This window comes from Aptenodytes patagonicus, chromosome 3, assembly GCF_965638725.1.
Source record: "Aptenodytes patagonicus chromosome 3, bAptPat1.pri.cur, whole genome shotgun sequence".
NCBI classification, from domain to species: domain Eukaryota; kingdom Metazoa; phylum Chordata; class Aves; order Sphenisciformes; family Spheniscidae; genus Aptenodytes; species Aptenodytes patagonicus.
Genome location: NC_134951.1, coordinates 53,025,977 through 53,155,718, shown reverse-complemented (window position 1 = coordinate 53,155,718; position 129,742 = coordinate 53,025,977). Strand labels below are relative to the sequence as shown.

The 129,742-nt window shown below is 46.8% G+C and overlaps 2 protein-coding genes across 3 annotated transcripts in view; one reads left to right on the top strand and one right to left on the bottom strand.

Moving 5' to 3' along the window:
* Positions 1–40,197: 40,197 nt before the first annotated feature.
* SCML4 (Scm polycomb group protein like 4) lies at positions 40,198–87,056 on the top strand. Its single transcript, XM_076335464.1, has 7 exons — positions 40,198–40,353; positions 48,470–48,599; positions 51,192–51,392; positions 54,402–54,596; positions 72,712–72,981; positions 81,616–81,761; positions 86,931–87,056. Exons 1-7 carry the CDS (start codon positions 40,198–40,200, stop codon positions 87,054–87,056), a joined length of 1,224 nt encoding a protein of 407 aa, XP_076191579.1.
* A 38,991-nt stretch (positions 87,057–126,047) lies between these two features.
* Positions 126,048–129,742, bottom strand: part of SOBP (sine oculis binding protein homolog) — a 118,255-nt gene continuing 114,560 nt past the window's right edge. For both annotated transcript variants that reach the window (XM_076333334.1, XM_076333335.1), the window contains one exon: positions 126,048–126,113. The gene's annotated coding sequence lies outside the window, so the exon portion shown is untranslated. The remainder of the gene's footprint in view (positions 126,114–129,742) is intronic.

The window sequence follows — 129,742 nt, the reverse complement described above, 5'->3', positions numbered from 1 at the left end:
TTAACCCTTCTTGCCCCCCCCAAATGTTGACAGTGGTTGGTTAACGTTAAAGGAAATGTCACTTTTTCTAGTCTGATTCTGGATGACTAGAAAGTTACACTTGCGCAAAAACCTGATAAACCCTCTCTAAACTGCAGATGTCTTGTGGATGGGAAAACCCTTAAGCTGTAGAGGAAGAGAAGGTGCTTTTTCAAATGACGGGGTGTAGTTCCAGGCCGTACTCCAGCAGGGGGAGGCAGGGGCATGGATTTCTTCAGGAAACCCTGGGATTCTTCCAGGGGATACCTAGCGTATTTTGAGCTGTAGGTTTGGTTTTGTTTTCCCCCTTTCTGGAGGAGGAAGGCATAAGTCGAAGTTTCTTTTCTCTATTTCTTTTCTTTTAAACAAACTTCACTGTTATATGTGCATTCTCCCTATTTTTATATCTGTTTATCTGTGGGTTTTTCTCCCCAAACACCTTGCTGACTCTTCATTTAAAAACTGCTGGAAGAAACCCATTTTAAGATTAGAATTATTTAAATAATAATAATAATAATTATTATTTAATTATTTAAAAATAAAAACCTGGCAAAGAAAGAAAGGCAGAGCTTCCTTTTGTAGCAGGAATTGGGGTGTTAATGAGTCCATTTTGAGCCTTAAACGTGGCTTTGCATTGGTTTTTGGGAAAGTATTTGCATAAGGTCGACGCCGTGAAGGTATCTCCAATTCAGCTGTATTTTAAGCTCTGCGAAGTGAGATATGTTAGGTGGTTCTACCGTGAGGATGCCCGTACCTCGAAGAGCTGATTTACGGGGTGCCTTGTGGGCATCCGCAGCGTGCCGTGGTCACTCGAGTTTTACATTCTGTGCAGAGACACATTTAAAAATGCCCCTGGCAGTATTGTCTTTAAAATCTGCGCAGAGCGATGGTGCTCTCTTTTCTTAGGGTTTGTCAAAGACTTGGCAGAGCGCTCGAGTGCTGGATTAGAGGTTGAGTGTGTGCTTAAACTCATTTCTATTTAGTAAGGTAAGCAGGTGCTTTGGTGGCTGTGCTATGTTGGGGCCTTAGCAAGTCGGGGAACAAATAGAAGAGAGAACTTTGGGTGACTCGTGTTCAGTATTGAACTCTAGATGGGGTACCATATTTGTACACGCGGTACATCTGGGTGATGTTCATGGCTTGCATTTCATTTCTTTCATGTCAATGTTTTGTTTTAAGATGCAATTTGAGCCCACACAGACACTATTTAGTTGGTAGAAATAGTTTTCTGCCAAAATTGCTTATATTTATCATTCCGTTAAATAACAGAGCTGTTGCTGGCAATGAAACCTATTAATAAGTCTAATTAGCACAATAGATTGTAAAGCTATTGATAATATTTTTAAGCCAAATTGCATACGCTCTACCTAGAATTTAATTTCAAATGTGTGCTGAATCAGGAAGCATATTCAACCTTTCATTGTGTATAAGCCTTCCATGTATATGCTCTAATAATTAAACAGGGAAGACGTTACAGTTACATTGCACGTGTGGAATTTAATACCATAAAGGAGACTGCATGGACCACCTTGAGCAATTGTTTTTAATTCATCCACCTTTACTTTAAAATAAGGTGTGAGTGCTTTCCTTTTTTATGCAAGCAACATAGCTACATGCTTCATGGCACAAAGCTGGAGGCATTCGGGGAAGAAACCCTAGAAAAGCTGGACATTTTGCGGGTATCTCCTGCAGGGCAGACCCCGAGCCGGGGGAGCCCCGATGCCGCCGGGGCATTCCCGGTCCCACACAGGCCAGTGAGGATCACCCAGGCATTGCTTTTGGCTTTGCTTGGGCACGGTTATTAGATGCTCCAAAGGCCAGGCTGGTATGAGGCCACCTTTAACTTAAGGTGGCTGAAAATGAAATGCTGTCCTTGCTGTGAAAGGTTGTCCTGGCTTTTAGGCATGGTTTTCCATCACTGGAGTTGTTCATGTGTATGCCACAGATACAGCATCTTTTGTAGCCTTTATGGCCTGTGCCATTATACCCCGTACATCAACCCACCCTGCTCTCTCCGATGGATACACACCCCAAACGTATGCAGGGATCAGAAGGAGACCATACTCACCAGTATACCAGGCTGATGTTTCCCACAGCTGGGAAATGGGATAGCAGTGACAGCGGGGGCTTTGCCTTCGTACCTCCAAGCATCTGTACTGCGATGTCTGGATTTATTTGCGTGCCATCCTCCCATCAAGGAGACCCTTCAGGAGAGCGGGAGCTGTGGAAGGCCAGTGGTGTATTGTTTATTGGGTGTTTTATTTTTTCCTTCCCAGCACACAACCCTTTCTTGGTGCCCAGATCACAGCTATGGAATTTGTGCTCTCTAATGTATGCGTGTGCAGTAAATTAAACTCAAATTGAACGACCAATTTCCTTACAGCTGAAGCTCCATTAATTACTATGTGTAAATCACATTAGCTGAGTTTAGGTTATAACGGCTGTAAAATATACACTGTCCGTGACAGGGTGGCGAGATTTGGAGGCCCAGGTGACAATCACTTCGGTCGCTTGAAATGAACAGATGAAATGTGATAGTTCCTGCCTCATTTTGCACCAGGCATTTGGTCCGTCCAAGCCGCCCAGCTCTGCAGGTCCCTCCAAATCAATTCAGATGCAGGAGAGCCTGTTGCTCTCCTGGTCCTGTGTACAGCACATGGGTGGCAGCTTCCTATCGTGAGACAATTTGAGCAACCTCATTTATGTTGTTAGCTTCTCTTAAATGTCACATGGCAGAAGGCACTGCTGCCTACAGGTACTTCTTCCTTAAGCTATGAGGATTTACTCTTCGCAGTTAACTTCCCCACATAAGGTTTTATCTTGGTTGTATCTTTTTATGGTTCCCTCCTGATGTAGATTTGTTAGGTATATTTGATTCCTTTTTTTTTTTTTCTCCTTTGTTGCCATCGGGGCTGAATAGTTCATTCAGATGATGAAAAGCTGCCCCATTATATTTTACATTCAAATTCACATTTAATATATAGTATGTACACTAAACGTTACTGGGGATTTAAAATACAGAGACTTCCATGTACAGGCTTTTCATTCCTTGGCAAAAGCTGCCTTTAAAACGTCTGGCCCATCTCTCAGCAAGCTTGTAAGACTCAGAGGTGATCAGGCAGGGCAGCTGGGGCCGGACCTCACAGTGAAGTGCGAGTGGCCCATGTCACCTGCTTGTCCCCCACCCTGTGCCCCCCAGAGACACTCTGCCCCTGGGTCCTGGCGTGGGGGGTCAGGCTGTTTTAGACCAGTGAAGAACCTCTTCTCCTGTTGGTGTTTTTGCCTGGTAGCTGTGGAAGTCAGGATGATGGGCTCCCACCACCTGAAGGGCTGTCGCTTTCGGAAAGAGGGTGTCGGTAGGGGATGGCTGGGTGCTGTTGCTCCTCGCGCAATGACTTTGTCCCCGCTGTGGTGACACCAGAGCTGGCTCTGCTGGGCACACAGCAACAGGTAGGGTAGTGCATCGAGCACTTTGGAAGCAATGAGACAAGCCAAGCACTAAAAGCAAGAGAGGCTTGGGTGGCAAGGCCAGGGAGACCATCTGCATTATAAGCTCAACAGAAGCAGAGGGCTTAAAAGAGAAATAGTCGGGATGAAAGCAACTTAGTTTGTCCAGTCCGTTGCTTCCTTGCAGCATCAACGCTGAAGCCAGCCCTGCGTGGTGCGTCTCTAACCTTTTCCTCCAAAAGGCCGTTGATGGAAATGCCTTGAGCGGTGCCTGTGGGATGTCACCGGGGCGTCAGTGCCAGGCAGCAGCCGCAGGTCAGCGCGCGCTGCCCGCATGCTGCCCGGCCAGCCCTGCCCAGTGCCGCATCTTCCACACTGGCTACTAAAAGCCAATTAAAACAAAAAAATAGAGAGGTATTGTTCAAACCCCAGCATCTCTTAAAAGGGAAGCATGGCCCTCTTGGTCAAATGTGAGCTGGGGAGACTCACAGGAATGACAGCAATTAATCACCATGCTGCTTTGAATCTTTATGTAAGTGCTCAGTGTTAAATATTACAGCGGCACCAACGCAGAGGCTGACACCAGCCTTTGTAATCCAGGTCTCTGTAGATGCGAGGTTGCAGGCTAGGCAATAATAAAATTATTCAGCTTGTTAGACACAGGCAAGGCTTTTTGGTATGCATATCATGCCAGCCTCAAAAATGATGGAAGTGTCAAAATAGCAGAGGAGGGAAAATATAAGGAAAACCCTAAAATCAAGCCTTTTATTTAAAAAATATCACCACTAAAATTAGATTAGTTTTATTATAACCACAATATGATTTCTGAAGTTTAGCATGTGAGCAATTAATCAGCTAGCTCAGATAACGACTGGGAAGTATGTTTTGGTTCTGGTTTGTTTTTTTTTTTTCTTTTTTCTGTTGGCAGCTATTCTACAGCTGGAAAGAAAATTTGTCCAATCTCTGGCATAGAGCAGAGGCCACTTGTGAAGTTTAAACCTCCTTTGCTAGGTCAACTAATTGCTTGCCTGTGACAGGATCTGACAAGTAGTTGCAGAGTTACATGTGGATGAAGGACAACAGAGCCTGTTCTGGGATTCTGGATTTCACATGACTTTGGGGTACTTTGGGGCTAAACTATACTAAAGTACTTCCCCCACCACCAATAAAATAAAATCCAGATACAAATCAACCTCAGAAGCTAAGCGAATCATGAAACTTTGATATATTTCTGATCTCTGCTAGTATTTTTTTTTTTTTTTAAAGAAAAGTGGTGTATGGCCAAGAGATGTAGCTGGTGTCTGTTTGTTAGCAAGGCAAACGTGTGCGTAGGTGCCACAGCTGCCTGGGTGGCTGCACAGCTGCATTTCACTCTGGTGGCAGGACAGCACTGATCCAGGTCTCTACTCACAGGTATCGCACCCATCGGCGGCGTGCCGGCGGCTCCCTGTGTCTCTCGCAGCCATCACCAATCTCTGACATGTTTATGGAGAGGTGACTGTGTATCGGCCTCAGCTTGGGGGTATGCATGGCATGCCCTGGGCAGAAACTGGCCTCTACGACCAGTGATGGAGGTGGCATTTTGATATACTGACAGAAGGGGGATGCCTGTCCCATGTGCCCATTCATCAGGTTTTTGGGAAGTAGAGCGCTGCATCCACGCTCATCACTGAAGTACCCTCTTCCACCCAGGCCCCCCTTCTCTCCTCCAAGTGAAGAGCCGTGGCATTTGAGCCCTTGGATCCCAATTACCATTCAACAGGCTCTAAACTGTGTCAGGGTTTGGCTGCCAGAGAGGGTCTGCCCCTCCTCGGTCGTACAAGCAGATGCTGTGTGGGGAAGTTTCTCGACTGAGTTTGTATGCAAACAACATACAGCTCCTGACTGCTGATGGCTATCCAACTCCCTGGCTAATTAAAATCTATAAACTACACTGGCATATGTAATTTAAAAAATAGCTCTGCTATAGTATGACTATGCATGTGTATTGACTGAAAATAGCACTTGCCAAGAGAAAAAAGAGATAATTACAGTGAATTTGGATAGCGTCTGATTTTATTTTTTCTATTGAATTAAGGAAAAGGAGTATGCAAACATATCTTATATAGAGACATATATCTTAACTGCTCTTTTAGCTATGGAGAAAAAACGAATCTACCGGACTTGGACATTTGTATAAAATTTTATTATATGAAATTACTATTAATGGCTTTCTCGCTGATGAGTTTTGCTTGAGGGTGGCAGCTGAGCCCGCCCCAGCTAGTGAGATGCAGCGCTCCTCTCGCAGGAGTCAGGAGATGGCACCATCGCACCTCATCTTCCCCCTCTTTCTGGTGTGCGAGCAAGTGTTCAGTCTGGGGAAGAGAGGCTTTCTGTGTGACATGGCCGTGCAGTGGCTGCTGGGGAGGACCTGCGGTGGAAGCATAGTTTTCTCCCTGCTGCAGTCATTAATGTTTGGAGACCAAAATTTTGGGACTGAACCCTTGGCTGGGAATGGCTTTCTTGGCCTTCATCCCCCTCAGGTGTGATATGCATCTGCCATTATCACCACCCTGCCTAGCATCTTCAGTGCTATTTCCCACATGATTTCTGTACTAATATGCCCTCAGGAGTGCCGTATTTTTTAGGATGGGAATAACATCTGCTTTCCTAGTGCCAGAGCAGTTTTCCAAGCCCAAGGGAGGAGAGGGGGAAGCCGGGGAGGGTGTGATCCTGCCCTGGTCCAAGGGGGAAGGGCCCACACAAGGCATGGCATGCAGCGTGGTGGATGCTGGGGAGGGAGAAGAGCCCTGTTTGATAACACCCTCTGCCAAAAAATGGCTTGCTGTTGCTTCTCTTTTAATCACATGCATGCAGCAGCTCAGGCTTTGCGTCTGTAAGGCAGGGACAGGCACACAGAGAAGCAGAGCATGGGCATCTGCACCGCCCGTGTGCTGAATGGGAGCTGATTAACGAAATCCGGTGGTACCTCGCGCAGGAACGGGGTTTCCTGGCCGGGGTCTCCGGCTGCCGAGCAGGGAGCTGCCGGCTGCTGCAGGGCTGTAGGTGTTTAATTGGTTAAGTGCCTGGGGGGGGGCCTGGGGTGGAAATGACTGTAAAACCAGCAGAGTAATCCAAGGAACAAAACCCCTCATCTGGAGGATTTTTTTTTTTAATTACTGCTCAGACCCAGTTATCTCTACTGCAGAAAGTGAGGCTATTTGAGCCAAGTTATTTGAGAAAGATGCTCAAAATAGGAAATGTTTAGATTGCTGCTTCTGTTTTCATTTCATAGAGCTATTCATTGAATTTATTATTGTACTATGATATTATATTTGTTAAAATAGATTCTTTTTATTTGTCAGATGATAACACTTCCCAGCTCACAATCCCTCACTATACAAAAGCCAAAACTTAGAGCTTAGATGCTGGTTAATCAACTCCTGGAAATTTCCCAGAATCGGAGAAAAACCCATTTAAGAAAGACGCTCTTTTAGGATAAATCCTAATGCTGTTCAAACCATTTTGGTTTCCACGATGGTAAAAGGAGGATTGAATTTTCCCTGTAAAAGCGGTGTGCAAGCCTCTGGGACTCTGCAAGGTACATGATACCAGCTGCTGTAAGACATGCACGCAAGTTGCACCCAAGCTCCCTGCTCCGTCCCACGAGCATCGCTGCAAGGATAAGTACCTTTCGCGCCACGTCCTGTGCTCCGGGCATGGGAGGGAAAAGGGCTGTGTCCGCTGTAAGGCCACCCCCGGCTCTGCCCCAGCTGGCCCGAGGAGAGCACGGTGCTGCTTATGCCTGGTGGCAGTTATAGTATCTGCTTGGGGAGGAAAACATACTGGCTGCATGAAAACCCTCTGTTCATGTATTATGGTGATTCTTACAAGAAAAAGCCAATGTTTCAGTGCATTGCCTCACAAATAACTGTTCTGGTGTGTACTCAGCGAATATTTTCTAATTCAGCCTTTCAATGCCTTACCCTTGTCAGGCATTTCTCATGTAATTAACAGCAGAAAGTCATGCAAAAAATAATCCTGACTCTTCCTTCATCTTTCCATGGAATGAGATGCGGTAATTGCCATCCATTTCAGTGTCCCTGGAGCAAGCCCCTCTGCCCAGCATCTGCTGAGTTAGTGCTGAACGAAGACACTGGGCTGTGCCATGCCACGGCAGTGTGTCCGTTCTGGGAACAGCCTCCAGAGACGCCGATTCAGGAGCTAGTGGGACCTCTGTCAGCCGTACAGCGACATTTGCCAACACAGAGGCCGGAGGCTGGCACCGTGTCCCTGCGGGGCCGTCCCTCTGCCACTTCTCCCCCTTCACAGGAGGGTTTTCCAGGTTGCTGACACCACGGGTGAAGCCTTTAGCTGCACCCAGGTGCTGACCAGTGAGGCTGTTACCCCACAGGGTGACATACACAAGGCTGAAAGTGGGGCCAGGGGCCGGAGGGGGGAGCGGGGCTCCTTCCCCTGCACCCCACAGCTTTTCCCTATGCCAGCACCAGAGCCGACTCTCCGAGGGATGTGAATGCCGCACCGGGGCAGCACCGTGAATCTGCAGCAGGCATTGGGTGCATGTGGGGGGCAGGAGCCCGGCAGCCTGTCCGCTTTGGCTCTGCCCCAGCAGATTGCCGTATGCTGGGTCTCAAGGAAGTCTCATTAGAAAATATTTGCAGGTAATCAAGTTAGTATGGTACACCCCAGCAGGCATCCATGCGACCTCCTTGTGCTGGACCTGGAGGCGCATCACTGTTTTAGCATCACTGCTGATGCTGGACAGAGAGAGACGGTCCATGGCCAGTCATAGTCATACAAACATACGAAAAATGACTATGTGTATCAAGCACTTAACCTAGGGGGATGAATAAGGTTTCTTTGTTTCTTTGCTGCAGCAGGTTGCTTTGGTGCTCCAGAGTTTTGGCTACAGCTTATTACACCTTATTCTATCTGCCCGCTTTGGGTGAGGGGATTTTGCCCAGACACTCGGTCTTTTGGGTGCAGTCGCTCTTGGTTTTTTGCTCGAAAGAAGCTCAGAGGGGAAGGGAGAAAGCACGATTTCTGCAGCTCGAAGGATTATTTCTTTTACCGCTAAGGATGCCATGTGACTTTATTGCCTTTCTGAGCTCTTTAACACAGCAATAAATGAGCCGTTAAAATATTTTAAAATCAATAAATGTAATAAAGAACACAGCAAATTACAAAGCCACTCCTGATGTTTAGTGATTTGGGAAATAATCATGTCCTCAAGCGAGCAGTGAGTTGGGGCGAGGAGGTGTCTGGGTGACCTTGCAGGGGCTGCTGCGCCAGGGGATGGAGGAGGCAGAGCCAGTCCGGAGCCCATCCTGGGGGCAAAGGGGGCTGTGGGGTAGCCGGCAGGCACGGGCTGGGCTGGGTGGGGGTCTGAGCAGGATGGGAACCCTGGCCTACCACCCCTTGCCCATCCAGGCTGCTGCCAGGCTTTTATTTGGGAGTTTCCCTTTGCCTTGGGCACGGGCTTAATTTTCAGCTCAGCCTCCTGAGCAAATCGCTGGCGCATATCAGTAAGCCTGTGTGGCTTTACTCAAATTTAGCAGCGTGCCTAAATGAAAGGTGACCTCCAGGGATGTGCTGGCCAGGGGGTGACTGGTGGGTGGTGTGGGACCCTGGCAGCCTGGGGATTTCTTGCTTGCCCAAGCGCTGCCATCCCACCTTGCCTCCTCTGCTGGGCAAGTGGGAAAGAGCTGGGGTGCGAGTGGGGAGCGGTGGCAGCCAGGGCTGGAGTCACAGCCCCTCTCACCGCTGTTTTCAAAGGCTCACGCATCTAAATGACTTCTCAGCAGCTGTCCTCCCTGGAGACTGCCTTGCTTGAAAGATGATACCGCTCTTGTAATTAAGGTAATTGTTTAAATTCATTCCTTTAAACTGGACCACATCATAACTTAACCAACTGTACCTACGCAAGCATGGGGGTGGTTGAAGAGGGTCGGGGTGGGTGTCACAAGAATGGTTCAGCATCCAGAAAGATTTATAGGTAAAAACCTTGTTAAACTGAAATGCCTAATAAAGAAAGATGCAGGGGAAAAAAATCGCATGCAGGGCATAACCCGGGCAGGCAGCTGCCCCAGAAGACCTGCTGCTGCCACTGCTGCCTTTTGTGCAGCGCTGACTGATGGCGTGAATGTCACCCCTGCAGCCAGGTGTTTGCTGGTGGCAGAAAGAAGTGCTCCGAGCCCCCCCTGCCCTGCTCATCTTCTGCCCACATAGCAGGTAAGGCTGCATGTGCTTAGGCTCTTTCAGGATACTTAATTTCCTTTCTCACTTAACCTGAATGCTTTCTGATTTCATGGAAATCTGAAGGTAATTGAATGTAATTGTTTAAAGAATTGAATTATTTAAATTATTGGGTAATGCTTGAAATAAAATGACAATCTGTGGGAGTTTATTAACGTTGGTGGTTGATGGAGAGCAGCGGAGCGCTGTGTGTGCCATCCCGCCTGGCACAGGGCTGCAGGGCTGGGTGTGCCGGGGAGCAAGCGGCTGGGGAGGGACGATGGTGCGAGGTCAGGATCTGGCATGCTCCTGCATGGGTGGCAATCTCTGGGATGCTCATCCCTCACTGGGAGAGCCCGGGCCATGGCCAGGTTTGTCCTCGGTCCAAAATGGCCTGGGCAGTTCAGCAAGACCTGGTGGGTCAGTTCCTCTTTGAGGGTGTTTCAGGGCATCTACAGGGGGGGTGACAGAGATTACCCTGGGGATCAGTGCTGTTCCCGTACCTGTTCCCCATATCCACGTGGATGGTGATGGGCATCTGCGACCCCAACTAATGTTGCTAGCAAAAGAGGAGCCCACAGCAGAGAGCAGGGCAGGGCTTTGGTGTGGCTGCTGGTATTTCAGATGTGACTTCAGGTGGCCAGGGGTAAATTTAGGGTAAACTTTGTGTCCATGGCACAGAAAAATACCCAGCTAGTCTGGAGGCAGGCAAGCAAAGGCACCCAGGAGACCGGGCAAGCTAGGGGCTAATCCAGCACTGAGAAACTCGTGTCCGAACCCTGGGCGTTGGGCTGCCTCCCAGCTGGTCATTAATAGCCTGGCCCTGTGCCCCTTGCCGTGCCACCGCCTGCCCCAAAAGCTTCACTCCCGTGTCTGGGGTCTGTTCCTGTTCAGAGGAGGCTGTGAGGACAAGCAGCAGAGGGGAGGGTTGAAAAATAATTGATACAAAATAGGTGAAAGACAAATATCAGGACACTGATGAAAAGAGCGTGGAGGGGGATGGAGGACACAATGACAAAGATTTGTATTTAAAAAAACAAATTTTGCACATTGACGGTGGCCCGTGGTACTAATATTCATCGAAGCAGTGACAGGAGGCAGGAGACTTCAGTTGTGTTTGTTGCTCTGCTATCACCTGCCTCTCCGTGCAGAGATCCTTAATATTTATTGGCAGTATTGTCTTCATTTGCAAACCCTATGCCTACAGAAGAAAGTGTTTTGGTGTTTTTGAGGCTAGCTGACACCCAGGGCCTCAGGTAAACAAGACTTTTTTTTTTTTCCTTACTTTGTCACCTTTTTAATTTCTATTTGGAAATGAAGCGAGTGATTACTTCGCTCAACCGTCTTTCTATTATTTGGTGGGCAGATTTATTTGGACAGCGATTTAAAGTTCCCCCACCTCCTCCATCTCCTCCCCTGCCCCGCAGCCAGGCACATCTCTCTCTGCACATGGAAGAGTGGCATGGGCAAGCCTCGGGCTGGAAGGGCCAGCCTGGGGTTGAAGCGCACCTATGTGCAACTGCGGCTGCTCACGTGGCGCCCAACGCTCACGCGAGCGTGCCACAAGCACGCAAAGAGACCGTTCCCCTGAACTGTCCTGGGCAAAACCTTGCCCTCGGCTCCACCTCTGGCTCATCGCCCTTTGCCCCTCACCCCTCTCTTGTGGCACCCAAGATCTGGAAATGAGCCTTGCATTTGACTTCATAGCAGATGTAAATGCTTCAAACCATTCCTCTGACGCTATCTCATCCTCCCTTGCTTTTGGCAGTAAGTTAAGCTGCCCTCCAGACCAGCTGTGTGTTTTAAACAAAAATTCAAGACTCTTTAATTTAAACTTTAAATTCAAGGCTGTCAAATAAGCCCTGCAAAGAGCATAGTCCAAAGAATTCTGCAATCCTTAACTGAGCAAAACTTGCTCCCAAAGCAGTGGGGATTTGGCTGGTTTGAAGCCTGCAAAATTACGCATGGCATTAACAACAGCAGCGACGAAAAAGAAAAAGTTCCAATCCTCTCCCCAACACTTGGCTATTGTGTTGCATTGTATTAATATCGTATTTTTTGTGAGAGGCTGCAGCTGATGCCTCCGCGCTGTGCTGTTGTGCCAGCCCGCCCGTGCTAGATGACATTGGTAACGTGGTGTGACACGACCAACAGCACCAGGTGTGACAAGCCAAAGCAGCAACGCATCTGCCGAGGCGATGTGAAACGACAGGGATGGCTAAGACTCATGCTCAAAATTTTAAACAGCTTAAAAGAGAAGAGAGGCTTTTTAAAAGATTCTGTCATGATTTTTCTTAGTCACGAATACTTTCCCCCATTTATCCTATTAGGGAACTTAAAACTGGAATTTGCATGGTGCTCCATTTTACTCTGATATGGGAATCCATGAGTGCTGGCCCACTGACCTTGATTTAAAAAAAATAAAAAAAAAAAAGAGAAGGGGGAAAAAGGGGGATTACAGGACTTTGCCAGGATGAAGGCTGGACTGAGGAGCGCTTGGGTACGTGCTTACCCAGCGTGTTTGCGAGTACCACGGGTTTCATACACCAGTAGTGGAAGACAGAAAACAGTTGTTCCAATTCTGTGCCGATAATACATTTTTTCACACCTACAGTGTCTGTCAAATTTATAGCAATGTAAGCAAAAAAAAAGAAAAAATGCTGCCTTGTTTCTCCTGGATCTACCAAACTTTAATTTTTTTTTCTTTAAATGTACGAAGTTTTTCTCTAGCCATGATTTGAAGAAAGAAATAAACACGCCAGCCATCCTCCTGACCTTACTGTGCTTGCAAGGGACCGGTGGTGTGAGCTTGAGCATCTCACCTTGCTTGCGGTCGCTGGCGGGTAGGTGCTTGCCCTCCTCCCTATCGCCAGGGAAGGGCACCAGCACGGCCCCAGCTCTTATCGGTACGAACGGTCCAGGACCTGGGGTTCCTTGCTTTTCCTCTTCTTCCTTGGTAAATACAACAGGCTTAATGTTCATCTCATCTTTTGTGGTGACAAGTTGAAAGTAACTCCCCTAAAACCCGTAAAGCCAGGCTCGCACAAAACCAGTGTGCAGGGACCACAAAACCAGCAGAACCAGTGACCGTGGCTGCAAGCCCGTCTGATGAGGCATTCACAGGATTGGAAGCAGAGAGAGGTAAGGAGCACATTTTGGCTTGCGATAAATACTGAGTAACAATATGTGTGAGTGTGTGAAGTGGGCAGCGGGGAGCTGTGCAATACTCGCAAACAACTGCGACAAACCCCTTTGCTGGGATAATTTGATCTAGCACAGCCAGTGGAGCATGGCAGGATTATGATGATCGTTATTTATTCTATGTATTACAGATTTTTTTTTTTTTGGTGGTAAGAGCTGCTAGTGCTGTGCTAAATAAGGGAAGACCTAGTGTCTTCTGTGATGAGTTACTGGAAATGCAGTGAAAAGCCGCTCCCGCATCCTGCCCAAATGCCATGGCATGTCTGCGATAACTGATATTTCTACATATTATGGATATCATTGCCTGGCCATACGTGTAAAATTACCCACACAGCCGACTCTGTGTGTTTGTGTACAGGTGCGTGTGTGTGTCCATGAGCAACACTGTACACGCACACCTAGTGTCGCCGGCCAAAAGATCCCAAGAGCTATTCCCCCGATTTCCATGTAAATTTTCCAAAACGAAGTGACCGGTCCTTCCCATCCATGGCATCAGGTAAGCTCAGCATCGGTCCAGGCTGCTGCAGGAGCGGGACAAAGGGCTGATGCTACAGTCCGGTTTCCATGGCAACAGAGGAGGTGTAGCGAAACCAGAAATATTGCAAACACTCCTTCTGCTCATCGCAGCGCAATGCACCTTATTGCAAAAGATACTGCTGTTTGGGGGGGGGAGGTGGGGGGAGAGTCCAAATGCCTTTACCTTTCAGCTTGTGGAGTTTCTGAAATAAAAAGAAACGGCATTTTTTTTTCTCGGTGTAGCTGCGAAGAGAAAGGAAACCCGACGCACAGGCTTCGTTTTCTGCGTGTAAAATGTGTGTGTTCTTTCAAAGGCAGTGGTTGGCTGCTTTTCCGGACATGATGTGGTTGAAGCTGTCATCATAATGGAAATTCATTGCTGTAGCTATGGTAAATCGAGTTTTCTGCCTGTGCTGAATGCATTAGTCTAATGAGATGTTTGCAGCTGGAGAGCTGAGCTGCTGGAGACTTGCACTGTGCTAAGAGACAGGGAGAAGATGGCTTTTGCTGGGGTCTGTGTGACTGTGCTGAAAGTCCTCTGCCCTTTGTGTCCCAGTGCCTGGGCTCTCTAAAGACACTGCTCAGTGTTTTAACCTAAGCAATAGGTAAGGGGAAAGCATGCTTCTTCTTCTCTGCCTGATGTTTGTCGTTGAGCCTTGCTGGAGCAGTTCTCATTCTGCTTGTCTGTACGGTAACTTTACAGCTCCTCAGCTGGAGACTCTCTTCACCAAAGCACACCCGTACTTAGCCCCGGGAGCAGTTTGTGTGAGGAGAGGGGCAGCAGATCAGTGTGTGCCACTGGCTTGTGCTGCGCGGCGGCGGGAGCGTGTGTGTATCTATGTGTGCACTAGTTGATGAAGACTTCTGACTACAGAGCACTCTGCATGCAGAGCAGCTTCGGGCTTTTCCAAACCTGAATCTAAGTGGTTTTTTTTTTTTTTGCTGCCAGGTAAATGCCTCTTCCATTTTAAGAGCCACTTATTTTGCCATATACATAGCAGGCAGTATTTATACCAGTATAGTTCATAGAGCAATTAGTTTAATTAATATCTCATATCTTCAAACCAGATGCTAAGTTGAATTTTCATCCTTAACTGAAAACTGAAGGGAGCGATACTGTTTATATGCTGGTTTCTCCTGCAAGACTAACAGGCACCTAGCTTGTGAGAGTCACCGAGGAGCATACTTTAGCGGAGTTTGCTTACGTTTGTCTTTTCAGTTGTTTTAAAGGTAACTTTGAGAGAGGACAGAGCACGGAGGTGAAATGTGCGCGTGTGCCCGGCTAGCCCTGCCAGTCCCTCCCTAACTCCCCAAGGCTCCGCCACCGCCCCAGCCCGCAGCCCACCGCTCACTGACAGAGGGTGAAGCCCGGCGTGGTTCAGTGAGAAACTCAGCCTTTGAGATCTGGGCACCGTTTCCCTTTCCATAGCTGTGTGAATGGCTGTGAGCATTGGTTTCTTTACCTCGGGTTCATCTAACGGCAGCGGTCTGGCGGAAAGAAGTTGCTTTTGGTTTTGGTGCATGCGAGGCTTGTGGCAGGAATAGGAAGTTAATCTGGCGAGCTGCAGAAGGAAAGTTGTTTGAATTCTCTGCTTGGAGGGGGATTTCTGTTTAATCCTGGGTTTATTTCAGGAGGCTTCTGAAGACACTTTGCTCAAGGATAGACCAAGGGCTTTTCAAATTGAATAAAGGCACAATGGGAAATGTAAAGCACGTAAAGGGGGGTTAAGTAGCAAATACTTGGAAAGCGCGGGGATGTTGTTATTTGTGGGAGCAGGGCTGGAGTCTAAAAAGTGTCTTTGTGCTACAGGAGTACTTACAGCATCCTCCATCACACTGCGCTGCCAGTCCCCAGTTCAGCTAAGCACATTGGGCTCAATCAGCTGGTGGTGTAAATCAGCGTAACTTCCTTGGCTCCAGCCTCACCTGACACCAGCTGAGGATATGGCTTGGAGATTTGAAAGTTCAGGTTTTGCGATCTTATTTAGATGAGGTGTCTCCCAGTCCTCTCCGTCTGCAGGTGACTTTTTATTATAATTCAGATGTCACACTGATTTTCCCAATAAGGCAGAGCCCCTCTGCCCCATCATAAAAGTTATTTAGAACTTTTGATGCACGTGTTCTTCAGATTAGAAAGGCTGGCAGGGGCACGAGCTTTTTAATGGCGGAGTGTGGAAGAGGGACAGGAAAAAAAATCTACCAACAGAAAAAGTACGTGTGCTGAATTAGATCAGAAACTCTGCAGAGGGTATAACTTGATAAATGCTTTGTTGCTGTAGCACAGTAACTCTGATATTTCTGTTATTTTATTTATTAGACATGTTTAATGAGTACTTTCCTATGTTTTGTGGAAAAGAGTGGGTAGAAAGAGGCAATTTTCTTTCTTAGGCAATCAGTGCCTTACCCTGAGCTTTCTCACCTGATGGGAACACATGACTGTACAGGTGCTTGATGGTGGCTACGGTACCTGGAAAGAAGAAATTGCAGTAGGATGCTTTTCCCTCAGCCATTCCCTTAGCTCTGTGCTTGACAAAAAAATTTGGGTTTTTGATACATACTTAAAAAAAAAAAGTTTAAGAGGGAAACACCACAGAGCACCCCATCATGGTACATGGGTGACACTCCAAGCTTCCGGAGGCTGAGATGTGACCTTACACAGATGTCTCCCTGATGCCTTCCCTCCCTCGAATTTAAGGTAACATTAAAAAAAGAAAAAAAGCAAGAGAGGGCACAGGTTGTAGGGTGAAGCGAGGAAGCGGGGTGTGGGACGGTTGGCTGTTCACAGCCTGGAAACAGGAGACAGGCAAGCCCTGCCAGCTGGGCTCCTGCCCGCTCCCTCACCCAGCCCCGCTGGGACGAGGCAGGCGAGCGAGGGGCTAGCTGCTGGAATGCGGGCTGCCCTCGGTGGGGATGCATCCATCCTCCTCATCCCTGGCCATGCTGGGACCTGTCAGCATCCTCGCAGGCTCCCCCAGCACCCAGCTCTGGTGGGAGCTGACCCGAACCCCGCAGTAGAAGAGGGGATGATTTAGCCCATTCCCCGGCATCACCACTTCTCGCTGGGCTCTGACCAGAGGTACCCAGGGGCTCCTTTCCTGCTGCAGATTGAACTCACACCGCTAAGGCTAGCCAATATTCCTAGCATTAGTTTGAAAACACCCAGGGTACTTTAAACTAGAGACCAAGGCACTCTTCCCTCCTGCAAACGGTAGGGAACCCACACAAGCCTGGCAAAGAAATACACAAGGCATAAAAGGATGGTTCAGGTAAGGAAGACCATCAGGAAATAGCTGGTGAGAATAAGACAGCAATGATTTCTGTTAAAAATTGAATGAAGCAAAACGTTTTTATTTGCTAACACAGAAGTCAGCAAAGCCCTGTTATCTTCAGGGGGATTTAGTTCACTTTCATAAAGTATACTCAATGGCATCATGGTGTTTTTTAAATGAAAAACATAACGATGAGAAAAAATACCCCAATTCCCTAAAATCCTGCTCTACTTCTCTCCCTACAGCTTTAAAATGGTGCAAAGGAGGAGTCAGCTTTATTTACATAAAACACTCCCAGCTGAGTTCTCCAGCTGACCATTAAGAGCAGTTACAGTATTTAACAGGTGACGGTCACCACCGGGCTCCCTGCAGTGAGAACGAACAATAATTGGTTTACTTATGCAAAGTAAAATATTCCAGGCTCTCCTTAAAGGGAGAAATGAATTACGTGTATTAATTCTGTTGCAACAAGTTGCCTCATGAGGAATTGGTTTCCTGTGCAAAGGAAGGAAAATTTTCTCTTTATTTTGCTGTATATTAAAAAACCCCTCATTCAAAATCGTGTGTCAGGGGATTACAGACTGCTCTGTCAAACAGAATCATGATATACGGGTGCATTAAAGGTACTGGCTAAATTTGCTATTGACTAATAAATAATTTATAATCTAAGCTAGCGTCTCTGCACCAAATTTTCCTATTGATGAGAATGAAGGAATTGAGAAAAGAAAGGGTGATGTGCAGTGAAGGTGGGGTTAAAATTTACTAATTAAAGATCTAAACTTCTGATATTCTTTTTTTTTAATAAAGCCTTATAAAGATGATGAAACTGTAAGTCGTTCATTAAGATTGACTGCTCCCTTCAGGAACTAGTGTAAATTTGGCCCGAATAAAGAATTGCCCAGAGAGAGTCTGGATGTGTAATTATGTTCCGCTGAAGGATGAGTAATTCCTCTTGAACCGAACAGTTTGCTGTTGCCCTGCAGTTTATCCTGACGCCATCTTTAAAAGTGATTCTCGTAGTACAGGAGAAATGGTGCTATAAATGCTAGCCTTTTGCTCTCCGCCTGTTTGAGTTTGTTGCTCTGTTCAGTTTGGGTGTGGGATGCAAAGGATGGGGTTTCCTTTCTGTCCCCAGTCGGCAGCGGGGCCAGGAATACGCCTCTGGTTTCCTGCTCCTCTTACCTGGCACATGCGCGGACGCCGGCGTGCTCGGCATTTGAAATGTCAGACCGACAAAATCTTTTGCGGGGCCAGCTGTTGCTCTTGTTGCTTCGAATATTTATATATGTGGGACTCCCAGGAGTATTCCCCGGCATTTTCTTGATTTACGACAGGTGTGACTGAAATTGAGCATTTGGGGTTGTGTCCTAAATTGCTTTCTGTGCTTTGGTTACCATACTCCTCACAGCGGGTCTGCTCCTGCCTGCACACGGACCCTGGGTGCCCACGCAGCTCTGCTGCAGCTGGGGGCAGGAGGGAAGGGGGCTGCACTTGGTGCTGGGCAGGGGAAAGCCCAAGGTCTCACTCCTCCATTAACCCTGCCCTGGCGTACGGGCACTGCCCACCTTCCTGCCACCACGCTGCAGCTCCCGGGTCCCAGCTCGGGAGATGGGCAGCTGGCTAAGGCCACCTGCAGCTCTACCCCAAATGCATGCCAGTAAAGACATGCTTTTCTCCACATCTGGAACTGGTGCTGCACCTGAAGCGGTGCCCGGCTCCGCACGCCAGCTCCCACCTCGGCACAGGGTGCCGGGGAGCAGAGTCAGTTCAGCTGCCGAAGCTCTGCTGGTGCCTGTGCAAGCCTTGCTTTCCCAGGGAGAGCTGCAAACAGTTCATCCCGCAGCACGTGCAGCGATACGCGATTCCTCACAACACCGTCCGTGATCTCAAGCAGCACAAGTAATTTGTAAAAAATCAACTATATTTCTCTTTGACGTGCTCCTTGGACATGAGCAGCACGTGTGCACATGCCTTTTGCTGAGGGACCGGACTCTGAGAGCTGCCCTACCTCTCTGTTGTGTAATGTGTTCCTGATGCTTGCCTCCATCTCTCCACGCTTCTGCTTGTGTGTCAACGGTGTGAAGGAGGTACTACAAAATGTGGTCTGTTTTACTTGGTGGGAGGTGCAGGGGAGGTATGAGATGCTTTCTTCTTTCACCCCATCTTCCTGCAGGTGTCATGCACCTGAGGTTTCAATACAGAAGCTAATTGTGAGTGCTTTTGCTTTCAAAACTTACTTAGGTTTAATGGCAGGTGAGGACATGCTATCCCCACGCCCGAAGCCTTGCAAGGCAGACTCCCAAGAGCCAGTTTCCCCACAGCTGACAGGGCTACTATGAGCATTTCCTACAAGAAAAGTCCTCCCAAAACAGCTCCCCAGAGGCAGATGCCGCCCTGAGATGACTCCGAGCTGAGCAGGGGGGCTTGCAGGCAGCTGTCTGTGCGAGGGGCTCTCGGTGGCGCTGTGTGTTAGCCCCCTCCCGCTAGCATGAGGAAGCTGCCACGTCTCTGTAACACAGGAGAAGTCCTTGGTGACCTGAAAGCCTCTAAGCAGCAGTGGCCCCCAATGGTTTCTTCCTGCCCGCCTGCCAGGGAGGACACCACAGACAGGTAAGTTTTTAACCCAAGACCTTGTCTCGTGACACAGGCAGATTTATTGAGAATTATGGTTGTTGTCATCCCGAGACGCTCCAGCGAATGTTTAGGCACTTTATAAACTCACAGTCGAAGGGAATATGTCACTTGAGCACTGCAAGTCTATCAAGGAAGGAGACAGGAAAGGTGGGAGCAAGGGACCACCACTGGGCCCGTTTGCTGGGTGCCCCGTTGCCACCTCCTGTCCCTTTGCCACAAAATTAGTCACTCGGGTGCCCTCCTGCTCCCCAAGTGCCTTCTGCTGCTCCCTGGCTCCACAGCACAGCCCCGATTTGGGGCAGAGCAGGCACACCTTAGCCGTGAGGCCAGCACTGCGCTCTATAAGGGGCGGTGGAGATTCTCCTGGTGAGGCAGCTGAGGGGCACAGCAATGCCAGGACGGGCACAAGCACGTTTGGGGTGGGGGCTCCGTTTTATGATCTGAATTACAAAGTATACATCAGAGGTTTGCAGCCATCAGCACCTGCGGGCACTGTGGGGAGAGAAACGTGTCTCAGGGGGAGAGCAAAGATTCAGGAGGGGGCTTTAAACCTGGCCGGAGACAGCACTTGGACAGAAGAGATTTTGAAAGGAGAGGTAGTCACTGAACAGGGGAAAGGGGAGCTCTGGGGTCTTAGCTGAGGACAAACCCAAAAGGCAATATTACAAGAGGGGTTTCCCCATTAAGGACAGAGATTGCTTGGTATTTTTTGTCTCTGCTATCATTTTTGTTTGGGGCTGAGCTGCCTCCGCGCTGGGCCATCCCGGGCTGTCCTGCCAGGCAGCCAGGCAAGCACAGTGGTGGTGCTGGCCGCTCTGTCTCGGCTTGCACCCGGCTCTGCAGGGAGATGCCTGCATGCTCTCACTGCTGCGCCCTCAAGCTTGGGCAGACGCACCAGCCCAGAGCTGATACGGGGATGCTGGAAAGACCTCAGGCGTTTGTTGACAACTCCTATGGAAAATCCCTGCAGCATTCAACAGGGACGCAGCCCAGCAGAGTGCTGTGGAGTCTAATGGTAGACAAGGCCTTTCAATATATGTATCTGCATATTTCCATGAACATGTATGTGCATAGGAACCATCCTATTGAACTGTGCAATAGAGATAGAGAATTTTTCCTTGTTTTCCATCTGAAAGAATAAACAAGTGAATCAGTGTTACTTAATTTATTACCACCAGGAAGAAATGTCTTGTGGAGGACATGTCTTGTGGAGGACACATCCATTTGGCAGGGCATCTTAAAAATCTTACACAGGGAATTGAAGGAGGACTTCAGTAATACCATATCTGATGCATTTTTAAGGTCTGTTTACCATAGAAGATGTCTTTCCTCTGCCTCGGAAAAGCGCAGACCTAGTGAGGGCTTTTGTTTTGCAAATGCTCAGTACAGCTTCTCAAGAGAGCATCTACGCGAAGAAATGGCGCAAAAGGTCTCCCTCCCCTTTCCTGCACCAGGTGCTGTTAAAGGAAGGGCTCACATTTTGGTGCCAGGAAAAGAGGGAGTTGCAGCGGGTGGTCCATCTTTTCAAGGCCGGCATGTTCCCTTCCTGCAGTTTGGGCAGCTGCAGAGGAGGCAGTGAGCAAGCGGGTGGGGATGGTGCAGGGCCCTGCTCTGTCCCCAGGGGACAGGAGGGACTCCAGTGCCACCAGCAGGGAACAGCAATGCAACAAATAGAGCTTCAGTGCAGATCTGTAGTAAACACACACACAGAGTAAAAATAAATATGAGGGGATGTCTTCAAGAAACTGTTTATGATCATTATTTATGTATATGTGGAGACTCAGTACCCTTTCCCCTGTTGCCTTAAAAAAATGTTTATAGCATTTATCTCCCAATTTCATCTGGCAGCCTCCATCTATTTCCCTATAAACGATGAATGAGAGATGTGCCTAGTAACTGTCTCTTATGGCTCAGTAAATACTTGAATTTATTTGCATATTAAGTCGGCCACGTTTATATTGCGCTCGCTAAATGCAGCAACACGAAATACTACACAGAGGAAGCTAGTCGGCCATTAATGTGCTGAGGATTTATGTGAATGACTCCCTTTAACATTAATGGAAGTTATCTACACAAATCACCCTCCAATGGGGGAATAGACCATAATGTATGTAAATACATATTACTCACTGCCGTTTAGTCATTCAGGAGGACGCTTAGCAATCTAAACACCTCTCTGGTGCTGATACTCAATCCGTTTTCCTTAAAATGCGGGAAGGGAGGGTGCTGCTTGTGTAGGGCCTTGTGTCACATCTGAGCTGGCACACACTTGGAGGTGGCTGCAGTCCCTCAGGCTTCAGTGGGACACGGGGGAGAAAAGTTTTGCAGGGTTGAGTCTTTGTTGAACCAGTGTCCCACGTGGGAGCGGAGGCAGCTCTGCTGGGTGGGATGCAAGAGCTGGGAGAAGATGGGTTTCTCTGTCCCTCGTAAGCTCCCGGTGCGGCTGGGTAAGGTGTTCTCCCTTTCCCACCAGAAGGCCCTGCTGTGTGCCCCGATGCCACTACCTTTCAGGAGGGGTTGCAGTGACCCTTCTGGTTTTGTCAGGTTTGGCTCTCCTGCCATTTACTCTCTCGCCCCGGAGGCCACATTCGTGCAGGTCAGTGAGCAGCATGGCTGGGCTCTACCCATGCATGTGGTGTATTACATCTCCATTTCCAAAAAAAAGACGTCCCCCCTGCAGCACTGGGAGCTTTGCTGCTGGCTGCCTGGAGCCCCCGGGGGCCACTGGACTGGCCCTGCCTTGCTGTGGAGGCTGCAGACATGGGCAAGGTGTGCTCCAGGGAGAAACCGGCTTTGCTCTCCCTCTGCATGTCTATTTTTCGCCTTTCCTGTCTGGGTGAAAGGCAGCGGTGTGCCTGGGGGGTGCAAGTCCTGCTGCGCCCTCAGCTCAGCTCAAAAACCTTTGCACAGCCAGGGCAGGAAGGGTACGCAGTGGAGGCTGAAGCTGGGTGCCCTCAGCCTGCTTTGGGGTGAGAGCCTTTTTGTTACCGACCTGCCACTCAGCCCTGCCTGCTCCCCAGGGTGGCTGAGCTGAGCGGAGCAGCTATTTGCTTTACTTATTTCGAATTGTGTGTCTGATTTCGGGCTGGGAACTGGGGCTTCTCTCTGGCTTCCCAGCAACACCAAGGTGAAGTGCGGTGGCTTGGACCGAGTTTCACAGTGAATGTTAGAGGGAGCCCACGGCGCTGAAACTGAAAATCCGCAAATCCCGGTGAGGTGGAGCCATGCTGTTTCTCAGAGGCGTGTTTTAATCTGAACTTGCCCTTTCTACAGCGCCCTGGGCCCAGCTCGCCTCCTGTGGATCTCTGCTCCATTAGCATGGGTGCATGTATTGCCCGGGGGCCAGGATGAGAAGCCCGGCTCTTGGCTTGCCGGCAAGGGCTGGGACGGGGACTGGGCAGCCAAACCTCAGCTGCAGTTGCTGTTCCCTCAGCTGTCTCAGCTGTGGGAGAGCAGCAAGCTGAAAAAGATGCTCCCAGCTTTCTGGCCATGCTGTCCTCCTCGCCGGACCTCTCCGCTCAGCCACAAAGCCCTGTGCAGTGCTGAGCATCTTCTTTTTCCTATCGGCCAGAGGAAACAGAAGCCAGGCAGGTGAACAAGGAAAACCTCATGGTAAGAGGATAGGCTCTGGGGGCATCTTGACCCTTGCAAGGGTGTATGTGGCACTGCTGCCCCACTGCTCAGAAGGCACCTCACAGGTCTAATAGTCCAGGGATATTTGTTGCTTTTTCCTTGACTGCATTTATTGGACACACATTAATGTGTTTTGTTCCTCATGGGATTGATGTAGTTGTATTAGGCCACTGAAGTTAAGCCTGTGCAAATAGCCATCCCTCTCAGAACATGGGCTTTTTGGGTGATGCTAAAGAAAAAACAGAAAACGTAGCTCTTCTGTTCTTTACAGCTGATTAGATGAAGGTAAATTTGCTCTGAAACCAAAAATCAAGTAATTAGGCTAATGGGACCGATCACAATGTTACTATTTCAGCCTGCTTCCCACGCAGCCGCAGCTATCACTCCAAATCCCCGTCTGATGCTGGAGATGGGCTCATTACCTGGCATTACATTAGGCAGCCTCACGTCCTCGCCAGCCTGGTGGGGTACCCAGCACCCCTCACCCTGGACTCAGGGCTGGGCAGCAAAATTGTCTGTCATCCCAGACCCAGCTGAGACAACCTACACCAGCAAAAATGGAGTTTTGCTGCCGCAAGGCGCTTAGGCACCGGGTGTTTGCGCCATGCAGCTTGATTGAGTAGGTTGTCATGTCTCGCCCCATCCCTGCATGGCCACAGGTTTGTGTGTTTGCTACATGAGCACTCAGGAGCTTGTGTGTGTCAGGGCACCCTGCAGCAGGCACGAAGGTGCGCTGGTGGCCCGTGCCAGTCCTCCAGGATGGTTGGTTTTGAGTTCTGCGGTATGGGAGGAGACTCCTGGGACAAACCTTCAACTTCAGAGACATTTTTATTAACAAGAATATTAGAGACGATAAAATTCCTGCAATCTCAGGTGTTTCACAACTTCTATTAAATTTACCTGCCTATGCTACCTATTGTAGGTTATTGCTACCTATGATTCCTAATTAAATGAGGTTATTAAACTGGGAGACAATATTGCAAAAATTATGATTGATCTTTTATCCTTGCCCATTATTTTTACACACTTAGCAGTGGCAGTCTTTGTCAACAACAGGGACTGACGCTGAGCCGGCAAAGAAACTCAGTTACTTGTCATTGCCAAAAAGAAAGGTCTGCTCAGATGAGCTACCATTAACCTCGTGGCAGGGCTTTTGTCTCCCCGGCAACTTAGATTGCGTGCAGCAAGAAGGTCTGTCCAGGGAAGGGCTGATGCAGGTATTTATTTACCCGGGTAGGCAGGAGGCTGCCCCATGCTGAGGAGAAAATGGTGATCGAGGTGTGCGGTCTGGAGGGAGGCACGCAGGAACATCCTTCTCCGCAAAATGGGGAGAGCGGGACTTATCAAAGCTTCTGGTGAGTGATTTATTCTAATTAATTTGGAAGCTGGGGAGTTCTCCCAAACTCATTAATATTTAGCTCTGCAGATATAGAGGTGTCATGCATAGGGACATATGGGAGGGGGTGATGAGCACACAGGAGCCCATTGTCCTGTCTGAGTGAAAGCTTCGGAGTGGGCAGGGAACCAGGACGAGAAAGATGTGAGGCTCCAGCCCCCCTTGTGTGCCTGCGGGGACTCGGGGCATGGCTCAGCGAGCGTGGCCAGTGGTGAGCCCCACAGGAGGCTGCACCGAGGGAAACATCCCCCGGGGCCAAAGCGGGGGAGAGCTCGCCAGAGCAGGCAAAAATTGCCTTGTGTGCCCACCTGTGTGCGTTAGGACATTAGACTAGCTGGCTTTCCATCATGTGAGATTATAGAAATGTGATATATAGGTCCAAAGGTCAATAGGGCTGTGCTTGCCCCTGAGTTATTTCTACCATCAGTGCCAGCATGTGGGTACGTGTATAACCGTGGGGGCACTCGTGTCTGGCACAGGTGTGGAGGCAGCCGCCCACCACGCTGCTGCATGGTCTTGTGAGACGGGAGTCCCCTGTGGGCAGCGGCCACTGTGGGGATGGGCTGTGCCCTGCGAGGCGGTATTTGTCCCGGAGAAGGGTCTTCTCCGGGCTCACAAATAATCCTACAAAAAGAGGGAGTGAGAGGGAGCGACAGACCATGCAGCAACATTTCTTTGCTCATTTGAACATTTTAAGTGCTGCCTTTAACTACATTTCATTGCCTCTTCTCTTGCTGATACAATTAAAAGATGAAAACTGCAAATTTTTCTTGAACCACACTACTGTTTTCATTTATGCGACTGGTTTGTCCATCCCAGTTGCCTGATGGTTGGTTGTATTTTCACAGCTAAGTGAAAGTGCAGAGGAGCTGGCACTGGAAATGATGGTCTTGCCATGTGCTCAGCCTGCATCCCAGGCTGTAACTGCAGCCTTAATTACTGTTCGATTAAGAAGTGTTGCTAGTCAGAGATACTTTAATGATTATTGTTAGTAAGTCTGGGAAAGAGTGCACTACTTTTTTGTGATTTTTTTTTTTTGCCAACAGAGAAATAAATGGCAACAGAATAAATAAATAAAGTCAGCCTCTGAAAAGGTCACATTTGCCTACAGTCATAGTCGATGTGCCGGTTTCTTATGCTAATTTTGGGGCAGTGAAAAGCTTGACACTATGGTCCTGCTGCCCCATGATTGCTAGAAAGGGCAGCTCAGGCTGGTCAACGTAGGGGTGTTAAAGCATCGGGAGAGAAATGATGTGCTGGGAAAGCTAGGAGAGCGTGCTCCAGAAGGGAACGCAAAATTAGAGGAAAGCGGAAGGAAAATGAAATAAATAAAGTCTGAAATCCCTCCAGGTATTCAGGAGGCTCCATTCATCATGCGTTGTGGATGGCACCGTGCCACAGCCCCTTGCAGGCTGCTTGCAAGTGGGGAAGATCTCTTTGAATGAAGTATGTTAAAATCATCTGTTCTCAGAGGTGATAAAGGAGCTAAGAAATCTTGGGGGGAAAAATAGGATAAACTCCGCATGGAGAAAATGGCTTCAGACAAAGAATTTGGGGCATAATGATGACATTGACGGTGTTGGGTCCCGTATGAATTACAACACAAGAAAGTAAATCTGACTTTGGGCTTTAAGATTCAGGGGTTGGAGTTTGCAGTGGGGCACTTTGCCTGTCCTACTATAGCTGTCTTAAACACACCTGATTCACTGGTATTTAGAGACTGCCTTGGATTTCCAAGAGAGATACAAGGAGCATTTCAATCTGTTGTTTTCTTTCCTTTGCAATTTCACAGAGATTTCATGAAGAGATTCATACTAATTGTCTCAAACACTGTGCTGCCCCAAAGAGCTTATAACGTGTCCCTGAGTGATGTGGTCACACACACAAACCAAAAAAAGGATGACTTACCTCTGTCCAATGTCCCTATCCCCTATGCAGGGGCAGGCAGAGTGAACTATGACCTGCTATTTTATGTGTCTCATAATCACTTGTGCTTTCTCACTGGCAGAAGAAAGGGATTAAAAGCTGAAACATTTTATGGAACAATTTTGAAATGATTCTGCAGAGGACAGATGTGCCCAGGACCTGGAGGTGCTTATTGAAGGCTTCTGGGTTAGGGAGATATGTGGGATGGGGGAGCAGAGCAGACCACCCTCCTGACCAGGGCTCGCGCAGGCACCCTGCGTGCTTCTCACCAAGTGCCCGCTGTGCACGGCAGGTGGTGGAAGTCTTCCTTCCCGGGGAAAATCAGGTGCCACCAGTCAGGACTGTGCGTTGCTTCTCTAGGGATTCACACACTGGGACGGTCCTCAGACACTGAGCAGCTTCCGGAGCCCCCACTGCCACCGAGTGTGAAAACCTCCGTGCTAAATCAGAATATGACACAGTTGGTGGCTGTTGTTAGCTCAGGGCTGCTGTGTGCCTCATTCTGTGCATGGAGACACTTCTTCCTTGGGAGCCCCAGGTATTTCCGTAGCTCTGTGATTAGTTGTTTTTGCTACTCGAATTGTTGTCCCAATTAGTTAGAAGAAATGTAGCCAGGAGTGGAAGACATTGCCATTCTGTGCTGGACATGTCTTGCCAATTTTATGATACAGACATAGAAAAAATGAAAATAATGACATCTAGAGAGGCACTAAACAATTCAATGTATTGCAGGGAAAAAATCACCATGTGCAGGGGGTGAGTGTGCAATACGAGCTCTTCTGCGGTCCCACAGAACACTGTTTTGAAGGCTTAAGCTGTACTGCAAAAGCGTATATGCCTTCTGCTAGTGCTTTGTGTTGCTCTCACCAATTAGCGTTGGAATTACACGGGGGCTGAACTTTGTGTATAGTTTCCATAATGTACCTGAAAGCTTTCCGTTGGTTGCCCTCAGAGCTGGTTTGGAAGTGTGCCTTCTACTGGCTGGCACCTGAAAATTCATTCAATGGGACCTTTCATCTGGGATGTGTTTTTTTAAAGAACAGCGAAAGCAGACATTTAATCAGTACAATTTTGCAAAATCTATTGCCCAAGGTATGCAGACGATGACAGACAAGCCAGCTGGAGTGGCTTTTTTTCTGAGTATTGAGTTTCTAGGTGATGAAAACAGGGTTGTTGCCAAATACAATGTAAAAATCATCTAGAAAACAGGAAATGGTGGTTCGTTGGAGGGGAAAATGGATCAAAACAGCTCTGAAAAGTGAAGGTTATATGTTTATTTAGAAAATGAATTACAGATATAATCACATGGGGGCAAACTTTACTCTTGTGTGCTGTACTCTTTAGTAACCAGCCTCAGTTGGCAAAGCTTTGCTCCCCAGTCACAGTGAGTCACACCTTGCTAACTTGCCACATGGTGTTCCCACGGTTCAGTCTTAGGTCCGGGATATTTTGCAGTTTCCCAGCATGTTTTTATTCCAGATGTGTCCGCTCTGCGTCTTGAGAGCCACCTGCAGCCTCCCCCAAAGGCAGACTCAGTGTCCATGCAGACCGCAAGCCTGTGAGCGGCCAGAGCTTGTCTTCCCAAAGAGGGGTGTGCCAGGGCAGAATCACAGCTGATGGCCTGAAACACCGCCACCGACCTCTGCCAGCCTGCCCAGCGGTCACTCAGGCACCAGAGTTTTCCTTCTGAAGTGGGAAGTGGTGGCAGTGGGGTGACTGTCTTGTTCCCAAGCAGACCTGGGTAACACAGCAGACTCTAGCAAGTGATGCACGTGCTTTTCTTGTTCCTGAACTTAATGATTAAATTAATATCCTTTTATTTATGCCATCCAATTACAATGTTAAAATGTGGTTTGAATATAAACGTATGTCCCGTGTGTGGAAGTGAAAGCTTTGAGCATCTTCAGAAGCTGTGGTCCCTGAAGTCTCTAAAGACAGAAACGTAAGAGCTACTCCAGTTTATGCCAGAAAAGGATGAATCTTTTATTAGTAGTATTTCTCAAAATGTAATATAAAAGTGCAGCAGGTCCCTAAGGAATAAGGATAACTTTATGTGAGAAATGTGTGAAATTCCTGCCCTCTGTCTAAGAAAAGATATTTCCCTATTGACTTTTGTAATATCACTTCTTCAGATTTAGGGGGTTAATTTATTTCCTGGGACAGATATCTGTGGTAGGCATATCAGCTGGTACGCACGATCCAGCCAAGTGTGTTGGTGTTGGAGAGAAATCATCGCGGAGTCAATGGCTGGATATTACTGGTGACAGAAAAGGAGGCAAAGCATGGGGCAACGCGGGAGCAGGGGGACCGGACACGGCTGCCGAGCCCCTCGGCGGTCCCCAGGATGCTGCTGGGATATCATTTGTGTGGGATAGGAGAAGTAGTGGACTTCTTCTTCAGTGCTCAGACTGTCTGTACAGCACATTTTAATGGGAAAGGGGAGTGTCCCACCTCTTTTCCCAAAGTGGGCACATTAGCCCTGGTGATTTTGTTCAGTAGACAAATTTGACAAGGAAGGAAGCACAGAAGTTTTATTCTATATTGTGGGCTCAAGAAAGGTAGGGAATGATGGGGGTTGTACCCAGGACAGGGGCTGTCTTTGTGTTAAAAATATATTTACTTGGCAAAGTCATTGAGGATGATAGTACGTAAGCCATAATGAAATGCCTGGAGTAGCACAGGAGGTAATAAATGCCAGCAAAAACCATCTAGACCACCTCAAGCTGCCGATCATGTCAATTTTCTCTTTTCCGCTATAAAGTTCACTCGTATTTCTTATTACACTGCTGGAGGTCCACTGGATCACGGAAGACAGGGAGTTTTTCAACCTGACTCTAGTTTCTGTGATAGTGACTCTTTCTGCTAATTCCAGATGATTTCAGGGATCAGCCCAGGTCGTGCAGCCCATGTTGGCCCCGGCGCGGCAGCATTGCTGAAAGGCTGGGGCTGGGGCACCATTGGCAGGGTTGGTGGGAAGCAGATCGACGTCCTGACAGCATTTTGGGGGGTGGAAACTTCTTTCTCATCCTGTGCTGGGTTTAAATCACAGCCATTTCAATGTGTGCGGGAGAAAGTCACCGAGCCAGTGCCCTCGTATCCAGTGCGTGAGGTCGGGACAGACTTGCCCTGTGAGGAATACACACAACACGGGAGAGCCGTGACAGCAGACGATGAGAAGCTAGGAACTCACATTAGGTAACAGTCTGCCATCGAGGGGCCATCTCCTCGTAACAGAGCACCCCCTTTTATAAATAGAAAAGAGGGAGAGCTCTCAACCTTCTCTGCTCAATATTAGCATCCTCCCTAGCTCTCATCTAGGCTGCTCCATCCAATTCTCTCAAGACAAATCTGTGGCTCAGGGGCCAACCTTAGCCATGTTGATGTAAGCTCCAATGTGCCCCCGAGGCCTGGAGAGAGGCATTAGCTCTGTTCCTCTTTTATTTAGTAGTATAGCTGTAGTTAGAGAGAATCCTGCTTAGTCCTGACTGTGACGGGGACTGGAGTTTCATGCTCCTGTGCGCTGGGGAGTGCCCAGGCAGGGGGTGAGCGGGGCTGGGGTCAGTCTGCCTCTTTTGTTGCTTTCCAGCCCTTCCATCCTGATGCAAGGAAACGCTTCCAACAAAAGTTTTGTTGCACCTTGCTCTTTACAGCAAAATGTTCACTTAAAAAAGAATTTTTATACATTGTGGTTTCCAAAAATTTCCAGCCAGCTCTCATTGCACCAGGCAAGTTGGGATAACCATCCCGAATCCTTGCACATCTGCTTGTTGGTATGACGTTGGTGAGGCTTTCTCTCCGCTGCCTATTTCTATTTATTCTCCTCCATTACCTCCACAGAAATGTGTACATAATCCCTCCTCAACTTGTCCTGTCCCAAATGCACCTGACAGGGATTTTTTGTGGTGAGAGGGCAAGTAGTATCTAAAAATATAAGAAGTATGGGGACATTGCCTCTTCTCCCTGCCCATCTCCCACCATCTGACTTGAATACATTGACCTTCTCTGAGTTAGGTATCTGGTCCTTCTTCCTTCTACATGTAAATGTCAAACTTTTTTCCTACAGGAAGGGCAATGCATAGCTGGTTCAAGAAAACATTGGAAGCAGTTTAGGGAAATTATCTAGATATTTGGATCCTTCTTTGAAGTGAGCGAGCAGCTTTGTGAGGCTTATCCATTTATGGCAGACATAGGTTGAAGATGTCCCATAAATGTAAAAACTATAGAAAACTGGGGGGAGGAGAGAAAAAAGCAAGCAGTTATAAAAGAAGAGGCCAGAGTACTGCCAGACAAGCGAGAGGGAAAAAAATATGAGTATCAGACAATTACAGACTCAGCTGGAGAACTGAAATGGTCATAATATAAATGTTTCTCATTTCACATTCATTTGTTCCAAATCTTTGCCCCTGAAAATTTAACAGAGAGCAGAAAGGATCCATGACTTACTTATGGGTGATGAAAGCATCCAGGTTCTGAGCAAGACACAGAAGATGAGAAAGAAAGTAACTGCATTCAAAAGAGAAGTTGGTGCTTGCTTTGTTGGTCTGGAAGTTGTAGATAAATAATACTGCTTTGTGTGCCTCTAGTTCAAGGAGGGTTAGCTTGTTAACTGCGCAAGTTCCCTGGTAACAAAGCTAATGGCAGGAGGGGACTTCTGGAAAGCAACCTGTAAATTACACTGGCAGAGTGTGTGATCAGAAACAAGGGCCTCTCAACTAGCAATCGCTTGGCTGAATATGTGGAACAGGACCTGCTACAATACAAAGCCCAATTTAAATTTAATTGCTGGTTCAGAATCACAGCCTCACTTTTACGGGCTGAAGCCCTATCAGGGCTACAAACATTCACCTATTTATGGAAAAAATTGTTCCAGTGTCATCTAATTAATTAATAACAGACATCCTGGGCATCTTTGCATCTCCAGCATTCAGCGTTTGAGATGGGGAATCTGAGGCTGGAGGATCTTGGTGTTGGAAATCATGTCTGGTAGTTCAGGGAGAAAAGAGTGATGTGCTCTACATTAGAGTCCTCCCTGTCACTGGAAAAGTTGCTTGGTCCCGGACTGCAGACGGCCAGAGGCAGGGCAGCGGGGAAGCAGGTGGAGGGCCCGTGGGACGCATCTTCAGCTGATTGCAGCCTGGAAAGGTAGCAGCCCTCCATTACGCCTCCCTACACCCAGAGAGATGCTGGTGAGGGATGCAGCATTCCATCAGCCTCCTCAGCAGGAGTGTAACAGCCTGCGGAGGCAATGGGGGAGAGGACCTACCTCCTTCGGAAACTTTGCAGCCTGTCAGTGCTGAGGAGCGGACTCTCAGATGAGGTGGGGAAGGTGAGGAGGTGAAGTGGAGGTAGGCTGATAGGAAGGACTAGCAAACAGCAATCCTGAGACTGCAAGTCTGCAGGAGTAACTACTTGTATAATAAATACCAAACTTAAAATGCTCAGCTCTCGGCCTCAGCTCTCCATCCCGTCCCTCTGAGCTTGCAGAGGGAGTTTTGCACAGCTCCTGGACTGCTCCACCAGCAGTCCACTACATTTTACCACCCTCAGGATTTCAGGAAAGGGGTTTTTAAGAGGCTCTTTTTAGCAAACTGAAATGGCACCCTCTGCATAGCCAGATGCTGAGGCAGGAGGCCTCAGGGTAGTGAGGGGAGGGACTCAAGTTATTTCGCTGGGACCTTGTCTTGCAAATGGTAAACCACAGTCTGAGGCGAAGACCTGCGAGAGGAACTCCACCCTCTCTCGTCGAGGTGGGAGACTGAGTCCAGGCACTGTTTTTCTTCTTGTTTCTCTGCAATATCAGAAGTGGTGCTACTAGCTGCATGTTTCTTTCACGTAAGAGAGAGAAGGAGTGAGTTGCCTTTGTTTTCTTCCTTTTTTGCACACATTTGGCTTGACGACCTCAGCAGAGCAACCCTTGCCACTCACGTGGCCTCGTCGCATCCATTTTTCACATCTTTCCTTTGGTGCTCTGCCCGCGCTTGCTCGCTCTCAGTAAAGTTTCATTTCCTCAATTCCCCGCCACAGGCTACTCGTCTGCAACAAAAACGTCAGGCCAAATGAAGAAAGGCAAGATCAGGAGGCGAGGCTGGCCTCAGCTGCTCCTGGGGGTGCCATTCTCGCCAGGGTTTTCCAAGTTCTTCTGGCTCATTAAGCAAACCTCAGTGGGAGGAGGCACACAGCTACTGCTCTACCTGCTGTCACCAGGGTGCTATCCTTCAAAGGAACACCTCCTCAAGGACAGCACTGTCACTGCTGCTGAATTTCACTTAAAAAAAAAAAAAATCAGGCTATAAGATGACACCAGGAACCTTTTTTTCTTTCTTTTGCTCTTAGTAACAAGGAAAGGAGCAGACACCATCAATACTTTTTTGTCTGGATTTTGAAGAATCCTGTGCTGTTTCTTACCAGCTCCCTGCCCCTTCATTAAGGCACCCAGACCACGAGAGGGAGGAGAAGGTTGGGTACAGGACCGGATGCTGCTTGCATGATGCCTGGTCCTTTCCCACCCCGACACAGTGACTGTGAAAATACCAAACACAGCTCTGCAGGACCTGCTCCCAGCAGCTGCAGGGCCCCTTCTGAAGGGGGGAGCAGCCAGCAGAGCACCCGTGGCAGAGATGTTGCCGGGTTTCTGCTGCACTGGGACACATTTGCAAGAGTAAAAAGATGTTTTCTTGTTTGAACTCAGTTTGATTTGGATCCTCTGGCAAATTATTTAATGAAGTGCCATGTAATTGCTATTGCAGTGTAACCTTCAGCACATTTTGCAGCTAAAGACATGCAGGTAAAAAGGGCTGAAACTGGCTGCAAAGATATACATGCTGTTTCCCAAGATGCAAATAGCCAAGCAGCAGTGTGCCAGCTATGTCCAGACTGGCTGCTGCACCTCCTTCAGTACCCATGAAGCAGGGGACAAACACGGAGCAATTAGGAGAACAGCCCCAGGTAGTTTCCTGAGCAGAAGAGAGAAGGATGCTTGGTTTTCTATAGATTTGTGCCCTGTAACTGCCTGATTCTGGTGTCTGAGAGGCTGTCAGGTCTGATAGGTGCTTTTCTCAGCATTGAAGCTTTTATATTCTGTCTTCTGCTCTCACTTGTGCACATCCTTGACATCTCATAAGACAGCTGGCCAAACCTGGGGGAGCACAAATGTGGGTCTCACATCTCTATCTTTTACGCATTTCTACTGCACCTGCAAACCTTTGCATCCCTTGCTCTCAGGCCTCATCAGGTCTGTTTGAAATGAGTCAACAAGTCCAAAAGTCATATGGGGAGTGAAGGAGAGCACGAGTTTGTGAACACATGAACTCTTACTCTGCAGGAAAGTAGACTATAAAAATGCAGACTACCTTTTTGCCATGCATGTCTCAGACACAGAATGACGGCACTGAAGGAAATCTTGCCCATCTCGCCCTCACCGGTGCTGCCGTCTCTCATAGTCTCTCTGGCTGACACGATGGCTCCAGGGCAAGGTAGACAGAGTCTACGCAGTGACGGATGCTGGTATATGCTGTTTGGGATGCTGCTACTACTTTCAGTTCTGTCAAGGAGAGTTAAATCTCTGCTGTGCTGCAGGGAGAAAATGATATATGGCTACCAGCTCTAACAGAAGATTTCAGCTCATTAGAAATCCATGTTTTTACAGCCCAGAACAAAACCACATTCACTCCTCCTTGTATCCGCTTACAGGTTTCACTGTAGCACTGCTCCGTGTAGGGAGTACTCACAAATATTTCTTTTGAATACCTGAGGATCAATCTCCTTTGGAGCGGCTCTAAGCAGAAGAAAAGGTGTCTGTATTTTCTCCAGCCTTTTCTAAACTGCTTGTGAGAATGTTTAAAACACAAGATAGCTGGCAAATTTCAACTACTCTAGGAACTAAGAGGGGAAACACATTATTTTGTCCAAGTGAGAGGTACTGACGTATTTTGCCCACTTTTCCTTGAGAAGCAGCGTGTGGCAGTGGTTGGGACATAGGTGACTGGAGCAGAAGGAGTGTGGACCCTGCCCTCAGCTGGCTTTGTCCCAAGCAAGTCACTTCGCATGTCTGGTTCCCGTCCTGCCTCCTGAAGGGGATGCTGTGGGACATGTGGGAGAAGCTAGACACTGAAAGGGTAGGAAGTTCCTCACTTGAGACATTGCAGGGAGTCTGGGACAAGCCCAGGAATCTCAAGTCTTTCTTACCTGTGAAGCTTGAGTTTCCACTTCCAAAAAGGCGATGATTTCTTCTGCAATGCAGTGTACCAGAAATACCCTGAACACAGGATAAGACAGAACTGGCCATTGCGGGTAGACATGAGCGGCCAAGGGTGGGATTCACCTGGGCATTGTAGATATCTAGGTCTGAGCTTGTTTTCCTGGGCTCACTTTATAAACAGAACAAACGTATATATAGGATTGGTGACTAATCAAAACAAGTCAACAAACATATATTAACCTCTTCCTAATATTGGGACTAAAATAGATGAGTCAAACCCAAATGGTATTAGTTCTGGATTAAGACACCTAAATGAAGGTGTCTACAAAAAAGTGACAAAGCCCCCATGATAGTCAAATTGCACCTGGTCAGTGGACCCTAGAGCCACTGAGCCTACCATAAAGTACATCTGTGTCTGGGCAGCTGAATGACTGCACACCTTCAACCACATTGGCTAGATCTCCACTGATACCCTGGGAGGTCAGACATCAAGTACACACAGAGACACCTCTGTATAAGGGTCTGAATGTAGGCATTTAGGTGTCTTAATCTGTTATTGAATTCTTCCCTATAACTAAATCTGTTTGCCTAAAATAGTCATCTAGTGCCACCTGAGATGACCTGAGGTGCCCAAGACATTTTGGCAGATGTGACACAGGGTGTAAGAGAGATCCCATCTGAAATAACGGGAGGCACCTGTACTGAGGTGACTGATGAACTGATGTTTGAAATTGGGCGGGGTGAATCCCATTCTTGGTTCCCACAGCTACCACAGATATTTGTGGTGTTTGTTTCTTTAATGACTGGTTTGGGAAAATGGGCATTTATACTCAGATCCAGTTGGCTGGACAGTCTCAAGGGTTTCATGTAGAAATTCTCTTCCTGGGGTCAAAATGGGCAAAAGAGTCCCTCAGAGAAGCAGCTTCTTCTCACTTCAATCCCCCAGGCAATAGGCAAGAAAAGAGAAGAGCTTTGCAAATCGCTGTAGAACAACTTCATGCCACAGCTGAAAATTATCCTGACCTTTCTTTGAGCAATGGTGAGATGGGTGCTCTCCATGCAACATCATTAGGCAGTCACATCCAGACATGCAGAGAATATTGGTTCAATGCTTTTATTAGCAAAAATTCCTACTGTCTGCTTCACTAAACACTTACCTTTTATGTACTATGTGGTGCTGCTTTGGTATTCATGATTAAGAGATGTGTAACGCCTCATGTCCCTGAATACTACCCAAGAGGAGCACACAGGTATAAAGCTTTGCTTCCCGATCAGGCAATTCTTCTCATTTTGCTCACCTACTCCACAGGCCATCATCTCCAAGCGGTCACAGTCAAAGGGCTGCCCTGCTGTGCACGGAGAAGGAGGGGAAATTAGTCCTGTTACTGGCTGAAAAGTATCCCCTCCCTCCCATTTAATAACGTGATATTCCCCCACGGAGTGTGCTTTCCTGAACAACAGCTGAAGGGAAGACAGACAAGATTACAAGAAGTTTATATCTTTTCCACATACGGCTGTTGGGTATGTAGATCTGGGAGACATGAAGCTCTGCAGGAGTCAAGAGTTGGAGGCAGGACTGCAAGTGCCGGCAGGGACTCCTGGGTCAGAGTCCTTCTGCAGCTGGGACCAGTGGCTGTACTGGGAGTGAAGGGCACTCTCCTTCAGCTGCTGTGAAACGGGCACATTTTCTACTTGACTGCACTTTTGCACCTTCCTTTGGCTTAAGGCATGAATACCTTGTTCCTTCCTTATGCATCATCCCTGTGCCAGTCCAGGCACGGGTTTGCATGAGACCTGGTGTAAACCAAGTTTAAATGATCATCCTCTGGAATTACCGATATAAAATTTAATGTGATATTTTTACCTTCAGCCCTTGCAGTTACTGGAGCGCAGGTTAAAAGCTGCATTTATTGCAGGCATTTATTTTTATTAAGAACGGATCTTTGCAGTCCATCAAAAATATTCAGCGTGGGAGGAAATGCACTATAGCTCCCTCCACTATCAGCTATAGTTGCCAGCATGGTAAGCTGTGTTGCTAATCATACAGCATATACACCAACACATGATGCAGGTCTGGGATCTGACAGGGCAATGTGGAAGGCAGGGTTGGAAATTAAATTTCCAGATGACAATATTTGAGAGACAAGTAAGGAAAGGTTACCCTGTGTCTGGCCCTGCATTAAGTGATGAGAAGCCATAATAAATGTAAAGCAGCTTCCTGCTGTTATTTTTATACTGAGAATAGGAAAGTGATAGACCTAGGTCAGACTGAAGCTATGCCATGCTCGGCCGTCCAAAGCTAGTGGCTTAGGAAGAGTACAAGGACAGGGCAAACGTATACTGTTTTCCCTCCCAAAATACTCTCCCGGGTTATTTGTACCACAGTGATTTCCTGAACAGAGGGGATGCCTTTGTTAGTAGCCTGTAATTTGCTTCCTTGAATTTGCCCTTAAATTGCATCAAGTTCTCTTAACTTGCCTTGAAGTCACCAAGCTTTCCAGCAGCTGAGCTGTGGGTCAAGCCCAGGCTGTAGCAGCGGGTGGAGCTGCCAGAGGAAAGTCCTTCCAAGGTAACACCCTGACTTTGTCAGGGGGCAGTCAGACAAGCCCTTGTGTCCCTCTGGCCGACCCGCAATTTGACTGAGTGTTTTTCCAGCCTGTCCAAGAGCTTTCTCCTGGCTGTAAAAGGAGGTCGTGCTGTCACCCCCTGTCAGACAGAGGCAATTTTTGCTTGTCTGCTGTCTTCCCCCGCTGCTGGGGACCACACTCGCCTTCCAGGAGCTGCAGCAGCGTAACCCAGTAAATGCCACCAAAGGCACTCTCCATTTCCCTTAGCATAAAAGAAAGGAGAATCAAGTCACGGTTGGGTTTGTAATTAAGCATAATAGCAACAGCTTGTATACTGCAGTTGACTTCTTGTCTTTGCTGTATCAATTCAAATACGTTACACTGAGATCATTTTGTGCACAGTCCAGTTGGGTCTTGTGTGTCAGCGTATGTGGCAAGGAGCTTGAGTTTTGCCAACACACAGTGCCACAAGTGTCGAGAGCAGAGGGAGAGAGCAAAAAAATTGTGATTGCTAATATTTAGTGTTTTTCCTGACCACCATGTGTTTAATACCTTACCAGTTGCAAAAGAAAGCAACATTTCAGTAAAAGAAGTGCTCTAGGTTAGCAGCTCTCTTGCTTCGGGGGCTGTTAACTCTCGGAGTTTCTAAGGTGCCACCAGCTACCTTCACCATCAAGAGAATACAGTAAAGGCAATGCAGTGTGGCGTTCAATGCAGGTCCATATCCCCTGTCTCACAGCCTCATGACCACCAGCGGCCACCACCATAGGAACTACTGCTCTTCCCCACGTAGGGAGCGAACCAGGGCTGGCCTTGTCTTCCTCAGCCTCTGCCAAGCTCCTCCACAAAAGTTCACGTTGCCAGGCTTTGTTTAAAGCAGACCAAAATGCAAAGCCTGAAGCACTAGGCTTTCATAGTGGGTTTTTGTGCCAAATCCAGTGCAATCCCTCCATTTCCCTTCCCTGCCGAATTCCCTGCCTGCAGCCAGCCTGTAACATAACATCCTGGGGACGTTTTGTTTTGGGAGGTGGAAGAGCCACCGAGGGTGTCCCTCAGAAAACACTACGGGGAGGAAAATGCACACCACTGAAGACAGAAGGAAAGCGGTGATGCTCAGGATAGACAGAGCTTTTCCATTTGACTCCTGCTTTGGCAAGCCTGATGCTTTTAACCCTGAAAGTATACTCTCTGCAGTCACACGAGACTTTTATTTGGGAAAAATCAGAGCCCCACGGCAGGCTTTCAGGTTGTTCCCAAGCTGGCTGAGCATGCCTGGAGAATGCAACCACAGTGGCCCTGGACAATATGGTAAATTAGGCACTGCAGGCTTGCTCTGATCTGATGTTAGACATTCAGTGTTTGCATGAGAGTTTTAGGCAGCCGATGTTGAAGACTAGAAATTTTATAGTCCGTCTGTAAGTCCTGCCATATGTAATGGATCTGTCTAACCTGAGCAGATACCCCTAGTGTTATTAAAAAAACCCAGTTTCTAATATACTGCAAATAAATGCATTTACTGGAGGGTAGGGCTGGGAGCTCTCTATTTTTCTTATCCTACAGCAGATTGTGTAAACTACTGACTGGATAAGACCAGAGAAGTGAGTTGCTTGTTAGTCAGTCAAGCTTACAAAGTTTTATCTAGGCAAAACATATTTTCCTTTGAAGCAGAGAAGCCCCCAGCTGCAGACGCTTGCCACCACAGGCCCCTATCAAGTGGTACCCTTCCCACTATGTGGGTGAGCAACCCTGATTTCATTCCCAGCAATGTCAGCTCTGATCAGTCTGATCCCACTGGGTTCTGAAATCATGAGATTTGAAGTGTAGTAAGAAATTTGTAGACTTTATAGTTTGTAGATTTTGTAAAAATTTGTAGTTGTTTGTAGTAATAAACAAACCTTTACTTGCTTTATGTTTTTTGAGCTTAGAGGATGCTCTTGGACCACATCTTTAGGCTTTTCTGTGTAGCTGAGAGGGCTATGAGTCTGCTCTGTAAAAACGGAGAGCAGGGAGTCTTCCGTTATCACTGGCCTGAGGGAGCATGAAATTGAAAACATCAGCCATCACAAGGCTTATCATAAAAGCATGAGAACTGCTTAGACCCTTACGTCTAGCAATGTATGCAGGCAGGACTGGGACTAGTATTCTGCCCACGTGCAGGAAAGCAGATGCCTGGACAAACCAACATTTGAAAACGTGTTTCTGCAGTTGTTGTTTTTTTCATTGACCTTTGTTAGCACGTGACCCTTACCAGAAGCTGTGAAGAATGCTGTATATTCCCTTGATACTCTGTGTATGGTTGTATATTTGTTTTCTTTATTAAAACCTGGACAGAGGAAAATGGATCAGATTCCACTCCATTACCCCTGCTCAACTTAATCAGCTGCATGGAGTTGTGGCGAAATAACAGCTTTTGATGGAGTACATCCAAAAGCCCACTACTAACATGCATGGTAACAGATGCTATAAAATTGCAGAGTAAATGTTTGGCAATTCTCCTCTAATGTGGCTACCTTGTGCCGGCAGCCTCGTGGTCCAGTTCTGCCTCCTCGCTCAGGACTGCTGTGTATGAAGTGGAGGGAAGCCCATTTTGGTATCGGTAGCACTTCCGAGGTGAGGGAGGATTTGCAGAACCACAGAATCCGGGAAAAAAATCAGGTTGGCAGGGACCTCAGGAGGTCAGCTACTCCAAACCTCTCTGAAAGCAGGCACTGATGGGTGCAAGCCCATTAGGTGCCTTCATCACACTTATCTGCAGGATGCAGGGTTAAGGTGGCCGTTGTGGGGTTCACCTATTAGACGTCTGCAATAGAGACCTTGCCACCTGAGCCAGCTGTACTGTATTCATGGTCAGCGGAGAGAAACAGGCATGGTGAGGGTTTTGTCCTGCTTTGAAGAAGCCCAGGCAGCTGTGGTCAGGTGAATCCCACTCAGGAGTGCACATCTGCGGCGTATTTGTTGCTGCTTTATGATCGACAGCAACAGAGAAAATGAGAGCATGAGAAAACGTGCTACTGCGCTGCATTTGGATGAAAAACCTAAAATCAAAAATAAATAAAAAGTTCTTTTTCTTTCTTTCTTTCTCTCCCTTCTGGTTGACCAGCAGCCCGGGGGCAGATGAGCCACTTGCCGTGCCCGACCCCCAGCCTGGCCCCCGGGGAGATGCAGTCCCCCAGAATGGCGGGGAGGAAGCGAGGGCGGCCCCCGCTCCAGCCGGCGCCCATCAAAATGGCCGTTCACAACCTCTACTCGGCACCAGCCGGTGCTTTGCCGGTCGTGAAGATCCCAAAGAAGAGAGGGAGAAAACCCGGGTACAAGGTAGACACGTGTTTTTCACGCTCTTTCTCTACCTCCTGCTGGATTTAATACATTTTCTCCTAGAATTTCAGGTGAAATGCAGGAACGGAGGCAAAGTTGTGCAAGCATCAGGCAGAGCAATGCAAGAAAAGCAAGAGAAGCCGTTTTCTCTTCTTCCTGAGCTAGTGAAAAATAGAGGGAATATATTTTTTTAAAGTTTACAGTTCTTTTAATTTGTGTTGTTTGAAAATAACTTGTCTCCCACAATGTTGTGTGAGATGGCTGCGCACCTTCTCTCTCATTTGTCACTTTTTTCTTCGCTCTCACTAACAGTGATTAGAAATGAAACAAAATGTAAGGAAAAGGAAAGGAATATGGGGGAGTGGGAATAAAAGGAGAAAATAAACCTAATTTCCAAAGGAAAAAAAAGGGACGTTTTAGAAAGTAATGAGATTTCACTTACTGAAGGAAAGGCGGTTTTGATTATTTGTCTGCTCACTTTGGGGGAAAATCATGCCCAGCTCTCAATGCGACCCAGGTGGGGAGGCAGGGCTAAAGAAATAAAGAAACCCTGAGCGCCTTCAGCCCTTCACAGGCTGCCGGTGGGCTGGGGCTCTCCCACTGTGTCCCTCCCTGGTGGGCTCAGCACCGGCAGGAGCAGGGCCACCTTTGCACCTCAGACCAGGCAAAAACAGGACTGCAATGCTGAGGGGAGGGGAATTTGTTCTGGGGAGTGAAAATGAGCTACACTGTAGTGAGGGGTCGTCTTGTCAGTAGATTGCTCTGTTACTCTCTCCATCTCTGGCCACAGCCAGCTAGGGGCACTGTACATGTTTGCTGTGCATGTTCCTTGTTTTTAATGGGAATGGGTACAGACATGCAGTCTGTTACACAAGGAGGGCAAACTGCTGACTGTTAGAAAATAATAGCTGCTTAAGTTCCTGATGTCAAAACAGAAAAGTGAGTAACATGAGGGGTGCATGCACAGGGCCTGTCCCAGCCTTCCCTGGAAAAGGGCTCCGCCCCAGGTGTTGCCCAGTTCTTCCCTGGGTCTCTCCCGGTTCAGGGGAGGCAGCAGTGCTGCCGGCCAAGCTCCGGGCACCTGGACCAAATGTCTCAGCTCCTTGGGTTTGGGCTTTATCTAGAGCAGGCTACCCTTATCGTTGCCCTTCCCTCCTTTTCACCTCCTGCCAGACCTTCTTCTTCCTCCCATCCTCCAACCTCCATCCTCCTTCCTCTCTCTTTTCCAGGCAAGTCCTCCTCGCCACCCCTCTGCATCCCATTTCCGGAATCCCCTGCTCCTCTGCTTCCCCCTGTGCAACACCTACTGCAGTAGCCATCAGTACCTCAGCCCTTAATGCTTTCTCCTCATCTTCTGCCTTCTCCCGTGTCTCTCCATGCTCTCCCTACTTCATCTGTACCCTTCTCTGCTGTGAAGGCACATTCTGAAGTGTGTTTCAGCATGTGCTGAAAACAGACCTCGCACGGCTAAGAAACAGTTCCAGCTGCAGTTTCCCATTTCTTCTGAAAAGCCTTAACTTTGGTAACGTGAATGATATAACAGCAGTGGCCAGGCAGAGCCAACCTGACAGCAGGCTCAGGTGTCTCTCTTGGGATTACCACAGAATCTTACAGCGGTAGTCCAAAATAGAGCTGCGTGTCCGAGCTAAGACTGGGGCAACTACTCTAGTGTTTTGTAAAATGTGGAAAATGGAAATACTTACTGTTTTTCACTTCAGTATTAGGTTAAAACTCTGGGACAGAAACATCTGAATTGTTTTACTTGAGTTACTGGTTATTACCAATAATTTAAAATATTATCAGTAATGCTGGGTCACTTATAGGCTCTTTAGATCAAAACCATCCCAAGTCTGGGATAATAATACTTCGGAGATGTGGTGAAATTGAGTCCCTGAGATGATTAAGTGATTTGCCAAATACCACAATGACCTTGTATGTGGAGTTTCAGCAGACCTCAGCCCTTCTGCCCCTGCTTGTCTTGCTGACCCCCATTTTTTATTCCGCATTCACATTTGATTTGTAAATTTAAAAAAAAAAAAAAAATTGCTGGGGAGTATGTTTTGTCCCACCCCAAATGCACCCATCCACCTGTGAAAAAGCCTTTCACTGACCACCACATATTTCTAAGCGGGAGAAGTGAAAAGGGAAACTTAAATTTTCTAAAATGCTGCGGTAACATTGCACTTCGGACCTAGGTGGCCAGGCAGTTGATTGCTGTTGCCCCTTCCTCTTCCAAAGGGAAGTTTTTCCTCCTGTGTGGTACCTGTTGGGTACCACACATGCCTCCTCCCCATCCCCAGGGACTTAGCGTGGAGGCGACGGCATCCCTCCTGCGGCGGTGAATCTGGGACGATGTTATTTCTCAGTGAGTGATGGTGACTAAAAAGACATCCTTTTATAACTGATGGCTTAAGTTTCTGGAGCTGACACTCGTGAGCTGTAGCATCCGAGGCATCTGGCCTGGCGCTGTTTATTTGCCCTATAGGATTCGTACACCAAAGCAACATTTTCTGTGAGGCGCCTTTATACGCTGTGCGCTCAGCTGAAGTGAACCCCTCTCCCCATCACAAACACTTCCCCAGTGCGTGTCAAAGATTACATTTTTTGATGGGGAACTCTAGCTTGATTTAATTAGCTCGCTAATTGCATGACTTTCAGATACCATGAGACTTAAACGCATTTTAAAAAATGACTCCCTGCCCAAATGGCAGACGACCAAATTCTTTATAGCAACCAGATAGCTGAATTATTACAGAACAGATGGAAAAATACTTCTGAATTTTTAGCAAACTAGGAATTTACAGCCTAGATTTAAATTTATTTTGACCGAGATGTGAATAACAGACATTTCTAATCACATGCTCTTTATAGCCAGATGACCCATTGCCTGTTTTCATTGATATTAAAGCAAATATCTGTGTCTTCTTAAAATGACATTTCATCACGCTTCACCACCAAGCAGTCCTTTTCCTCACTATCCTGTTTATTTTTTCACAGCTTTAGTTATAAAATTTCATCAGCTGTTTTTCCAAAAGCTGTTTTGTACCTGATGTGAAGCTATTATTTGCCATAAAATGCAACATTTTCCCTAAACACAATATTCTTTCTGACTGTTTGAATCTCATTAGGAAAAAGTCTATTCTGGCAGCTGGGGGGTGGTTAATAGATGGATCAGTTTTATTTCTCTGGCTGTAAGTGAGGGGCAGCCCCGAAAAGCCACCCGGAAACCCCGTACGAGGGAAGGCTGTGTTAGCATCGTGGGGGGATTCACGGTCTTAGAGGACATCGGAGCAACGCACGCGTGGGGCAGTGCTGCAGCGAAGACCACCACATCCCTCCCAGAGGGCAACAAAACGATGGCCCCATCCGAGCAGCCCGAGGGCAGTTTGTCTCCCCGTGCCACCGCAGCAGCTCCTGCCTGGGGAGTTGGCCCCAGCCCGGGGCGAGCAGTCAGCCAGGACCTTGCAAGCTCCTGCCAGGTGGGGTGGGCAGCAAAGAGTTGCCCTGCGCAGGACGGCGCGTGGAGTGACAATTTCCATTACAGGGCATAGGTTCCCCTGCTGCCCTAGAAGTCACTATTAATGATGACAAATAAGCAGTCAGGATTCGGACACACCAGGACCGAGATTACACAGACAAGCTTAAAGTGCCCTGATTATTCACTTGTCCTGTGATATAGCCTTGGATTTCAAGGTTGCATACACTCCTCTTAAGGTTACCTGCCTCATTCACTGCAAAACACTTAGGGGATGTAGGAGGCTGCATGCAGACTCCCCTGCATCATTTGCTTTGCAGAAGAAAGGTATTGCATGACACAAGAAGAAAAGGTGGGAAAGACCTTGGACTGTGTTTTGCCTTTGCCAGCACAGTGCTGAACCCTCTCTGCCCCGGTGACTGAGCTGAGCCCTGATTTGCCTCATGCTGAGCCTCCTCACCCACAGCCAAATGCACAGAGAGTGTGAGGTATAGTCAAGGACCCCAAAACATGTACTTGGAAGCTCTGTGCTTCCCTGGTGCAGGTTTAATGGCACCTTTCTACCCAGCCATCGGAAGCCCACACGGCAGGACCAGGCTGGCCCAGGCACTCACCTTGGTGCGCATCTGTGTGCACATCTTCGGGGGCTGGAGGCAGTTTTCTCTCCAGCAGCAAAAGCTCTTGTGGCCAGGAGATGCCTCTGCCCTCCTGGCTGGAAGGACACAGGCCTGCAGGGACGGGGTGAACCCCAGCCTTTTCTAGCAGATGTTTTGTCAGGACAAGGGACAACTAGTACAGGGGAACTAGGAGCCATAAAGATGAGGACCTATGGTCTAAGTGGTTTAAGAAAAGTACAGGGAAAGTTTGCCTCTTGGTTCATCTTGTTTCTTTCCTGTGTATTTTACTATACAAGCTGGCAGAGAACTTGTTCAGAAGAAGAAAAAGCTATCTGGGAAATGTTCTTCCCCTTCTTTCACTTTTTTTTGGTGTGGGATAACACAAGTATCAGCTAGATGAATCCTGACTGCTCCGAAAGGGTGTGCAGATCGTAACAGAAACTCCAGGACTCAACAGGGTCCTCCCCGTCCGGGGCCACTGCATACTCAAATAAGCCTGCAGCTGGCATCAACAGCATGAAAGCCAAAGTTCTCTCTGCATCTAATGCACTGTGACTTTGGCAAAGTAGACACACTTATTTTCTTCCCTAAATCTCTGATCAGCTTTCTCTGATCTCTTTTCCATGGCAGAAGGTCCATAAGACCGGGGGGGCTGGTTGTACATCTTATTTTAAAGCAACCATTGCCTTTTATATCTCGTGCTGTGCATATTAAAACTTACGATATTTGATATTCAAAAGCTGATTCAAATGCCTTACCGCAAGGATTTCCCAAAGTGCTCTGACAGATTTGCTCTGTCTCCTTTTCTCTCTCTCTTTCTCTCTTCTTCACCGCTTTTTTTCACTTTTATGCATATGTGGTCTCTACTGCCAAGCTCTCAATCAGCTGGTTGGTTGGGTTGGCTTTTTGATAGAGAAGGATCAGTCCAAGAAAAGACATCTTTAAATTAAATACTTGGAGATCTACGCTTAGTGATATTCAGGGACTACTCAGCGTTTCAGTGTCCAGAAGGTATTTAAGCTATGTTTGCTAGTGTACTGTCTCCTGTAATCAGGCATTGTTTTATTTTGATCTAATGAAGGCACGTTCTCTGCTACCCCTAATAAAATGGCATTTATCTGTATCCAGAGGCTGTAGAGCACATACTGTCGCAATTAATTTTGCAGTTAACTGTTTGCTAAAACAGCAAACTGCCAAGAAGAGGCTTCCAAGCTGGACAGTTTACACAAGTCTTGCCCTCTGTTTATTTGCTCTTGAACATAAGCCTGCCTGGGCCTCCAAGAGCTGGAGAACAGGTGGAGAAAGAGGTCTACCGGGCACTGTCCCACCTCCACCTCCAGCAGGCTGATGGTGCTGGTGAGGCAGCACACACTAAGATGGTGCATGAGGCTTAAGGGCTGGAGAGGGGACTCGTGTGCCTGTGTTTGGGACCACTGAGCTGTGAGCCAGTAAGGGGAATAAGGAGCCAACACGCAAGTGAAACAGAAGTTATTAGATGTGCTGTCTCCAAAATAGTGTCTATATGGATGTGTGCATGCGTGAGAGCATATATATATATTTATATAGGACAAGAGGAAATGGCCTCAAGTTGCGCCAGGGGAGGTTTAGATTGGACGTGAGGAAAAATTTCTTTACTGAAAGAGTGGTTAAACATTGGCACAGGCTGCCCAGGGAAGTGGTTGAGTCCCCATCCCTGGAGGTATTTAAAAGACGTGTAGATGTCGTGCTTAGGGACATGGTTTAGTGGTGGACTTGGCAGTGTTAGCTTCACAGTTGGACTCAATGATCTTAAAGGTCTTTTCCAACCTAAATGATTCTATGATTCTATATATATGTATACATAAATATATATACAAGTATATATGTACATCTCTGTATAAATGTATATACCTGCATATCTGTGTATACTATGTACAAACACACATATGTATATATGCATTTATTATATATGCATATGTACGTATGATCAAAAGTGAGCCCAGAAGCCTAGCATAAGGGCTACCCAAAGTTTCACAGTACCAGCCCACATCAGCATAGAAAAGTGATTCATTGACATGTTGCTACAGAACAAAACCAAACCTTGCTGCTTCTCACCTTCCCACATGGGATGAACCCCAAACTGGATCAGGACCTTGATTTTTGAAACAGTGTTTTCCTCCCATTTATTTTAATTGCTGGGAAAACAAACTGACAACACTTTGCTGCTGGTCTCTCCTGACCCTGATCCGAAGGCAAGACAACCCTATAAAAACAGGACAACAGAAGCAGGTGAGGACTGGCATTAGGCAGGGGCCAGCTCAGGGTCCCTAGTCCCCTACGGCTGCCATACAGCAGGAGGTGAAATCCATAGCTCGTCTTAGATTCACTTATTGAACATTTTCTCCCTTGTTCAGGCTACATCCAAAGGGATTTAGCCCGCCCCAGGGGAGGGGAACCAGTGGCACCATGTGGAGGTGGTGCCTGGCACTTCTGAGAGAGGTGGGATACAGCCTCTGCCCCAGGCACCAAACAGAGCCCTGCAGGGGATGGTGCCTGGATGAGGAGCCAGCTTTTATTTCCACCTGGGCTTATCATGCCCATCTTTCCACAGAGACTGCTCCGAGGGAAACTCTAGGTTGCGTAAAGGAGCAAGCTCAGGAAGGGCTTGGTGGAGATCTGGCAGGCATCTCAACAAAGATGGCCTTTTTGTTTGTTTTGATGGGTACCATCCCAGCACAGGCTACCGTGCTACTGAAAGCAAGAGAGACCTTGAATTCTCTCTTAGTGAAGCCCTTGCTGGGATAATCCAGTAACTGGGGAATGATCCAAACTCCCAAAGATTTAATGATAAAAGACTCACTTGGGTGGCACTAAGTCCAACAGCTTTCCCTCTCCCTTCCCCAGCTTTCTGTTTCTACCATTACACTGAAACAGTGACCATTATTTTAGACAGTTGTAATCATAATCACGGACAACATGAATCTTTATCCAAAATGACCTCTGCTTTCCACCAGGACTTGCTCAAGGTTTGTGTTTGTAGCTAGTGGTCTGGCTTCATTTCTACCTACAATATACTTTGTACATTATTTCCAGCTTGGGTGTAAGCTCTGAGAGAAGCAATACTCTGCAAATTTAACAGGTCTAAAAACTCCTTTTCAATCTTATGCTTGTCACTTATAGCATTTTTACTTTTGGCCACTGAAAAACAACAACAAAGAAATCACCTGCCAGAAGAACAGCTCGGTGTAGTATATATAAATATATAAACCAGGCAGCTGTGTGCCTGGCTCTTTGCTTTCCCCCCGCTTCCCTTTGCAGCGAAAGGAAAAGCAAGAGTGGCACTTTCAGGTCACATCCATCACCTCAGCCCTTTGTAATTATGAGGACCTGATCATCACTTGACTGGTGAGACATTGCCAGGTACTGGCAGTGTAAAGATGTAGTGATATTGCACCATAAATTCCCATCGTGTTTCACTTCTCCAAGCCGGGCTGCAGGTCACGAAGATTACTGGGTGCAACAGTGCAGCAGTTTGTATTTACTATCTGGAAATAACACACTATGGACCACGGTCTGAGCTTATTTACACAGGTGTCAGCACAAAGTAGCCTCTTGGTGCCACTGGATTTACACAAGATTTACACCCCTGTAACCAAGAGCAGAATTTGGCCCGAAATTATGATGTAGTTAAAGACCCTGTGTTTCTGAGTTGCAGAGAATTGTTTATACCCACATGAAATGGGTTGTAAAATGCCATTGTGCTGATTTGTTAGAGTGTTACACCAAATTTGCTCAGGTGTAAGTAACTACCCGGTGGGTGGCATAATATTTGCATCCCATAACTTAAGGTGTTGCTGTCTGCTACAAATCAGTCAGGCTTCAGGTTCCAGTATCCTCCCAGGAGCAGAACGGATGTTCCTGGCCTGGAGAAAGTGATGCAATAGCAGATTGCTAATGAGTGGGAGTTCATGGGGAGTGACATATACGGAATAAAACTGGAATATCTTGTGTATATTTTGATTGCCCAACCGGTTGTTTTTTGCAGCTGAAGTCTCGTGTCCTGATGACTCCCTTAGCAATCTCCCCGCCGAGAAGCACACCAGAGCCGGATATTAGTTCAATCCCCCAGGATGCAGCTACGATACCCAACTCGGCCACCCCACAGGCTCTCACAGGTACCCAGCCTCAAGTGCTCCTTGGCCAAGGGGTGAGCAGGAACCATGGGTTGACAGCCAGATGCTGCGCTTTCCAGAACAGGCAGAGCTCATGAAAATGGGGTGTTTGCAGATTAGACTGATGGCCAGTGACAAAAAGAACAGATGTCCTGCAAGACTATATTTTGACTGCCATGTGTCAAGTTTAGTGGAGACCTCAGATCCATTCCTCTTTAAATGTGGACATCAACATCCCATGGATGCTACCATTTTATACCCAACACTTACCCTGTCAAATGTGTTGCGATGACCAGACTAAACCCCAGTATGAACATGAAGCATCTGTTACAGCTGTGGGGAGAAGAAGGACGGAGGAGCCATGGTCTGACTGTAGGCAGGGTTAGCCAGCACGTAAAACCCAATGCCTTATAGCAACAGCAGACCTGGTCATTTCTGACTGTAGCCAGGGAAAACATAACCTTATTCTTTTTTTTTGCTTATATTACTAGAAGAAACATAGGTCAATGCTTTTAAACTGATGTAAATGAGAAGAAAATCAAGAAGACAGTTGATTTACCCTGAGATTTCAGCAGAGAAATGGATTAGATAACATTAGAATCTAAACACAACACATAAATCCCATTATTTCTTAGCTGGGATGCACAGAGGAGAAGTTTTCCATCTGCTCTGGTAGCAGAATGATACTAAACGTAGCGATGATGACAATAATAATATATTTTATTCTCATTTATCCCTTCACATGCAAAGACTGCAAAGTGCTTGGCAAACATCAGCCGAGTGGCGTTTCATAGCGCTGTCCTGAGAGGTGTGCCTGGTGCTGCTTTCAGAGGGGGACAGGGAGGCACAGTCCACCAGCCCCACCAGATTGCCAGGGTGGCCACAGAGGCAGAGGCTCCGTAGGTCATTTGGGCTCTGCAGATGCGGCGACCCGCACCTCCGTCTGCCCATCCCTGTGCTCCCAGCATCTTATCTCCCAGCACCGTCCCAAGGGTGCGTGTAGGGTCCCACCAGAGCAGGGTTTGCAGGAGGTAGAGACAGGCTCAAGCCAACTTTTATCTCCCTATCTGCAGTGAAAGGACCGTAGGGGCTCCCGCTCCCCAGCGAGGGACCCAGCACACTGCCTGCAGGCTGCAGAGTCCCTCCCGCAGCCAAGCCCCAGACAAAACTGGTGGCTTGTCATGGCAGAAGCTACATCCTGCAGATTTGTTGAGGTTTGGCACGGTGGCACACCGGGAAAGCTGCACCCCGACAGCCCCCTGCAATTCATGCATGCTGCTGCTGTCTTTTGGTGCGTTATCCCTTTGTTTGTTTGGCACTTGGAAGATGTAAAGTGCTATGTAATGATAAGTATGATTGCTATTATCCTCCTCTTTACCCAGGATATACTGCTTGAGCCCCTTCTGCTCTTCAGTGAGAGGTGGGGTAGCAGAGTGCACTGTGACAGTCACACTAGATTTTCATTACAGTGATGCAAACTGTAAATTATTTCCAACTTTACACAGCTGTCACCACGTCTTCCACTCCGCTTGATGTTTTTTTTGTCACATATCTGATTTCTGTCAGAGGATAATGTTATATTGTCTGAGAGATGACAGCTCGAGCACACTCAGCCAGCTATTATAATATGTCTCACTTTATTCTGACTTTAGGCTGTGTCTTAGTCGCCCTTAGTTACCACAGCGTTATCTCTGCTTCCTCTGAGATGCAGTTAGCCTCAGCCAAGCTTAAAATAAGTTCACACTAGCGAGAGGAGAACACTGATTTTTTTGGCTATTGCCAGCAGGCCTGATGGCATGTAGAAAAACTGCCTTCGCAGGCAATACTGTATGAGAGGAGGCATGCAGGGCTTGGCTGCGGAGAGGCTGGGGCATCCCTCGCAGACACCCTGTGCGGCACAGTCATGTGGCTGTGGTCCCAAATGAGGATTTAGCACTGCGCGTGATGTACAGTTTCCCTGAGGCGATGCAGTTTGCAGAGTGCTGGATTGGACATGGGGGTCAGGAAGCTCCCAAAGACCAGAGTCTCTGGCATTGCACTGTGCAGCTCACCGCAGCATAACCTTCCAGAAATTCCAGCTGGATTAAGGTCAGAAGCAGCAAGGAACCAAAGTCTCCCAAAACTCAGCTCAGAACAGTGCTTCTCAGAGGCCTCTCAATGAACTAGTCTAAAAACACACAGAGAAAATAAACAAACAAACAAAACCACCTCAGGCTGGAGTTTACCCATTGCTGTAAGGTCACCTCTGCTAGTCACTGTCCTGCACTCCCTGGGCATTTTTTCTGGTCACCAGCTGGATGTACAAGGTAGCCTGCAAGAGAGCGGACCCCAGGCACACACAGGGGGGCTTCCAGGAGCTTCTTGAGTTGCATGTAGCTTACCCTCACCTGTGACACCAAGAAAAGGCCCCAACTCAGCTCACTTCACATAGGCAATGGGTGATCAGTGCAAGGAAGCCTGGCTGTGCCATCGCAAATGGCAGCAATTCACCAATGAATGGAAGAGCTCATGAAATAGAAAAGTATAAAGCTAGCATTTGCTAGGATGCTCTCTGGGCCATTTTGTAATAACCTTGTTGGGATTTTGTGTCTGCAGTCTGCATTTACGTCAACAAACAAGCGAACCTGGGGCCATACCTCGACAGAAAAAAAGTGCAGCAGCTCCCAGAGCACTTTGGGCCCGAGAGACCGTCCGCAGCCCTGCAGCAGGCTGTTCAGGCCTGCATCGACTGCGCGCTCCAGCAAAAGGCTGTCTTCTCGCTCATCAAGCAGGGCTATGGAGGCGAGATGGTGTCAGGTAAAGCATTTCTGTAAAGGGTTTGTGGCCAATTGGGAAGTGCTTGAAATCTTAACCTGATCCCCAGTGCTGACTGTCCTAGCAGTCTCATTCACATCAGCAGGATAACAACCAGCTTTAAACATCGCTTACCCCTTTGTAAAATGAGCTGCTGCAGGAATTGCCCAGGTGTCAGATGAAAGTCTATCGGCAAAGAGCATTGCAGTGGTGGTTCAGGGGAGGAATAGGGCTAGCTCCAGAGTCCCGTGCTTGCCGCTCCTTGAAACAGTGCTGAGGCCAGGCCTGTGAGCTGAGCTTTTCATGCAGCTGTACAAGGATGAGCAGCATTGCAAGCCTGCATCTTGCTACGTGTTGCCGCCACTTGTTGCTCTAAAGGAAAACTCGCAGAGAGTTCCGCTGCTGGTGTGTCCTCCGCCTGCAGTTCATGAGACAAATCTGCTCTCAGCTGTAGGAATTGCAAAAGTCCCGCGGCAATTGCCATACAGCAGGACTACACAAATATATCAGAGAGAATCAGAGATCAGAGGGAACTTCCCAGGAGCTCCTATTCTTCCCGCAGTGACACTTCTCACTGTGTCCCGATGAGTCTCCCATGTCCCACGCTGAATCCCCTGGCCTGGCTCTCAGACTGAACATGAACTTTTCTTTTAGTCACAGCAAGAGTTTTGTGTACAACATTGTTTTGGCACATGGGGATGCAGTGGGAATGAAACAATGATGGGGATATGGGAACGATGCTCTCCAATGAGCTGCCGCGGATGAATCAGGCACAAACATGAAGCCAAGGACCACAAGTCCAATCAGTTTTGCAGGGACCACAGCAGCTCAGCTGTGCCATGGGGACCCTCTTGTGTGGGAGCCCAGGCTCTGGCCTCCTGTGCAACATATAAATCCTGCTTCATCCCTCTCCTCTAGTTCTCTCTAATCACAGGTGTGCCTTCCCTAAGGGACATCAGAAATACTCTAAGAATGATCCAGATTTGTTCACAGAAACACAAGACTGAAGCAATTTAGTGCAAAGCTTCATTTTTGCCTTGTTCTGTGCTGTGTATATGATTTTCATTACAAGCAGGATAGTCACGTTGTGCACCAAGCCTGCCAAACCCCTTGGTCTCAGTTCCTCTGAGCTGGCTTGGCTTAAGGTACCTGAGCTAAAAGCACCTGGTCAACATTGTTCCCAACTTCATGCCTCTTCTAATCATCGAGGAGGAGTGAATGGCCTCCTAGTCATCGTGTGGCTCTGAGATTGCAGCTCACTGCCAGACCAGCAGCAGCGCAGACAGATTTTGTCATGGGCTTTCCAATCTTCCCATGGCTTGGCTCACAGATGCTCAACCGGCTATGGAGCATGAGCCCTTACAGCAGCTCAGGCCAGCAGGAAATCTCTGAAGTTATCCCAAAGATTATAAGCCTAACATTGCAATTTATACTCGTTAGTAGTGACTGGAGGCTGTAGGACTGGAAAAAACCTTCCAGGTGGTGGAGTTCAGGCAGCCATATCATGTAGTCCTCCCTGCAAACCTGTTGACACCTGAATGTGTCCTGCTACAATTGATCCTGGTGGGTCTGTTGTGACCCCTCCACCTCTCTCATGGCTGAGACCTATGCCCTTTTTGATTCCTGACTAAATATATTCCCTGACATCTTTGTCCAGGAATTTTAATTGCTCTGCTCTCACCCTTGAGTTCAATCTTAGACGTATTTCCAGAGACCAGTCCTCATCCTGCTAGGCTGAAATACACAGTTTCTTTCAGGTCCTCTCTGCATTGTGAGGAAGATCACTGGATTAGTGAAAGAAGTGCAAGAGTCTTCCCACAGCCCCACATAGCAGAGATGGTGATGGCTGCAGTGCCACAGGGAAAATTTCTCTTCCCTGAACATTGATGTGGCCTGCCTGTGCACCTTTTCAAGTGTGAATTCATGTTTCTTGAGCCTGGATGACCAGAATGGTGCCCATCAGTCCAGCTCAGGTTTCACCAGGACTTTATATAGTGGAATTGACACTCCCTTGGAAGTGTCCTGGATGTCCTGGATGAACAAAGCATGTCCTGGAAATGCTTTGTTCAATACCTCCTTGAAATATATCTTTTTTCATCATTGTGTCACCTTGGTGGCTCATGAGCATCTGGTGAGCCTGTCCCATCATTTCTCCTCCCATCAGGTCATGTTGAGCCTCCTCAAAAAAATTATGGATTACCCTGTACTTTCTAATATTTTTTTCCACCCATTTTTATTATTGCAGAGCTCAAGATCAGCCAATCCTTTCTGTGCAATCTCCCAGTCCTCTTCTCCATTGATAATGCCTCCTAGCTTACAGCATCAACAAAATCTTTTTGTGCCAGCACGGACCACTGCCTGTTCCTCTCCCATGCCTGGGGTCTCCTGCCAGCAGAGCCTGTTGTCGTCTCCTGACCCACCTTTCATATGCAATCATTTCCAGTTTAACGAAAGATTTCTCATACTTTACTGAATTCTGGGTAGACCACAACTGCCAATCTTCCCTTGCCTATAAATGCAATTAAATCAGTAAATAAAGGTCCATGATGAAGCTGGTAGCCCTCTTTTTAGTACAACCCTGGTACCTTTCATTCATTCACAGCCATGTCTTTAATTCTTGTCTCCCCATTATCTTTTAAAACCTTGGGTATTGCTGAAGTCAGCCTAATAGCCCGTCATTGGCAGATCACTTTCTTTCGCCTTCCCTAGACCAGGGTATCACGATTGCTTCCTTCCAATCGTACAATACAGTTTTCAGTTGGATGCATACATTAGAAATCCTTGCACTGCTGGCCATGCCAGTCAGCATCTTTCAGTGCTCCAGGGGGAAGGTGATCTGGGTCACACACCTCAGCTCCTTAAGCTCCTCCAGTTTGTTTTGTACTTTAGGTGGGGCAACTATGTAAAATATTTTAAGACATACAAACACTTGTGTGAAATCTTTTCCCCTGCTCTCATTCTTCCTCCTGCCGTGCATCCCCAGGTATTGAATTGCTCCTACTTGCTTTCCAGTTTCAGCTTCTTTTGAGGGGAAGCAGCATCTCCTGAGCCTGCTGGTAGTGAACAGCATCGGGTACGTCCTGCGCTTCCTGAAGAAGCTCTGTCGCAGCCTCTTGTGTGACAATCTCTTCAGCAACCAGCCTTTCCAGCAGTACAACGCTGTGTCGGAAAGCCCAGAGGTGTATGAAAACAGACGGATGGAGGCAGGTAGGCTGCTTGATCAGCTTCGGCTCAAGATTTAATAGGGCTGAAGAAATGACTGTCTTTTTTTGGTCCTGTACTGTATATGCTAGAGGACTGCAGGTCTCTGTGGGACCTTTCCAGAGGGAGGTAGCAGGCTGATTTGCAGTATTTCTCCCAGTGGCTATAGAGGATGCTTTTGGGTGAGAACCACTGTGTTGAGGAGCCCCAGCAGTGATAGGGATAATTTCTTTATTATTTTATATCTCTGTTTCTTTTATCTTTTTTCCTAAGGAAACGAGGCTCGTATGATCCCATTGTCCTTGTTTCTGTCAATTCTCTCCCATAACTTTCGGCCTCCTGAAGCATACCTGGTCCTGGGGTAGAAGCCTCAAAGGGATTAAGTTCCTTCAAGTTTCAGGCAGGCAGGAAGGTAGAGGGGAAATTTCTTTCTCCATCCAACTCAACCACAGTATTAGACACTGAAGGATCCCCATTGACTACCAAGCCTCCTCTGCTTGCAGACCCACCGCAGTGTTGCCTGTCCCTGCTCCTCAGATCCCTCTGCTCGTGCACTGCCTTGGCTCGCTGACTGCAGCGAGAGGTGGGAGGCCGGGTGAGCGTGTGGACCCCAGCCCACACTTCAGTGTCACCGTGGCATGAATAGGAAATCACCGCCGTAACGGGTATGCTCTGACCTGGCACTGCCCCAGCACTTTATTACCGGTGTGCTTCACCACTTGCATGCCGCTCGTTTTAAGGATTCCCTGCACGGTCTGCCTTCACTCGAGGGGACCTTTTACTGGGTGAGGGGAGCGAGCCGCTCACAGCAATGCAGTTTTGGGTCAATACCATTAGTATAAATCTAAGGTAATGTTATTAGCTGCAGCACACAGCCTGGATCCCGATCTGTCACCTCCACCCCTGAGTTTAAGCCTAAATGAGAGTCATGACTGCTAAGGGGTTTGCTTTGCTACTTGTGGGAGCGTTTCTCCTAGCTTAAAATGCCTGTGGGCACCAAGCAAGGACCCTGCCTTAGTGCTTGACCATGTGGGGTGAAGGCTGGAGGGGCTGTGGCGTGGGGCAGATGCACCCAAGGATGTTGGTGGTACAGGGAGGCACCTGCCCCAAGCAGCACCACGCTCCCAGGTGGATGGCATGCCTGGGCTCCCTTCTTGCCCATACTCCAGCATGCTGGGACGGGGTGCTGGCCCCATGCAGCCCCTGTGGAGCTGGGGCATGCCTGCAGCCCTGTTGTGGTTTAACCTCAGTCGGCAACTGAATACCACGCAGCCGCTTGCTCACTCCTCCCCCCCCACCCGCCATGGGATGGGGGAGAGAATTGGAAGAGTAGAAGTGAGAAAAATTTGTGGTTTGATATAAAAACAGTTTAATAATTGAAATAAAATAATAATAACAATAATAATAATGTAATAATAATAATAAATAATAATAATAATATACTAAACAAGTGATGCACAGTACAATTGCTTACCACCTGCCGACCAATGCCCAGCCAGTCCCCGAGCAGCGGCCCCCCCAGCCAGCTTTCCCCCAGTTGATGTACTGAGCATGACGTCACATGGTATGGAATGTCCCTTTGGCCAGTTTGGGTCAGCTGTCCTGGCTGTGCCCCCTCCCAGCTTCTTGTGCACCTCCAGCCTTCTCAGTCGGTAGAGCATGGGAAGCTGACAAGTCCTTGACTAGTGTAAGCACTGCTCAGCAACAACTAAAACATTGGTGTGTTATCATCAACATTATTCTCATCCTAAATCCAAAACACAGCACTGTACCAGCTACTAGGAAGGAAATTAACTCTATCCCTGACAAAACCAGGACAAGCCCCCATCTGCAATCGGTGGCCAGAAAGCAGCTCTGGGGCCCTACTACCGACGTTGCAAAAGTTAGTTTAGAAAAAAAGAAAGATGCAAAGTTATGGCCCTGAACCTCTGCTTCACCTGCAGGCTTCCTCCTGACTTAAATTATTTTTCCTTCTTTTTTATTAACAACACTGTGGGTGTTTGGGGAGCACATTGTCTCTCATGCATTCAGTTTAATAGCAGCTACATGCTGGCAGCTGAGAGAAAGGTGTTTTAATGTCCACAATTATGATCCACGAATTGCTTGTTTGCCAGGAAGACCCTAAGTGTGTGCTTTGCACACCAAAGCTGGGAGTGGGTTGTGCACACAGTGCAGAAATCGCCTTTTTGTGCAAAGAAATCCATCTGCCACTCTTACACATAGGGGAGGAAAGGCAGGAACCCAGATTGAAAAGCAATTTTTTTTTTTCCTCTGGACTAGGATATTTGCAGCAACCTGAATGTTTCTGAGAGGTCAAGGGATTTTTGTAGCACTGAGTGAGTGCAGCCCAGGAGGCCTGGCATTTGTGTTTGCATTTGCATTTTAATTTGCATGTACATTTGCATTTACTTTTGCACGGCAAGGCTGAATGTGATGGAAGGCAACTGCACAACTGGAGTTTTTAGAGCGGCTGTTACACTCTGAGCATCTCCCTCCCTACATAATTTCAATGCGGATGTCCCTGACACCATTCCCACTGGCTCTGTCTAGCCACTGAGGAAGGGGCAAAATACTGTTTTTGCCCCAGACCGGGCAGGAGACATGGATGTAGAGAAGGCTTCTCTTCTCTCGCTCTCCCACTGCTGGAGGGCAGTTAATAGCCCCCCTGGAGGCAGCATGGGCTGGGCAGTCTGGGCTAGTCAGGGCTAGTGCTGGCCTGGGCTCTCCTCTCCTCTGCCTGGGAGTGGGATGGGGGAAGAGGCAGTGGCTCTTGGGGATTTTATATCTCCATCACCAGCAGCACTGTGGTACAGTGGAGAATGCGAGCTGTAAAATAGCTGAGGGCAGCGGTTATACACAGGGTTAAAACTCCCCCACCAGGCTCCAGCTTGCTTACCCCGGGGTGTGATAGCCACTGGCCTGCTAGGCAGAGAGCCGTAGCGTGGGTCAGCATGACCTGCAGAGATTTGGGTGCTTCCCTGTTGAAGTGGGGATGCGGGAGAGGTGATGGAGGAGCCACCTGGTCACATAGTGAGGGAGGCTGTGATGAGCAGTGCCGTCTCCAGAGCAGCCGGGTGCTCAGGTAGCTCTCTGAGCTGGCAGCCCCAAAAGGGGACTCTCCTTCCACCAAAGATTAACAGAAATATGGTGAGACAGGCTTTGAGGACGCTTTCAGCACCCTGTTGACCACTGACCTGGTGTACCAAATTTGGTAAACCTGGGTTGCTCTGCTGAAGCTTGTCCATGGGCCTGGGGGTGGCTGGGGGGGAGCTCAGCAGCTTCACCAGCTAACCTGCGGTCTGCATCGCTGTGGGCCCCAGGATGCAGGCTGGAGAGCCAGGGGCTGGTTTCAGTGCAGCCAGGTAGCTGTTTGGAAAACCCACCTACAAGATTATTGCTTGGCCTCAGAGTGCAAACGAAGGCATGGAAGGAGACATTAACTCTGCCACATAAAGCCCTTGAAAAGGGGAATTCTGGAGAGGGGAAAAGCTGCCTCTTCCCCAGGGCACCTCGTGCCCAGCTCAGGAGCTGTCTGTCTGTGGCTGGGCAGCAGAGGAACTGGCGTGACGGCCTCACACCCTTCATGCTGCACTCAGCCAGAGCCGGGCAGGTACATAATATTCCTGTTCATCATGTCAGGCTGTATTCAACAGATCCGTTGGCACCAGTGGAATAACTCCAGTTTTAGGAGGACAGCAGGAGCTCTTCTCGCAGGTGGGTCTGCAAGGGTGCCTGTTGGGATAGAGTTTGCATGGAAGAAGCAGGGCCATAATAAAGCACCGCAGGAAGCCATGCAAAGCAGCCACATTTTTCATTGTTTCTGTTCTCCAGCTTGTAATCAAGACGTTCTTTCTTTTAAAATCATGTGCTTTTCAGCCCCTGTGTACCAATGAATTTAATACATGTATTGACTTCGGTGCAGTTACTCTTGATTTACACTGGCAGAAGTGAGAGGAGAAGCCGGCATCGTGTCCAGTCATATTAATCCACTAACACCATACAGGAGTCACCTTTTAACCTTGCCCCAAAGCACATGCCCCTAAGCCATTATTCACCTGTGCTCACAGCAAACTGCCAGATGCTAATGGCTGCATACAGGTCAGGTGGGATTTGTTGATATATGCATATATCACTTACAACAATGTTTTACATGTCTAAGAAGTATGCACTCACCGGGCTGTACCCAGCACCAGCCTCTGCAATGAGCCTTGTTGGCTGTGCATTACCCTCCCTGCACCTGAGCCCCCATGCTCTGCCTGCCCTGTCAACGCCTCTCACACCAGCACCCAGCGGCCCCACACGTGGGGTGAGGGTCCCTCTCCAGCCCTCTCCCAATATCAGTAGCTTCACTGCCTTGTCTTGGCACATCTGGGGACATACCCCACGGATCTTTCTCAGCTGTGAGGGGACTTTCTGGCTCATTAGAGCAATTTGTGGGGAGCAGCTGTGGGATGACTCCCAGAACTTTATCTGGGAAGTGCCAGGCTTCAGGTCTGCATTACAGCAAATCCTGAGATGTTACCTGTCCCCACAGCACCTGGGTTCAAAGCACCTCTGGACCTGCACCCCAGAATTTTCCATGAGAGTGGTAGTGCATTTTGAACTAAAATGATGGCAAGATCTGGGTGAAATCTGTAGAAAATACTGTGAAGTGTGCCAGGGGCTACATGGATGGGAAGCCAACAGAGATCCTGTGAAGTGCCTCCATCCACACCCTCTGTGTTCAGCTTTCATTAGTCCTCCCATACTGAGCTAATGGAGGCTTGGATGTGGGCATGGGAAAGGGACATTTCTGGAACACTGACATACTGTTGACATGCACCTATGCAATGTTAGACTGTTATTTTTCAGAGGAAAGCATGTTTGCTATAAAACTTCTTGCCAACCTGATGGTGGGCACAGAAATTGAAGTAGTTTCTCTTATGTGGGAAGCATCAAACTTGATAAGCATCTTCTTCTTTCCCCTTTCAGTCAATCCTTTCCTTGCTCTTTCTGTCCTGAACCTTGGGTTTTGGTTATTTTGTGCTGTTAAACAATTGCTGTGCTCCACATGGAGCATGGCTGCATGTAGCTGCAGCAAATCTTTCTTTATGCAAGGACTCCTGTGGCCACCCTGTATTCTTGTCCTCATCAGGGGGGAAGACAGGAAGGTATGTGAATAAGATCCCCACTCTTGCTCCTCTCCCCATGGCCAAGTCAAATTTGTATGTGTAGATACCATATGGTGTCCCCTACCACTGTCCACAGGAGAACAGCACCTCTTCTCGTGACACTGGCTGGAGGTAGGGCCCCATATGGAGCAGAAGCACAGCAGGGGGTAGAGGTACCCTATACTACATCAGTGCCTCTATATATAAGAAGGTGGGCTCTTCCTATCCACAAGCACCTGAAAAGCTGGTACGAGAAGTGCTAGAGCAATGTACTGTAAGAGTGTGACTATTCGGCAAGACACTAGGCTGGGAGCTGGATTTTGTCAGAGACTTTCCCGTTGATTGTGTGGGCAAGTCACTCTTCTCTGCTGTGCCTTTATTTGAGCATCTGTCCAAGGAGGACAATAATTCTTGCCACCATGTGCAAAGCCCTTCTAAAACAGCTAGGAAAAAAAGAATAACATGATAGAAACCCACATATTATTACAATCAATATTTTCTGTTCCAAGCACCAAATAAACAGCAGCTCAGAAATTTCAAGCCCTGAGAGGGCAAGAAAAATGTTGTCTTTCCCCTTTCTAGTACCGTGGCTTGTTTAATCTTGTCTTGTTGCATGCTATGAGGAACAGTGCTCCTGGCTTCTCAGCACACTCAGAATAAATGGCTATCAATACCTTCGGCTCTCTTCAGCATTTAATTACCTGCAAAGGCCATTTATTGCCTCATATATTCCTCTACTGTGAACATTATCCTTTAAACAATAAATAAAATATTAAGGTCACTCTTAAAGAGGGAGCAGAGGAACTGCACAAGCCATCCAGCCATAGCAAAGTCTAATATAAAAAGTTTGTCTGGTCTTTGGGGCATTTGAATTGACGGCAGAGTCTGCAGTAGAGCGGAGAAAGGGTGGGATGGCTGCACTCCTTCCTTCCTTCCTTCCTTCCTTCCTTCCTTCCTTCCTTCCTTCCTTCCTTCCTTCCTTCCTTCCTTCCTTCCTTCCTTCCTTCCTTCCTCCCTCCCTCCCTCCCTCCCTCCCTCCCTCCCTCCCCCACCGAAGACCCCCACACTGAGGTCCTGCCTGCAGCTGGAGCACCATCCCCGGGACTGGCTTCCTGAAACGAGGTGTCCAGGGTGGTAACTCTCTGGCAGAGCAGAAAGAGAGGCAAGGGCAGCTGGAGCTGCGTGTTGTCATTCAGAAACCTGGGGAGGGACAGGAACAGTTTAGGATGGTACAAGGGGTAGGAAGTAAAAGCAGTAAGAGACAGTCAGGCAATGCTCCTGTGGAGGGGTTTCATGAGGGTGGTAGTAGAGGCTTTAGCATTCAGGTCCTTTAAAACTAGACCAGAAGAAACTAATGAAATGTACACTAAGGGGAAAATCCTGGCTGGAAGAAAAATAAGAGATGGATGGGAGAGGTGAAATTCACCTGTGATATAATTTGCCTGAACTCCACAGAATTGACAGAATTGGATAAATTGACCCTTCTGACCTTTAAGCTGTGGGATTACTGTTTGCTAACCCCCAAATGAAGAAAGAGTCCCTTTCTGTTCCTTTAAGTTTATGAAATTGTATCTCCTTCTGGATGCTAAGCAATGAAGCTATAAGCAGACATCCCTCCAGCAGTCAGCCCAAGGAAAATCCTCCTTCCCACCTTCTGCCGGGCTGTTTTACCTCCACGGTCTTGAGGGGGTGCAAGAAAATCCATCCCTTCTGAAAAGCTACCCCCCAGGGCGGTAGGCACTCTGCTCCCAGTGGTGGATGAGGAGAAGCCCAAAGGCCCTTCTGTCCTTCAGCCCAGGATGTGCTCAGAGCCCTGGCACAGGCACTGGCAGTGCTGGAGATTGCCTGGGCTGCAGCCGTGGAGGTTAGAAGAGAGAGCTAAGCTATGAAATGGAGTTTAAAGAAGGGGAAAAAGATGCTTTATTTTTCCATATCAAAGCGTATGTGTAAGGAAAGTGGATGAAATGATGGGTGTAAATGCATGAAGCATGATGGATGAGATCATATCCACTACAGAAAAAAAATACCCCTAGGTATAAGCATTTAATTCAAGCTTTACATGTGCAGTTACGTGGAGGAAGCATGGACACTCTTCTAGAGCCCCGGTCAGCTAAATCATGTGATTGTAACTCTGTTTTAGCTTCAGTTTTAGCTTTAACTTTCTTTTAGCTGGTTAAGACTTTTCCATAGAGCTATATGATTCCTTTAGGAGATGTCTGAAGTTAGGAGTCTGGGCTTTGATTTTAAATAGCTTAAATTAAAGTTGAAACAGGAATTTCCATTCCTAAACTTTTTAAATATTGATACAAATACCTGTGATCCAATATACCCATATTTCAAGCAGTCAGATCAGCAGGCCACAGGCCAGAACTGATGATGAAAAACCTAGCCCCCATCCAAGTGCCGCGTGCATTAGCCAGCATGACCCACCAGATTTTTCATAGATGCAAGGGGGGAAAAAGATGATCCTCAGGATCCTCACCTTGTGCCAGTTCAAGCCACATTAGATAACATCACTTGGGAGCCACATGCGATGTGTCGGTGTAGGCTCTGATAGCCCATGAAAACCATGGGCAATTAGATGTGCAACTGCTTGCTGCTGGGTTGCTGTCGCAGCCAGGGTAATAGAAAGACTGGCTACGGCAGTGGAGAGGGCTTTGAGAGTTAGCAAAGCCAGCACTTACTAAGTAAAAGACAAAACAAGAAATGTTTTGGAACAGAGATGAACATTTGCTCGTGTTTTGTGAATCTGGATGAGGGGGCCCTTGCTTCTGGGACTGCCTGGTACGTGGCGCCTACAGCGGGGCCTGCGCTTGCACCTCCATGGGAGGAAAGAGGGAAAAAGGGTGTCTTGTGTTTAAGCTATTTCCACCTGACAGGTTTCAAAGCAGATTCAGAATTTTTTCAGGGGACGTTACCGATCTTTGCTTAGATGTTCTCCAGTTTTTCAGCTCAGTTTTTCTCCTCCCCCATGTTGCTCTCTTTTTTAGCCTTTTAGATTAAAAGGCTCTTCCTCCTTTATCTGTCTTTATCGACCTTCTGTTTCTCTCTATCCTTTTCCAGTTCACTACAAAATAAATGGAAACCCCCCCACAATGGCATTTCCAGTTCCATGGAAATAAAACACCCATTTTTTTCTTGAAAAGTCTTGGTCCCTGTTTAATCAACAGTGCTCCCCAGCTCCTTAGGATTTATTTGTTTGTGGTAATTATACAGAGTACATCAAAGTGCCTTTTGGAAAGTAGTAACACACAGCATCTGCCTGAAGAACATTCATCTGTTGGCAAAATGAGTGCAGAGCAGGAGATTAAAGCAATTAAGAGAGTAATGGAAGCAAACTGTCGGCGGTGATGTGCAGTTTGGTGTTTGTGCTGGGACGGTGCTGGCTGCGGGCAGCAGTGAGAAAGGTAAGAGTGCAAGGCGAGGAGTTGCACCACCAGCAGCTGGGCAAGAGAAATACAACCCCACCTCTCACTGAAAATAAGCTGCAAATGGAGGTTTGAGGGATCAGGTACTTTCTGGTGGGTTTCTTCATGGAAGAGGTAAGGTTACAGAAGTGATTTAAACAAAAAGGTGGCAGTGGCTTGCTAGACTTCAGCAGAGAAGCCAAAGTTAAGGAAAATGTTGTGAAGCTGGGATGGGGTCCCGGGTCAAGCTTGGGGTCCCGGGTCAAGCTCAGCTTCCCGGCGGCACGGCACAGTGCAGCACACTGGTGTGAAGGGAAACTGGCTCTGTGGGATCATGGGGAGAGGAGGGGATAAAAAGACCCGAGAAAGGGGAATTGGTGAGTTCCTAGCTGCTGGGACTGAGATCGGCCAGGGACATCAGAAGCAGCAGTGGAGAAGGCCGGAAAAGCAAGGATTTGTGAAGGGGAACTAAGGCTTTAGGGCCCAGCTATGTTGTATTTATATGGCAGAAGAAGCCCCAGAAGAAATATCAGAAAGTCCAGCTGAGCTGCAGCACTGGGCAGGGAGAAATGAAGCAAAGACTTTATAAAAGATCTTATACCTACGTATAAACACATGCACAGGCTCATGCTTTATACGTGCTCTACCTAATTTCTAGATGAGATTATTAGTTATTAATGGGCAAATGCAGCTTATTTTGCAGTTACTGCACTTTGCTCTAGACATCTCATTTCTTGTGTCTCAAATTATTTGTTTTTCAAACAAAAAAATGCTGTTAAATATTTTAAGCCAGTACTAAGCAATTTAATTCAGGGAGATTCATCATGCTGGTAGCAGAACAGAAACGCATTAAGTACTTCAGCTGCAGAGAATCCCAGTATATAACACCTTGAAATTTTCAAATAACACAGTCATTTTCATCTAGCCTTTTCTATATACAGCTTTTTGTGACTTTTATCAATGCTGATTTATAAGCATACAGAGTACATTATAAACTACCTGGATAGAAAAGCCCCTCTAGGTACTGCTAGAAGCTGGAGACAGAAAAGATCGATCGCAGCCTCTCCCGTCTCCCTCTCCCAGTGCAGAACTATTGCTGTGCTAAGACACAAAGCTATACAACCCCGATAAATCTCCTTTTCATGATGCACACTTTGGTGTAACATAAAGGCAAGGAAGAAGGGAAGAGAATGGAGGAGCAGGTCTGAAATCAGGAGGAAGAGACCAAAGGAAGACTTTTTCTGAAGGCCGGATCCCTATGTCATTGAAATCCCTTTGCCTTCACTCGTGGGTATGCAGTGCCTAAACAATTTGCCTACGCTGTAAGACAGGACTAAAACCTCTCCATTGCAACACAACACATTTACTCAATCATCCCCAAGCACTTAAAAAAAAAAATCCTCGATGGGTTATTTACACACACGAGCACCTTTTATTACTAAATCTAATATATTTGTCAGCAGCTAGCTTGTGAATTTACTCTACCTTTTTACTCAGTTTGGACAATAAAACCGTGTTGATCTGTTCCCAGCCAGTTTCATTCCCTGGTTCTACTGCATTAAACACAATGTGGCTGTTGTCTAGGCTGCAAACACTCAAGGGAAATCGTTTAAATAATGAAAAAAAAATTGCCTATGCTGAAGTCCTTGTAATCAGGACAACATTGGATTTTGGAAAATTCTCTAAAAAATTTAGATTCTTGATGTTAACTGACTGGCAGCTTCTCCATGGGGGATTCAGCATTTCAGTTACCGCAAAATATTTTTTAGCAGCTAGGACACAGCGAGATGATACATGGTGCAGTATGGCCTCAGACTAAACCCTGGAGAATTCACTGCAGGTTTTACCTCCACAGTGTGACCATAGTTTCAGTGTTCATAATATCTACATTCACAAGTGGATGAGGCTTATTTACATTTTCCTATTCCGACTGACTAGTAACCCCCCTTCTTCTCCCCTGTGGATGCAATTGTGTGTTCCTATAACCCATGCAAAAGTTATCCCATAGACCGAAAAACGCAGGTGTGACAGCCCTGAACCGCTGTTGGTGGATGCCCTGGGCTGTCTGCTCACTCGCTGCCTCCCTGCAGCAGCCTCAGGGATGCTGTGGCTCCTCGGGGACGTGTCTCTGTGCCACTCTGCCTTGGCGAGCAGCGAGCAGCTCAGCTCTGCTGCCATGAACCAGATGTCGCTCCCTGTAATGCTTTCCTTGTCCAGCCAAACCATGGCAGCCACGGGCTGGTGTGGAAAAGGTCCAGTCCTTGCCCAGCCGTGCGGGCTGCAGATGCATGCACCAGAGAGTGGTGTTGACACGGTGTAGGAACACCTGCTAAGGGGTGACATCATATTTTCATTGTGCTGCATGTCTGGATGGGAGATGGAGCTAAAAGGAATGGGCTGGTGCTGTAATCCCGGAGTAAATCACAGCAGGCAGAGCTGGAAAGTCTTAATCCATCATAGGAAGCTCTTATCTTTAGATAGATGCATGCAGGCTCAAGCTACAAGGAAGATAAGGTGCATGGTCCATTTCTGACTGGGCAGAAATGTGTGAGGCTGTTTGGCAGACACAGAAAAAGTTACTTTTTAATCTTTTAAGAGCTGATGTTAAAACAGAAGATAGCAGTTCAGAACCAAGGCATATCTTCCACACTCTCAAATACTGTTTTGATCTCTCTGCTCTTTCCCTCTGTGGCTTACACTAGATTGAACTGGCGGTTAAACTCACCTGAAGTATTTCCTTCTGCATTTCTGCATTTGATTTTTGTGTTTCCCCACTTTTATTTTTCCTTCCATGAAGGCTGAAATGAAGGGTTTCTAACCTCCACAGCTGCTTAAAACTGTCCCCTCCCGCTCCCCCCCACTGCCTCCCCGATAGGGAAAATGCCATCCTTGGGTGGGGAGCTGGAGCCAAGCTCAGGAACTATAAAATACAGGCGAAAATAAAAAGGAGTCTCTCAATGGGATTTTGACACTGTGGCTGGCTCCTCTCAAAATGACTGGGAGATGAGGAAAGGCTGGCCCTGGCTGGGGGAAAGGAGAGGTCTGAGGAAGCTATGATGTCATGCCACTTAAAATATGGAGTTCACAGCTGGTCAACCCATTATAGAAAATATATGGTAGCACTTAAAAAGGTACAGGGAAGGGTCAGAGGGCAAAGCCCATCACTAAATGATATGAGGAATAGGAGACGAGACACAAAAAAGGAAGAGTGGGGGCGGAGAAAAGAAAGAAAGAAAGAAAGAAATCTATATTGACTGAGAGGAAAAGAAGTTAATGTGGAATTTAATTAGAGCAAATACAAAGGATCAAGCATTGCAGGTGGCGGAGTAAAAGGTTATGAAATGACACAAAAGTGCTTAGAAGGAAAGGCAGTTGTCCTGGGAAGCTACCGGTGTGTAAAAGAGGACCTCCCCGGTTTGGGGATCAGTGTCTGGAGTGCTCAGAGGTGGGGGTGCAGGTTTCCATCGATGCCCCATGCAACCTTTACCCGGATGCAGCTGCTCCGTGGCTGTGCAGGACGTGGCCTGTTAACTGGGAACAGGGACCCTGGTCCCAGTTCACTGCCCTGAACTCGGGCTCTGCCGCCCAAGCAGCAAACTGGGGACAAACCCAGAGAAAGGCATGGGGGTATCAGGAAAGGGAAAGCTGGATGAATGGAAGTGTGAGACGGACGGAAGGGGGAACAGCCTAGGGAAGAAATGGCTATGCAGGTCAGCGGTACAGGAGGAGGGAAAATAGAAAAGGGGCATAGGAAAATAGCTGGCAAAAAGGGAAAAGGGTGATGCAGCTGGTGTGGGAGAGCAGCGTTAGAGCTGGTGCAAGGTTGCGACGGTGGGAATGTGGTGGAAGAAGCAGTAGGAAGAGATGATGGGGAAGAATGGAGGGAGGAGCAGGTAGGGGGTATAAGGGAAGGGAGCCTGAGACAGGTAAAGGGAGAGAGGGATGTAACATGAGAAGTGATGTGGGAGCAGCACCAGGTGAGGAAAGCAGCACAAGACATGTTTGGCCTGGGAGGAGAGGAGAAGAGAGGAGAGGGGAGGGGAGGGGAGGGGAGGGGAGGGGAGGGGAGAGGAGAGGAGAGGAGAGGAGAGGAGAGGAGAGGAGAGGAGAGGAGAGGAGAGGAGAGGAGAGGAGAGGAGAGGAGAGGAGAGGAGAGGAGAGGAGAGGAGAGGAGAGGAGAGGAGAGGAGAGGAGAGGAGAGGAGAGGAGAGGAGAGGAGAGGAGAGGAGAGGAGAGGAGAGGAGAGGAGAGGAGAGGAGAGGAGAGGAGAGGAGAGGAGTGTCTCTGAAGTGCAGAAAGAGCTTTTACCTATAGGACAGATTTTAGCAGAATAAGGTTTTGGGGTTTTTTTTTAAGATAAAGAAGAAAAGTGAGAGATTAGATCTGCCCAGGAAAACATCAGCTAAGGATCATCTTCATGGGTATACACTCTTCTTCATTTCCTGCTTGACTTGAAATTGATTTTAATTTGCTTTCCTAATGCACAATGGGAGGCATAATTTTTTTGTCTTTCTGGAGTGTCTCTATTCCCAGATGCTACCAAAGGTCCTCTGTATGTGTTCTGCATCCACACATGCAGTATACATCCATGTGGCACGCTGTAGTGTCATACAGATACCGATGAGGCAAAGGACTTAACATGTTACAGAGGTGAGAGACAAAACAAGTATTTTTCTTCATCCTAATGGAGAACTGGGGTCCAGAGATGACGGATAACCTGACCAAGGTCACCCCAGAGGTCTACAGCAGAGCTGGGATGTGAGCTGCAGGTTCTCATGCTGTTTTAACACTCAGCTGACCCATCTTCATGAATTTGGCTGGAAACCACACACGCTGCTACTTTAAAGAAACTCGGCTAAAGAAATGTGCATTTTTAAATTGGGAAAGGAGTTGGGTTTTTTTCTCTTCTCCTTTGCTGCATTTTAAGGTGGATGTAACAGACTTGGGCTTTTCAATCCAGTTGCCTGTGGACCATTCATGGAAAGGAAAACTATGCCAAAATGGCTTGAGCATCTCAGGGTGGTGAACAGTTGTAATGGAGACTGCTGTGCTCAAAGCAAAGGCTCAAAGCAGCTTTCTCATAAATCCTGCTTTAAAACATTGTGTACTAATTTCTCAGTAGTGTGTGCTCTTCTGCTGACTACCCAAAAAATAAAACACAGAAGCACAACAGAATACAGAAGGGCTAAGCTACAGATTTATGAAACTGTTGCATTTTAAACCTCAATAGAGAGTTATGTTTTCTCCTATTGTCTTAGAAAACATGTTTTTCCCTAATTGGTCAAAGTGGGATTAGTAGCTGTGAAAGCCGTGCACTTTACAAGGTCTTCTGGGAGCTTACAAAATGCAGATATTTTCATATGCGTCATTGGTCGAGCCTCAACTTGCGCAGCTTCTCTGTGATACAAACTAGCGGAGAGCTGGAGAAATAGGAATACAAAAAGCTTCCACAGTCTTTTGTGGCTTCTGGATAGTGGAGCCCATCCCTCCCGCTGCCTCCCGTGCCACTGTAAGGGGCCCTGGACCCCTTTCATGAGCCCTCACCATGGTCCTCCCCACCCTCTGTGGCTGCTTCTCAGAGTGGAGAAGATGTCAATCTTCAGATCAGAGGACAATTCAGGTGGGAAGGGACCCCAGGAGGTCTCTGGTCCAACCCCTTGTCCAAAGCAGGGTCAGCTATGGGGTCAGACCAGGTTGCTCAGGGCTTTGTCCAGTTGGGTCTGGAAAACTTCCAGTGCCAGAGCCTGCACAGCCCCTCTGGGCAACATCTGCCACTGCCCTGCTGTCCTCATTGGGGAAAAGGTTTCCCCGTACATCCAGTCTGAAGCTTTCATTTCAATTTTTGCCTGTTGCCTCTTGTTGTCCTGCCATGCACCACTGTCAATAGACTGGCTCCATCTTCTTGGTGACCTCCCCATGGGTCCTGTGGGGCTGCTGTTAGGTTCCTACCCCCAAGCTGCCTCTCCCCCAGGCTGAACAAGCCCTGTTCCCCCAGCCTACCCTTGCAGGGCAAGTGCTCCAGGCCCCAGGCATCTTGATGGCCCTCCGCTGAACTCATCCATTTGTCCATGTCTGTCTGGTATCACAGAGACCAAACCTGGATGCCAGGTTAGACCCCTGTGGTACCCCACTTTTTACTGGCCTTCATACAGCCCATTAACCGCCACCCACTAAGCCTGATCATCCAACCAGCTTCTCACTCAATCCAACCATAATGTTCTAACTTGGATGCAAGAATATTGTGGGAGACCGTGTTGAAAGCCTTGCTATAGTCAAGGCAAATGACATCCACTGCTCTCCCTTCACCCACAAATCCAGACTCTTTATGATAGAAGGCAATCAGGTTGGTCAGGTATGAGCAATCCTTGGTGAACCCATATAGACTGTCCCCGGTCACCTTCATCTCCTCCTCTGCTGCTGGGAGGCGGGGTCATGAAATGCAAATGTCTTCTCCTGCCCTCAAGTGCCACCGGGGACCATGTCACCCCTCAAGGGCATAATGGATCTCTCTGTGCCCTGAAAGTCCCCCGGGCCCGCCTGCCTCTTCCCTCCCATGCGTGGGTCTCTCCTGGGGGTGGGCAGGTGGTTGCAGGGCATGGGCTCATGGGGACACGGTTGCTTAAGGTGCATCAGCTTGTGCAGTTTTACAAAGCAGCCCACACTCAGCAGGGAGCACAGAAGCTGACCAGCACCTTTTAAAACTGTAGGAGTTAAAACCTGTAACCACACATACTTTAATGCACAGTCTCCTTTTTCCTAATCTAACTGTGACCTGCATTTCCTCATGAGCTTCTTTTGGTCAGGAGGAGGTGACTCTGATGAGTTGCTCTAGTAATCTACTGACTGCTCATGTCAACTTGAAGATCAGCAGCTCTGAAAAGGCTTGCTTAGAAACCTGGCTGCTTGAGACGATCCCTGCTCCCCCCTGTCCAATGAAGACATGAATATCACTTTTCAAATTCCCGAAGCATCTTCCACTGGGGCATGTTTCAAACAGTAATGAATGGAGGCTCCTGCTTGGTCCATGGCAACAGGCATCGTTACTCCCATTTTGGAGCCCAAAGCAGAGACATGTGGAATAAATTGTTCTAGATCAAGAAAAGAGTCTTAGGCAGAGTCAGAAACAGAACTGACAGCATCTGACTCCTCGTCATAGTCACAGTCTTGTACACAACTCATGGGTGTCCTTCCACAGGGAGATTTCACCCACACGTCTTATTTCACACAGACTACTGAGAGAGTCTGACATCAGTCAAAAAATCCCTGGTGTCCGCTCACAAATTTTGGAGTAATTTATATCCATAGTAATAAAAGCTGCATGCTGTTTATTTAGCAGGGCTCTTTCAATGTGCTGTTTGCTGTTTTGATAGTCTGTGTCTTCTTCATAGTGTAATCATATTAAAAGAGCATTCTTTTCCTGGAATAAAGAGGTAATGATTCACAAGAGGCATAATTATTCCATGCGGTGCAGGCAGGATGCTGCAGAAAGAGCTGTCTTCTTTATGCGTAAGAGGCTTTTATTGCAAGTGTTCTACACAGTAATTAAATTCCTTTGAAGGAGAAGGCTTGATTGGATTTTCTTTGGTTTATTGGGAGGAGTCTGAAAAGCAAGGTATTTAGCTCGATTGCTATACAATTTTGGCATCTGTTGGAGGTTAGGGAGAAAGGTTCAGAGTGTCTCATTCCCATTTCTATTACGCTAGTGTTACGTTAGCCGAACTCCGTTGAATTCAATTGAATTACACCCTATCTGTATTTGTGTGAGAATCAAGCTCAGAAATCCCTGACAGAAAGCAGCAGGATACCTGAACGCACGCTGTAAGAATCCAAATTATCTAAGGGAAAAAAAGCGTCGCTAAAGGAAAGTTACTTGCAGTTGCAAAGGCAAGTGCCCAAAAGCGAGGAAACTTCACATTTACAGCAGTCCTTTAGATCTGATGTTTGCCCTATGGTGAGTCCAGCCTTGGCCCAGAATGGGACAAAGTTTTAAAAGACAGCAGCAAGAAAATGAAAAGTCAGGCAGTCACGTAACAAAAATCTGTGCTGTGGCTTGACACACAAACCAGAATGCTGGCATGGCACAACTCTTGAGTATTTGAGTTGTCAAACTAAATTATGTTTGTTTAACATCAACTACTGTATACAGCTGCCAAGGGTTTTTTTTTTCAAAGGAAAAGAGTAAAAATATAAATTAAAAGGACAACTTTATTATATACAGCCTCAACATGTATTAGCGATGGGGTTTGGGTCTTGTAGCATAAATTACAGCATAAATTCTTGTTACTCAATAAGGCTACCCAATACATTGGGAGAGAAGAGTGTTGCTCAGGCAGGGAAGGAGATGTCCGACACCACATGGGTAATTTCACCCTGCTCAGATGTGTCTGGAGAGAGGGTATGCATGATGAGGAAAGTGGCATTTTCACCAGCTCAAAGAAACATCATGAGGCAATGGGAGGCACTTTCTTAATCTGGGGGTTCCCTGCCTGCCAGATGTTAACACCTTGTTTCACCCAGTGGGAGTGGGAATCTCTGAAGCACAGGTTGTCAGTATTTGTAGGGGTTATGTGAAGGTTTGGATCTCAGAGAGGTTTCCAGGGGCTCTGCTTGTATCCCAGTGGCGGTGGTGATGGTGGTGGAGGAGAGGGTCCTGAGGCTGGGTTAGGGGAGGGCTGGTTTTGCAGGGAAAACAGCAGTGGGAATGAGGAGGAGGAAGAGCTTTGACTATGTTTTGTGAAGACAAAAAAGGCAAGTAGGAAGGAGCTTGGACACCGAGGCCTGTTGGGAGGAGACTGGGACTGGCCAGAGGAGGACAATGACACAGACATGGAGGTCTCAGTCCAGACAGCAAAGCAAGATGGACCTGGACCTAGGTCCATGATGCCGGCACGTGTGTCTGAACCCGAGCTGGGTCCAAGTGACTCACTCACACACCTCTGCCCATGATAAACCTTGGGCGTGCTCGTCAGCCTTCAAGCCTCTTCTTGCAGGATACCTGGCCTGATGGATGCCTGCAGCTGAGGATATTTTCTGATTAATTTTGGTAATTGCAGCCAGAATGCTTTGGTTTATTACCTTCACTCCCTCCTACTGGCTGCCAGGTGTTATGAACCCAACGAACTGCCTGTCCTGTTGTCCTCCTCTGCCTTCTTCCTTTCAACTTTCATGTTTTTAAATGAAAGACAGAGCAAACAATAGCTGCACAATCGTCCAGTCTCAGTGGTATTCAGGGAGCACCATGAGGCAAATGGGACCTGCCAGTCAGTGGCCCAGGACTTTACGGAGAATATTGCCATAAGCTGACACGGATGAGTCACATCAAGCCATAGTTTCCCTGTTGTGACTCTACTGACTTCTGAGTGGTTGTGCTTCCCTTCATTATTTATTAATTCTCAGCAAGGATCCCTCCTGGAGCCAGCTGTCTGTACAGAAAGTTGGAAATGGAGTTAAACTTTTTGCCAAAAAAAGGGAATTTTGGCAAAAAAATATATATAATTTTCTCAAGGGCTGAATTAAAATTGGTTCTGTTTTACTGATGTTTCTTTTGTGTCTTGGCTTCCCGAGCAGAAACGGTCATACCCGAGGACTACCTGGTTGATCCTGCGAACATGAAGCGGTACAGCATGGATCCTGCCGATTCTGCCTTTGGTTGCATGGGCTCCATGTATGCCATGCGGCAGAGTCCTGCAGATGGACGTCCTGCTGGAGGCTCCTCTTCCTCCTGTAGCCATCATCCTGCCCAGATGTCTTCAGGCGGGTCCTCGTCTACTGGCCTGCGGCATCAGACCTCCAGCCCAACACGGAATGGCACCTATCTCAAAGGAAACAGAAGTGGTAATATAACATCTTCCATTTAGCAATGTGTGTGGCTATGCTGGTGCCATGCTGGAGTTTTAACTCACTCCCAAATTCCCAGGAAAATTAGTGAGGTGGGTCTGGGTTGACATCCATCCGGACCACACATGCTTCCATTTAGAAGGAGAAATAATAACCTATGTAAACACAAAATCAAGCTGTTCATCATTAAGTAAAAAGGTGAATGTTTTCTAATGCTGTTATTAATTATGTAAACATATGTATTATGTATAATCGTGTGGCAATCACAACTGCCATTATCAACTTACAGATATAAATATTAATACATATGGCATTTCTCCAAAAGATTGATACTGCCTATAGGCAGGTATCTGTTATTTGTGTGACACCAGCTGTGTACAAGATACGATGCAGAGCAAACCTAAATATTAGTGCCTACCTCAAACCATTTTAGCAAAAGATTTTGCTTGCTAGATGCATGGCCCATCCTGTGCCTTTAATCATGAACCAGGCCAGATTTTGCTTGAAAAAGACTGCCCAGCAAAACCTATATTTTTAGAAATCATCCAGCTCACGGCTCAAGGCTCTTTTATCCTTCAGGAAGCAAAGTCACAAGAAGTTTATCTGCAAATTCATGGGATGCCATGGGAACCACTGCATTCAATAACCCTTCTTCTTCCCTCTCTTTTTATTTTTGTCCAGTTACCCTGCTAGGATTTAGGTTTGCTGGGTCGGTTACTCTGCCCATTACCTATATTCCCTATTAGCCATGATTTTTTTTCTCTAGAAATGACCTGGGTTCACAAATGGGTTAGCTAATTCCCTGAACTTCCTTTAACTTTGTCTTTGTTTGCATTTTCCAAGTTCGCCATTAACAGGTCTTTATCAGTAGTGATTTGAACAGTGTCTTCACCCCTTACTAATTATTCAAACTTAATTTCTGCATTTTTCATCTTGAAGACAGATCTAACAAGGAGTTGAGTGTCTCAGCCATTTTTAAGTCATTAATTTCTTTCCCTTCCTCATTTATTAATGAAATCTACTGTCACTCTAGTATTTTTTTTTTTAAATCTTTATATATTTGTAGAAGCCTTGCTGGTTCCCCTAGCCCCTTTGTCTACCACTTGCTCATTACACTGTCTTTCTGCCCTTGCATTTCCCCTGGAAATTGCAAGTGATTCTGCATATTCTTGCTTGGTAGCCACTCCAGAGTCTCTTTTCAGTAGCCGCAGATCTTTGCATAATTCCTTCACATCCCTCACCTCCCCAATACCTGTATTATTTCTTGTTCCTGAACTTCCATGATTTAATATTTTAGAACTTTATTCTTTCAAAATACGTATTACCAGTATTTACCCTTGTATTTCTTTGTTTATCTAAGTTTGCCTTCCTAAATATTCAATACCTACCCAAAACCATCACTCTGTTATTATTCTCGCACACTTGTTTCCTTGGTTTACCCCTGTGTTACTCTATTATACAGAGCACAGCTAAGCGTTTGGTTCTCATTATTTTTTCTTTACTTATAGAGTCAAGTTTACTCAAAGCAAAGTGGATAGTATAGAAATACACTACTGCAAACAACTTTTAAAAGGTTGCCACTAAGAACTGGGGGCCTCAGTTACAAAGAAAAGGAAATGAAAAGCCACTTTCTTTCAGAACTTGTTCAGTGCCTCTTGGGCAGGCATAATCAGGTGCTGGGAGGACAAGAGGCTTACTGTGCACAGGATTCATTTTCCCCTCTCCCACTGCTTCCCTAGAGCCTCCTAGCAGAACTGGGACCCTTTCGTCAAGCTTTTTAGTTGGCAGCTGCGAGGAGCCAAGATTTAACAACGTTGTTACTTGCTTGCTTTGAAAATCTTTATCATTCTGCTTGGGATCAGTTGTTATCTTTTTGTAGTACATAGGAAGGCTCAGAGCAGGTCAGAGCAAAGGTCTGTCTAGCCGTGCATCCTGTCTCCAGCATGAGACAGCAGCACACTCCCAGGAAAGGGGTAAGTGCAGAGATGGTGGTGCTTCCCCACTGCCCTCTCCGCCTTCAGAAATTTGTGGCTCAAGGGTTACCTGAACCAGAAGTGGTGGATTCATATTTAGTAACCCTTCATAGATTTTTCTTCCCTGAATCACTCAATCAGCATCCACAAAATGCCGTGGTAGAGTTCTGTGCTTAAAAATGTGTTGTGTGGAGAAAAGCCTTGGTATCAGGGGTTTGAATCTATGTTCAAGGGACTGAAGTGTAAAATCACAGCTCCTTAAGCTTGCTCATCTGAATTACTTTCCCTTCTTGTTTCTGACTGTGAATGCCACTGTTTCCCTGCCTCAGAAAAGTCATACAGTGGCCATGCTGTGGGCTTTGCAGGTTCCTATATTTCTCTAGCTTGAAACATCTTAAAGCACTTTGAGGAGCAAAGAGGAAGAGACTGATTTTGGACCAGGCACCCATGATATTTAGTTGTCTTTGAAGCAGTTACAGGTGACTTTAAGCTGCTACATAAGCTGCTTTTACCCTTTGGGGTAAAAGGACTCATTCCAAAACTACTTAGTAAGTTTTATGTGACATGCATTTGACACTTGCAAAGACTAGCTCATCTGGGACCTCTGGGATGTTTGGCCAGCTCAGCAGTAAAGGCTCCCTAAAACTGACAGTTAGGCAGTGAACATCATGAAAATGGTTATTAATTTGTTGATATTGATAATTTACAATTATTAACAATTTATTAGTTCCAGTATCATCCATTGTAGCTTAGGGTCTGCCATAAAGGTACACGCAAACCCATATGAAGATGGGTTTGCTGTCAAGGTCTCCAGTAGGAGGAATAGCAATCCCCTGTGTTCTACCAATATGCACCGCTGTACGTCAGCACAAATGGCTAGTACACATTTGTGCCACCACCATCCATCGCATTTCCTCTGATCCACTCAGCTGCTTTCTGGAGCCTCCAGCAGAGAGTCTCCTGCGGTCCATGGCAGGAGCTGGGTCCTCTGAGGCAGAGGAGAGCCATTTGCTCTCAGACACAGCCAGGCAGTTTTCAGTGGCTGTGACGTGCAACACAGTGACATCCATGAAGTCAAGGTGCCCACAGATTCATTACAGTATCACTTCTAGCATTAAAGAAACTGTGCTGTTTCCAGTCACAGCCTGGTTTCATCTCCTACTCCGTTTGCGACAGCGTCAGCTCTGTAACACTGGAATTCCCACCGTAGAGTCCTACAAAGCATTGCCTGCTCCTCCTTAAAATTAGACACTGCATTTCTTCACAGCTATCATACTTTCACCCACCACGCTGCTTCCACTTTTACTGGCAATCCCAGACTTTTAAAATACACATCTTTCTGCAATTGCCTTAGTGCAGCCACACTAGAGTTTGGTTACTGTCTTCGCAAAATCTCTCTTGCAAAGGTCTTTGGAATCTGTGCTCTCACTGTGATGCTTCTACGTGTGTTTCTCCTCTTTCTAGGGATAATTTACATGCTGCTGAATCATAAGTGAGCAAAGATGAGTAAGTGGTGCATGCCAGCCCCTCCTTATCCTCCTCAGTTTGCATACTTACAAGGCAGGAATGGGCAGGACTCATTAAAAAGAGGAAGAATTTCTCTCTGAAACCTCAAACCAATCCTCTTTATGGATATTTTTGAAAAATAGCTTGCCTTATTTATCATGGTGGGCAAATATCATGGAAAAAACCATAACCATAAAACATATCTCAGTGCATAGCAGAACATGTCTTTCAAGCGGAATGGATGAGATTAAACCTCAAAGCTCTCATTAATGCGATTGGAAGCTTGATGCCTAATTCTCCATGATTATGCTAAAAAATTCCCCCCCCCCAAAAAATCTCATTTCAGAAAGCCAGTTGGGGCTGCTAACAGATAAACATGCACTTTCCTGTCATCGTTTGCCAAATTGAAGCACTTCAATCAGGGAAGGAATAGTCAAGGACATCATAAACCTTTCCAAGCCTGCTTACATAACAAACAAAGACTTTATTCCAAGTATGAAGAACTGCGTGTTCAACCACAACATAATAACTTTAACCTTGCCCTGTAGCTTGTTATTTCTATGTAGATTTTATTATCCAATATTAGCAGTTAATTATTATCACCTGAGGGCCTTTGTTAAAGAAGCAAACCTGCTTGCTAATACACTTATTTCCTGAAAACATTTGGGGGAGCAAGGTTTGAAGTTTCTCTTTTTCCAGAATAATACTGCAAGCACCCTGCAGGGGCCAGATCCAGCACCTCCCCAAGGCAATGGCAAAGGAGCTGCTGACAGCATTGCGGGGCTCAGCGCTGGGTACCACCTCTTCAGCAGACACAGCCTGCCTGTTAATTTTTGAGGACATTTACAGCCTGAAAGGTTCGATGCTTTCAGTGAGCTGCCTATTTTGCCCCCGCCCCTGCAAAAGAGAGGCAAATAAAGAAAAGCCCAAATACATATTTAATGCCAGCCCATGGCTGCATCTTACGCAGCTGGATGCTGGGCTGCTTTTGCAGTGGGCAGAGGAGCAGCTGCGATGTTGCATCCCTACGTGGTGCATGCCATGCCGGAGTGGGAGCAGCCGCCACGCTGGTGGGACGAGGACTCTGCCCTGCCACACCACAGGGCTGAGGCCGCTAGCCAGCTGGTGCACGGCATCTCCTGCAAGCACCTGGCAGTGCAAATCGATGTGCTAAGCCCAATCTCTCCAGAGCTCTCTCCTGATTGTAGCTCGTCAACCCCCACCCCCTGTCCCACACCCATAAATATCCTGTAATTGTGTTCTCCCACACACCTGCTTTTCTGATGCCTCTCCTCTTCTCCTGCTTGGTGTGCCCTAGACTTTTAAAGTGTCTCCTACAAAGCCTTCCTCCTGTCCTTGTTTATAGTGGGAGGTAGTTTGTTTTTTAAAATAATTCCCATTTCTCTGCGCCTTTGAGGGTCTGCTACTTCTGCTTAGTTTCAGTAGATCTGCTGCTCCTTATTATCTGCTCCAGTGCAATCAGAGAGAACCTTTTAAAATTTCATTCCCACCCCCTTCCCCTGAGGCAAAGAAATCATTTAGGCCTGCAGCAATATTAAAGTTCATCTGTCACTCCCTTTCCACTCTTATCTATCAATGACCGTACTCCCTCTGGGCTCTGTTTGTTTGCCAAGAACATATTTAGGGAGTCTGTTATTTATCTTTCCTTCTTTCACAGGTTTAACTCCATTTTAGCATTGGATTTACTTGTCATGCCTCTGCAGCCGTTCGGCTGTTGGCTTTCCCTCTCTCCATCCTCCTTCTCAGGAAGGTCCCGAGGCCAGTGGTGGGAGGCAGAGAAAAGCCTGCGTGGGGTGAGAGCTCAGACCAAGCCAGGCCACGTCTTTCCATCGGCTTCGCTGGGCTTTGGCCACTGACCCGGTATCTCCAGCCGTTTCTGCATAGGCAATGGTCTCGACTGGGATGCCCCGAGACCTTCCCCTGCAGAGGAACCTCTTCACTCTCCTTCCCTGACACCGCTTCAGGCAAGAGGGGGAAGCGCTTCCCTCTGATTACCTAAATTTCCATATCCCATTCCATTAATTTGACAAATTTTTGCCACCTGTCAAAAACAGGAAATTGGATTTGACCTAGATTACGATCTCTAAAAATAATTATTGGTCGCGAGCACTCCCATCTCTTTGTAATCTGAGTATTCATTATCATCTTGATTAATTCTGATGACAGGATGGCATAGGATACCCGGGAGACATGAGACTTCCTCATTTATCTAATTCTTAGGTTAAGTGTGAATACCTTCAGATAAGAAAAAATGTATAGTACTTGCCCTGCTGCCATCAAACACTTTTGTGCTTAATATAATCCTTCAGCGAAGTGATGCTATTGAAACAAACCCCATGCCTTTGTGTAGACGCGAAATGATTTATTTTCTTTTGTAAATAGACAGATTACACTCAAAGGTGTAAACTACGATGTTGAAAAGCCAGGGTAAATTAAACAAAATACATTTTAAAAGATATGGAAAAAAAGATTGTTTCGACTCACCAGCTACAAACTGTGTTCAAGATATTTGTCTGCAAGCTGGTGGTATCCCAGTTTTACTAACAACATTTAAAGGTAGCCCCTTACACACAAGTAAAATAACACATCTTAATTAATGAAAAAGCAGCAGAGAATCCAGGACTTGACTCTAGGTAGGCAAATAAAGACAAAACAATCTTTGGAGAGTTGATATCTACACATAATTCTTGTTTTTTATATTATACCTTAGGTAGGGATTTGAAAGGGTTATTTTCACCTGCTAGGACCTAGAAGAGTTCTAGCCATGCGGTCTCTTTAGAAAGGTCATTTATATATTTGTCTCTAAAAAAATCAGATTTATGCTATTGATTGCTAGATTGCGAAGGAGTGAATAGAATTCCCCTGTTATTTCAACCTTTTCTTCTCATCCCCCTTCCTTTCATTACAGATATTTCCAATACCTGTGAAGGCTCCCAACCGCTCTCGGGGCTCTGTGTTCCCTTTGCCCTTTCCTGGCATTTCTGGAAGCAGCGGGTTGCAGGCAGGAGTCGCTGGGCCAGGGGCTGCTGTCTCTGTGCCTGGTGTGAATCCCAGGCTAAGCCCCCTGGGCTTTCCTTATATTCATACAAATTTAAGGGAAAAAATGTGATCCTCAGTAGTGGCACAACATCTCCCCTGACCGCATTATGGCAGTAGCATAGAAACTTCCGCAATCCTTTGGGCACAGCCAAACCCTTCTCTCTCCCCTCTATTTTCCGACTGGTTTGCGAAAGCCTGGTTTTCTCCCTGACCTTTGGTTTGAGCTGCCGAGGTGCCCAATATCTCCACACGTCAGCTGGCACCCAGACCACTGGCAGATCAGGTAGGGGAGAAATACTCGCCCCTCTGCCTCCAAGACAAGTCTCAGTTCTCCCACTTGTCCCTGACAAAGTTACTCGATGTTACTGATGATCCGGGGGTTGGACAAGATTACCCTGCTCGTTTTGCACTCTTTGTCTTCATCGTTTCATGCCAAAGGCTCCAGATGGTGTCTGTACCGTTGTGTATTGCATTTATTCTGTGAGCGGAGCCCAGGGTCGCCTGAGTCCATATGAACACCAATCCTCGCTGTCTAATTAAGAGGACCTGCGGCTATTCCTTGTCCTTTATATCCAGAACAGTGACTTAGCAAATGAGAGTGTAATTATCATGATATTTACATCACATCCCATTATGAAGCCCATCGACCAGATTTGCACATTCATAGCACTGCTGCTTACTGGAGTTCATCCTTCGTAACTGCAAAATATACCTCATTACATTATACTGTAAGATGAGCACGGCAGCAAGAAAAAGAATGACCAATATGCACATAAAGCCGTTGCTGTGCATATAGGGGCAGATCCTCAGCTAATATAAATCAGCATGGCTCTATTGAAGTCAATGGAATAACGATCTACATAAGCCACAAACCCCGCCCACTACATTTGCTCACACGCATTAGGATCGTGTTTTGAGTCATGCATGGGGATTCTCATACATTTGATCTGTCTTTATAAGCTCAGTATTTCTCTGGAGAGCTCAGCCCTTCTCTCCTCAGCAGCTCTGATTGCCCTCTTGGCTACCTGGGGCTTCTCCAGGCTCCAGTTTAAGTATCTGTGGTCTCCCTCTACTTGCACTCTTCTGTTTCCTTTTCTGTCTTCTGTAGTGCCTGCCTGCTTACCATCTGCACCTCTCTCATTAAAAGCTGGGCCTTAACAGAAAGAGATGAGCAGGTCTGGGCAAGTAACATTTTATATACCTGTGTGCTGCCGCCTGCTAATGCAAAGTTTGCTTGGTGTGGATATAAACAAATTTAAACAGCTTTCCTGTAACCTAGCATAATATAGTTCTTGTAATAGTGGAGCAGCATAAGTGGGGGTGCAAATTATATTCATGTGGAGGCTGAGATTTATAATTCTGTGGAGACTAAGAATAAAAACATAAATGTACTTTCATTCCAATGTGCCTTTATTCACTTGATTTAAAGCTACAGCAAGCTGAAGTGACCTTAAATCATCCAGGGCTTATACCATTAAAAAGTCACATGTGCAATGTTCATCTTCGTGTGTTTTAGTAGCTTTCCAAATAGGCATTCATTGGGGACCATCAGCTTCGTGAGAGCCTAAGATTAGGAGGACATGGACTAGAAACCTTCCATTAAGCTCTAAGATAAGTCTGAATATCTGAATGCGAAGAAAAAAACCCCTATTTGCTAAATTCTGACTTTATCCTCTAGCCTTCGCATTCAATGGCAAACTCCTTTGTTTAGTGCTGAAGCGCTTTCTCTCCAGGTGGGAGGGTGGTGTCTTCTTGAGCCAAGATCCCTGCTGCTAGCAGATCAGACAGCAGGGGCAGCCCGGTTTAAGAGCCTGGCAGCTGGCACATTTTTCCTTCCCCAGCAGGAACCTGAGGTTTTCATGTTTTTTAACACAATTCGCCAGCTGGGATCGTGTCTCCCGATAAGCAGTCAGATCGGAAACTGCTCCAAGTCCCCTTCTCTCCCCACCCCACCATCTCAGGCTGATACTTGCACACACAGATCCAATGTCCAGCACCGCAGTGAGGCTGCCATACCACTGCACGCTCACAAACCAAGGAAACCGCTGCGTGCCATTGTAATGCGCTGTTGTGGGCTTTTTTGTACCGATAGCCTCAAGTCCTTCACCAGAACGACAAGACGCAGCTCGGCCATCAAGCAAGAATCCTTTGACCTGGACAGTGGATGACGTGGTTTGGTTTGTGAAGGATGCAGACCCTCATGCTTTAGGTCCCCACGTGGAGCTCTTCAGAAAACACGTATGTAGAAGGCTGCCCTTACCGCTTCTGGGTAATTTAAGCCAAGTGTATGGGCAGTCCCAAGAGATAGCCAGAACACATCACACACACCCCCTCAGCTGCCTTTGGCTGCTACAGGCAGTGTTTGTGCTCAGCCAGGTTGAACGCAGGGCCCTGCAAGGTGTTCAGCACCACTGGGGGGTTTGGGTTGAAGCAATGTTCACTTATCACCCAAAAGGTTGGTCAAACACTGGAACAGGCTTCCTAGAGAGGTGGTTGATGCCCCAGGCCTGCCAGTGTTTGAGAGGCATTTGGACAATGCCCTTAATAACATGCTTTAACTTTTGGTCAGCCCTGAAGCGGTCAGGCAGTTGGACTAGATGATCGTTATAGGTCCCTTCCAACTCAACTATTCTATTCTATTCTATTCTATTCTATTCTATTCTATTCTATTCTATTCTATCCTATGCTATGCTATGCTATGCCATGCTGTGCCATGCTATGCCATGCTATTCTAATTCTATTCTATTTATCCTTCAAAGGGGAGACCCTAACTATGTCTTCAGAAAATGCTCACTATTTGTTCCCAACTACGCCAGTGTAAATTGTTTCTTTGCCAAGCCTAAGAGAAAGCACAGAGGATCTGGTGCTCATTTTTCATTGTCACATTGGCACAAAAAAGCCTCATCTCAATGACAATTTTTTCCCATGATACCTATGATTCTTCTCTGAAGAGCATTTTTTATGTGTCTCTAGATACTTAGCAGGAGAAACCCAAAACAGCCAAGCTTTTAATCTTTTTCCCCTCCGTATTATGTAACTACATAACCAAATTTAACAGACCTGCTGACTCACTGGAGAATATGATAGTTGCTTTTGCTAGGCAATCGCCAGTGGTGGAAATTATATTATCCTTCATTAGTAAAGGGGAAGACTGTAAACACACATCTGATCTGGAGTTTCTTGTTCTGCTGCTGTATATGGAGTTGGCACCACCGCATCTAATAGCATCTTCAGCCTCCTCCTCCTCCTCCATCCCTCCTCGATCAATTCAGTCTGGCTATGAAAATGGATTTTACTCTAAAAGTGACTTGCTTGTGTTCAGCTGGAGGTCACAGCTTTGGATGTAAGTCCCTGGACCTAGGTCTAAACGAGAAGAGCTCCCCAGCCCTGATTCCTGAACAGCACCTCAGGCTGCAAAGCAAGTGAGATGGTTTGATCACCAGGTCCCACTCCTTGCCCGTGTGCCAGCAGGGTCAGGTGGGAATGTGGGGCTGCAGACGAGCTGAGGGAGACAACTGATGGACTTCCAGCTACACCTTGGATGCAGGGTTTCCAGATACTGAGGAGAGGAGGTGGCTGAGGAGCAGATGAAAATGAAGGTAAACACAGGCCTTGATGTCTGCTCACCCTAGGCAGGTATTGAGGCGATCTGCCATTCTGCAGACACGCCGGTGGGATGAGAACAACAGAGCAGGCACAGTGGTGCTAGGACGAAATCTGCAGTTACAGGTCAGATGCCAGCCTTCTGCAGAGAAGTGAGATCTGCCTTATAAGCTGATAATGAAAATATCACCTATGTTGGCCATGTGGGTAATGAGGCAATTAAACAAGCCTTGGAACTTGCTTTAGCATGAGTTTTTGAGACTATCAGAGGGGGCTGTGCATTGAGAGAAAACTTCATGCAAGGGAGAGAGAATTGCCATGCCACGGGCTGAGGCATACAGGTACATCCCAAAGAAGAGAAATGTTTAAAGTTCATCTTGTAAATATGGACAGTGCAAAAGCACCGGTTTTGTCTAGTTTCCACTTGCAGCAAAGGATGGCACAGTGTACTTTTATCTAGCAACAGGGCAGTGACGTGCTCCAGGCAGTCATGGGCCAGCTGCACTGGAGCGTGCCACGATACTACAGCTGCTCTGTGACCAGAGAGACCAAGCTAAATTGCCGCTAACGACTGTCCCTGTCATCCTTTGTTGAACACCCAGCACCCATGGGCTCTACTTATCATTGGTTTCCTTGTAAAATATGCCGTAGGTGTGAGAACATGAGTAAGATTGCCACACAACTCAATACAATTACGCCTTTGAGTTATATATGTCCCTGCAATTTTTCAGCCTTCAAATCTCATCTGGATTAGCACGGAGACCCCAGGGGTGAGAGACAAGTGATTAGTCCATTAACCTTATCCATATCTTCCTGTATGTTCAATCTTTCTATGAAGCAGGTGCATAATTTACTTAGAAGCACTTACTGTCATTGACCAGGACCAGCTATCACCTGAAATCATTGCTTTGGCAATCAACTTATCTGAGCTATGACACTGGGAGGGAGACGGTGGCGGGACCACCAGGAAGAAAAGGCTGGGGGAGGTATCTTGGGTGCAGGCAGTGCTCTTTCCCACAGCTATATTAAGCCATTTGGGTGCTGACCGCAGTCCCTGGAGCTGGCTCTCCCAGGGTGCAGTAAGGAGGTGCAGCCCGCATCCTCCACAGCTGCCATATGCATTGCAGGATGACCGTGGCTCTGCTCTTCCCACCAGGCGCAGAAGCTTTTTTTCTTGCCAAGACACCCAAGGAGCTCTGTCACAGGCGGCTCCTGAGATTGTCCACCAAAGACCATGAAACTACCTACTACCTCCCCTCTGCTATTCCCTGCTCCCTCGGCAGAGGTGTGTGCCGAGGAAAGCCTAGCCCACAACTGATAGATCTTTTGGCCTCATGCAAAGGAGCCATCGGCCTGGCAGGGACCTTGTAGCGGCACTGCGTGAAAGCCCCATGCAGTGCTCTCCCAGCAAGAAAGACTTGGTAGAAAGACTGAGGGAGGGAAATGGAGAAGGGGAAAGAGTTACACAGGGAATTAGCAGGTAGAAAACTCAAGGTGGAAGGATTGAAGCAATGTTATGATCTGACAGTTTAATTATGGCCAGTGATTGGCAAATGCATGTATGAAGGAGACAAAAACCTTTGAGTTTAACATAATTAATCCAATTTATTCAAATAGAAACCTGCCTCTGCCAGTGCTAGACATCAGACTTGTGAGCATGCATCTTTCCCTAAACCTTCTTCATCTCGAGTGTTTGAGGACTGACCACCGAGCTGCCACTCGGTGCACTCCTGTCGCAGGTGGTGGCCTTACCAGTGTTGGTGTCCGTTCATGAGATTGCAGAATACAAAAGTAGGGAGAGAGATATATATATCCCAGCAGGATGTAGATCCTGAAGTCTTTCATTTTACTCAGAATTAAGTGCTTAAACACCCATGAAGATGGGGACTTTAATCTTTCTCATTAAAAGCCTCATCCTGGGGGACATCCACCACCAGGTGCAATTCTTGTTTGCATGGCACAGGGCTTGTTTAGGGGCTGCTTTTTGAACAGTATCCTCAGAACAAGTGCTGCAAGAAGCCGGCACAAACACAGTAATACTCATTCTTGCAGGTGGAAGCTGTACATTTATACCCACTGTATCATGACCTCGCAGCTCATATGTTTCCTGTGTCCATCCCCTTGCAGGAACATGGCAATGATCTCCTGCAATATTCTAACTTGCAGTGGGCCAGATCTCAACTCATGTGAAACAAGCTAATTGCACTGATGGCACTGAATTTTACCAGCTCCAGATCTGGTTCAAGATCTGGTGGGGCTATTGCAGATTTGGGGACCATGCTATAGAATCCTTCTTTTTAAAATTATTTTTAAAAGGGCTGACACAGTAATACTGTAGAGAAGTCAAGCCAACAATCTGTACAGGGACATGGCTAATATGGGATATTTAATTGGATATGAATGTTCCCTCTGGCATACTCTTGTCATGGAGTTTAATTTTGACCCCTACGCGGTAATAATAAAGGAAATAATAAAATGCTGAACTCAACATTTAGAAACAGCTGCCTCTGCACGAAACCCTTGACAGTGTTTTTACCCTATGGCACCACAGTTCCAGGAGTTTGTTTTTCTTTCTTATGCAAATATTAATTACATGTAATACTTATTCTTACTTTCCCTTAGCTTCCTTAAAATAATGGGAAGGAGAGGGGGAAGGTGAAGAGAGTTTCTATTATGGATAGAGTGGGGGTTGCAAAATGAAGAGCTTTAACTGATTGAGTTAATCAGAAAGTGACCTTAACTGCTCATCTAAATCACCTACTGAATGGAGTAATAATGATCAGGGCAAATTAGGATCCACAGTATTGCTTAATTAGTAGGTAATGGATCACAGAGGAAAGATCTGACCATCACAAACAGAACAAAATATATACAGCATTAGTATGTGTATATATGTGTGTATCTATGTACACATAGAGAGCACTCATTATGTTTTAGCTCTGATGGTCCAAGCATGTAAGTGTGGTGGAGACTGTGGGGAGGGGTAGTATGTTTTAGCAGATCCACTAATACAGTCAGGAAAAAACAGACAAGCTGAGGATCCAAGGAAGGACAGTGTAGCTGACAGCTTCTGTGTTTTACAGTCCATAGTAAAACACAGTCTGTTTCCCTGTGCGCCCAAGCTACTTTGTGCTCACTTTGTGATTTCAAAAGGTTTTCAAGCCAACAGGCCTGGGATAAAAAACTGAACTTGGTGGTAATTTCCTCCACTTACATGATAGTTAAATGAAATTTGAACAAATTTTATTAAGGAATGCAATAAAATAAGCAAGTTACTACTATCTTCAATTTAAGAAAAAGAAACAGAGAGAGAGAGAGATATCTGTCTCACCAGATATAAGTGCACTGGGGGTCCGTGAAACATGCAGATAGCCAGGGACAAAGCTGGAACTGAGATTCAGAGATGCGCTGTTAGCAGTTCATGAGGCCACATCCCTCTCCCTCTCTCCATCACTCACTCCTTTCTCTCAAGGTTGACTGGCTTTTCTCAGAATTTGGCTTAGAGCTACCCTGATTTTTTTTTTTAAATCCTCGTGTTTTAATTGCAAAATAATTGAAAACCTAGACAAACCTTACAGTTCCTTGAAGAATAAAAAGTACTATTTGATTAACCCCTTCTTTAGAGTTTCCTTCTATCATACCTCAGATTTCAATTTTTTACATGAAATTTCAAAATGCATGACATTTCAGCTAGTTCTACTTTAAAAGACATGCTGTTTCTGATTCACCTTGTTTAATGAGTCAGGACACAGCACTGGAAAGGGGTTAACACACGTTGATTCTCTTTCTCTCTTTTGAAACCAGGAGATTGATGGCAATGCTTTGCTGCTGCTGAAAAGTGACATGATCATGAAATACCTGGGGCTGAAACTGGGACCTGCGCTGAAACTGTGTTACCACATTGATAAGCTCAAGCAAGCCAAGTTCTAGCAATTTCTTGAACAACAACAGAACCTGACCTAAATCTAGATGGAAAACTAAAGGTAACATGTTGCCTTACAGAAATGCATTCATTTGCAGATTGCTTTTCCCTCTTTTTTAACAAAGACTTTGTCTTTTTTAACGTTTGTGCATTGTCACCTTTTTTTAATCCAATGGGGTCTTTTGGGCTGCTTTGTGTTAATAATTTGCCAAAAAGTATATAATTACAATAATTATTTTGTATCATTAATATTATTACGATTATAGTAAGTCCTATTTTTGTAATCAGAAGTGGGAAATCAAAACCAAACACAGCTACGGCATATGCTGAGAACTGCTGGAAGACTAACCCAGAGTCCCTCATTTGCCACGGGTCCGCCTCAGAGGAGTAACCGCTGACCTGCATTGGCTGGGCTCCAGCTCCGCCACCGATGCTCAAGGGCTGGAAAAGCACAGCGTTTGGCCACCTATTGTCTGATGGGAACTGCCCCATGTCTTGCACTATCTGGAAAACTTGAATTCTTCACTTTAAAAGAAAAAAAAAAGGAGAAAAAAGAAAGTTTAAAAAAAAAAACCCAGAAAATAGGGGGAAAAAAGGTTTTTTTGCAGCTAAAGTACTTTTTCCCACTAGAGGGAGCAGCCCTAATAGACTTGAGGCAGGAGCTCTGATGCCATGGTGCTTTCTGTCTGATGAGCTTTGACCATCACAATTCTCCTGTCATCGAGCACATCTATAAATACCGACTAGGAATCGCAGGCTCCCAGCAGGATAAGCCCGTCACCGTTTACAGATAATTAATTCAAGAAAAGCCCAAATGCAGAGAGTGTTTCTGACAGGATGTTTCCCATTACACTGAAGAGGCGGTGGATGGCTCCCACAGTGTCTGGCATGCTCAGCTGTCGGCTCCCTTCCCTGAGCCATTTCTGTCTGGCGTACAGTTTGTGGCACTCTAAGAAAAGCAGAATTTCTGGTTTTGTTTCTGTTTGCATTTTTAAAAAGTGAGGGAGCCAGGTGGGAGCATTCCCCACGAGGAGCTGGCAATGCAGGGCGCATCTCTGCACTTTGCAGCGATGGTCAGGTCCGCGGCGGACACTGTAGGGTCGGTTCCTGATTGCGCCGCACCTTTCAGCACATAGGCAGATGTGCTGGGCTTTCCGTCTCAAGTGGATTAAAAATAATGCTCTTCTGCCTCTTACACAAATCCAAAAGGTGCTCATTGATATTCCGCGTAGCCAGGTGGGAGAAGGACAGGTGTCAGGCTGAGGAGGCAATCTGTGGCATGGGTATGCCCGCCTTTTCATCCTTCACAAAGGAGGATGACGAAGGGACGCACCCATACAGTCTAAACCCTTAGTGCATGACAAGGAGAGGTAGCAAGTGTTTGCAAGTCATGCAGGTTATTTTAGAGCTAGCCTCAACTGAATTGAGAAACGGGGTGCTGATAATATGCAAGACGTCATACTGTCCAACCCTGTTTATGCAGAACAGAATATTACCAAAAATACCTCATGGAATAAAATTCAACTTGATGCATGTTGCTAGACTAGAACTCCTACAAAAGATGCCTGTTCAAGACCTAATCCTGGAAATCCTTAACAATATGAGAAACCATATCCCACAAGACTTTCACTAAACTCTTGGGGACTACTCCCCCAAATTAAAAAAGCTGTCTGCATACATTTGCAGGGTTGGATCTCTACAAGACTGACCAGCTTTCAGCAAATCCTGTCTGCATGCTGAAACACCTTTAATAGGAATAGCTGAACAAGTGTGTTAAATGAAAAGTTGTATACTATCAAGTGATGTAATATACTGAACCCTAAACGTGCCAATGCTTGGAAGGTAACACCCATCCACATCACTGTGTCCATGGTGTAGAGAATGGAAATATGTTCAGCCGGCTATCTGGTTGAGGCAGAGGTGACTTCACATCAACATCAAACCTGCACAGTTCATTTTTCACTCTTACATTTTTTTAAAAAATGAATCTTTTCCCCACAAAGATCCCCAAAATATGTAAAAATCTTGCTGTATTAGTAATGTCACCTTCAGAGAGTCCTCAAACAATCTTTTTTTTCCCCACCATAATTTTGAACTCAGTTAACCTCTCTTTTTTTTCAAAAGGCGATTTTAATTCCTCCACTTAAAAACCCACCTTGCTGTAGTATATCAGTAGTCAGAGCTGGTTAGACTTTATCAGATGGCTTCAATGCTGGAAAATCCCACTTTGTCAAAATCAAAACTCTTCATAAAAGCATGTCACTTTCTAACGTAAAATTCTATTTAACTGAAACTACAGCTTTTGGTAATGTCAAAACATCATTTCAACATTTTGGAAATGGAACATTTTTGTTCCAAGAAGATTTTTGCATTTTATTGTATTTTTCTGGAGAACCTGTAACCTCACATTTTGTTCTGAGAATGGGAAAAAAACCCCACAATTACAGACTTTCCTGAGCAAGAATCCTTCCCATTCAGCTCTGTGTCTCACCCTTCCCTCCACCTCCCCTACTCCGGACATTACACCTGAGAGGGCTGATAATACCAACGCAGTATTTATAGACTCCGTGGCGGCAATGATGTTCCTACATTTAATATGCTGAAATAGTTTTCATGTATGTATCTGATGCATACGGTCAGTGGTGCTATCTCATTTGATATGACACTTGTAGGTATGACAGGACTGTCCCGCCCATGATATTTAATGTTCTGTCTTTTACAGGGGAGGCAGTTAGTGGATTCATTTTACATGTAAGTAACGCTGATAATAAAAATTCCTCACTGCATGTTTGTTTTTTTTCACTGAAAGGCAATTAGGAGGCAAACATTACTGCAGTAATATTGTGATTATAACTAATTTTTCTCTTTCAAGTCTTGTCGGTGAGGGTAGTTAAGGAGCTCTGCTGTGCCAAGGGTGTCAGGCCATTTCCTCAGAACAAGCACTAAGGAGCCAGAACATGCATGTCCGCTGCTTCTCCATTAGCTGCTGCTTTAGACATTGCTTGTACAAATTACTTTGCTTGCTATTCTGTTCGTAGCCTTCGCTTCAGACTGCAGCTAACCCAGTTGTATTTTTGAACTGTTCCCAACAGGTGGGTGGATGTGCGTACCTACCCTTAAAAGCAATACATGTGCCTCTTTGCTACTTCTAAGCACTCATAGCTGGATCAAGAGGCACTTTGGTTGCTTCAGGCAGTTTCAATACTTTAATAAAAAAAAAAGCAGGCAGGCAAAGTCTAAGGATTTGAGGAGAGCTCTTCCCTTGCTCAAGTGCTGGTTGCAGGGCATTAGGAGCACAGAGCCAGTGGTCCCAAGCACAGCATCTTCTTGCACCTAGTGTGGCCGACCAGCTCAGCCTCCGCTGCGACACAGGTCAGCCACGCCACCTTCCCACCCACCTGCTGTCACGGCCTCTTCGCTCGCACCAACAAATGTCTCCTTCCCCAGCCAGACCTAATCGAGTTTCAAGAAATGCCTCTGGGGAATGCCTCCACCTCTCTGAGCCCAGTCCTGCTTGGCAGGCTGAGGAGCACAGTGGCCTTTGCAGCGTTAGCAGCTTCGCTCAACATGGTTAATGCAGGTAGGCACCCTTGGGACTGGCAGGTAAAGCATCACTTTGGGCTGTTATTGCCCTTAAACTGATCGCTGAATTTCTATAGGTTGTCAGCAGTTTTCATGAGTTACACTTCTTTACTTCTTCAAGGAAGGATGGCTGTGAGAGATTAAGTAGAACATTATTAGCAAACCCAGCAATAATCAGCAAAACAATAAGAAAATGGCTAATGAAGTTTTGGCGTGAAAAGATGCCTTTGTTGGATTAGTGGCAGGAGCACAAACAATCCTCCGGTTCAACCAGTGCTGCCTGGGCAAGGCAGGATGAAAGAACAGCGCGGGAGCAGGAGTATGGCTTTAGAGAGGGAGCGGCTTCAAAGCCTGGCCCCAACTCCGGCAGCCACGGATGGCCTTTCCTCTCGCCCCGGCACTGCTACCCTGCAGCCCCTTCCTGCCTGCAAGCTGCCGTGCTCTCCCCTTCCCTGGCTGCATTGTCCAGGGGCCGAGTGAGATCAGGGAGGAATTTGTCAGCTCTTACGTCCCCAAATCATACCCCAACACATTCAGTTAATTAGTTAGTGCCTTCTTTTCTTTTTTTTTTTTTTCCCTTCTCTCTCTCTCTTTTCCTTTGAATGGCTTCTACTTGGAAAAAGGCATCAGGAGGGAGATCCCCCCACGCCCCTCCAGGAACCTGGGGGTGATCCCCCCAGCTCACCCCACGGAGGAGCATCTCTGGGCTCAGACATCCTCCAGGATGCAGCTGGTCCTGCCCTGGCACCAGGGAGGGAGGCAAGAATTAAATGCCCCCTTTTTATTAATTAAAATTAAATGCTGTTCAGGCGCTCCCCCTCTCTGAACCACAGCCTCCCTCCCCAGGGCTGGTTGCTCAGCTCCTCCCCATGCAACAAGGAGGGAGGCAGAGGAGATGCCCAAATGGGCGGCCAACTGTTGGCTGGCTCAGCAGGGTGGCAGGTACGGCAGCACCAAAACCAGCCACTACCCTGGCTTGAAACCGGTTTGGTTGGAGAGAGGCATCCTGCCCAGGGTTTTGGTCTGGAGGATTTTGCTGTCGGTTGTTCACGGGTCACACCCCAGCGTTTCGGTCTGCATGTTCAGCCTGATGATGCGAGGATTTTGTCTCCTCTTGAACTAATGTTAGGGGATTGCTCTGCTGGCGCGGGCTGCTTCCACATCAACAGGCTTGGGGTTGCTAGGGAAATAAGTCGTAATAAGCACTTTTGGGGCAAAAATTCAGGGAAATGGCAGGTCAGCAAGAGCCTCTTTCCCTTTCCAAGCACTTCTGTGTGCAGAACCTTACTGTGGCAGCTCCAGAATGGGGCCCACACACCATTACTCCCCATCACTGGTAATTGGGTCATATGGAGCCGTACGGATTTTCTTTCTCTCACCACGAAATATGGTCCCAAATTCACACACTTTCGCCAGAGAAAGCAGGCAAGTCGCTGCACACATTGCCTCTGATCCCTTGCAATAGTTGCATGCTGCTCTCTAATCCACGCTCCCTTCATGGACAATTGGAAACCGATTCCCTTGGAAATCTAAAATTTTGCTTGAAAAAGAATCACTTTTATTCACTGCCATGAGTTAAATATTATGGAAACATGTCTGCTAACAATTTGCTTTGTGTAATTTGTACTAATGCTAATAAGCAACAGCTGCAACACTTCCTGTTGTAAATTCTTTTGTGGTTGCAGCGGTATTATCACATCTGTACTTCCCAAATCTGATAGACTCTAGCACAACTCGCTCATTCTGGCCCCAGCTCCAGCAAATCCCCGTGCCTCAGAAGTATGGCTATGCAAACGTGCATCTACAGTCTCTGTCGTCCTTCGCTCCCAGAGCCTCTGCTCCCCACCAGGTGCCTGGAGCTGGAGGGGTGGGTGGGGATGCGGTACCCCGGAGGTCAGCCGGTGCATGCATGGTGTGGTTGGAGGGGATTGCTTTCAGCAGAGACATCACTGACCAGCCAGGTTTATTGCAGTTCAAGCAGACAGGTTTCGGTCAGAGGCTAAGTGCAGAAGAATGTGATTTATTAAAGAAAAAGAAAGAAATATTAGTGTGCGATAGACCGCCACCATAAGACTCAAGCTGAAACCCAAGAATCTTTCAACTGTAATCTAAAGAAAAATGTTTCCCTCACTCAAGATGCTAAATAAAGCATGTCAGGCCAAACCCAGGTCCCACTGAGGTCCGCGTAAGTTTTTCTATTGAATTCATAAGACCGGGGCTTGGCTCATAAACCAGGTCAAGCTTCAGCCACGTCCCATAGTAACTAGAGCCTAACAAGCTATTTCATCCTCCCTTACAAAGAGCGGAGACAGCCGCCGCTGGCCAGCCCTCTCTCCCCTGCTCCCGGGAGAGCTGCTAGCTTCCTGGTAGAGAGCTCTTCCAGCTGCACCTCTACCTGATCCCGACACCTTCTCCAGTTAGATTTGTGTTTTAGGTCCGAGTTTCGTGGAGGGTGGTTTGGGTTTTCCACTTCGCAGCAAACCAAAGCCCGTGCGCTGAGGATTTCAGCTGTGCCATTAGGTAGAAACTTGCCCTGATTTGAACATGACTTCACTGGGAGATTTCCACATGTTCCTGAGGCGAAGCCCTCAGTGGAAGTTAAAAATAAAACTTTTCAAAATCAGTCCCAGTGACCCACAATTTTTGGCTCCTTCAGCATCCACGGCACTTCATCATACTTCAAACGGTTGAGTCTCTTGGTAGTGCCATAATCAGACAGGAATAGCTCACAGGACTTCAGAAGAGACTCAGTCTCTGACTAGAGAGTCTTGCTCCTCTTGGTCTATGGGCAGCTGCCAAAAAGCAGCATTTGAGGCTGGACGGGAGAGTGTGCGTGTCTGCGTGTGTTGCTCAGAGAGGCTTGCCTGGCTGCACAGACAGGCTTTGAAGCGGGTGAAATAAGAGCAGGGCAGAGCAGCTAGGAAGGATGGGGCTCAAAAATGGGCAAGTCTCAGGCTTCACTGGGCTTCCTGTGTAGTTTGTGCCCTGTCTCCAGGTTTGTATTGAACTTTCCCTGCATAGAGCAGTATGTCTTTCTTACCCAGAGTTTTCCCTTGGTGTTACAAAGAACTAGGATCATGCTGCCCTTTTCTTTTTGACATGAAATATGGGCAACCAACTTCCTATTGTCAGAAATCTCCAAAAGAATGAGGAATGGGAAAAACCTGAAGTCCAAGCGGTACAGGAATGAGGACATTTCAGAGTGGAGCAGTTTCACAGCTTTCAGTGTCTTTCAGCCAAAACACAGGAGAAGGGGAGAAAAAGGACTTCTGAATTGCAGTGAATCCAAGCCAGTGAAAGACTAGTGATTAATTTTATCCCTCACTTTGATGGTTTCCTGATCTGTAATGTGCTTTATGGCCCTGAGCATTTGCTATAGTGGCAGTATTGTGAATTGATCCATGTGTTCAGGTTCCACTGGAACCAAATGACTGCCTCTAAAACCTATCTGTCTTCTTCATGGCTTTTCTTATGTGCTGTAGCATCCAGAATGCTTCTGATCAGCTTGGTAAGAGTCAGTATTTAAAGAAAAAGATTTTTTTTCTTTTTCTTGTGGCACAAAAACTTCAGAAAGCAGCTATAGCCATAGCTGTGTAGCAGGTCAACATACACCGGCTTTTCATTTTAACCCTCTTAGAAACCTAGTAGTAAAAGAAAGTTTCTTGCTTACCCAGTCTATACGCTTACAAGAAGTCGATCTAAATTCCAGTCTTCCATTGAGACTACTGTAAATTTAGTAGAGTTATTCCCCATTTTTACCAGTGTAAATGAGGTCAGTATCTGATCTACTAACAGTTCAAATACAAGCATGTTAGGCTGCTGTTATCAAAACTCACTATCAGTATTTGTCTCACAACAGCATGTAGAGATTGTGTCTGGCGCTGTGCAGGAATAGTATGAGACACTCAACCTGCCCTAGAGAGCTGCTGCCTCATGCAGCAAAAGGGACAACCTAAAGAGAAGGCTTTCCTAGAGGCAGTTTTCCTTCCCCGTTGCAGATAAACACTTAAAACAGATAGAAGTCAATGGCACGTGAGGGGAAAATAGCAGAGCACTGAGAAAAATGAACCCAAACTTCCATGAAGGTGAACCGTATTGCCTCCTTCCCAACATTGTTAAACCTGACCTTTGGTGAAGCCAGAATTTTGAACCCAGACGTCCTGGCCTGAATCTAGTGCCTTACCCACAAGACCATCCGCTCTCACCGTACTCCTGCCTTTCTCCCTGTGCTGTCCACGTCTGACTTACTCCTCACACAGCCCTTGCCTACACCTTCCTTACACACCTGAAAGACAGCACCCAAACAGGCCTTTAAAGGTCAGTTAGTCCCTCACCCTCCCCTCATTCTTCTCCCTCTTAGTCTTCCTCTGGTTTCTAGTCTTCTCCCATGGAACTTCCCACCCCTTTCCATTCCTATTCCTCCACTGTAGTTACTTTCATTCTTTTCTCTTCAGTTCCTTTCTTGCAGCATCTCTTCTTCTTTTCCTTCCTTTCCATCTTTCAGTGACCATATATGTGTCTCCTTCACTCCTGCTGCAACTCCTTCTCTACCTTTTGGCTCTTCCCTGCTCTTCCATTTCTCTCTGTTTCCCCTCTCTCTTTCTCTGTAGTTTTCTGCAACCCTTTCTTTCCTTTCAATCAAGTGCCCTTCACAGGAGAGTCTAGTACCAGTACTGCTGTGACAAAGACTACCACACGCTGACATCTTTGAATTAGGTTGTCTGTATTTTTTTTTACGTACTCTTTATCTTGCACAAAAAAACTTCCACTGCTTTCATTCACCAGCATGAAAGGCACTTTTTGAGGTTGGTTTTTAACTAGTTGGCTGATGACTATTTGCAATAAATACCTCATTAAAGGCTCAGCACTTTTATGCGGGGTGAGTGCAGTTTTCCCCTCTATCTTCCATCTTTTCCTGTGCTGCCTCTTGATATTCAAGCTGCTTAAATGCTTATTGGTTTGAACAGTCCCAGTTGCCCTGCTCACTGGAATGAATCCTTGGCTCCCACCCTGTTACTGATGCACGTTAAGGCCACGTGGACGAGGCTTGGCCCTGCAAATGGCAGACCATTAGGCTGGTGCAAGCATCGATGTGTGCTGAGCACAGAGCCACCAGCATCGCTCCCCCAGACCTGGAGAAGGTCCAGCTTGCTTTCAGCCAGCATCAGAAAGTTGGTTGGAAAGAAGAGGTGCCCATTGCCAATGATAAGGACAAGAGGAGGTAGGAAAGAACCATCTGGCTGGAGGAAGGAGAGAAGCAGTGCTGGCCAGCTGGGAGGCAGTGGTGGGATAGACAAAATCGTCAGTGAGGGAAGGCCACGCTTGTAAGCCTACATTAAGCGTTGTGAGAAAATCCGCACGGCAACTGGCATTGCAATATTTACAGCATCATCCTTCGTACTGAAATACGTGCAATAACGCAGGGCAGATTCACACACATGGATGCACAAGTGTGAGTTTAGAGTAATGACTGTAGCTTCTGTGGGGCTACTGCATACTTCTACCAGTGGGAATGAGATCAGATTTTGGCTCTGGGTCTCTGTTTCCAAACAGTGTGAAGGATGAGAGCAGAACAGTTTCTATCCAGCTGGAAAGTGGCAGCCTTAAATCAGGCCACAAAATAGCGCAGCTCCTGCTCATACGTTTTTTTAAAAATGCTGCTCTGAGCTCCCTTCCAACTCCTCAGCATTAGCTTCCAAGGCTAGTGAAGCATGTACAAGGGTTTTTTTTTGACGTATGTGCAGCTATCAGTTTTTGTACTGCTAATTGGGCTCCAAGTGTGTTAGCTTTGATTTTTAATGTTCTGTAATTTGCTATATAAGCCTCAGTTTCTACAGCGGCTGGATAAGCAGGGCTGCTTTCATCACATCTTGCAATCTTCATCTTTTTTACGTATCTACTATATATTAATCTCATCCTCCTTGAATAGTGAATGACATGGCTTTCCCAGTACTGTACAACCTTAGGAATAGACATTTTCTAAGGGACATCAGATATCAAGTGAATATATAGTTATTTTAATCTTGTCAAGCATATACAAAATCTGCCAGAGAGAAAAAAAACCTGAATATACAAACAATTTGGTTGCAATCAAGAGTTCAAACTCACACTTGTCTTGCATTCAGTCACTCCCAAATTTATTACAGCCTGTACCACTTACTACTGACAGACACAACATCTCCACATCTCACATCATTGGAAAAATGCATTTGTGACTGCTCTCATCCAAATCCCACAGGAGCTAACAGGAGCCTGTCCAGCACATGGCACAGGCTTCTCCTCTGTGACTGCTCTCAAAACTGAGAAATCAGCTCGCATACGCTAGCCCACCAGGCTTCCTTCACCTGCCAGCGTGTATATTAAAAATAGAATGTAAATAACGAGATTTCCTTTTCAATAAAAATGTGCTGTCGTGATAAGATTATGGGCTTGAATGATGCTGACTTCAGCCTTAGGTCTTGTGACTTGATGTGAGGTGTATATAAGGGTGATGTATTTTGAAAGTCCTTGGCTCCGACTGCCTGACTCGGTTTCATTGTTCTGCCTGGTTTTACTCCACCCCGCGCTGCCAGGCTGGTGTCACCAGGCTCCTACTCTCTTCCTGATGGCAAAAGGCAGCTGGGTTTATTTCACTGGCAGTATAACATTGTTAGCGGCAGCCCTGTGGGCTGCGACACGAGCGATCCTGCCTGGGTGCCCCCCTGGAAAGAAAAGACTGGGTCAACTCCCCTCAGTGCATCTACTGCCCTCCGATGGTGCCTCCTGCCCATCCCCAACGCACAGCACCACCCAGCTTTCCGGGGTGTTTCGGTCATGTCCTGCTGTGTAATCCTTCCTAGGCTGCTCCTTTTCAGACACTGATATAAATCTAGACCATCCCCACCAGAGTCAGTGAGAGGGTACCGATGTCACACCCACTGGTCAGGACTTCTGTGTTCATCTTTTACACATCTTCGCCTTAGCACTGTTTTGGTTTGCTTTCTTTCAATGAGAGAGAAATGAAAAAGCATCTTACCCTGTGACCACCTCAAGGTCCCAATGCAGCGATGCAGTTCTGTGCCATTTGATGCCAAGCACGCACCTCTGTATCACTGCAATGAGTCTTGAGCTTTGTTTCAAGTTGACTGCTCGACGTGCTTTTCTGAATTTAGGTAATTACTAATTCTGTGAAGCCTGAGCAATTCTTTCACTTAATGGTCGTTCTGCTGTCCATTCATTTTACTTAGCACAATATTTTAGCATTACTTTATTTTTCTATTACTGTTAGGAGGTGCTAAAAAATTTGGGGTTACAGAAACAGCTGAGATGCCTATGACTTTTCTTAATGCAAGCCTTCTCCATTTTCGACCAAGAATTCTTACTAAAGATGACATATAGGATATATTATTAATTATGTCAGGATTACCATATGATGCTAACAATAATCAGGGAAAAAACATCTGCCCCTTAGTTCCACTTATTGGAAAAGCAATGCAAACCCTTTAATACTTCGCTGTTTCTCAGCTATCAAAACCTCCCCTAATAAATCATCTCCAACAGTGAGCATTGTATTATATTGAATAGTTTTGTGTTCACTTTGCAAATATGCAAACAAGGGAGAGCTGAGGTAAAATGAATGTGGAACTTACAGGTGAGAATAACATGCGAATAAAACGCCTGGAGTCCCGAGAGCAGCACGATTATGACAAACAGCGTATTAGTATTGCTCTCACCCTGCCTCAAAGGGTTTTATCGAAGTGATTTGTCTTCAGCTGTGGAGGTGCGTGCCTTTCTATGTGTATGCACACACAGGTCTGATGTATGCACACAGATATGCACCTGCCCACCATATGTACACCTCATACATGCTCACGCATCCAAGCAAAATAACTGTCGATTTAGCATGTTCTGTATGGGTGGGTCCAATATATTCATTCTTAATATGTATAGTGTTTCAATACATATGCAACCATTTAACAAACATAGTGTCAAACTGTGATTCCTTTTTTATTTCTTCAGACATTGTTTTTTATTATTTGTAACTTATTCCTTCCAGGGGATTCTCTGTCACTATTTAGAGGCATGTTTTAATGTATAGCTGTATATTGACTGTTCCGTGTGCTGTATGCTACTGTTTGCATCTTAATTAAACTGAGTATTACTGGTCTAAACGTTCTTAATTTTGTACAACAGACTTTTGCTTGGGTTTCACAATTTGATGCAGTATGTTTAAGAATGTAGTGTAGAGGGGGACCAGCTGTGATAAAGCAAAAAGGTCCCAAACCTTCAGATTTATGTTTCACAGAAAAAGCCAGTACTTTCTTTTACTATTGCAAAATTATTTCTGTATTTTTAATAAAGAATTGGATTTACTTGGTTCTATGTTAATAAACCATATTTTTTAAATAAGGGCCTGGTCTCAGTCTTTACACACCTGCAGTGTTCATGGACACACAAAGCATTTTTACCTACCAAATTCCCTGTGGCTGAGCCTGCAGCTCTGCTAACGCCAGAATTACCTCCTATCCTGACCGGTGCAAAGCTAATCTCACATTTTTATTCACATTTCTCTGCTATGCAAATAAGAGATGGGTACTGAGGTGTCAGCCTGTTGATAAATCCCCACTGCAATACATTAGCATCAATGCTCATTTGCAGGGCAAGCAGTTTCTTTGGTTCTTCACTGAATTAAGGCTAGGGTGTCAATTTGAAGCAAGGGTACAACACACAGGCAGACTCCTAATCCCTCAGGCTGCATCTGCATGGGCAGACCCTGCTCTCATTTGTGCTGATGTAAATATGAAGTGGCTCAGCTGAAGTCATTACTGTTATTCTGAATTTACACCGGGGAGAAAACAAGAACAAAATTTGTCCCAAGACCATAATATTTCAAGGTTGATCTGCCCACTTTACACACTGGCAGCTAGTGGAATACTCTAGCAATGTCTCAATAAAAAGCCTGAAAAAGAGCCAAAAAAATCTCAGCTCAACCACCATTAAAAAACTTCCCCTAGAAAATAAGAAATGCTTTCCCTGTTATGTAGAGTCAGCTCTAGCTATCCAAGAAATACATTGCATTGAATGATTCCCCTCTTTTTTGCCCTTTAATTACACTTTCCTCTATGATGCTATCAACACTACAGCATGATGAAGTTTCCCTTGAAGTCAATTTGCCATCCACGTCACTGAAAGCGAGAATAGGCCCCTAGATAATAGTCTTTGGGTCCTATCTTCTTATTGCTCTCTGTAATCGGATAGAAATCAGTTGCAAAATCTAATGTTACAGAAAAGGTAGATGAATGTATCCAAGGGACTCTACTAAAGAAAAGTGGTTTCAGGTTACCCCTTGATTTCATTGACTCTGGCCCCCCTTTATGAATCCTGAATTTAAGGTAGCCTTTAAAAAATGTTGTAAAGTTGTTTTTTCCTTATGCCATTCTTTCCCACACTAAGACCGAAAATGAAGGCTTGTGAGATATGTAGCAACCCAGCTGCTGTTCATCCCCAGCTGTGGCTTGTCGCTTGCGCCTCCATTCAAGGGACAGGAGAAAGAGCAGGAAAGCATCCCGGTGCTGTGTGGCCAAAGGCCTTGGCAGTGTCGGCATGAAGCCCTGGGCCAACTCCTGACGATGACCACAGGGTCCTCTCCCCTGGCATGGGTGCTCACATTCCTGGTGGGTCACGGCATTAGGACCCAGTTCATACATCAAGCCTGGCCTCAGCCATATACCTCCCTTGTGCCCCTAAACAATAGACTGCAGCATTTTGGCTCTTCTGGCTAGGAGAAATTTGCCTTTTTTCACCAGACAGTTCTTTTATCTCCAGACTTTAAAGCCAAAAGGAAGTTTTCCTTCAGACTGAATATATTCAGAAGCTGTCTGAAGTCATTCAGAGCCTGGTTTCTGAGGTGAAGCAATTTAACTTCACCATTGGTTTATGTGTCTGCAAAGTGCTCCGTCGCCTTGGTTTGAAGCTCAGACACTGTCTGCAATAAATACTGGGGGGAGGGAGAAAGCTCCTTCCTTTGATTATAAGAAGTCTATAGAGTAGACTGGACTTCAGGAAACCAGCATTGATCTTGAAGATCACTGAGTAACATGGGCCATGCAGCAGTTTCATTTACTATTCTGTCTAAAGATCCCAGTTGGGGCTCACGTCCCAGCTCCATGAGGAATCACACAAGGAAATAAGACATCAGCATTCCTGCCTTGCACAGCTCACAGACGAGGATTTACGTCTCAGGCAATGGATGAATATATATATCTATGTACATACATATAGATGTATATACAAAAATATATACATGCGCAGAGAGAGAGAGAGAGAAACACCATTTGCCAAAACTGGTAGTGCAAAGCCACAAAAGATTGGATGCACTTTCTAATTGTTGTGTAAATATAGCAGGCTCTTTTCTTCCCCTAATTACTTGGTGTGATGGTAACAGTAGCCTGACTGTCCTTCCCCATATAAGAACTCGCCCTGTATAAGACCAGTCAGTCACTTGCTCATACAGCTGTTACCTCTCACACATCTGCCAGGAACCTATGGTCCAAGAGCCGGGATATGGCAGGTGATTACATTTTATGCAGCCCCTTGCACAGACTGTTTACCTGGTTTTACCAGACAAAAGGGGAGTGCAATATGCCAGGGGTGTTTCAGCCTGTTCAGATCTCTGCAAGGAAAGCCCTGCCCACCTTTGCCATGGTCGTTTACACTGAACATGCCTGGGAAGGATTTTCATTTGCCTGTATTTTGAGGAAAACTTCCAGTTAAAAATTATGTCCAGGCAAGATGAGTTATTAAGCTGGAAGAAGCTATTGGGAGATAGGAGTCGCTTCCCATGCCCTTGACTCACTCTGCACATCCAGGAGAAGGATCAGAGAGCTCCAGTTTAGCAGAGATTTACTCTGGAGGCAACGATGCGCACTTTTCCAACCCTGTAAATAATTCCAAGCTCTGTCTGTGTGAGAGCTCTTGGGGAAAGAAACCAACCTCCATTCATGCCCCAGCAATGAGACTTGTTCTAATGAACACATCTATATGCCAATGCCATCTTGATTGCACACATGACACCAACGGCTGAGCAGGACTTTCCTTCCCAGCTGTGTGTAGACCACCGTGACATCTGGCACAGAAGCTAAGAGGAAGAACATACATATCCCTTGTAGACTTGTTCAGTGTCCTGTTAGTGCCTAGAGAGCATGAAGGAGAAAGACGCATCCTGAACAGGGGTGGAGAGCTGGGTCTGAGGGACAGGGTGGTAGGAGAATGGACAAAAGCCTGGAGATAAATGAGAGACTGGGAGCTGGTGGAAGGCTAATGTTATTGCTTGAGACTGGGAGAAAATAGCAAAGACAGGAATTGTAAGCAAACAGGGAAAATGCTGAAACAAAAAAAAAAGAGGAGAAAATGTGGGACAAGCTGGTGAAGGAACTATGGACAAGGAGAGAGGAGGCCGTGATGATCTGTGAGAGGACAAGATGCTGGAGCTAGGAGCTATGGTAAAGCACATTTTGTGAACCTGGCAATGGCCAGGCAGAGACTGGGATTCCCTGCAGGGACCTGAAGCATGGGTGAAGAGCTGTGAGCAGCAGCAGCCGCAGCGGCATAGGCTCCCCCCACCAGCACTTCAGGGGTAGCTGCAGCAGGGAGCGAAGCCTTGCCACTCTGCAAACATGTGCTCCCCGTGCCGCTACCATCTCCCAGCGGGGCTGGGGGCCGGGAGCGCGGGTAACCCCCGGGCACTGTGGTGTGCCTCCAGCCCCCGCTGCTCTCCCCAGCAGCCCCTCTCCCGGCCCCGCTCAGACCCCAGGCCTTTCCTCCCCATTGCTGATTTTTCCATCTCTCTCTTGCGTTCATTTTTATCTCTCTGGCTTTTCAAACCGATGGGAGCTCTTTGTTCGAAAATAAGCCACCTTTTGAAATAGTGTTACTTCTCTCCTTGAACTTTTCCCTGTGAATGACTTGACATTAAGCTGATAGTTGCTCTTAACTAATTGTTAACCTATTAGTTGAGACCATAAAAATTATTGAAAGGCCAAGGCTAAAGCTGTTTAAATGAGAAATATTTCTACAGAACTCCCCCGAGATGAAATAAAAAAGCTCCTGCCGACAGAGCGGCTGCCAGTTTCAGACTAACGGGTTTGAAGATGATGTTTTGCTAACAGCAGTTAATCAGTAAATTCCCATTACTAATAAGGCCATCACTCTTGGCTGAAGCAGCAAATTACATGTTATGTTTCTCAGTGCTGAAGATAAACTGTTCTTTAAATTTTGCATCTGCAAATGTAATGTTTAGCACAAAACACCATCAGGAAAAACAAGAGAAAAATTGAAAAAGTGTCACATACATTCAGCATCAATTTGCTTCTCTGTCACTAAAATTACATATCTTTTTTGTTCCAGTATTTATTACCACCTTGAAATTTGTATTTAGGAGGGGAATGGAAACCTGGAGGGCTGAGTTTTGATCTCAGGCACGCTGCTGCTGCATGTGAGGCATCCTAAAGTCAGACATAGCCTGATGTAAGTGAAACCAGAACGTGGCCCAGTCACTTAGGACAAAATTAAAAAGGAAACAACCCCAAAAGTTTCATTACAATGTTGCATCTTGATCATCAGCCAGATCTTTTGCTCGCTTACAGCACTGCAAATCTGGCTTCCTTCCACTGATGCAATCGTCATTCCAGATTTCAACTCTCTTACTAGAGAGTAGGATTTTTGCCATCAGTGTCCAAAGAAGAATACAAAAATGTGTTTTATTATGGTTAGAAAGCTGGAGCCGCTCCTTGATTACCAGTCCCTTTTGTACCACTTTCCTTGTCCCAGACACAGCCAAATTCAGAATCCGGCCAGTTGCTTGGAAATGGAAGATGAAAAGCGCCAATAGCTAACTCGACAGCAGGGCTTTTTTCCAGTATGAAATGTTCTTTATCTACATTTCCAGAGATAGCTCTACAAAAGTCAGCTGCTTTAGGCAAAGCACCTCCCTCCAGTGCCAAATGATCTTTGCAGGGACGCGGCAGCCTCATTTCTCCTGACCACTTCATATGAAAGTGTCTGCATGCCTGGCACCCCCCCCCATGACCTTCAGCAGCATCTCCGGACTTAGCTGTTGGTGAGAGCGGGATTTTGCCCTGCGGTCTTAATTCTGCACAGAAATGGATGCACACATCCAGGCAGACACATGCCAGCCCCACAGCAGCGACCGTGGGTCCCACTTAATGTTGGTGGATGTTGGTTTGACTGTGGAGCATATTATTTAGCCTCCATGCTGGGGTGGGTGCAGGCAGGTGGCCCTCGGTATTGGTGCTGATGGGGGTGTTTCCCTGCTCTCCTCTCAGTGCTACTAAGGTTGTGCTTGGGACCGAAAACCCATTTTTGCTAGCACTGCAGGGCAGCCCCTTTCTGGAGCATACACAGAGCCGTGGTCCCCAGGGGAAGGAGAGATGGTGTAATGGCGTACAGGCGGCAGACAGGAAATATTGTGCTTCGGTCCAAGGGAGGCTTATTCCCTCACAGGGAAAAAGCTGAAAGACAACACTTGTTTTGAAGAAGAAGCATATGTGGCCCAGGAGAATACAAAATATGTCATGCACTCCATGGTATCCTTGCTGACGCGAGCGGTGCCTGTCAGAAGTTGAGAAGGGCTCAGGACCAGAGGGTCAGAGCCTGATACCAAAGTGCCTTTTGAATCCCTGGCGCTGTGTTTTCTTGGCACAGAAAAACTTGCCTGTGAATTTCTCAGTCAAGATGATGCCGGCTGGTGATGTCTGGTGTTTTCTTCTTCACTTTCCTTTCTGTTAACACATCTTCTGCTTTCTCTGGTATGTCTTAGAGCTATGTACAGTTTCCTGTTGGGTGGAACTCTGTATTTTTTGGCCGTGCTCTACTTTCTACATTTTCTGCACATATTTTCCCACTTTTGCTTGCACCTCTGTATCCTTCCTTCACTTAGCCGCTAACCTTGTATTAATCATTGCTTCCCTCTCCCTTGCTCTCCCCACTTAGAACAGCTTGGTTCTTTTCTTACGACTTCGTATTTTCCACCAGAAAAATCCACTTCCAGGTGGATCCTTCTTTCAGGATCGGTGTCTAGGAAACAGGATGTCAGCTGGGACATTTCTACCTCAAACTGGGAAATGTTGACAGGCATGAAATTCAAGTTCCAGGGAGCACGTCTAGAAAGCTGGGAACTCATTTTCTGCCGCAGCTGTACAACATGAAAGGCTGTATGTGGCCTCAGAGCAGGCCAGTGACCTCCACTGCAGTTCTTAGTTTTTCTCTTCCTGTTGCCAAGGAGGCTCGATGTTCCCTCGGTCACGTTACCTGAGCTTTGCCTCAGTCCGCCTACTTGCAAAGGTGAGTTAATAACAATTCTTCTCTTGATGAGTAATTTTACACATTATTTCTCAGGTGCTGGCATCCATCTGAAGTCTCAGCTCCTAAAAGCTTAAAATTAGGCACAGTGAAGTAGTACAAATTGTCTTATATATAGACCCATATATATACACACACACACACACATATATACATATACACATATATATGAATGCCTATCTGCACCCCGCCCCTGAGCAGAGTTCACCACATACAGCAAACTGCGCATCCCAGAGACAGGAGATGAACCTGGTTTGTATTTGAAGTCTCTCCCAAGCACCCTGGAGGTGATCGACGAGGTGTTCAGCTTTCCCAAACTGCTGCCTCCATGTCTTGCACTGACAGAGCTTCAATCGGACGCATGCCAGTGAAATTCTTTCCAGCTTGGCTTCTTGAGGAAGGGAGAGTGTCTCCCTGTCTATCTCCTTTTGACCTTCTCCCTGCTAGCCCTTAGACCAGTTGACACAACTCAGCCAGAGTAGAGGCTCAAGAATGCTGAGATCCTTCAAGTTTTACCCATGGAGTCCCCATGCTGACACAACACCCTTTCTCTGTGCGGGAGCCAGCCTCGCTGTCGTTATGACTGATGTCTCCATTGCCTTGAACAGCTACTTCTACTTTAGGGACAAAGGTCCTAAACTGTGATCCTCAGAGCTTTTTTTTAATGCCACCTCCACCAAAAGGTGACTTAAGGACCTCTGCTTTCACCAGGGAATTTCCCTGGAGACCCTAACAGCTTGGTTTTGGGCATGGGCAGCAGTTCCTAAGCCCTCATTAGGATGAGAATCTGCACCTTACTCGTACTTGCAGGATACACAAAATAAGCATCCTTCTGGCTTATCTCACCTGCAGGGCCTTGTCTGGCAGGGTTTTTTTAAGCTTTCTCCTGGGAGATGCAGATTTTAATCACCTCACTGGGGCTGAAAATTTATTATGTCTTGTTCCACACTTCAGCAAGTCATCTAGCCACCAACCTGCCAAATAAAAGACCTGCCACCATGTCACCAGGTTGTCTTTTGGAAGGACTGAGCTCCTCTGAGCCTTTGAACAAACAGGCTTTTGCCTTTAGTTCCAGGAGGTTTAGGGCTGTGAATCCTGATTGAAATAAGCACCTCCTTCAAAATACAGAGCTCACCCACCCTGGAAGGGGGGGCATAAAATTTAAGATGAGCCCTTGTCTCTAATGTTTTCTATCAGCAAGCTTCATGTGATCTCCGCCTTCACACACCCACAAATGAAGGGGTCCGGCACCTTGTGCAGCGACCAGGAACATAAAGTCAGATCTTACAGTTTTGAGTACTGTTATGAAATGGATCGTTTACAAATCTCCTCCTGAGTAGTTAACAGAGTCAGCTAAGCCTGGCTGAGTTGGGAGAAAGCCCTCATCTGAAAACAACAAAGCGACAGTGGACTGAGGGGACGGGGGCGGCAGGAAGGAGATAGTTTTTCTCTAGTCTTTTTCTTTCCTGAATTTCCATATCTTGATTTTCCATTTCCACACATGAAGCTGTCTGTCTCCTGTGTTTTAATTATCCAGTTTGAAGAATTTCGACTTGGTCTTGATTTTATTGACTTGGGTATTTTTGTTGGCTTCACCATCAGTCATGAGCAGGGACTGAGAATGGGTCCTTCACAGCCAAAACCATGTCCCATTACTGCCTGTGTGCAAGAAGCATCACCAATAGCCATGGGCAGCAGTGGGCTTCTATCTTTTCCAGAGAAAAACAACCCAAAAGAGAATGCAAACCTCCAAGCCAATGTGTTGTATAAGAAGAAAAAAACAACCTCCGTCAGAGCGAATGGATTACTCTGGGTTTCCTTTAGTGGTTACTGGAAATGTTAATGAGATGACTGGTTGTTTCTTTTGCAGAGAACTGTGAAGCGTGGGTTTTCAAATGTGAACTCATTCATTTTAAGCCAACTGTATAGCTCCATACACCAGCTGCAGAGACCTAGAACTGCAATCCTTGTTTAGCTCAGAAACAATTTCAAATGAGCAATCCGGGGAAGAGGCTCTCCAGTTTAAGAAGTAAACTGAATTAAAAAGCATGATTAATTGCTACAGCTTATTTAGCTTCAGATTTCTCTGCTTTGCACGCTTACCAGAGAAATCAGAGCACCTACATTTGGTGCTAATAAAAACTCTATTAATGCTAATTGATTTTTACATTGTAAATTTATTACCTAGAGTTTCATGCTACATGGCCACATGGTTTAACAGTCTACTGTCTGCAGCCCACCTCAGGTTCAGAACAGATACTTGCATCAAAGCTCTGCATTGAGGATATTGCAACTTCCAGACCCACCCCAACAGAGTCCACTACAACAGAGGTTTCCGAATTTCACCGGATCTATGCTCGGGTGATGAAAATAGTCACTCGGCTGACAGCAAAGGTGCACTGGGGGAAGAGCCCTGCTGTTAACAGGAACCATTCAGGCCCTGGCTCAGTGGGTTCATGAGAAGTTTCAGGTTGCAGAGCTGTTGTCACGTCTGGAGCCATGGACAGAGAGCAGAGGGAGTGGGAGGAGGGTACTGGGGGCTGAGCAGCGCAAGGCAGACAGCGCTGCCTGAAGACGCCCTGACTGAAGGGAAGGATGCAGCAAAAAGGCCAAGTAAAAATTAGCTGGCTCTCTTAACATAAAAAAATTATTTGGATATTCATCCAAAATTCAAAGTGTCAGTCATTTCTGAGGTTGCAATAGCACTGTTTGCTTTTATTAAATTTTGTTTTCTTAAATTATCACCTCTGCCTGGATGCTGCCATTTCAAAAAGAGCAGAACTGGTTTTTTCCTCTCTTTTTTTTTCCTCCAACTTTCCAAAAAACCCTTCTCCTCCAGCTAGAGAGGAGGCCTGGAAAATTTCAGCCTTCTAGGTGAAACTTTTGGATAGTTGCAAGCAAGTGAAAACAGGGAGATATAACATAATGGAAACACTTTGGCAGCCTTAGCTGTAGCTGTCACCAATGCTCCAGCCCTAATGAAAACTTTCCTGAAGTAAGGCTGGGGTAGACGCATTAACCCAGCGAGAGCCTTTCCTGACCTCACTGTGGTTTGCAGGCAGGCTGAGCCCCCCAAAACGGAGAGGGGTGCTCGGGCAGCAGCCGGGGCACCCTGGTTACTCTCACGTAGGCAGGCACTCGTGCCACAGCATGCTGGCTCCAGGATGGTGGGGGGCAGTGCCTGTCTTCTCCTTGCTGCCACACGACAGGGGCTTCATGGAGACAGGGTTAATCTGCACCAGTCAGGCTTTCTCCTACACACCCCATATTGGAAGGGGCTTACATGTGTAAATCAGAAGGCTATTTCTGCCCAGGGTTTCATCCACTCGCCTGGAGGGGAGACGCCACGACGACTTGCCCAGGACAAGAGCTTTCTGCATTCCTGGTTCGCAGAAAATCCTGTCTGGTGTTCCCCAAGCACCAGCAGTGCTGCTCTGGACAGCTTCCCTGGACCTGCCGTCCTGCTGCCCGCCAAGTTTCCATGGAAAGGATACTCGGCCTCGCCTGACAGACAGAGAGGTTGTGTGCTAAACCGCTGGACTCCCAGCAGGGTGGGAGACCCAGACAAACAGCCCTCGGCTCTCGGCTCGCCCTCCCTCATGGGGCAGCCCTGCTCCCTGCAAGGTCAAGAGTGTGAGCCTCAGTGCAGCCCCCCAGCCAAGCGGGAAGGGGTGCACCAAGGCTTCCCCCACCACAGCTCTGTCCACAGCAGCCCCAGCCAAGGGGACAGAGCTGCACCGTGTCTGGGGCAGCCCTCCCCCAGAGTGGGGAGTAGGCTGCAGAGCCTTTGGGGGTACCCTTGGCCCCAAAAAGCTCTGCATTTGCTCTAGATGACCAGCTGGCATTTCTGAGAAAGGTTCCTGGTGTATTATCTGCCCTGTCAGCTGGTTGGTAGAGCCAAAATGTTCTTCAGATTATACCCCACTGGCAATCCACACCAACTGTATGGTCTTGAAACTCCACGACACTATCACAGTGGCTTCCAGTGAGAGCAAAACCCGATCAGCGCTTGACTCACCATCACTTGCTACTCACTTACCCGAGAGTCTCATTCAGATAAAACCTAGCTGTTGGATTACTATTTGTCATTTTAAATCATTAATTTTGGGGCCCAGACTTTTACAGCATTTCAGTGCTGCTCAACTTTAAGGTTTCAAATAAAAGGGCTTTCCTCATTGCTTTCTTATTATGCATCTAATTGTCTTATAATGTGCCTAATTTCAAGAGAGGCCTGAGGGCTGATTCTGAAGAGAACTAGCACACTTTCCTACTGGTGAAGTGCCTGAGAGGTGAAAGGCCTCTGTCACCAACATGCCCAAGTGACGGGCTGCCCCATGAATATGCTGAGTACCCTTCCCTCTCTTTTGGTCATTTCTCTATCCACGCATTGCATAGGGCCCCGTTGCCAGTTTTCAGGGACCACTGCAGGAGACCCACAGCGTCACAGCTAGAGGGGATGCCATTACAAAGCCAGGGTAGGTAGGCAGAGTCCTGAGCTGAAAGAGGGCTGAGCAGCAATAGCCGCTAATTTCTGGTCTCCCCACCATCAGAACATGACATTTTGTGCCACCTTTCCAGGACAAAACGGCTGCAACACAGGCACAGAGCAACGTGTACACACACCTCGGGGCAACTATCGAGGCCAAAGTAAAAGCAGGCCTGGTTTTTTGAAACCAGGCAGCTGGCAAATTACCGTCTTGTCACTGGACTGGTAGCCATGTATGCAGTTCCGGACCCTATTAATGAAAGGCAGAGCAGAAGGAAATACTGTCCTTTTGGCCCTTGGGCCCCTGAGCATCACTGAGGTCTGAGGCTGTTTGGTTATATTTCCATATGTGCATGTACCGTATATTGCCTGTATATCCATATAACTCTTGCATCTCTATAAACAGATGAGTATTGATCTATATTGATATACATAGATTTTTTGGTGCCTATCAATCAGAGGTGAGTCAGACTTGTGGTGACAGCTGCTAATTTTGCTCTGTAAATGCAATTGATCATTGATTTGGAAGAAAGTAAAAAATAATGATCGTTTGTGAGTTGTTCCTCCTCTCCCCTTAGAAGAGGGAGGTTTCTGGCCCCACAGCTAGAGGATTGCCAGACAAACAGTTGATTTTGTATCCAACATAACTGAGGCATGGAAAAGAATGGGTAAAGGATCCTCTGACAGCAAATCTACCACTGGCGGAGAAAGTTTCTATTGTGTCAGAAGTTGTTTGACACAAGGATGCTGCCTCCCCGCCTTCACTGCTCATTTCTGCCTCCCCTCCTCCTCCAAATCCCTTCTTCCCCCAGGATGAACTGAACAGCAACAGCAATTTTTGCAGAGCAAGTCCAAGTCAGGGCTAAAAGCTTCCAGGAGGACTAGGAACAAGCAGCTGGGGCTGCTGGCAGAGGTTAGAGGGAAAATTAAAATAATAATAAAAACCAGTTATCATTTGTAAAAGGTTGACTGGCTACTGTTTAACAACCCTACCTGTGACCAGGATGATACTAATATTAAAACCAGGAATATCAGTGATGGCATACGCCTGGAAAACATTACATTTAAGCACAAAGGCTCTTAAAGAATCAGCTCACAACATCTCTCTGACATACAGCTATTGGGCCACTCAGAGTACCTAGATATGTGAAGCAACTGAAAGGACACATACTGTAATTACAGGGATATACAGATATGCACGTTTCAACCTTAGCTTCAGAGCAATAAATCTTTGCTAGGTAGATAAATCTTTGGTTGGTAGGAGAGGACTCCTGCAGCTGGTTCCTGTAAAGTAAACGTGCTCTCACATTAATAAGCTTTAATAGTGAATAGTTCCATTGATTTTGGTGGGGTTCCTTGCAAAAGTGAAGATTGTAAGGTTTCTTTGGAAGAAATCTGACTGGGACACATTTTTTTCAGTGTATTGCAGGCACATTTGCAGTAAAACTTACTGACTTTTCCAAACCGAGGGGTCAGTATGTTTCTTTTTCATTATTAAACCAGGGATCTATAGCAGACAGCATTTTTCTATGGAGTAGTCCTTGATACATTTACTCCCAGCAGGTGAGATATGATGGGTTTACTGTTACACAAGGGAATAATTGTGCCACTACCATTCTATCTTGTGTCCTGCGTTTAGTGCACTGATGGGTTAAAAATAAGTGCACAAGGCTCACAAAATGCCAAAAATTGAGTGTAAGTATGTTCAGGGTTTACCACTGTATAGTCAAAGGACTAAAATGATCTGGCTTTTACTCATGCAAGTGGTTGTCTTAAGTGTGGCAGAATTGCCTAGAAGCCCCAAGGCCATTTCAGACTGTAACATCTCTCTGACTGGCACTCAACAGGAGTACCAGAAGAAGATGCAAAGACCATGAATACATCCAGATGTTTTGCCAGTCACTATCAGCCAACAGCTGGCTGAAACCAGGACACTCTGGAAAACATAACTCTGGTTCTTCCCTCTGTAAACATATGTCATCCTTTTAAAAATTCCTCTGCCTCCAAAGTCCTGTGGCAATGGTATCCTCAGGTTAATACGTAATGCTAAAAAATCCTTGTACTGATTTTTTAATTTCTTTCTGTATTGTGAGGGGTAAGTAGCAATATTTTACCCACCCCTCCCGTGCCATTATTCTGTGCTTCTATCCTGTTATGCCCTTCACTCCTTAAAACCAAAGTCACATCCTTCTACCCCTCCCTTTGCATGGAAGCCTGTTCATGCTTCCAATCATTTTTGTTATGTTCAGGTATGCAGATCTAGCTCAACAACAGCACAGACCTACTATTTCCTACTATTCCCTTGCCAGTCTATATGTAGGGGGTGCCATTCACCTTATCGCTGTGCCAGTGAGCTCTTCGGTGCTAGGATTGCTTTTTCCTACTCTTTAGACAGTCTGTGACCCTGAGGGGCTTAGTCACTGGTAGGGGCTATTTAGGCAACACAAATAATTAACCATTAATCAGCTGAATCCTCCAAGTCTAACCAAACTCAGCAGGGCTTAAGTTAAGCTCAGTGAGGTTTGAGAAGCTCGGTGGCTTGAAGGATTGACTCTTTTTGCTCTGAAGCACTTTCCTAATTAAGTAGTAGTTCAGAAGAGGCTATGGGATTTGGATCATTATAGGTGACAGTCCTTGGGAACTCTGAAGAAAGGGCCGGAGGGAATAGTCCCCTCTCTCACTTGAACAATGAGGTGACTCCCCTGGAAACCACTCCTTTTAGTGCCCTATTAGTATTCTGACACACCGTTCATCCTATTAAAAATTACCTTGTCACCGGTGCCTTTACTAACTGTCATAAGCATGGATGGGGCATTAACAGGCAATTCATTAGCTCTGCTCTGTTCCAGCACTCTGAAGCTATTCACAGCTGCTGAGAAAGGGTTTCTTCTATATGGGACGGAGCCTGCCCTAGAAATGTCCATAAAGATGCACGCATCTTTATGTTTGTGGCCACGACATTATTTTCCCCAGTGTAGCCCCCAGAGCAAGATCAGATGCATTTCTCCCCTTGGTCAGAAAAAGGTGGGGAAAGCCACAAAGCTAACAGAACTGTCAAGGACACAGGCAGGACAGGAGATCAGGGTGAGATCTGGAAGACAAAAGTGTTTCAAAGAAACAGCATCACTGGTCTTCACCCCAAATCTTTCTTGTACTTTTTTGGAAAGGATTTCTGGAGAAAGAAGGTGCAGAAAAGTCTTCCGTTTGACCTATTGGGAATCCCATTTCATGAATTAACTTTTTTTTTTTCTCTCAAAGATAATGGTTGTTGGTATTTAGCTAATTTTAATGAGGTGAATTAACAGGAAAATTAATTAGCTGTAATAAAGTCAATTTCATGTCATAGATATTTAAAGCAGGAGTACAGCTAAAGATATGGAAACTTTACAGCAATTTTTAAAGATAAAGTCCCGAAGAAGTATGTAGGACCTGCTGTTTAAAGATCTATGCTCCCTTTGTGGTTTTATTAGAGCTGCGGAATTAACTGGTTTTCTCTGTTCACATTTGAAATAATAATTGTCTGGACATTAAGAAATACTAATTTTATTTTTATATTTCAAGACGTTTTCTACATCCAGTTTAGGTTAATCCTGATTCTAAAGAGAGATTTGTTCTATTTGTTTCTCTCTTTAAGGTTGTGGTGTCTTGCACACCCCGCTTGACTCAGGCCATGCTACAAGAAGGCATATTTATACATCTTCTTTGCTTTTGTTTTTGTTTCTATGGAATATAATCTGTAGGAAATCTGCATATGCCTTTTTATTTGAGAAAAGGAAACTTCTTCTGTGAGGCATTCTTTGTGCATAAATACTTTAAAGAACAGAGTATAAAAGCAGTTACATAGAAGTGTGATCCAGAGCCAATTGAAACTCCTGGAAATCTTACTGTTAACTGCAATGGGGCTTCCTCTGCCAAAAGCACCATCTCGGCTCTCTAGCAGTAACAGACCATACATGGGAGAAGCAGCCTTCATCCTCTGCTATACAGGCACAAGACAAAAGGACAACTGTGGAGAGATCATCTTGACATTATGTGGAATTAATAGATCTAATCCAAGAAATCATCACATGCAAAGGATTCTTTGGATCAGATAAAATCTCTCAGATTGGGACTGCTTCCTTTAAAATGTGCTCTGCTTTCCTTTCCAGGGTCTGCATTTCTAGGTGCAGACAAAGCATTTTCTGAGGCATCATTTAGTCACTCACAGTCCCGCGAAGGGGCTGCCACAGGTTTAGTCGCAGCAGAGGTAAACGTCAATCTACAATGAACTCTAGAGTTCATAATGAAGAACAGTTGAGAAATCAGTTTCCTGCTCTTTACATAGGGAACAAGGAACACTGCTTTGGGACCTGGCTCCTCACTAGACATCATAAATAACTACACACACAGCAGAAGAAAAAAAAAAGCTGCTTAATTTATTTCCATGAGTTAAACACATACTTTAGGAATAAGTGAATCACTCTGTTGTTTCCTGTCTCCTACCAATAAAAGGAGAATTATTTTAAATATGATGCCTGCTGGTCTACAACAGAGCCACTCAATTTTTACAAAGAACTGTTGGATCGTGTTAGCAAAGTCCACTAGCACACTGATTCCAGGTTTGTTGGAGCTGCCGGATCCTGTGTGCTGGCTTCCCAGCGGGGAATCACTGCCTGGAGAACAGAAGCCTGCAGGACTGCCCACAGGAACGACAGGTTATCACATGGCAGGGACCTCAGTGAGATCATTCATTTGGAGATCGTGTGCTATCAGAGCAGCCCTGCAAAAGATTCACCTGCTCGCAGCAGGTGTAAAACCCTGTAGCCCCACAAAAGTTGGTGTAACTACGTTGAAGAGGGCCACCTGACCCAGCGATCCTGTGCTGCAGTTTTCAAAACCTGGCTGCACTGGTCCCAGAGATTTGCAGTGGCATTTGTGCTCCTAAATCACAACACTCAGCCAACACTTAGGTCCCCAAGTCCTGCTGAAGTGCTTAGCTCCCTTGAAACCTGTATTAAAGATCTTGCCATGAGGAGGGAGCCTCAACGTCTTTGATGCGAGTAGGTTTTTTTGGCAACTTTGGTGGATCTACCCCGAGGCCAAAGCTTGTAATATCCACAGGCCCCTGCAGGGCCCAGGACATCACCCGTGGCCAACATCTGAGAGGGCTTACAAGCCCACCGGGAACAGGGGCTGGGAGACGTGTCACTCCCTATCCGTCGCTCCATGGCTGTTGGCTCCGACCCTTCGCCCGTCCCCGACCCCAGCCATGCCACAGCTCCGGGGCGGCCATTTTCTCCCCGCCCCGACCCCGAGGGGGCGCAGCAGGGCTGCGACCCGTCCGCCCCGCGGGCCTCGGCGGCAAGAAGAGGCGCCCAGGGCCTGTCTCCCCGGGGCGGCCGGCAGCCCCCGCGCCCCGCCGCGGGAAGCCCGGTCCGGCGCGCCCGTGAGGAGCCCGGCTGCGCACCCCGCGGAGCCGCCGTCAGGCGCGGCCGGCGGCGGCCACCTGCCCGGCCCACGGCTGACACCTTGTGGCTGCCAGACCGCATGTCCGCCCTGGGCGGCGGGCAGCGAAAGGCGGCAGCGGCGGCGGCTTTCTTTCGGCTGGGTGAGGACGAGGGCGGTGGCTGGCCGGGCGCGGGGCTCCCCCGGGCCCGCCGGCCGCCTGCCCGCCCCTACCCTCCCCGGAGCCGGCCTCCCGCCCGGAGCCGGCGGCGCCCTCAGGTGGCCGCCAGGTGGCGCCGCAGTGCGGCCGGCGCCTGCCGCCGGGGCGCGCCGCGGGCGGGGGCGGCGGCGGCCGGAGCCGGGCGGTGCGGGCAGTGAGCGGCCGCGGGCGGGCAGGCCGGGCCCTAGCCCAGCCCGGTCCGGGGTATGCGCTCATCCCTCCCAGACGAAAGCACGCTCTGCAGAAATTCCTAAAAAAAGCATCCCTGCTGCTGGCCCCCTCCCCCTGAGTCCCAACACCGTGACAGCAAACGGCTCAATTTCGCCTTAAATTATTCAGCATTGGAAAGGTTATATGGGAAAATGCACGTTGTATCAGCAACGACATGGACGCGGGTTTGAGGCCTCTCTGCCTGGTGGTGTGTTCAAAATGCTGGTTTTTTTTCCCGAGCTTTTCTTTGAACCACACCTTCCTGATGCTCCAGTGGCAATCCATACCACAAGGCGCCCTGAAAGGTGTGGAGATTTCAAGAGCTAACGTTAACCGCAGAGAATATCTGTGTCCCTCTTGTCAGGGTCAGAAAGCACGGTGTGGCTTTTTCAGCAGAGAAATAACACGTGCTTTGAACAAAAGAGCCCGGTTGAGGTTTGGCTGTGCCATCCTCAGTCTCCCCGATGTCCTGCTGAGAGCTGCAGGTCTTTCTTTTCCTCATTATTTACCAAAAGCATCTGTAATTAAAAAAAAAAAAAAGATTTCTCTCTGTGGTGTCATGTTTATAGCTCCAGCCTTCCTCCCCATTTTGCATTCAGAGTGCAGGAACAGTTCAGGCTGTGGTAATGAGGCTGGTTGGCCGTTCCCGGCCCAGCTGGGGTGAGTGGCAGAGCCTGGCGTAGCCGGCTGGCACGTTTCAGGGACATTATGAACTCAGGTGATTGCCAGACTCAGAGGTGAAGTTACAGAGGGGCCTCATCTGACTTCACTCATGCAGTGTTTCATTAAAGGACTTTGCGCCCATCAAAATGATGGAGCATAGGCCAGCGTGTTGGCTCTGCAGGCTAATTAGTCTCTCAGACCTTCTGCTCCTCTGGAAGTCCCAGCCCGGCTGGGCAGGACAGGGCTTTGTGTTGCTTGCGTCGAGTGGCCAGGTTCCACATCTGTGGTGCTGGTATTTCGCTGGTCTGCGGCGCTCTCATTTGGCCTATAAACCGCAAACATCTGCTGGGGTTATGGTCGGCTTGTTGGCTGATTTCAGCAGGGGTGGTGACCTGCTGTACTAGTCGATCAGTTCTGGAAGAGCAAACTGGATGAAATGCAGAGGAGTTTGAGAGAGCAGGAAAAGCGCTCAGCCAGTCAAAAATAAAAGGTAGGTAAAAAAAAAAGAGCTGTGGAAATGGTAAAATGCTGCAGCTCAATCACCTAGGCAAAGTGCATGCTTGTGCTCCCGCTGTCCTTGACGTTTCCCACATATTCTCTCCCTTGACGGCTAGATGTTATTTTCTAATGCATGTTGACAATTGGGCGCATTACTTTACCAACCCAATAAGATAAACAAAAATCTAGTCATTTAAGAGGAAGTAAATTATGAGAAGAAAATGTGCCTCGCACCTACACTGATAAAGTACCCTTAATTTGATTTAGTCGGGGAACAGTTTATTTTAAAGCGATAAAATAGCAATCAATTTGCCATAATAGCCCTGATCACAATGACGTCTTCTGCTGTTAATGTGGACGTCACGTGTGTCTCAGAGAAGTCTCACCATAGTTCAGCAGGCTGAGGAACAACGTATAAAAGACTAACTCTGTTCTCCATCACAGCGGTGTCGGCTGGAAGAATTTCACTGACCCTTCCCTCTAGCTACTTTGGATGGACACAGATGGAAACGAAGGCAGGACTGCACTGTCAAAGCTCTCAGAGTTCATCCTCATTTCTTTAAAAACTAAGTCCCTGCCGCCGCTCTGATTCATCTCTCTCCTGTGCCAGGGTGTATCAGGACTGATTCTGGAGGAATTGATGGATTTGTGCTAGCTGACAGCAGATCTGGCCTTTCTTAAGTAAACATGCATAGTTCTTTCCATGTAAATTAGGTTTAGATGCAGGAGTCTGGGTGAAGGACTGTTGAAGTGACTTATCCCGCCAGTTATTCTATAGTCTCACTGAGCATTTATTTCCAGGGCAAGCAGGGCAGTACATGCCGAGAAGGAGCAATGGAGCACAACTCAGTGTAAATAATACGTTAGGCCTGATCTGGACCCATTTCTGTTGGCAAAACAGTCTCTTTGTTCAGGAACTTAGTCCAGTTGGGACTTCCAACAAATGCAAGTGTTTTGTAATGCAACCTTGTAAACTACTTAGGGTTTTCAAAAATAAACAAATACAAGCAAAGATACTGTTGCTGTTCCTCAATGGCTGGTGATTTCCCTTGAGCATGGGTGGCCGAAGAAGGATCTCTTCTCGTGGTTACATACCCTGCCATTTTGGGGATGTCACTCACTGGACTGCATTATAAAAAACATTTAATGAATCTCCTCTTGGGTTTGCATTCCTGAAGAAAGCCACAGCAGCTCAGGTTGCAACTCACAGCAACCTAACTGCTTCTTGAACCCATGCTCATCCTGCTGGGCGACCTCCTCAAGTCTCCCCAAAGTGTATACGAGTGCCTGATCCCCTTGAAAAGCCCAGCCGGGGTATCCGCCAGCACGTGTCCCTCTCAGAAGAACCGGGGCTGGACAGGAGCAAGGTGAGGAGACTTCTGTAAAAAACAGTTTACAAACCTGTGAACTTAATGGAGGGTGAAAAACATGATTTTTTTTTTTTTAATCAACCATTGTAAGTCTTAGAGTGGGGATAAAATTTTCCATTAAATTCTATATGATGGGAAGGTTATCACTTTCTTTCAAATTCTCCTGGATTTTCCTGTGAGAGCAAACGTGTCTGACTGATAGCATGTGGCTATCAGACACAAGGAAAATTATCTAATTTATAGCCAGTATTGAGAAAGCTACCAGCAGCAGAATAAAATAGTTCTCCATATGGTACCGTAAAGCTTCCAAAAACTATAGTTAAAGAAAACAACAATGCTCTTAGAGAAATTCTCCTTTTGTGTATCAAGTAAGGGGTTACAGCAACAAGGCTGGTAAAGACTCACAAGAAGGAGCGATGTCTTTGATTGTCTTATATTAATTTATAGCTTTTATGTACCAGATTACAAGTATTAGATGCATCTTTGTGCTAACAGGGCTCATGTTTTGAAGTACAAGAAAACTCTACGGTTACATTCTGTGGAGGCTTCGGGACACAGTTTGCCAAATGGAAAAACATTTGGAGGTTTGGAAAAATCTTGCACATAAATTACTAAAGGCACGAAGCGCCTGAAAGATGGATGAAATCAGAAGCCAAGGAAAAGCAGCGTGTGTGCCAAGGAACAAAAAAAAACATGTAATGATTTCTTTTAATGACTCTCCTGCAAAATGGAGAGCAAGCTTCCAGGGCATGTCATATTCTCATAAAAGCAGCTTGCCTGGGTGATGAGAAATACCCTGTAAGTGGTCAGACCGAGACCCAATTTTTCATCCTTTCTGCACATAGCTCTCCATTGATTATGTTAAGTGCTACCCACTGGTTAAAAACACAGCAAGCTCATTGTCTCTGCCTGTGGCAAAGGGCAGCTACACACTTGCTAATTTCCTGATTTATGACACCCTATAGAAGGAATTGAAAGTGGGCACATGGCGGGGGGGGATGACACACTATTAAAACAGAGGGAGATCAGGAAGTTTGTGATAAAGAAAAGGCAGGCTCTCGTCTGACATGTAATCTCTCTTTTGGCTTGAAGTAAACCTGCTCCTTCAAGGCTATGCCATCAACAGGGCCTGGCTCAAGTTTCACCACTAAATCTGAGTCAACAATCTCTAATCTGGACACCGGGCTCGGGATCCAGGCTCAAGTTGCAGTTGGAAGCAGACAACAGGGACACGGGGAGGTGGGGGCCGGGGGGGAGTGGGGAGAGGAGGAAAAAGACAACCTTTGTTTCTCATTTGATTGTCCACACAAGGCTGAACTGAGGTCATGTGTCATTTTATTATTGTTTTTTTGTCATCTCCGAGATAAAACTTTGCACCTCTCTGGCCTTGAAATTGCCTTCCTGACACTTATATTAAGTACAGAAGATATATGTCTGAGAATGGGGGACATAAGTTTGTGGAGCAGCTCAGATTTGGAGTTCTTTTCATCTTTCTGACATGTGATACCGTGACATAAGCTGCCTGCAGTGGGGTTGCTATGCAGATATACAGTTTCTGAAAAGTTACACCAGGAAAACTAAAACCTACCGATGGATTTAGCATTCCACAAAGAAGCGGGATAAAATGTGTAGCAGTTAAACTCAAAAGCTAAAAAAAGGTGAATTGAACTTTCATGAAAACAATCTCCCTTAAAAAAAGAGGATCAATAAGTATAAAAGTATCTCGATGCATTCCTAGCCTTTGGGCTGCTGGCTTAATCCCGCTACTGTATATAATAAAGGAGACCCTGTGTGTTTAATGGCAGGGACAGAAAGAAGGGGGGAAATACTTGGGTACTGTTCCCCCTAATTTCACCCTTTTCCCCCCTCTTTGTTGCTGCCTCACCATGATTTTATTTTGAAAAATAAAGACTAGAATAAAAAATATGTTGTCTGAGGCTTCCAGCCAAAAATGTGCCAGCACTTTCCCTTCCCACCCCACCCCCCCCAAACTCCTTAGGCCAAAAGCCTTAACAAAAGCTGTTTTCTGTTTGGAAGATCTCCGGGTCCTTCGCTCTCTTTCCTAACCCCTAACACAGGAAATGATTTTATAATTCACGTTATTAAGGAATTCGACTCACGCTCCCCCCCCTTCCCACCCCGTTCCCTGGATGTCGACCGACAATAAGCCTGTGGGCTGGCACCCGTCCTCCCTGACCCGTTTGTGTCAGCTCCTCTACCTGACCCTGCCCGTAAATCATCTCCCCAGACCTCTTGCGCGGGCGGGCGGCAGCCAGCTTTCCCCAGCATCCAGCTCCGCTTCAGAGCCTGGCTGCCTGTTTAGGCTTATCCTTAAAAAGATACCTGCGAGCTAAATAGCGGGCTGCTCCCGAGTTGTGTCCCCTCCCCGAACATTACGTTTCACGTATGTGGTAATGCCTGTCATGCCAAAGACTGCTAACAATTGGGAGCCAATGAGTCGGTCTCCCTTGGTAAGAATCAAAAACTGCGTCTCCTGAGGTACTCCAGAAGGAGAGGGCAGGTAATGCCAAGGCCCGGCATCACACAGCAAGTGTGGGGCAGGCCTGCTGGTGCAATCCTGCCAGCCTGGCACGCTGCCATGATCTAAAGCCGAACAGGTGACGCCGCCAGCGCTGTGGCCCCCGGGACCTCTGCGGCCGCCCGCCCTCCTTTGCTTCGGAGGTGGGCTCTGTAATGGGTCAGTATTTACTGCAGCAAGCCTGAAGCCATTTTGGGAGCAGAAGCAGATGTCCTTGTTCCAGGAAAGAGCCTCAAGCGCTAGCTTGAGGACTGTGCCCCCTCTTCCCGGCCCTGCGGATGTCAGATTTGCGTCTCTTCCACGAGGAGTGAATAGCACCTCTGCTGCCTTTCTTGGCATAGCTCGTGTCCCAGTGGGCAGGCCGGGAGATATTATATCTCATCAGTCCTGGCCTGGGACACGGGAAAGGATGAGAGCCTTTCTCAACACCTTGTTTTGTGTGGGCCTATGTGGGTTTGATTCCTTCAGCTGGAGAAGGGGAGTGAACCTGGGTCTCCCAGACCCTGGGCAAGCCCCTCAACCACAAAGCTTTTCTGGAAAAGAAGACAGCAATACTTCTTCCTCAGACTTTTTTATTTTACTAAATCGGTGCAGCAAGGTCCTTCAAAGAAAAAGTAGCCCTGCTGAAGGGTGGGAATCGCAACACATCTCTGTCCTCAGCTATTTTACTGGCTAATAATAACCAAGTTTTCCTCCCCAGTTTGGGCAGCGTCCCACCTGCAGCATGGGCTGCCCGGAGGCCAATGAGCCCCACGTAGGAGGTGCAGGCGAGGCTGCCCCTTGTCCCGTGACAGCCAGGTGCCTGGGCGTTCAATGCAGGGACACGCAACTTTTAGATGCTTGTATCATTTGTAAGGAAAGGTCCCGGTCAGTGCACGTGGCTGCCTCTCTGTGTCTTAGGTGTCCTCGGAAAACTATTTCAGTAGAGCAGTGGGTTGGCTGGGACACTCACCTGCTCCAGCAGATAGGTGATGCTTTAGACACGAGGGAACATCTTCAAGAAAAGAGACTGTCAGCGGCCTAAGTTACTCTTTTTTTTGCCTTGTGGCTGGGTCAGTTCCCCGCAGTGTCACAGAAGTTCAAGTCCCAACAGGTCTTGACTGGTCAACGTGACAGGCTGAGGAGCACCCCTGCATCAGAGGCCCCGTCTCCCTCGGAGGTGCTGCAGCACCCTGCAGCCAGAATCCATTGCATCTCCAAGGAGCCGTGCTCCCACTGCCTCTGGAAGAAAACAGCCAGGAGCTGCTGTTCAGGTGTATTTTTCACAGCTCTGTGTGTTTTGCCCGTGCTGGTGCATCCTATGCTTTGTGGAAAATATTCCAGGGGTGCTCAAGGTAGCATTGCATTTCTTTGTCCAGTACCACATAAATGATAAGTAAAATGTGTGCAAGCCTATGTGCCTATGTAAACCTGTTCTACCCATTTCAAGACATCTGAGCAGTTATATTCAATACGAAGCAGGTTCAGCTCAATTCCCGACTCTTTCTCTCCCTCTGCTGCACTCCGGCGTGTGGATACTGCCCAAGTACCACCTTCCCATACTCACAGATCCCAAACATCAAGTCAGTTTTGGGTGGGAGTGGAAAGCAAAGCAACTCAAGGGGCCGTTTCTTATTCTGAGTTATATCTCTGTAAATCCAGAGCGATTCCAGGGGAATCAACCTGCACCAGCACCAGCAAATTTGTTCTTAGTTTGAGCACAGAATGTTTGTCACAGTTGTTATTAAATGATGCCTTTACATATTCCAGGCCTATTTTTAAAACAAAGGCAATGAAGTTAGGGCATCCAGTTCTATATATGGACACTCCAAATGGCACTGAAATGCCTCATGCATGTGTTTGGCTGAGTGTTGATTTGGGTGTCCAAATATGGACCTCAGAATGGGATATCTCACTTGGATAAGCATCCTTGCAAATTTGGCGCGCAGTGCTTATTTGAACAAAGCAAATTTATTTCTATGCTAAGCACAATTTTTGTGCTAAGCACAAAATGTTTTCATTTTGAGGGACCTTCTTATTGATGGAATTGGGCCACTCAAATACTGTCGTGTGTAGTAGTTCTGAAAAAAATAAAGCCCTCAAAATCATCTAAGACAACACAGGAGGTAATCAATGCAGAGTGTTTGCAGCACACAGACCCCCTCTTACCAGAAGGGCAAAATTCTCACTGACAGCAAGAATTCAGTGCCAGCAGAAGGACCCGTGTGGCTTGATCACAGCAAACTCCCCCCTTGCCCTGGCAGTGTGAAGGGATGCACACTGGGCCAGCTGCTTAGAGACCTGAGGCAAAGCTGCCTCTCTCTGCTCGTGAAGACAGTCTCTGCATCTCAAAACTGCACGTGTGCAAGAGCTGGAGTGATTGCTGTTGCACACAGGAACCTTCCCCTGTATCTCCCAGTGCATCAGGATTTTCTTTGTCTGGCTCCTTGATGGTGAGTTCTCCAGGAAAGAGCTTGGCTTGACTATTAGGTCTTAGTGCGTAATAAATAATGTCAGCAGTGAGCGAGCACCATTCTGTAAGCCTTTGCTGGGTTCCCGTTAATTGCGAAGGACCTTCTTACATCCTTTGTGCAATTCCACTCATTTTGTTGGCATCGTACAAGGGATGGATTTGGCCACAGAAATAAAGCAGGTTTCTTTTGCATAATGTATCGTACCATTTGGTCTACATTTTGCTGAAGGTTTATGTGTACTTGGAGATTTCTCCCCAGATACGCAGCTGTAGATATTTTTAAAATAGCAGACAATGAACTGATTCAACTGTCCAAAGCATCTGAATTTTGGGGTAAGTTGTTAAGAAAGTGTAAGGTGGGCAAATTTTCAGGAAAGCTAAGGTAAGTTTGTGATCATTGGAAATGCATGAAGCCAGCTCCAGCCTAGATCCTTTCCCTACCTCTGCTGTCCTGATGATTTTTGACAAGCTGATTCCATTTCTGGAAAAAACAGTTCACGAGAGAGAAAGATTTCTCTAAAGAGTCTGTTGTTTTTCAGAAGAGTGAAAATGTGTGCTAACAATTCTGGACCACTGACAAAAGCAAAATCAATACACACGGCCTTCATTTTACAGCCAAGTTCAGATGAATAAATAGAGATGCAGCAAGCTGTTTACTAGGGAGACAAGCTTTGCTCTACGTGCCCTTCCAAGCAGGCATGCTAATGCTGTTGTTGTTTGCCTTACATGGCTGGTTAATGAAATCAGTCAACTAGTTACAGAGCTCACCGGACATTTAAAACCCCTCCATCAGCAGTGCTGGTTGTGCTGGCCAAGAGCTGGGAAGCAAACGCTATTGCGCGAGATAGCTCAGGACCTGCAAATATGTTGCTGTTGCAGAGTTTTGGGGGCATCTGGGAGGAGTTTGGTGCTTTGAAGAACCTAGGCTTGATTTCAGGGGGAGTTCATGCATAGAAAAACCCCATCCTTACGAAAGGACAGGCAGAACACACTCGGTACAGGGCCCCAAATGCAGCACGAGCAAACTGCGCTTGCACGGATCCCCTTGAAATGAATGAAGCTGCAGCCAAGTGCATCCATCCAGGGCTCTTCTCTAAAATCAGGACCTAACTCTGCTAACTGCAGGGTTTTTTTTCCCCACGCCTTGAACACTGCAGAAACTGAGAGATGATGAGGGAGGAGCAAAAATGGAAGGGACATAGATACAGCCTCCAAGAACACTTAAACATATTTTATCGAGACTTCAGACTGAGTTTTGTTTGATCTGTGGCAAGGCAGGTAGAGAAATGAATAACCGCATGCACAAAAAGGAAAAAAAAAATAATAAAACAACAGCACATTTAAGTGCATTTTTTTTTCTTGGAGATTTATTTTGTTTTAATAAATCTGACACCAGTCAGGGAGAGAGAAAAGCGTTGCAAGCCCAAAAGGAAAGCAGAGCACACTGAGGGTGCTGCAGATTCTTGCTCTCTTGAAGATGTTTCATCAGTACCTCTTTGAGCTCTCTCCCCAGACTCAGGAGTTGTTGGATTTCCCCCTCTTTTTTGTTTTTTTGTTGGGTTTTTTTGTTTTTTTTTAAAAAGCGAGCTTACTCGCCCGGTGTGTTTTCCAAGCTTTCACAGCTCTAATAAATAAGGAGCACCTGTAAAACAGTAGCTTGACTTAAGTGAATCTGTACAAAGGAAAATATAGAAATACAGTATATACATAGTGCTCATAGTGCACCATCACTACAAGGCTCTGGTTCAACTGACTCTGCTACCTTGCTCCCAACACCGCTGACACCGTCAGAGACACTGCTCCTGCAAACTGCTCCTCACTTCCCCGCAGCAGCCTTATAGAAAAGGTGTACTCTGAACACTCAAGAGTGAACAATTGCTTTATTCGAGTTAGTAAACAGTTACACTGAATCACAAGGTGATCTGAATTTTTTTTTAATTTTTTGTTTGTTTTTGATTTTTTTGTGGGTTTTTTGTGGGGTTTTTTGTTTTTTTTTTTTCTTTTCTTTTTTTTTTTTGTATTTGTCAGAATGGGATACTCCACGACTCTCTTACCAATTCAGTGCCAGTATAACATGCTCTAGTGTACTTTTGGACTCTTGGCTACAACTGTACAAGTGCACACAAGTAAATTCTACCCTGTTATCCTCCACCCACTGATTGAGGATCGAATTGCACATTTCTCTTAACCATGACAGGAGAAAGCAAACAGTGAAACAGAATCATGGGGGATCTTTCTCACTTTACCCTTGTTTTCATTGGTTTGTCCATACCATTCTAATTATCATGAAAGGGCTATGCATATGGAGAGATTGTCTCACTGCCTTCCTGGATCACTGAAAACCATCAGGGTTGAAATTTCATCCAAGTCTTTCGTGACGCCCAGCAAATATTCCCCTCAGATTATTTTACACCTTGAGGGAATTTTGGTCTTTAGTTCAACACTCTTGCTCTGTTCCCAAATGGGGCGCTATTTAGGGGAATTTAAAGAGAAAGCTGAGAAGAATAAACATTTACTGAGTTCTCTTGGCATTCAGTCTCTGAAAAACCACAGTATAAACTATTCATGCTGCTTCTTACATCTGTCAAATCAAAAATTAAAAGCCATAAAAGTGTAACACTGAAAATATGGCATTAGAAAGGATAAAGGTGGCCTTTGTAAAAATAACAAGGAAAGTATATTAGCCAATAAAATATTCTAACTCTTCATTTAAAAGTGCATCCTGGGTAGGACAGAGATGACTCTGAAGCGTTGCTACTCCAGTATTACCCCTTTCCCCCATCAAAACTTGAATAGGTCCAAAACCATACAATGCAAATCACGATTCTTAGTGTAGCAGCAAAACCACAGCAGTTTTTCAAAGGAAAAAAAAAAAAAATCCATATCATTGTCCAGTCTCAAATATCTGAACTTTGAAGTCAGAGAGGAAAAAGTACCTATGTTGGTCCGTGTGGTTTTTGAAACCAGGGTGAAAAATCCCCCCCAGCAAGAAACCAAGAGGAAAAAGCGTTCCTTGGAGGAGAAGAGGGGTGGTCGCAGGAATGCTGAGCACACTGTGTGGGTCCATGATGTGCTGTCTTCTGGGTCAAAGGCACCCGTGGGACCGAGGCTTCCTCGGAGGGGCTTCGTGGCAGGAAGCTGCTTTCTTTGCTGGACTTTCAGCCAGAGGGGGTGGTGAGCGGACCAGCTGGTGTCATTCGGTGGAGTGACGTGGTTTGCTCTGCTCCCTTTCTCCATGCAAGGTACCCTGTCAGCGAGCGTTCCTGCAAAGCAGACAAGTAGACGTGGTCAGGGCGAGTGGCAGGAGACTCATTGCAGGTGGGCTGGGTACCGCCTGAGCTTGCATGCAGCCTCACGCTGGGCAGACAGCCGGGCAGAGACACAAGCCCACTGCTTCGGCCTCAGCTGCCCCTCGTGCCACAAGGGCTGTCAGTACACGCAGCCTCCGAGGTCGCTGGAAAGGAAGATGGAGGAATTCCTGCGATAAAAAGCTGGAAACCGATATAATAATAGTTCATTCTCTGGGTTTCATAGAGCGCCTTTCATCCTACAAGAGCATGGGTGAATAATGATACTCTGCAATTATACAGTACCCTTCACCCCTTGATCTCAGTGTGCTTTACAGAGCTGGGTTGTACCGCTCTCTGCATGGCACAGGTGGGAAAGTGGAGTCACAGGAGGAGAAGCATTTGGACCAGGACTACCCAGTACCTGGGATGGGGATAGGATGGGGAACATCGCGCATGCCAGGGCTCCCCAGAGACCCCTCACTGCACAGGCTGGTGTGCAGCTCCACAGGGCTCATTGGTCTCACAGAGAAACTGGGACAGTACCCAGACACAGCTCCACTCTCACATAAATATGCATTTCCCACTAACAGAGCTAACTCTGTAGGTACTATCCGTGCTACGCATGCAAACTGAAGATGCCCCTCTTGGCCTTTCCCCAAATCCGTAGTCATACAAAGGAGAGATGTATGCTCAACACAGCAAAACCGAGCTGCAATGAGGGAGGTTGGGATGGAGTTCCCCACAACCTCCTTGGTCCTCTCTTGGGATGGTCTGCAACCAGTCTTGTACCACCACCATAGCAGCTACAGCGCCAGGGGGATCACAACCAGCAGAGCATGGTGACTGACACTGCCTAGCACGACAAACGGAATTCAAATAAAGGCATTGGACCCAAAGTAGAACTAGGCATTACTCTCACTGAGGCAAACTGCTACCAAGATCTGATATTTTCAGTGTTGAACGCATACATTTCCATGGACCATGTATGAGATGAGAACAAAGCTCTCCAGATCCTGCTAGAGCAGATCACAGAATTAGGCAAAGAATTTAACTTTCCAGTTGTTCCCTTTTTCTATCCCGGTCCTCATTTCCAGGTCCATTTTTCTCCTGTTATCTGACCAGATGTACTGACTGCTTTTGTTTTCTTTCTTTTCTCATTTTTTAGGACACAAAAGGAATGCATCCCACAGGACTTATTCAGACAACCGCTTCTGAAGCCCACCGGTGCTTTGACTGGGTGAACAATACTGGAGCAAACACAGATTTATTGATTTGAGGCCTTCAGAAAGCTGCATGGTAGCTCCCCTAAAATAAGGTGAGCTTTGCCAGTGGTGAAGGCCAAGGTCCTGAAAATCTTTCGAATCATGATTTTGAAAACCCGAATCACCTTCTCATCAATCTAATGCAACTAACAACACCCCAGTGGTTATAAGCTCCTGATGCCTCAGTTTATCTAGGGGCTACTGGATGATACACCATGGCCTCATGTGCTTCTGCTTCCCTTGTCAGTTGACCATGTAGTCTGCCTAGCAGGGACTGTCCTTTCTCCCTACACAGCGTGCTTTGGACTCTGTCTCCTTGGATGGGATCTGCTGTCTCCTAAAGATTCAGACTGAAACTCTGAAGTACTTATCAGCCTTAATTTTGGTGCTGGGTCACATTTTCCTTCTCAGTCTGCTCCACGACCTCCCCTCCACACTGCCTCCTCTGGGATCCCTCTCGTCACTGTGCTCGTATCCCCCTGCCAAACCTCCACCCTTCTCAAAGCAGAGACTGGAAGGCATATTGAATATGTTGACCAGCATAAACTCCCAGAGCACGGAGACGACTATATCTAGGTTAAGGAGTAGCATTTGGGCTTTCAGGCAATGTGCCCAGCAGGATGAGCAGCTTTGTGTGTACAGAGAGCTGGGGACAAGAATTAGACTGAGAACTGGGAAGTATCCACCTACTAAGTACTCCCCATAAAGTACACGACTGCTTTCTGTCACTTTTTGGCTTGAAATCTTGCTCTGAGATTAACTAAAAAGGGAAGCAGAGAAAATAAAATCTGTAACGTCTGTATGAAACTTCACTCTGCACTTCAGGTATCTTGCCTGCTCCTCTCTTTCCATACATCAACAGAAACGAATTTCCATCCCTCACTAATCAGTCTCAAATGGCATGGTATAGCACAAACTGATAAGTGATTTGGGAGGAAGGGCATAAAGAAGTTCCCTAGCTCTCGATGCTTTCTGCCTGGCGCAGTCAGCTAGCTTTGTAAGTCTTGTCTATTTTCCCCTACTGCAGATAGACTCAGTGTAACAGACTGCAGATTGGAGAGAAGGACCTTCCCTGTTGATTGGCTCATATGGCAGTCATTGTGTTTGATCAATGTATCTTTGTAGCAATCAAGTGACAGAATAAAAATCCGTATCAGGCATAGCATGCAAAGTTTTGTGAAGAAATGAGAACACACTAGTCATCACCACTTCACAGTTAGACGTTATACACCTTGTGCCAACACCAGCGTGCATGACCACATAAAAGCACAATAAAGTCAGCTATTTATATCTCCCCCAAAAACCAAATTACTTTTTAGGGGAGCAACATATGCTCTTCACCCCAGCTGAACTTGCCCTCAACACACATCAAATATTGCTGATCAGATAGAAAAATTGTGTCAGCCACAAAAGAAGAATTTTTGTAAGCATAAAGCCATGGAGTTGAGCTTATGTGAGTTGCACTGAGGTGAGCACACTGGGTTTTGCCTGCTTTCCAAAGCTAAGTAGGTCTGGGCTGATTTTGGGATGGAAGACCACCTAGAAGTCAGAGGCAGGCTGTAGTTCTAACCCCAGGAGGCAGCATGGAAAAGATGACAGAAAGAGAACAAGTAGGAAGGCTCATTTCTGCCCCACTGTCAAGGCAGGGGGGCAAAAGGAGAATAACTCAACTGGATGATGACCCAGCTCAGGCATATGGCTTGGAGGTTCACCTATGCGGGCTCAGATAGCGATGCAGTGCTCCTCTGAACAGTAGGTGAGAGCTGCACTGATGCCCTCTGTGGCTGTTAGTTGTAACCTGAGCAATGGGCAGCTATGAAACAGACTGCACCAATGCAGAGCTTCCTCTTTCCTTTATGCCCTGACACATGAGGATTTAAATCCTTGCTCACAACAACACAGAGTTAGAGCTTGGCAGGACAGTTTGGCAACTAGGGCAAAGCCTCCCCAGCAAGCTTCCCTCCTCCCTTTCTGCAGCTAGCCAGCTCTTTCCAGGTGCTGCTGCAGACCTACAGCCCTTCGTCCTGCGCAGCCCCTGGGACTGGTGTGGTAGGAAGCTTGGCCCTAGAAGCGCTCCTCGCTCCACTCCCCCTCCATGCCTCCATGCCAAGGAGCTGGGTGGCTCAGCTGTGGGGGCATTTCCTTCTCCTGCTCCTCCATACCCAAGCACAGGCTCCTGCGTGCCCACTCCCAGCGCTGCCCCACGAGCCGAGTGTTGCCACGCTGGCAGCATGCTCCTGCTGGCCGTGATAGTTGCCAGAAATAGCTGCTTCTACCCAGTGCCCTCCCCGGTCATGTCCTACCTCCTCCGAGGGGCCATGTCATTGACATGGCTTTGGA

What these genes read in the sequence shown, in the direction of transcription:
- SCML4 (XM_076335464.1), top strand. Translation starts at nt 40,198, where the DNA reads ATGCAGTCCCCCAGAATGGCGGGGAGGAAGCGAGGGCGGCCCCCGCTC. An exon ending in TGGAGGCGAGATGGTGTCAG is followed by an intron (nt 51,393 to 54,401) that starts GTAAAGCATTTC and finishes CTTGCTTTCCAG; the next exon opens with TTTCAGCTTCTTTTGAGGGG. An exon ending in TGGAGCTCTTCAGAAAACAC is followed by an intron (nt 81,762 to 86,930) that starts GTATGTAGAAGG and finishes TTTTGAAACCAG; the next exon opens with GAGATTGATGGCAATGCTTT.